The sequence below is a fragment of the Ailuropoda melanoleuca genome, chromosome 4 (genome assembly GCF_002007445.2).
Source record: "Ailuropoda melanoleuca isolate Jingjing chromosome 4, ASM200744v2, whole genome shotgun sequence".
Classification (NCBI taxonomy): Eukaryota; Metazoa; Chordata; class Mammalia; order Carnivora; family Ursidae; genus Ailuropoda; species Ailuropoda melanoleuca.
This window is the reverse complement of record NC_048221.1, coordinates 73,438,550-73,564,332: the sequence shown is the minus strand read 5'-3', so window position 1 is coordinate 73,564,332 and position 125,783 is coordinate 73,438,550. Positions and strand designations below refer to the sequence as shown.

General features: G+C 50.0%; 1 protein-coding gene and 1 pseudogene across 1 annotated transcript; one reads left to right on the top strand and one right to left on the bottom strand.

The window, feature by feature from the left end:
* Positions 1–55,914: 55,914 nt before the first annotated feature.
* Positions 55,915–56,851, bottom strand: LOC100477771 (annotated as a pseudogene).
* Positions 56,852–64,776: 7,925 nt separating this feature from the next.
* Positions 64,777–115,289, top strand: KCNK12 (potassium two pore domain channel subfamily K member 12). Its single transcript, XM_034659091.1, has 2 exons — positions 64,777–65,812; positions 112,895–115,289. Exons 1-2 carry the CDS (start codon positions 65,422–65,424, stop codon positions 113,794–113,796), a joined length of 1,293 nt encoding a protein of 430 aa, XP_034514982.1. The 5' UTR covers positions 64,777–65,421; the 3' UTR covers positions 113,797–115,289.
* The last annotated feature ends 10,494 nt before the right edge of the window (positions 115,290–125,783 follow it).

The window sequence follows — 125,783 nt, the reverse complement described above, 5'->3', positions numbered from 1 at the left end:
CGGAGCTCAGGCTTGCCTCACTCATTGTCCCCACAGAGCAGACTCCCTGCAGTGAGACGCTGAGCTGCACAGTGACCAACAGCGGCGGAGCCCCAGGCAGCCCTCTGGGGCCCTGGAGCTCCTGTCTGTGGTAGAGGCCCAGGCAGCCAGCCTGGCACACAGCCCCAGGCTACATCTCTGTCTCTAACTTCCTATTTTTCTACTGAAAGTTTTTGCTTCCCAGCAAATATCTTCCAAAGGACAAACAGCATTGTTTTCATGGTTAAAAGGAGCTATTGTGGCAGCTTAAGGCGTGTGGGTTGCAAATGGATGTGGGGGTGTGCTCCAGGCCTACCGTTAGTGCTGTTGGAAAGGATGGAAAAGAGGGGCATCTGCTAATAATCCCCTAATGGTGTGCTGATGGTGAGCCATAAGCTACATCAGACGGCTCTGCACAGAGATCAGGATAGAAAGATCCCAGGAGCCCTGACTCGGGTAAAGACACCACCCCAGCACCCCTCAACAAGTCGGATATGCTTAGAGTAACCCAAATCCTGAGACTGTTGTGGAAAGAGTCGTGATAGCTGCCTTTCTGCCACCCTACATCTGACACCCCCTCCTTAGGATGGAGGGTCCCACTTCATAAGCCTTTAGAGGAGCAGGCTGGCTTCCCATTCTAGAAGCTGAAAAGGCCACCCACTTTCTTCCAACTCCCTTGTGGTTGGGGGTGTGGACAGTGAACCAGGTTCCACATGTTGGGCATTGCAGCAGGAAGGGACATTTATTCCCAAGTAAGTGACTTACAAGAGCAGACACAGAGGCCACCCCATTGGGTCCACCATGGTGGCTGAGGTGGACAATGGGATCACAGTCTGTAGTAACAGGTCACCTCAGCCTCTGGTGTCCATGTTCAGCCTGGGCAGTGGTCACGCTGCCTGTGGGTCTGAAGCCATGGGGTCCTCACCTCTTCATTCCCAGGGAATGATTTCAGCCCCTGGCTACCTTGTCTTCTGTTGGTTCCCACCTGATCTCTGAGCTGCCTGCTTCAAATTTTAGGTAAATCTGTGAGTCCCCCCCTACCAAAAATTTTTTTTCACTAGTTTCTTTTTCTGCTTACATCTATTATTACTAAGAATCTGCTGAATCACATATTAACTGAGAAAGCACCAGGAAAATGTTAGTTGTCCATATTCGAGGTCTCCAGGCAGAAAATCCTCATAGATACCCCACCCCTAACCTGGCCCAGGCGGCTCCCATAACAAACTCCCCGGCCCCTCAGGGTCTGCAGGGCCAAATCCCACAGATCTGCCTGCCGCCCGCAGCGCCCTGGCAGGCCAGGTAAGCCCAGAATGAAATATGTTCCTCAAACTTATTTTCCTTTCACAGAGCCAAGGACATAAAATTGGAAATAAATACACCAGCCAGAGGGTGAAATGGGGTTTACTCTGTTTCATGGCCACTGTAATTATTAATAAATAGGGTGTGATTGCTGTGGGGGCATGACTTGCAGGGAGCTGTGAAACGCATTTTCCTACCTTTCTGCAAGTCTGGAAAACAGGGAATGACAAAGATTCAAGTACTCACTGTCCCAGAGTGGGTGAGTGGTTTGCCAAGGTCTCACAGAGCAGAGCCGGAGCTAGGGGCCAGGCCTGCAGTCTCCAGCCCAGCCCACCCCGAGGGATCTTGACACAGACTGCGCCTGGAGTCAAGGCTTGAGCCAGTTTAACAGCAACATAAAAACTATGTGGGATTGAGTCGCATCTGAGTTACTCTGCTGCATCCCTAGAGACCCCCAGCAAGATGGGTTTCACATTTCTTTCTCTTTTTTCTTTTTAAAGATTTTATTTATTTATTTGACAGAGAGCAAGCACAAGTAGGGGGAGCAGCAGGCAGAAGGAGAGGGAGAAGCAGGCTCCTTGCTGAGCGGGGGAGCCCGATGTGGGACTCGATCCCAGGACCCAGGGATCATGACCTGAGCCAAAAGCAGATGCTTAACGACAGAGCCACCTAGGCGCCCCATGACGGTTTCACATTCCCACCTGCAGAGCGCTCACCATCTTCAAATAAACCAGCCAGGCCCTTGGAGGCTGTGCTGTTCGGTCCGGGGCCTGAGTGCCCTCCAGGTGTACAGCAGGTGGCGGGGGGAGCCCGGCAAGGCCACTTCTCGCAACTTACTCTAGAGGTTTATTTCCACTCACACGCGACAGGATGCACACCTGAGGCATTCACTGTGGCCTTGTTTCCAGGAGCAGGAAACCCAGCCAACAACCCATGTGCCGTCAACAGGGCATGGGGACCCACCATGGGGCTTGCTCACTGTGGGTACTTCCGCCACTGAAAAAATACATGAGCAGGCTCTCTATGACGGATGTGGAAGGAGCCCCAAAATATATCGTGAGGTGAAAACACCAAGCTGCAAAACTAGGTATAGTAGCTACCATTTGTGCAGGAGAGGGAGAACACGGATCTAGGACTCTGTACCTCCGGAGCAGACTGCAGACTTGCAACATCAGTGGCTTCTGGGGAGGTGGATTGGGTGGCTGGGAGACAGGAGTGGGAGGGAGAATTTTCACAGAATGTCCTTTTGTTCCTTTTGACTCTGGAACTATGACAATGTATTACCTATTAAAAATAAATTAAGTCAGGGCGCCTGGGTGGCTCAGTCGGTAACGCGTCTGCCTTCAGCTCAGGTCGGGATCCCAGGGTCCTGGGATGGAGCCCCACATTGGGCTCCCTGCTCAGCGGGGAGTCTGCTTCTCCCTCTCTCTCTGCCCCTCCCCCCCAACTCATTCTCTCTTTCTCTCTCAAATAAGTGAATAAAATATTTAAAAAGAAAAATAGGGTCCCTGGGTGTCTCAGTCAGTCAAGTGTCTGCCTTTGGCTCAGGTTATGATCTCAGGGTCCTGGGATCGAGCCTCACAACAGGCTCTCTGCTCAGCAAGGAGTCTGCTTCTCCCTCTGCCTCACCCCCTCCCCACTGCTTGTGTTCTCTCTCTCTCTCGCAAATAAATAAATTTTTAAAAATAAAAAAAAATAAATAAAAATTAAAAAATTAAAAATAAATTCATATGATGGTTTGTGGTTGCATAGGATGTTTTAAAGATATAAAAATAAGGACTGAAAGAAACGGATTTCAGATGGTCAGTTTTCAGCCATCAGTGAGGGGGATACTTGGGGAATTGGAGACCCTCCCAAATCCAGAGGTGATGGTCTTGTTTGTGAAGGGAGGGGAAAGAGTGTGGGTCATTCCCAGAGCCTGGGGGTCCCCTTCGAGGGTGGGCCAGTCTGCAGATCTCCCTGGCCCAGGTAGGATGAAGGGCCCCAACAGCCCTGCAGGGTGTAGGAGGCAGTGCAGGCATGACTCTCCTGTTTGCCCAGCTGCACAGGCTTGGCCACTGCCACTCAGGGCCCAGGATCACCAGGAAGACGTGTTGTCGGAAAGGGTCTCCCTGCGGGATCGCCACACCTAGTATCCCACCACGAGGGTTATATCCTCTTGGGTTATGGTGTTGCTCTGTTCCAAGCTCCAGTTCCAAAATATACATCTCTTGGCTGAGGATCAAGGGACATCCCAAATACCATCCCTAATAGCAGTTTACCAAACCTTCTCACCTGGACAGGAGGCACGCAGGTGACATGATAGCCTCGACAGTAGGTTGAGTAATGGCCCCCCCAAAAAAGATTTGTCAGCCAGGAACCTCAGAAGAGGATTCTGAAAAATGGTCTCTAAAAGTATAATTAAGGAAAGGATCACAGGAGGAGATCATTCTGGATTAGGGTGGACCCTAAATCCAGTGACAGGTGCCCTGATAAAGGAAGAGGTCAAGAGATGGAGAAAGCCACAGGAGGATGCAGGCAGAGAGTGAGGCATCCACAGACTAAGGGATGTCAGGGATTGCCGGAGCCACTAGAACCTAGGGACATACATGGATCCGGTCTCCTTCAGAGCCGCTGGAAGGGACCAACCCCACCAACACCTTGATTTTACTTGTGACCTCCAGAATGATGAGAATATAAATTTCTGTTGTTGTAAGCCACCCAGTTTGTGGTGTTTTGTTATGAGCCCTAGGAAACAGACACAACATTTGAGCTTTGTTGGGGAAGAAGAGGGGGCTCGGGGCACAGAGGGTCACCCTCAAGGAGTTTGCAAACTAAGTGCTGGCCCAGCGGCAGCATGACCCCGGGAAGGAGGAACAGCGTGGCCTGTTTGAAGACCCACGTCCAGGAAGGCTGGGTCCCCTTGCGCTCTGGGACGACTGGTCCCCAGTTCCCTGGGGCAGGAGCATCCCCCGCAGTGGGTGTTTTTCTCTAATGGGGAAGGTGTGCCTGTCCTGTCGCTAGGAAACAGGGAGCTGGGCCTGCGGGCTCCCAGCCTGGAGCGAAGGCAGATGGTGGCAAGATTAAATAGTGCCTTTCATTTCAACATAGGAAATGTTTTCAATTCTCCTCTCTTCGTGTCTCTAAAAAAAGGCAAGTGGCGGAAACGTCCCGCTGGAAATTTATTAACAAAAGCCCAGGCAGCCCCAAAAAAGCAGACTTCTTTCTTTTCACATGTCTTTCCAAACAGTCTGCAGGCATTTTGAGAGTGGGAGCTCTGCCCTTTTGCCATGACCCACCAGACACTGCGCTGAGCCTCATTAAGTCCTCACCGATGCTTGACAAGGGTAGTTCTATTGCTAGCCCATTGCACAGATGGGGAGACAGAGGCCTACAGAACGGAACTAACCAGTTGGTAAGTTGTGAAGCTGGGACAGTGCGGTCGTTCATATGTGCACCTTAGTGGTGATGTTTGTCAAAGTACTTGGAACGGTAAGAAGAATTCAAATACAGACTCTCATTGTTATTAATGTAATGAGAACAAAACCGCTCCATCTTCTCTGCAAATTCATTTGGGGCAAGGAACTAAGTGGATCAGGAGAGATGAGATGCAGAGGTTACCCTGCAGGTCAAAGTGTGTGGGCTGGATCAGCCTCTCCGCCTCTGTGCCTATGGGGGCACAACTTTAGGCTCTGCAGGACCCAGTCTCTCAGGCTGCTTAGCCTAAGGCACTAGCTAGCCAGGACCGGTGCTCCCCCAGCACAGTCTCCCTACTGTGGTGTGCCTGTGGTGAACAGAGGGGAAGGAGGAGATTTCAGGCCCCCCAGAATACATGGAATCAAGTGCCCAGATTGCAGCTGGCTAACAAAGAGAGGGGCACAAAGAGAGGGGAAGAAAGGGGTACTAGAATTTAGATCCATAATGGATGAATGGGGTAGAGGGAGGGGAAGATAGGCAGACATGTCCCCTCATCCTCTATTCTTTTCCAACTTACCTCCCTCTGTCCTAAAATAAACACTGCTCACCGACTGAGTTGTTCCTACACCAATAGTGATCCTTTCAGTGTCTACACCTTCACTCCTATCAAAGTCATTTCATATCCACCGAATCCCCTGGAGCTCAACCCAGTGCTGAGAGATGGGTAGAACAGACACTTACCACCCCCCTCCCCATTCTGTGCATGGAGAAAGTGAGGTGCGGACCCATCTCTCCACCTCGCCTACCATTTGCCTTTCCTCTAATGATAACACTTAAAACTCTGCCTCCTTTCCACTCCTATCACCAAGATCTTATTTCAGGTTCTCGCCAGGCCAAGTCTCATGGCTCTGCCTTCAGTCTCTCCCCAGACTAAGGCACCCTATGTGCTGCCCCTCGATTATGCTTCCTAAAGCTCTGCTTTCATCCTGGTCAGACCTCATACCACTCACCGTTGCTCCTTACTGACAACCCATCAGAACAGAATGCCACTGCCTGGCTTCCAGGGTCCCCTTTGATTAGTTATCATCTAACTACTTGTCTTATTACCTCTATCTGAAACTACAGGCACTCTCTGCTCGAGCCACACCATGCTCCTCTCTGATTAATAAATTCATGATGTCCATTTCCCGCCTCAGTGCCTTTGCTTATGCTCCTACCCGGCCTGCCTTCCCTCCACTATGGACAATTCTCCAATAGTCATTCTTTAGGATACAGAGCGAATCACCAAACCCGAGATCATTCCCTTCCTTGAATTCATGCTTACACACAGGGTGCTACACTTCAGGACTTGGTATCCAGCCTTCATCATGGCCCCCAAGATCCTCACCTGGTGTTCGTGCCCCTGTGCAGTCTTCCTCAGTAAGCAGAGCTGACCCGTATAACCAATAGGAGGTGGCAGAATCCCAAGGCTCGTAAAAGACATTTAGACTTCTGGGTTGTGCTCTCTTGGATCGCCTGCTCTGGCAGAATTTAGCCACCACGTCAGGGTCAGAAGGACACTTACACGGCCCTGTGGAAAGGTCCACGTGGTGAAGAACTGGGGCTACTAAGCCACAACCATACTAATGGCAGGCATGTGAGTGAGACATCTTGGGAATGAATCTTCCTGCCCCCGTCAAGCCTTCGGATGACTACAGCCTTGTCCTCATGAGAGGCCCAGAGACAGACCCCTCAGCTAAATGCCTTCCAAATACCTGACCTACTAAATTATACACTTGTCTGAAGCTGCAAAATTTGGGGGTCATTTTTTACAGTAGCAGACAACTAATACAAATGTCTGTCAGATGGAGAAATACCTTCTTAAATCTATTAAAATTCAGGGACTATGATTTTTTCCCTCTTCCTTGCATTTCCCATGACTCCTGTCACAAAGATGGACACTTTAGAACATGCACTGTGTCCTTGCTTGCTCATTCGTTCAACAAACATTTATTGAGTACCAATATGCCGGGCACCGTGTCTACCGAAAAGGACAAAATAGATCAGGTCTCTGCCTGGAAGAGCTTATGATCCAGTCATTAAATCATCACAATATATAATTACCACGTACATGCTTTGAATATAAAATAAAGGTAGAAGGGCCAAGGGACCTCATTTACATTGGGGGTGGGGAGTGGTCAAGGAAGGCTTCAGTGCAAGTGACAAAAGGGTAAGTAGCAATGGCACTTAGGCAATGGGAAAGGAAGTGAGGAAAGGCATTCCAGGTGTGTGAGTGTCGTTGGGGCTGACCAACTTTGGCAGGAAGCAGAGCGAGCCGGGGGACATTGGCATTAGATAAGGTCTGTGAGGAAGCCCGGGCCAGATTGTCAGGAGTCAGTCTTATGAGCCATGTTAGAGGTAGCTTTGATTTTATCCTCAATGCATGGGGAAGTCACTGGAGGGGCTCTATGCATGTCCCTGGCGGGAAGCTAAGAGGATAATGCTTTGGAGATGGAGAAGTATAGGGCTGTAATGATGTGGCCAGTGGGGGGCTCCCACCATCATCCTTGGTGGGAGAAGACAGTGGCTTGGGCTGAGTTAGTAGCAGTGGAAATAAAGACAACTGGACATTAGCAAGAGATGTTTTGGAAGCAGAATGGACAGGAATTGGAGGTGGACGGAACAGGGGAGAGAGGCAGGTGTCAACACTCACAGGTTGATCGGTTGCAGGTTCAGAACCTTCAGCAGACATTCCACAGAGGCCGCCTGGGCCAGGCCCTTTCCTACCTAGAGTGAGAGGGGACCTCTTCCCCTGGCCCATGATCCCACCTCCACTTCCCAGCAGCTCTCACCAGGACCCAGCAGCCCTGTTAGCTTCTGCCCAGCAGCTGTGCCAGACCTGTGTGCCCCACAAGGCAGGGAACAATATTCATTTTCGTTCATGGCTGTATGGCCAGGGCCTGGCCCAGGGTCTGGTGCAGAATAAGTGCTCAATCAATATCGGATGAAGGAACATATACCAAATAAATGGGTCAATAAGCACATAACGGCCCTCCCGTACCCCCCCCATGTCTGTCCCTTTGATCTTGCTCTGGATACCAAATCCAGCCCCAAGGAGCTCCTGTTAGGGCCTGAGCCCTGCAGACTGGCCCAGGGCAGTTGGGAGAATTAAGGAGCCAGAAAAGGCACAAGCCCCAGTCTCTTGGTCTTACCTGCTGCCCCTTTCAGCCCTAGACGCCTTGCTTGGGTCCTGGCCCTGGCCCCAGTGCTCTGCCACGGCACCTCAGAGGTCCTGGCTCATACCCCGAGACCCACTTCATACCGACTCTGGACAGCCCTCTGCCAAACAGGAGGCAGAGCTTCCAGAGCTCGGGTTCTAATACCTGACTGTGTGTCTGCGTCAGCTGGGAGCTTGGTGCAAGTGCAGCTTCCCCGGGGCCCTCCCCCAGGGAATGTGACCCAGTAGGGCTTGAGGCCCCAAACCCCATGCTGAACAAGCACTCCACATGTTGTAGGGGGCTCCTGGAGAGCCCTCTGAGAAGCTCTGTTGCAGACCGTTGGGCCTCGGTCACGTTGGGATTGCACGGGGCCAACCTGAGTGTCCTCACAACCTTGGCAACAGGTTGAGTAAGAATCAGGCCTTGCCCAAGGGTCAGGGTCTTCACGGCGATTAGAAAACATGCCTGGGCCAGGCCTGGGTGTGCTGACACAAGGGGAACTCTCACATCGTATCAAACATTAAAACACACTCATACCCCACTTTAAATGTGTCTCTTTGCTCTAGGAAATTGGAAAGGACTTTTATCCATGTTAGCTTTCTAAAATATCCATATTGTTCTTATTGTCATATATATACATTATATAATAACATAACCACATATTTATTAGGCATTTATATAACAGTAGAGTTCGATTGTAGGTGCCGACTGACGTTTCCTTGGTATTTAATTAACATTTGCTAATTTCAATTTAGAAATTTCTTTTTAAGATTTTTACGTAATCTCGGGGCATCTGGGAGGCTTAGTTGGTTAAGCATCTGCCTTTGGCTCAGGTTGAGTTATACTCTGATCTTGGGATGGATTCCCATATGGGGCTCCCTGCTCAGTGGGGAGTCTGCTTCTCCCTTTCCTTCTGCTCCTCCCCCGCTCATGTGCTCTCTATCTAAAATAAAATAAAATAAAATAAAATAAAATAAAATAAAATAAAATAAAATATTTTTAAGTAATCTCTATACCCAATGTGGGGCTCGAACTCAGAACCCCGAAATCAAGAGTTGCAGACTCTTCCAACTGAGCCAGCCAGGCGCCCCTCAATTTAGAAATTTTTGTCTCTTGGAGCCATACATTTTGAATTCGGGTTTCAAATATTTTCTATAGGCCCTAAAAAAGCCAGCAGGCCCAGAGCAAGGTGCCCATAGAGAAGCACTGTGTCACCTGAGGCAGCTTTTCCGAAGCCACTGCGGGGTGGGAGGGAGGGCAGGGGGAGCCTCCATGTTGCCACACAAGCCCCCAGGCGTCATCTCGACACTGCTGGGGTGGTGAGCAAAGTAGTGCTGGGTTTAGTGTGACGGATGTCCACCTGCCACCTGGGTACTAAATATAGCCCATGCACAAAGCCCTCTCTGCCTGGGCACCTGCAGAGTCGGCTTAATTGGCTAGAATTGCCACAGAGAGAAGTTCTGTTAAAACGAATTGAAAACAGCCTTTGCCCCATCATTCTAGGATGCCAAGGTTCACAGTTAGACAATGGATTTTTCCTGCCAGCAACAAACATTGCTGCCCCGTCACTGATAAATCCTTTAGGCTGATCACGCCTGGTGCTGAGGTCAGGCCCAGTGTTGATGTCGGGGAGTGCTTGCTTTCCCCACTGCCAGGACAGAGGAGGACACTCTCCCTCCAGTGTTCTGTTCCCTAGTGCTATGAACTAAATGTTTGTGTCCCCCTAAAATTCATATGCAGAAGCCCTCACAGTTTTCTGGAAATGGGGCTTCTATGGAAGAGAGCAAGATTAAATGTGATCATAAGGTTGGGGCCCTGATCAGATAGGACTACTGTCCTCTTAAGAGACGCCAGAGAGATCCCTCCCTGTGCTCACAGGAAGGGGTTATGTGAGCCCCCAGTGAGCTGGCAGCAGCTTACAAGCCAAGAAAAGAGGTCTCCAAATGAATCCTACCTTGCTGGTACCTTGATCTTTGACTTCCCAGGCTCTAGAGCAGTGAGAAATTTCTGTTGTTCAAGCCACTCAGCCCATGGTATTTCATTACAGCAGCGTAAGCTAATTAACTTAGTGCCTTGCTTCTCCAGTCTGGGAACCATCAGCACCCAGACTGTAGGCCCACCCCACCGGAGCCTGCATTGTAACAGGAAGGCCAGGTGGTTCAGGCACTCTAATTAGAATAAGGTGTTGAGCCCCTGGGCTAGCATTTACTCCTCCTCGGTATGAATGAGGGATTCTCCAAGGAGAATACTTTGGGGTGGGAAAAGAGAACACTTCAAAAATAAACAAGTTGTGGACTTCTCAGATTCGCCAAAAGTTAGGTCTTACACGACTCCATTCATGGGTAGCCTGCTGGAGGCGGGGGGGGGGGCACTGCTACTCTGAATCAAACTAGCCTGGACTAGGAACTGGCAGATGGAAAAGGGCAATGGGGAAGTCTTTATTTATTTTTTAATTTTAAAAAAATATTTATTTGAGAGAGAGAGAGAGAGAGGCGCTTGGGTGGCTCAGTCAGCTCAGGTCATGATCCCGGGGTCCTGGGATCGAGCCCCGCATGGGGCTCTCTGCTCAGCAGGGAGTCTGCTTCTCCCTCTGCCTGCTGCTCCCCCTGCTTGTGTCAAATAAATAAATAAATAAATAATCTTTAGAGAGAGAGTGTGTGCACCCCAGTGGGGGGAGGGGCAGAGGGAGAGGAAGAAAGAGAATCTCAAGGGGACTCTGGGCTGAGTGCGGAGCGGACATGGGGCTGGATCCCAAGACCCTGAGATCATGACCTGAGCTGAAATCAAGGGCTTGTCACTTAACCCACTCAGCTACACAGGCGCCCAGGGGTTGGGGGGGGGGGTCTTTGAATATCCTTCAATTGACTGGATACAATTTTTCCCAAAGGGGGGAGTGGTAAGTTTTAGAGTGTGCATCCACCATGGTGGAAGAAATGACGACAGACTTAGACTGTTTGCCCTTTCACGTCCCCTCCCCTGGGTGACTGTGGGGGGGGGGACACGACGACACGACATTCAGTCCTACGTATAGACTCTACTCAACCGCTAGCGGCTGTCAGCAGTGCTGCACTGAGGATTTTAAGGCCTCTTCTGAGATCGGTGGAAAACAGAACCCTGGTGGATTAGCAATGCCTGCCAAGGCCATGGAGTGGGAGGGACAACCAGGTGTTCGTTGATTTCACTCTAATGCCAAAGGCATGGTTGATACACAAAGTCATTAACCGAGTGATTAGATCTGGCTCTTCTGTGCTGATACTATCCTTTATTTATTTGTCAGCTATTTGTATAAATAAGATTTTTGAATTTAACTACTCATAAGGGAAAAATAAGCAGCATTAGAAAAAAATTCAGAAAAGAAGAGTAAGTAGGGGGAATTCACCCTCCGAGATAGTACCATAATTCACTGGCTCTCTTTGTAGTCGTTTTTACAAGTTAACACCTCTGAAATTAAGGGGTGTCATTGAGGCAGTAGTCGTCACCTGTCCATGCACAGCAAGAACACTGGCTGAGACTGTCGTAGACTTGGAAGAAAATCCTGGATCAATAGTGGGGTATTCTTTAAAGAAATGCTGTATCATCAAACTTACACTCTTGAAGCCAGAGGACAATATTTGTTGGAAAACAAGGACATCCGTGCTCAGAATCAAAATAGGAGTTTGGAGACATTTTAGAACTACCTTAGCCAATTAATTGTGCCTAGATTTTCTTTCTTACGTATGTCCAAGTGTGATACATGATAAACTTCTATGTCTACTTAAGTCTTAAAAGTGCTCTTTCAGGAAGTATACATTAAAATTGGAAGTATGAATTTTAAATTTTAAGCATTGTGTTATGATTAACTGGCAGTTATTGGTTTCATTTCTTTCTTGGTGGTACCTAAAATAGTAGTGGACTTTACAATCAATGGCATCTTGGATCAAATAAAAAGTAGGTTATTGTAGAGCACCAATAATTCAAACATTGCACTACGAGAGTGCAACAAATTCTTTCAGTCAGTCAGCCAACAAGTATTTATGACGTACTTGGTATACGCCAGGCCCTCTCAGAAGGAGAAGAGTGTCGTAAAAGAAAATAACAAGCCTCTGCCCTCGTGGGGACACACCTGCTAACAAGAATACTGTTTATAATACTTCAGGGTTGGTAAGGACAGGGTAAGAGGACAGAAGGTGGGGGTGCGGGTTAGAGTTTCTATTTGATATAGAGTTCTCAGAGAAGACCTTCCAAGAAGGTGGCATTTGAGTGGAGACCTGAGGAGGTGAAGGAGAGAGCCATGGGTAAAGCTGGGGGAAGGGCATTTTAAGTAGAGCAAAGAGCATGTGCTAAGGCCCTGAGGTATGAGTCCTCTTGGCATGTTCAAGGAACAGAAGGGGGACCAGTGTGGCTGGAGCTCAGGACAGAATGGGTACGTGGAAGGGGATAAAGGTGTGAGGGGAGGAGCAGGTCAAGTAGGCCTTGGGGACTTTCCTGGGACTTTGAGAGCCACTGGAGTATTTTGAGCAGAGGAGGATTTGAACTAACTTAGATTTTTACATCTAAGGGAAGTGGAATCAGGGCTGCTACAGAAAGACCAGTTAGGCAGCTACTGCCATAACCCAGATAAGAGAGAGTGGGGCAGGGATGGAGGTGGTGGGAGCCAACTGGACTCTGGGTATATCTGAGGGCAGAGCTGACAGGAACGAACGTAAAGAGAGGAATTAGACTTGAATATTTTTGAGTTGAGCTTTGGAATGAATGGAGCTACTGTTTTTGGGGTGGGGAACTTTGTGGGAGAAGCAAGTTCTGGAAAAGATCAGGAGGCTGGATTCAGAAATGTTAAGTCTGAATGCAGATTAAGCCTCTAAGTGGAGACTCAGAAGACAGGAGTCTAGAGTTGAGAGAGAGGTCTGGGCCAGAGAAGTAAGTACTATGTACCATCTAAGCACAGCAGGGCTTTGTAGTGAAGCTGGTGAGACCTGCCTGAGAGAGAGAAGGGAAAGGTACCAGGATAGAGCAGGTGGTGGGTGCCATGAGACAGAAGAGGGAGTGGAGGAATGCTGAGCCAGGCTGAGAAGGAGTGGCCAGAGACAGGGTGAGAACCAGAGGAGACAAAGCTCTCTCCAACCATGTCTCCAGACTGTGCCTGTGGCAGAGCCATGGACCAGAGCAGAAGTCCCCGGGATAGACACCAGTACTTAGAGGAATTCAGGGTTCAGTAAAGATGGCATTTCAGACCAATGGGGTTGCCGTCTGAGGAAAAAAGTGTTGGATGGGATAGATTTCAATGTGTCCAATATCTAAGTGTATAAATAAATAAAACTTTAAAACATATACTGGAAGAAACCATAAAGAAAAGGTATTTTTTAAATATTTTATTTATTTATTTATTTATAGAGCTAGAATGAGTGGTGGGGGAGGGGCACAGGGAGAGGGAGAAAGAGAATCTCAAGCAGACTCTGTGCAGAGTCCACTAGAGCCCAACACTGGACTGATCCCAGGACCCTGAGATCATGACCTGAGCTAAAATCAAGAGCCGGATGCTTAACCAACTGAGCCAGCCAGGTGCCTATGAAAAGATTTTTAAAACAATCCTTTGTTGGTATAAAGCAAAGAAGAGTGATAAATGTGCCTACATAATAATAAAAACTATCTGTGTGACAAAAATGATCTCCCGAAAGTCCAAAGACAGTGTCAAATTGAGAAAAAGATTTACTATTCATTTCAACTTGATTTCCCTCGTATCAAATTCCATAATGATAACAACATTTAAAATATTTAAAATAATCAATAAAAACATGGGTAAAAATTGTGCACTGGCCACTCAAGGAAAGGGAAATGCAACTGGCTTTTCTAAGTCTCTCTGAAAGATGTTCAGACTCACCCACAGTAAGAGAAACGCAAATTAAAATTATGTAAGAGAACAGTTTCACCAATTGAATTATTTTTAAAAATCAAAATTTGATAAGACACTGTATTAAGGAGGGTTAGGGCCTCTCACTGCCTCCAGGTGGGAATATATATAAATTGGTAAGAGCGCTATGGAGAGCAACATGGGCAACATTCATTAAAATTATGAATGTACTGGCCTTTGGACACAGCATTTCTTTTTTTTCTTTTTTTTTTAATTTTATTTATTTATTTGACAGAGAGAGAGAGAGCAAGAGACCACAAGCAGGGGGAGCGTCAGAGGGAGAGGGAGAAGGAGGCCCCCTGCTGAGCAGGGAGCCTGATGTGGGACTCAATAGCAGGACACTGGGATCATGACCTGAGCTGAAGGCAGACACTTAACAGACTGAGCCACAGGTGCCCTGGACACAGCATTTCTTGTTTTAGGAATATACCTGCCCATGTAGGAAATGATGTATGTACAGGATTATTCATGTATGATTGATTTTGTTTTTAATGCATTTATTTTGAAAAATCTCACACTTAGAGAAAAATTGCAAGTATGGTTCAAGGAACATTTTTTCCCCTGAATTGAGAGTAAATTGCTGACTTCACAACCACCCCCGCTGGGTAAATGCCTTAGTGTGTATTTCTTTCAAATAATTCTCCTTCATAAACACATTCTTCATAACCACAATACAGCCATGAAATTAGGAAATGAACAATTAAGGAAAACATTGAATAAACCCTGTGGTGGCTGGAATTAGAATTATCAGTGTGAGCGCATGGTTTTCCGAATACAGAGAGACAGGAACAAGTGTGGACATGAACAGGCGTGTGCGTTCTCTAGCTCTGTCCCGAGAGCCCCTGGAGGCGGTGACATCCCAATGTCAGTGAGCACATCTAGGGCCAGAACTAGCTTCGGGACAGCCTTTTCCTTATTCCCTCCCCGGAAGGAGTGCTCCTTGGAGAAACGGCTAATTCCCGTGTGGAACAAGCCAAGGACAAGATGAGCGCAGAACCTTCCTTCGAGACTATGATAATGTTTTGAAGCTATTAACGTGTTTGCTCAGCTCGTCGGCAGTGCTAACGTTGCTGTAGTAAAATCATTAAAGCCACTCACCTTAAATTCCGTGCTCACTATGTGTTAAGCACTTTCGGATACCATTTTGATTCACCCTTACAGTAACTCTGAGAAGTAGATTTTTTTTAATTTTTTTTAAAAGATTTTATTTATTTATTTGGCAGAGATAGAGACAGCCAGTGAGAGAGGGAACACAAGCAGGGGGAGTGGGAGAGGAAGAAGCAGGCTCATAGCAGAGGAGCCTGATGTGGGGCTCGATCCCATAATGCCGGGATCACGCCCTGAGCCGAAGGCAGACGCTTAACCGCTGTGCCACCCAGGTGCCCCCTGAGAAGTAGATTATCCTCACTTGTATGTGAGGAAAACAAAGGCTTCCCAGTAACTTGACCTAGTGTCCTTGAACTCGGCTTGGGGTCCCCAAGCGTCTCACCCTGACTTCCTTTTCTGGCCCTGCACCCTGTTGTCAGGGGACCCCAGTAGCTTTGTCTGTACCACGTGACTCTGCGCTCCGGCCTCCATGGGTTGACCGGGAATCTAATGCTGGAACCAAGTAGGTCACACAAAGTCTTGAGGGGCATGCAGACATGACTTGAGACTCAAGAATGAGAGACACCGAGACGAGGGATCGCTGAGGCTGAGGCAGTTCAGGGGCAGCACTTGGGAGCAAGAGCCACTGAGGGCTCCTGCTAAGTTGTGCCTGTCAGTCCTGCGTGTGACCCTGACCACAGATGGAGCTAGCCCGAATCCTTTCTATCGCTAGCACCAAAACAGCCTTAAATCATAAGCAAGAATCACATATGGTAGAGATGGGATTTGAACATTAGACTCCGAAGCCTGGTCGGTGCTTCCTTCCTTTCTTTCTGCCTTCCTGCCTTCCTCCCTCCCTCCCTTCCTTTGTGAGAGAGAGAGAATCCTAAGCAGGCTCCACGCTCAGCAGCGCTGAGTCCAACTCAGGGCTCGATCTCATGACCTGAGATCATGACCTGGGCCGAAATCAAGAGTCAGACACTCAATGACTGAGCCACCCAGGCACCCCAAAGTCTGGTTCTTTTACACTATTCTGCACCATTGTTTCTGGGAACCAGTTAGTCACGCTGACAATTATACATATCCACAGCTATTCTAACAAAGCGTTTAATGGGATCATTCCAGGCCACAATTCATCCAGCCATCCTGCAGGAAGACCATGCAGAGAGGGTGAGCCCCTGAGGTGACACAGAAAGACCCAACCATCCTGGTGGCCCAGCTGGGATGTTGCTGCCAAGAAGCCAGCCATGAGAGTGTGGGCATTGTGAATATTTCAACCCCAGCTCCCATCTGGCTGCAGCCACTTGAGAGAGCCCCAGGCAAGACCAGCAGAGGAACCACCCAACTAAGCCCTGGGTACCTTGCAGAATTGTGAGAAATAATAAAACAGTGGTTGTTTTTAGCAACTAGGTTTGGGGATGGTTTGTTACGCAGAGCAGATAACCAAAATAGATGGCTTCTTTGGGAGAGTGGCCCGTAAGATGAACAGCCAGAGACTGAGTGGGAGTGGGGATGGGGGGGCCCTGGGGGAAGGTAAGCCGAGGCAGAGGGATCAGGACAGAGCTTGGAGCATTTGCAGAGCTATGAGAGACCCACGTGGCACAGCGGCACCGTGATGGGGAGGGTGGACCAGTGGAGGTGAGAGCGAGGCCCTGCAGGTCTCTGAAGGAGCCTGGCCTGGATTCCAACTGCAGTGGGCACCACCGAAGGGTCTGAGCAGGGGATGGCATGATTAGATGGGGAGATTTTGATGTCTCTCTGGCTGTTGTGTGGGCTGCTGTGTGTCGAACATTGGACTCAGGGTTAGAGTCAGGGAAGACAGGTTGGAGAGCCGTGGACTTGTGCCTTTGAGAGGCTTGAATGGGGGTGGTGGGCTTGAAGGGGAGGGAAGTAAAGGAGTTCAGTGCATAGTTTGGAGGGTATGAATGAGAAGGAAGTGCCAAAAATGACTCCCAGTTTCTTCAGTTAACAACTGGGTGGAGGCTGGTGCCATTGACTGTGATGGGGAAGCCATGGGAAGACAAGACTTGGGCTGGGGGGGATCTAGAGCTCACTTTGGCACACATTATGTTGGCGATGTCAGGGAGACATCAAGGAGAGATGTGAGTCGGCAGTTGCACATGCAAGTTTACATTTTAGAAAACTGATCTGGGCTAGGGATATACATTTGGGAGTTGTCCGCTCAAAGATGATATTTAAAGCCATGAGAGGCAATGACTTTGCCTACAGAGGAAGGAGGGAGAAAAAAGGCTCCAAGGGACACTAACGTTAGGTGGAAAGTAAGATACCTTGGCAAATAACCTGACTTACGAGTCAGGACATCCCTTGAGAGCATGGGAAGCAAGTTCGAGATGTTTCCACATAACAGCTGCTTGGATATTTGAAGATGGGGCAGTGTCCCCTAGGGAACACCTCCAGATGACACCTTCCACACCCTCTGTGTCTTTCCTCGTAAGGCAACATTTAAAGACCTTCCGCATATGGGTCCTTCTCCTCTCAAAGTCCCTGTAACGGAGTGTAACTGTCCGGGTGAGACTGACCAGCCCAGGTGAGACCAGCTAAACAGCCTGACAGATACCAAACAAGCAGTGACATGGGAACAGCTGAGGACAGATGGATCACTCACCGTTGTTGCTGAGAGATTTTTCATTGCTTTTCCCATCTGTGGAAAAGGGCTGATGGTTTCAGAGAAAGCCCCATAAACAACTGCAGGAGCTCAGGCACTCTGTTACTGCCTGACAGCCTTGGTGGCAGAGAACTAGATTGTTTCCCAGGGCACAAAATAAAAAATAAAATAAAGAGTGTAAAACTTCTAACAAGATGTGAGCGTCAGAGGCTGCTTGCCTGCTTTATGGGGATAGCTCAAGATGGATTGTTTGGGGAAAGCCAAAACCTATAAATACAAGAGCAGAAAAGTTCTCCATCTTTTGCTCATTTACTCCACAAACTTCTTCATTGCTGAGACGCCAAGGCCCAGATAAATATGCAAGCTATGCCGTTGTTTCCTTCCACGCCCCGCCTGGGATAGGAGGCCTGCATTTTCCATTCGTTCCATTCCGATTCACCGTAGGAGTTTTCGGCTTTGGTTACTACACATCGTGCCCAGAAATCTCGAGAGCAGTAAACATGCATATGATCACATGCGGTCCCACGTGCAGGCGTGGACACATACACACATGCCCACGCACGCGCATACAGGTGTGCGCGCGCGCACACACACACACACACACACCGTGCACCATACCCCCACCCCTCTGAGATGCGGAATTTGAAACCTGTGTTCAGTATTATTTTGGCAAGAAAGGGTTCTTCACTCTTCACCTTTCCTTTCTCCTTTCATGGCTAGCCAGTGTGGATGACATCTTTTGCAGGGACAGACTTGGTCAGAATAACAATGGGGAGGTTCACCGGCAAGGCCATCAGGGTTATTGAGAACAAGGTTGGTTTGCTTTATAGATGCTCCAGTCTGAAGAGGGAGGGACACTAGGGAGACAAGGGACCCTCATGTGAGTATCTGGGTGTTTTATTTTATTATTTTAAAGTTGTATCTATTTAAGTAATCTCTCCACCCGAGCTGGGGCTGGAACTGATGACCCCGAGATCGAGAGTCGCATGTTCTGCAGACTGAGCGAGCCAGGCGCCCCCATCTGGGCGTTTTAAAGAAGGGCTTGGCCCTTCCTGGGGGCTCCAGGTAGGGAGTACGTGAGGATAATCCTCCTAGAGCAGTGATTCTCCAAGTGTGATCCCCCCACCCAGCTGCAACAGCACCACCTGCAAACGTGTGAGAAATGCAAATTCTCAGGCCCCACCCCAGACCTCCTGAATCAGCCTCTGGGGGTGGAGCCCAGCCATCTGTGGTTCACACGCCCCGGAGGGGATTCGGATTCACTGCTCAGGCTGGAGAAACTTCTCTGGAGGATGACTTTCTTTCCAGTAATGAACTATAGCTTCATACTCGGTTAAGTATTATGTGCACATAATTTCCCATTTGGAAAATGTAACACAAACTACAGAATATTTGGGAGGGGAGGCAAGAAGGGAGACAACGGCACATTAGAATCCCAGAGGTAGAGTTTATGTGCACCAAAGGGAAGCAAGGGCTAATACAGGTTGTGAAACCCTGATTTAGAGAAAAGGAATATGATCTTTCTGAGGCAGGCCATGGGGGCTGGGTCCCAGAGTCCAGGCAGCAGGGGAATGAGAGAAGGCCAGGCACTCGTGCCCGCCCCCCAAGGCCAGGCCTGGAGTAGGCTTCTCTTAGGTGAAGTTCTGTTTTTACCCAGCAGACCTTATGGGCAAGTAGTGTGTGCATGTGCACTCACCCGCGTGTGTACACAGGGTGCGGGAAGCAGCTGCCACACACACCCCACCAGCGTCTGGCTCTCAGCCCTCCAGCAGTCTGGTCTGCAATATACCAGAGACCCCAGAATGCAAACAGGGTTGATCTCTAGTTTCCAGGGACCCCTGGAGTGATTCCTGAGCCAAAGTCAACGGCCCCACCTCAGACACTCAGATTCTGTTGGCTTGGAGTGACGCTGAGAAATCTGCATTTTAAGCAAGCCCCCTTGGGAGAGGGTCAGTTAAGGACCACTTTTTTTTTTTTTTAAGATTTCATTTATTTGCTTGAGAGAGAGTAAGTGAGAGAGAGCACAGCTGGGGAGGAGGGGCAGTGGGAAAGGGAGAAGCAGACTCCCTGTTGAGCAGGAAGCCTGATACAGGACTCGATCCCAGGACCCTGGGATCATGACCCAAGCCAATGAGCCACTCAGGCGCCCCAAGCATCACTTTTAATTTCGGCTTAGGTCATGATCTCAGTGTTGGGAGATCGAGACCCACGTCACGCTCCATGCTCAGCACTGAGTCTGCTTGTCCCTCTTCCTCCCCCCACTCGAGCTCTCTCTCTCTTTCTCTCTCTCTCTCTCTAAAATAAACGAATAAAAGTCTTTTAAAAAAATAAATAAGCAAGCCCCTTCCCACCAAGTAATTCTGAGGCAGGAGCTTTGTAGACCACACCTAGGGTATTAACAGATGCTTTCCTTTTGGGTAATGGTGCTTGGGGGAAGGCAGGGTGACACTGAGGAGCCAAGAAGGAAATACGCTTGGACATCAGCATGTCTGACAGGTCCCGTCACCCAGTGTGAACCAGTTACTAAGAGGCAATGGGACAGAAGGATGGCCTAGTAAGATGTGTTGTTGCTGGACACAGAGGTATTCATTCAGGCAGTAAATGTCAGGCTCTTGGTTGACCATTGGGGTGTCTGAGGGCTGCCTAGCCAGTCTGGTCAACAGAGGTATGCTACCTGTTCTTTCTAGAAGGGAGGCGTCACATGGCCACAGCAGCCGTTCTCTGGGTTGAGAAAGAAGCTCGGGGCCGTCTGCAGAACAAACAAGCCTCTGAACGTCCACCGAGGGTGGGAGAGGCGCGTACGCAGCATCGAGTTTATAGTCGGGTCACTGTGAAGGTGGTTCGATGAGTTGGGTCAAGCCTCGCCCAGACACCTGCAGGGCTTTCCAAGAGAGCCTTCTGTGACGGCAGGAACATTCTGTACTGCCGCCTGATGAGGCAGCCACCAGCCACACGTGGCCATGGAGAACCTGAGATAGGGCGAGTGCAGCCGAGGAACTGATGCTTAAACTTGACTTCATTGTTATCTATTTAGATTTAGCTTTAATGACCTCACATGGCCGTGACGGCTGCATCGATGGTCAACCGCAGCGGGAATCTCACCTTATAAACTACATCTCAGGGCTGGGATGCAGGCAGCTCGCCCAGCACCCTCCCTGCGGGAAACGGCTCCTCCTTCCCACCCAGGGGCTGTCTATCTAGACACTGTGAAAGCCGGAGGCTGTGGAGGTAAAGCCTCCTGTCTCCTTCCAGCTCTTTCTCTGCTCTCCCAGTTATTTCCCAGCAGCCACTCCTGTTCCAGAGCTGTCAGCCTTGCCTGGTTCAAGGTCCAGGGGCTCATCCGAAGCCGGAAGACAAGCTCTGCTCTTTAGTTCTGGAAAGCATGTGCAGGGGTGGGGGTGGGGAGCAGTCTCACGTCCCTTGCTTGGAACACAGGCGAGCTTCGTAACTGCTTCCCTCACGCTGGTCTCCCCATTTCCCACTTAAAGATAAAAAGGGAGATTGAACATAAAATGAAACAGAGCTATTCTAGACGATGACATTTTTTAAAAGGCAAGTGCATCATAGACACTGTAAACATCCAGCTGTGGGAAAAAATATGAACCCTCAGCTAGCCACACAAGGCTGCCCCACACGGTCAAGCAGAATCTCCGGGAATAAAAATCCCTAGCTCAGGCAGAAAATGGCTTCAATTACTTAAGACAGATTCGGCACATCTCCACCAAGGTTGGCAAAAGACTTTCATCTTCGGCTTCCACCCAGGCTGCCTGCCCCTGGCCAGGTGGAGGCCGGCAGCACGGCTCGCATTCCAGAGCTGCCTGAGGCCAGGGCACACAGCAGGGTGTAGGCACTGATCCAGGGGAGGGATGGAGGGCCACTGGGTGGGGGTGAGGGTGTGACCTCGGAGGTCACAGAACCCAGAGGGGAGAAAAAAAGGGGCTCTAACTCCGGTGCTCAGTACCAAGAAGATCTGGAAGGTCAGCTTAAGAGCTGATCAGATAGTGACTCTGGCCTCTGGCTCCCTTGAAAGTGGGTCCCAGAGGGAGGCAAAGTGCAGCTGGAGTGGTCCTGGCCCCCGGGCGGGACATGGTGCCTGGCCATGCCACTCAGCAGCAGCTAGCTTCTCAGTTGCTCTGAGAACTGCCCACTCTTCCCGGGGGGTGGGGTCTGGATATTCTCCTTAGAACATTAGAAAAGACCTCCATTGTCTGGGCAGAAGACGTCCTGGATGGGCCAGGGGTCACATATGAGAAGGCCTTGGGGAGGAGCAAGATGCTGAGAACCCAGGGACAAGTGTCTCCTCCCTCCCAATGTCACCAACCAGCCCCACTGTCTAGAAGGGACAGCAGTCCCATGGGGCAGCTCCAGAGGTAAGAGTAGCCTGCTTACTATAGCCCAGGATAGTGACCGTGTGGCTATGGCCCTTAAAGTCAGGAGTAGAGTTTCTGATGGCTTAAGGATAAAGAGTAGCGGAAGACCTATGAACAGAGGTCAGTTCGTCATGTAGCTTTGCGAAGGCTGATGATGAAGGATGACAAAAATCTCAAGCCCAAGGCTATAGCAAGAGGCAAAGCCTGACATTTGGAATCTCCAAAGCCTGCCTCCTCCTCCCTCCTTCTAGAGAGGCTGGGTGCTGGCAGGTCAGCGTCTCAGGGTGTGACTCATGTCTCCCTGCCTGGGATGCTGGCAGCCACCCCCCGCCCTCGCAGGCCTGCTTGAGACATGACTGCTCACTCCTTTTATTTATTCCCCGTTCCTCAACCACCTCTCCTCACCCCAACCCACGACTAATGTGCTCCCACCACCCCAGGGCATGCTGGGAGGGCATCATCACCACTGCAATTATCTGGATCGTTGAGCCCCCAAAATGTCTCTTCATCCCCCAACATCAGCCTTGTTCTGAAATTATCCATACAACCCCAGCAATTCAGATGCATGGTCTACACAGTGAGAATGAATCCTCAGCCACTGGTTTCCACTGGTTGTGAAGGTCTGCTCCAGGCTGGCCAAGAATTCCTTCGTGTTAGCCATTTCACCATGGGGCTCTATTCAGACCCTCAGTGTTGGTATAAAGATTATTTTAAGCTAAAGACCTTTGAGATTCAACAGATGCAGATAAAAGCCTTCTCGGGAGGGGCGCCTGGGTGGCACAGCGGTTAAGCGTCTGCCTTCGGCTCAGGGCGTGATCCCGGCGTTGCGGGATCGAGCCCCACGTCAGGCTCCTCTGCTGGGAGCCTGCTTCTTCCTCTCCCACTCCCCCTGCTTGTGTCCCCTCTCTCACTGACTGTCTCTATCTCTGTCAAATAAATAAATAAAATCTTTAAAAAAAAAAAAAGCCTTCTCGGAGCTTCTCTTATCTGACTAAAAGCAGAAACTTCTGAGAAATGAGGACTGCCATAAATTCTCTCTTTGGTGTCAGTCTACTCCCAGGAGACAGATCAAGAAGCACAAACAAGCCAGCAGTCCCCTCCCCAGGGAAGTTCTAGGGCTCTAAAGGAAGAAAGACCACGCATCCGCATAAACACACGTCATCACAGACTTTATCTCCCATTTGTTCTCTTCAAAACCCATTTGTCTTTCCCGAAGAAACTTATTTGCTCTTCCCTTGGGAGCTTTCCCCTTCTCTCCATCTTCTCTACCAAGTTAAGTATATAAGCACCAAATTCCAACCGCCCTTTTGAGTTACTCATGACCGAGCACTCCTTCACATAGGCACGACGCATGTGTAAATAAACATCTTCTTCCTATTACTGTGTGTCGTCGGTTTAATTTGCAGTATCTAGTCCCTGAACCTAAGAGGGTAGAGGAAAAGTTTTTCCTTCACTACATTACCATCCTCTCATCCCTCAGAAACATGTTCATTTGAGAGCTAATGGGATCCTAGAAATGATTTCATCCAGTGATACACACAAGAAGCTCCAGGATCTTTTAAAACAAAGGCACGTCCAGGCCATGCCCCAGAGATGTTCACCAGTACGACTAGCACTAAACGTGTGCGTTTGTTAAGGACTGCCCCTGTCCTCCCGGTTGGGAACTTCTGCCTCTGTCCACCCCTGCCATCTGGCCAGGGGGAGAAACAATTTGCCCACGGCTCAAGCTGATTGATTAGTGGCAGAGCCCTGATTGGAAGTGCCTACAGGCCTGTGCCACCTCTCCTACATAAAGAAGGGCCTAACTCCCTGGCCAGGCTCTCAAGCCCCCCCGAGTCTGTCCACCACCCTCCAGGCCTGCCATTCTTGTCCCTGAGCTCTTCCTTTAGCCTTTTGGTTGTACTGTTGCCCTAGCCTGACATGCTCTCCTCACTCCTCCTCTCTCCCTCTTGGAAGTGCCTCAGTCCGTTCCCCACCCTGGGTCCCAGGGAGCCCTTTCTCCACCAAACCCTTCCTGCCTGATGCGGACTTTGGGATTTAACAGGCTGTGAATTTGTCTTTTTGTTATGGAAGCTCAGAGAGGGCAAGATGTCTCTCAGGGGGTCTTCTCCACAGAGTGTGCTGAATACATGGGACCTTGTGAGCTGACGTGATACCAGTCCGTCCCCACCCCCCACCCCGCCACAGAGGCTCAGAGGAAGCACACTGCACCTTCAAACATTTGCTATGGGAACTTCCCAGCCCGGGCTCCTTTACAGATTAAATGCTGACATTTTCCATTTGTGTAAATGTTCCCAACAAGACTGAAAGACCCACCTGCTCTCCTAGCAGGCCAGGAAGACTAGGTAAGTGCTGGGGGTTGAGGGAGGGGGACAGTCCCTGCACCCCAGGCTGACCAAGGGCGCATAGGAAGCCTTAAGAGGTAGTCAAGAAAGGACCGACAGTCTAACAGGACAGAACGGGAAACATGCAAGTTGTGATTTTAAAAAATTCAAGAATCCAATTAGGAGCCCAGCTCCTTCCTTCCGCCAGTTTCATCTGCAAGGACACAGTTGGCTGGAGACTGGTGGGGCTGCCAAGTGTGGACACCTGGGAGGACGGATATTGGCCTGTGGGCCCCTGCTGGCTCCTCCGTGCTCAAAAGGGCACTGGCAGCCCAGGGCGGCTGCCTAGCTGGAAGACAGGCCTCACCATCTGCCCACCCCCGAGGGCGCAGGCATCTTCCTGCCGGGGGCACAGGGGGTTTCAGTCCAGAAGCCAGCCCTGCCAAGGTCTCTGTCCCCAGAAGGGCTCCTCAGGAGAGTAGGTGAGGAGGTGACTGGGATCTGTAGGTGCTGCTGGCAACTCGGGGTGTGAGGCAGCCGGCTCCCTGATCCAAAGCAAAGCGGCCATGACCCGGCAGCCCTAGGGAATCTTAAATAGAGAGGACTGCTGGTTCACAACCGCCTCTCTTCCACTTTTCTCGCTGCTACTTCCCTCTCCTTGCAAAGCTGCCCTTTGCCTCCAGTGTCAGGCTCCCTTCCTTCTCCCCTGCTTGATCTCCGCAGCATTTTCCTGCCTCCCCCAGCCCAGACTTACATTGTCCCCACCCCCCTTGCACGGAATTGCTTCCAGTCCCCTACACAACCATTTCTGAGGCTCAGTGTCTTTGCTCTTACTGTTCCTTCTACCAGCAGCGCCCTTTCCCTGGTGCCTGGAAAGCAGAGCCAGCATTCATGTCACTGCCCGGTTGAAGTCCTTCCTGACGTCACTGTGCGCTCAGTTTGGGCCCTGTTATGGCGTGCGTTGCATTGTCTGGTAACTCTACTTACATGTCTGTCTTGCTCCCTCTTACCTCTAAATAATGAAGTCCTTGAAAGCAGTGACTGTTTCCGCAAATCCCTATGCAACATAGTGTCTAGTAGGTCCAAGCTATCAATAAATATTTGTTGAATGAGTGAGTACAAATTGGGTTGTCATCCTGCTTCATAACCCTCAATGGGGGCCTCTTACCTGGGTACTAAATCTTTGGCAATTCGTTCCACACACTTTCTGCACACATCATGGACTAATTTTTCCATGTCTGGCATCGTGGAGAATTACAAAAATACAATAGGAAGGATTGCCACCCAGAGTTCCAAACAGCAAGATAAGAGCCCAGATGAAACAATGAGGAAAACAGTGGGTGCCCCTGGAATATTTCAGATGAAGTGAGTGTTGTGCCCAGCAGGAGGAATCCAAGACAGTCTCCTGGGGCACCAGGTCACATGTGAGTCAGCCCCAAAGAATAGGTAGATTTGAGGGCCTGGGTGCCTTAGTCAGTTAAGCGTCTGACTCTTGATTTTGGCTCAGGTCATGAGGTAAAGCCCTGCACTGGGCTCAGCACCCGATGGCAGGAGTCCAGGCTCGGATTCTCTCTCTCCTCTTCCTTTTCCCTTGCCGTGTCCCCCACCCTCCATACTCTCTCTTCTCTCTCTCTCTCAAAAAAAAAAAAAAGAGGCAAAAGTATTCAGGATGTGTTTGAGGGCTGTTTGGCTGAAGTAAAGCCCACATAGAGTGAACAGCAGAAAACAGAGGTGGACAGGGCTTGTCCAAACATATGTCCGGGATGTGGCTCTCCTCAACAGGCTGGGCTCCAGAAGGACTCCTTCAGAGATGGGTGGCCACAGGGTCTCTGAGGAGGTCTGGTGGGGACAGGTCTTACCAATACTCCAGCTGTCACAGCCCCAGCAGAGGGTGAGGGAAGGGAGCAGGGTGGGCCAATGGGAGAGAACAGAGAATGTCTTAGTTTCCTCACCTCTCTGACATTTCCTAAATCCCATACCTAATAGTGGCCTGGTCTATGGGGAGCAGCTCAGTCCACCGCCCCCCCTCAAGAAAGCTGGCAGAACCTCTCCCACCCCCTCTCCCTTCAGGAAATGGGGACCTGTGGATCTCTCAATCACAGGACAGACAAATGTTTCTTAGGCACCATCTACCTGAAAGATACCAAGTGAAGCACAGGAGGGGATACCCAAGGGTAGAGGACATGGATCTCTAGTAAGTCACTGCATACATTATAAAACACCCACAGAGGGACGCCTGGGTGGTTCAGTAGGTTAAGCATCTGCCTTCAGCTCAGGTCATGATCCTGGGATCCTGGGATCCTGGGATGGAGCCCTGCACTGGGATCCTTGCTCAGCAGGGAGTCTGCTCCTCCTTCTGCCTGTTGTTCCCCTGCTTGTGCGTGCGCGTGCGCTTTCTCTCTCTGGCAAATAAATAAATAAAATCTTAAAATATAAATAAAATAAAACACCCACAGAGCAGGCCAGGGATCAGGTGAATATAGGATGCAACTGGCCTCAACTTCTTAGGGTGACCCTATAAACTATTGTCTAAACTGGGCAAGTGAAGGAGAAACTATTATTTATATTCTAGAATACAGGCATGAACAAGGACTGCCCAGGCGAGCCAGCATGGTAGTCAACCACCCATATCACTCTCAGGTTTCCAGAATTTCCATGTTCAGACCTATCCTTGGCCCTGAGCTCCAGAGCCCTAGTCAATTGCCTGCTGGGCATTTCTTTCTTTCTTTCTTTCTTTCTTTCTTTCTTTCTTTCTTTCTTTCTTTCTTTCTTCTTTCTTTCTTCTTTCTTCTTCCTTTCTTTCTTTCTTTCTTTCTTTCTTTCTTTCTTTCTTTCTTTCTTCTTTCTTCTTTTCTTTCTTTCTTTCTTTCTTTCTTCTTTCTTTCTTTCTTTCTTTTCTTCCTTCTTTCTTTCTTTCTTTCTTCTTTCTTTTTTTACATTTTATTTATTTATTTGACAGAGAGAGAGACAGACAGCAAGAGAGGGAACACAAGCAGAAGGAGTGGGAGAGGAAGAAGCAGGCTCCCAGCAGAGCAGGGAGCCCGATGTGGGTCTCGATTCCAGGACCCTGGGATCAGGCCCTGGGCCAAACAAAGGCAGACGCTTAACAACTGAGCCACCCAGGTGCCCCTGCTGGGCATTTCTGTTTGGATATCCAGCAGGCTACTCAAACCACAATGCCTCAAAATTGAAGTCAGCATCTCCCCCCTCCCCCACCCCAACCACCAGCATTTCCTCCTTCTGTCTGCCGCACTCACATGTTCCAAGCCAGACCGTGGGAGTCATCCTGGATTCCTCCCCCTCACCATACCCAGAGCCATGCCTCTACCCCTCTGTCCTCTCACCTACTCAGGATTCCTTGCCCTTGAAGGACTGGCCTTCCTGCCATTACAGCCATTCATTCACTCACTGAAAACACTGTCAGATGCTGGGGGTTAGAAATACATACAACAACGTACAGAGATAAAGCAAAGGTGGCAAAACCATGACCAATCCATCCACCAAGGTGAGAGGACTTTGGGTGTTGATTGTACCATTTCTGCAACTTTTCTCTGGGTCTTCAGTTTTTCAAAACAGAAAACTAGGTGCATACGTGTGTGTGTGTGTGTGTGTGTGTACAGGTATATATATATATATATATATATATATATGAAGAGGGTGCCTGGGTGGCTCAGTCGGGTAAGCATCTGACTTCAGCTTGGGTCATGATCTCAGGGTCCTGGGATGGAGCCCTGCATTGGGCTCCCCACTCAGCAGGGACTCTGCTTGTCCCTCTGCCCCTCCCCCCTCCTACTCTCTCTCAAATAAATATATAAAATCTTAAAAAAAAAAAAAGAATAGAGGGGCGCCTGGGTGGCTCAGTCAGTTGAGCATCCAACTCTTGATTTCAGCCCAAGTCATGATCTCAGGGTCGTGAGATCGAGCCTCCCAATAGGCTCCAAGCTTGGGGAGTCTGTGTGGGATTCTCTCTCCCTCTCCCTCTGCCCCCCCAATCCTCCACCCCCTCACCTGTGTATGTGCACGTTCTCTTTCTCTCAAACAGAAACTTTAAAAAAAAGAAGAAAAAAAATGGAGGGGTGCCTGGTGACTCAGTCGGTTAAGCTTCTGCCTTCAGCTCAGGTCATGATCTCCCGGTCCTGGGATCAAGCCCCTCATCGGGCTCCCTGCTCAGCAGAGAATCTGCTTCTCCCTCTTCCTCTGCTCCTCTCCCTCTTGTGCTTTCTCTCTTGTTCACTCTCTCTCTCAAATAAATCAGTAAAATCTTAAAAAAAAAAAAAAAAAAAGAATAGACTATGGGCCTGAATAGAAATTCATCCAAAAGTTTCCTCTGCCCTGACTTGAGAGAAACCAGTAACCACCGAATGTCAGAGCCAGGTCCGCTGTTAACAGTTCCACATTTATCGGTCAATGTATTGTGTTTGAATTTAAACATATATGTGTTTAATTTGGGGGAAACATTAGAAAGGAAAAAAAAACTCAGATAAGTGGATAAGAGAAAACTAAATCACCCAAAATCTCACCGCCCAGAGATAACAATTATAATTATTTCAGAATATGTCTTCCTGGTCATTTTTATGTGTAGATATATTTTAAAATACAAAATGGGTTATGCTGCACACAGTTCTTTTATTCCACAATATATTATAAACACCTTTTTATATTGATAAACACACTGGCATTTTAGTGCTGTACTGCTTTCCATGGAATAGGTGCCCCGTAATTTATGTAACCCCATGATCCTTCCCCCCGCACACACAAACACGAGCCCTAACTCCTGGATTCTGGCACCTTCCATGACTCTAACCCAAAAAATGGGGAATGAAAGTCAATGCAGGCCCTTTGTTTAGGGAGGTGACACGTTGCTATTTGGGCTTCAATGGAAAAAATGAATACTGACAGGTTAGAATTAACTGGGAAAAGCACCTCATCTCAAACGCCAGGAGCATTTCAAAAGGTAGGGTTCAATCTACTTGGCAGCTCTGCCTGAGGAGGCCAGCAGAGCCTCAGGCCACGCCTGGGCCGCAAGCAAGGTTGAGAGGAGCTAAAAATAGACCCAGAACTAAGCATTGAGACTTTTCTGAATTCATAGGCATAAGCATAAAGGCTGTCCCAGAAGGACTTGCTGCTCCAACATTTTCCATCCACGACACATCACGGTACCTAAAATTCCTAAGGTTTATGGTTTTTCTAAAAGGCTCCTGTTAGAAGGCAGGCAACTGTCCTGGGAGGAGGGCAGAGTGAGTCCCCCATTGGGAGAGAGCTGACAGAATCGGGGCTGTGGAGTCAAAAGGACTGGGGCTCGTATTCTGGTTCTGCCCATCACTAGCTGTGTGACCTTGAGTCAAGTCCTCAACCTCTCTGAGCTGCTATTCCTCATCTGTAACCAGGAGATAAAAGGCCACATCGGAGAGCTGCGGTGAGGGTAAAATGGGCTGTGGCCAGGGGAGCTGAACAGAATGAGACTTATTGTTATCACCAAGGATTTGAATTTGTTTCTCAGTCCATGCAGGGGTGGTTTTAGGAGAGCTGAGTTTTCTCTGAGTTGGTGGGAAGCATGAGAGAAGTAGAGCAGAGCCCCCAAGCATGATACCCAGCAAAGGTGTGCACACCCAGGACCAACCCAGGCATTAGGGCAGCTACGGATACGCTGGGAGAGTCATTGCCACGCCCTCGGCATTCACACATTAGACATTCAGAGCACTGAGTATTCTTCAGTTGACTCTGAAGATTCATGACCTGTAATAATTTCTGTTTTGCTGAGACATTCATAGAATCACATGAACTCAGTGAGAAAATGTGTTTTGCAGATTTCCCAGGAGTGGGCCCTAATGAGGATTTGCAGCAGACATATTGAGAGCCTGGACTAGAATCCAGGCCTGTGGACCACCAACCCCTGACCCCAGGCCTGATCTCTGCCCACGATCCCAGTGGGGCTCATCACTCAGGGCCGCCCTGCCCTGACTGTGACCAGACCCGACCTGGGGCCTTCTGGGAGTGGAGCGGTGAGTAGGAGGGTAACTGATGAGTCTCAGGGCCATACTGGCACCATTGACTGGCAGGTTTAATATGGCTTAAATGGGCACCCTGGAGTGAAATGCGTCACCTCTGCCCTAGTTTCCTAGGGCTGCCATACGAAGTACTACAGGTCAAGTGGCTGGAAACAAGGGAAGCCAAAGTCTGAAATCAAGGTGTTGACACAGTCCTGCCCTCCCCGAAACCAGTAGGGAACAGTCCTTCCTTCCGTCTTCCAGCTTCTGCTGTTTGCCAGCAATCCGTGGGCTTCCCTGGCTTGTAGATGCAATCCAATCTCTGCTTCTATGGTCACGTGCTGTCTTCGGGGTGACTCTGGCCTCTTCTTGTAAAGACACGAGTCGTACTGGACATGGGGCCCACCCTACTCCGGTACTACCTCGTCTTAACTAATCTCTGCTTCAATGACCCATTTCCAGAGAAGGTCACATTCGGAGGGACTGGGGGTTAAGACTTCAACGTATTGTTTTGAGGGGAATACAATGGGACCCATAAGAGCTTCTAAACCCATTTTGAGATGAGCATTCTCTCTTCAGTGCCTGAGCTCAGATCAGAGCAACATCAAACGTCCTCTCCAGGGGAAGAACTCCCAGGAGAGACCCTAGGGACCTGCCGTGCCTGAGCACATACCGGAGATGGGGCATAGGAGATGGACTCAGAGAGCCAGACGTAGACAGGTGCCTTGCCCACCCCCTCAATCCATCATCATGACTCGAGTCTTTATGGTGCCATGTAGTGACACTCAGGGTGTTGGGGCCCCGAAGACCTGGGCTCTGCCTCCTGGGCACTTACAGTCCCTATAAAACAGGGAGGCAGGAAACAGAGCGAAGCCCCTTTTCCCCGCCGCACCCTCATAGCCTTGCCTCAGGTCATTACAGTCCAGGCTATGTGGCCAGAGGGATTGCTCGAAGGGGACTGAGCCCCAGCTGGCTGCCTCGTCCTGGGACATCCAGCCACCCCTGCTGGCCTGCCAGGGAAGAGGCAGGCAGGGACTTCCTGATCCAATTGCTCAGGTGCAGTCCAAAGGGAAAAGTGATGACTAAGCCCTTTCTACACTTTTAATACACTTTAAAGTCCTTAACAAAACAAACATCAGGGCCTGAATAAATTGGCTCCCAGATGCTGGCCAAGGTACCAGCTGGTTGGAAAGTGGGGGGAGTTGGAGAGAGGATGGGTCAGTGACCAGTGTGACCGAACGGCCTGTCCCCTCCCCCAGGGCCGGGTGGCTTCTTAACGAGGTGCCTCCGCTGACGGTGTTGGAGTCTGGAGTCCCAGAGCCTGGGCATGCAGGGACTCAGCGGGGTCTCCCTCCACCCCCAGCACTTGGTCTCCCTGCCCAGAAGCAGAACGGGGACAAAGGCTGTCAATCATTCCTCCCTGGTACCACCTGCGGTAGAGCGCGACGAGCATCTGGGTCTGGCCCCCATGCCTTGCCTACTCAGGAAGAGGTCAGCCTTGACATCACTCCCAGAGAAGAGGGTCATCTTGGAGGCCAGAGGACAGCCACGGGCAGGGCCTGTTGGGAGAAGAAGTGAAGGGGCCCTTTGCCATGCCCTCCCCTTCAGGGTCTGTTCTGTGACAATGGACATCCGATGTGTCTGGTAGGAAATGGGCTGCTCCCTCCTGACAGAGATGACCGGCTGTGGCTCTCCCCTCAGTCATCTCCCCAATTCAGCGTTGTCTGCTCCAACAGCCTGGGAGGTGAGCTTTCCTCCTCGGTGGCCCCTTCTCCCCAAACTGACCTGGTGGTGGTCAGGCTTGTCTGGCTTTGTGTCTCCCTCCTCGGCCCCTGTGGACCCACGTGGAGGTGCCTGAGATTGAGTCTCCAGCTCAGAGAGAAGGCATGGCTGCAGATGCGAACACCAGTGCTTAGGGATAGGATTAGGGATTAGTTTAGGGATACAGACCAAGAGGAGAGTTTGGCCTCAGACAGAAACGGACGGTTCCTCGTCAGGACAGGAACGAAAGGCAGGTGAGCACTGGTGGCATGAGTGATGGGTCAGTGAAGCATTCCCTCTGATGGGTTGTGTTCTCCACAAAGGATGTGGCATCTACGAAGGGGGTGGGGGGATGTGGCTGTGAGGGGAGGGGAGAAGGCCGAACACTGAGAGGGCAGGCAGGAAAGGGACAGGAAGGGATACAAGGATTCCCTGACGGTACTGAGAGCACATTTGAGATCTGGGTATCTAAAAAGGCAGCACAGGGGCGCCTGGGTGGCACAGCGGTTAAGCGCCTGCCTTCGGCTCAGGGCATGATCCCGGGGTTATGGGATCGAGCCCCACATCAGGCTCCTCTGCTATGAGCCTGCTTCTTTCTCTCCCACTTCCTTCTGCTTGTGTTCCCTCTCTCGCTGGCTGTCTCTATCTCTGTCAAATAAATAAATAAAATCTTTAAAAAAAAAAAAAAAGGCAGCACAGCTGGGATGCATGATGGACCTCTGCAGCATGGGCAGGGATGGGGGGGCTAGGGCTCAAGGCCGGTGACAAGGAACATGTTTTTATTTGCAACAAAAGCATGACAAGATGGACCTGGACAGCAGGCTCTAAGCCAGATAAGGGGAGGGTGGGGGGGATGGTGGGGTCAGTATGACGTGACCCTGTGCCCCAGGCCTATTGATTGGATTCCTGGGACAAGGATGGAGGACAGTCTGCCCTGTCCTGGTGCATTAAGCAGGGACTGGTGAAAGCAAGCAACTGAGTGTCATGACCAAATGGAAGGTTTTTACAAGTCATTTATAGCTAATAATAAAAAATTGAAGCTTGGGAATTATTTTCTTTTTATTGAGTCTACTGAGGGTTATCTCTTCGGGTCGTTTTCTCTTACTTCATCCGACTAAGCTTTTGTGGATTGGCAGAGACACGGCTAGAGTTATAGCACTCTAGATAGTGGGCAAACCTGCAGCGTAGCCTTTTATGCAGAGCCCACAGTGAGCCACATCAAGTTGCTCCAGGGGCTTTCATGCATCCGGAGGGCAATGCTTTAGGGGTCTTCGTGCCTGGTAATCAGGCTCATATTTCTACTTTGGTTGCAGAGCTTTGTGGCTCATGGAGTTGGGGCCATCCAAATTCATATTCAGAGGTTGTCATGGGGGCCCTTGGCCATCTACCATGATCTCTTTTCTCCTTCCAGAGAAGGAGTTACAGCCTGGTACGGCTGCCCCACCACATACTACTTCCCAGCATCCCTGCAGTCATGCGTAGCTGTGTGAATAAGTTTGAGTAACTTAGTGGAGGGGTGGAAGTAATGTGTGCCACTCCCAGCCTGGTGTCCTAAGGCACGCTGTGCCGCCCCCGCATTTTTTCCTGTTTCCACAAATGGGATCACAGAGGGACCTGCAACCTGGCCTCAGCCAAGGGCAAAGCCAAAGGGATGGCAAAGAAACAAGATGGAAAGAACCTGGCCCCTCACTCACTAAGGGCAGCAAAGCTACCTGTCAGCTGGGGATGCTCACCTTAGACTGTGTCTTAGGTGGGCTTACTTGGAGCAGACTCTGTCCTGGAGGTTTATTGGGGTACACTGTTGGGAACAGCACCCATAAATTTTCAGGACAGAAGCTGAACTGCAGTGAAGTCAGACAAGACGCTTCAGCTGGTCCAGTGGGGAGCTCTGGAATTAGGCTGGTCCTTCAGAGTTATCCTAGATTGAGACAAGGGGCTGGGACTGTTGCACTCCAGATCTGTCTGTCCTTCTTGGACGCAGGCTGTCTCCACGAAAGGATGGAACTTGGGTGAGGCCGATCCCTTTGGCCAAGGGCAATTCCCAGAGAGGGACTCAGCTATGAGCCCTCGACAACAACGCCCTACCAGCATCTGGGCAAATGGGGCCTCAGTCCCGAAAGGGGGCTCTGGGTCATGCCCCACGGTGTCTACTGCAGACTGTCACTTAGGGAGAAACTTCTATGTTCTCTAAGTCACTGATGGATTGTTGGGTCTCTTTATCACAACAGCCTCTTGTCAGCCCTACCTAATAAAACTCTCTGCTGGTTTATGGGTGTATATTCTGTCCTCAACCAGACAGAAATTCCCTGAGATGTGCCCTAGGTCAGTGGTTTACAGAATGTGGTCCCCAGACCAGCAGCATCAGTATCACCTGGGAAACTGTTTTCTTTGCAAATCTCATACCTCACCCAGACCTACTAAATCAGAAGCTCGGCAGATGGGGCCCAGCAACGTGTGTTTCAACAAGTCCCCCGATCACACTGAAGACTGAGAACAACTATGCTGGGTATTCTTTCTTCTAGACTCACAGCACCAACCGCTGCAGAGCACTCTGGCACAGAGGGGATTTACAACAGCCTCTCCTTCAAGTCCTGGGGCTGTGCATGAAGACGCTGACAGCCTGGGGTGCCTGGGTGGCTCAGTTGGTTAGGCATCTGACTCGTGATTTCGGCTCAGATCCTGATCTCATGGGTCTTGAAATCGAGCCCCCCATCGGGCTCCACACTCAGCGGGGAGTCTGCTTGAGATTCTCTCTCTCCCTCTCCCACTGCTCCTCCCCCAACTCGAGCATGCAAGCGCACATCCTCTCTCCCTCTCAAATAAATAAAACCTTAAATCAAAACAAACGTGCTCACAGCCTGATGTTTCACCTGCTGTCTGGGTCCCCACTCTTGCCCTCTGTCACTATCCACCACCTCCTCTCCTCTGCTCTGAAGAAGGAGTGGGGGGCAGAGGCATTCTTACAGCTTTGGGGCCAGGCTGATCTGGCTTGCAATGCCAGCTGTGTTGGCGGCTGGTGGCTACTGGCTGGTTGACCTCAGAAAATTGCTTGCTGGGCCTCGATGTCCTCATTATACAATTCTACGTAGTTACTGTGAGACCAGCACGAGAAAACTTACTTTAGTGTGTACCACTGCCTGGCACCCCACATTCCACGACTGTTAGCTCCTGTTTTTCACTATCTTGCTTTGTTCCAATACAGAGTTCTGAGACTAGGTCTCAGGGTAAATTATCACTAACTAAAGCATTGTGACCCTTCCAGGGGAATTGGCATTTTAGCCATAGCCCGAGGATCAGATTACAACTAATTTGTTGTTGTTGTTGTTGTTGTTGTTGTTGTTTAAGTTGGGTGGTGTGGAGGAGAGGTGAGGTTCTCTTCCCAGCTCCTGGAAGCACCCATGCTCATGGTGCTGTCTCCCATGTCTGGACTCTTGGTGACCCTTCTCCAGTGGCCTTTGAACTTGAGGAACCTCTGGTCTAATAAGGGTCACCTTATTTCTTTTTAAAGTTTTTATTTATTTAAGTAATCTCTACATCCAACATGGGTTCGACCTCATGACCCCAAGACCAAGAGTCACACGCCCCTCTGACTGAGCCAGCCAGGCATCCCAATAAGTGGCCCTTTATATAGACACCTGGGCAAACCAGCTGGGCTTCAGATGCCTGCAGCTGTCAGATGAGCCCTGAGTGCCCCGTCCGGATCACAGCAGGGATCCTCTGTAGACCTGCTTCAGTTGAAAATCATCCCCAAGATCTCTAAGACACCCCGTGGCCCAGATCTTGGGGTTCTCCAAGGTCAGCCCGACCTGAAAACGGAAAGCAAGGAATTTCAGGGACACCAAAGAGTCCCCTTACCCCTAAGAACCATCCTTGACCTGTCAGTTCAGGGCTGAGAGTTCTTAATTCTGGGGCCAATGCCTTCCATTGTACACTGGGAGAAGCAGAAACCCAAAGGGGAAGGGCTGAGTGGCTTCCATTTCACCAAAGACGAAATGACTGACAGCAGGCCTTTCCTGAGTGGCCATCCTGGTAGGTGGGAGCCCTGGGAAGCTGAAGAAGGAGGGTGCCCAGGTCAAGCCACAAATTCAAGTTCACTGATCATACCTCATCACCCAGCACGATGCTGGCATTTCATTCCAACACTTGGTTTTCTCTGAGATCTTTATTAATTCTGTAAGCTAGCTTTCTGCATTCTGTGTGAGCAGCCAGTAATAGGAGGAATTCAGTCCTCTCACCAGATCCACAGCCAGTCTAGCCTCAGGAGCACAGGTCTGAGATGCTGCATGCCTGAGAAGTTCAAGCATGCATCGAGGGAGCCAGGCCTTGCAGTGTCTATATTTAGGGCAGCCCAGTGAAAGTAGGCATCACTCAATTCTGTTGGGAAATGTCCTGCAAAGATTCTGTGCAATGTCCCAGACAGGGAACCTGGAACCTTCTGCTGAGTCAGTGCCAGTTACGACCGTCTGTATTTGGACAGAGAGTTTTGGGACTCACAGAGCTCTTTCCCATGCATCTCACCTGCCCACCACCTCCCTCCTGTGAGGAAGGGAAGGCAGGCTTAGACAGGGAAGGAGGATCAGAGAGGCTAAGGGATTTGCCCCAGTTACACAGCTAGTAATGGGTGAATTGGGGCTTATTCCCAGGACTTCCATCTCCAAATATGGTGCATTCCCCATTGCCCAGTGGAACCATCCTAGCAGCAAAGCTCAGAGCAGATCTGCTCACTCCCATGGCATCCACCAAAGAGGAAGAGAAAGGAGGGAGGTCTGGGCTGAATATGACCCTGGAATCCCATGGAAGGATCTGCTCTATCTCACCATTGCTGGTCATCCTTCTTTGGGGGCTGGCCAGACACATGCTTTGGGATTTTACAATGGCTTTCCCTTATGGCTTGGGGTTTTTCATTACTTTTCCAAGGAGACAGAAGCCTGGGATTAGGTGAGTAATCTCTCCAGAGAAGGCACTTTGCATTTTAAGACTTTTCTCCACTGAAGTTTCCAAGATGGACCAGAAGAAGAGAGTTTTGATTTAGAGGAGATATAGAATCTAGCCATGGGGGCCCCAGTCCCAGGCCTGGGACATTAGAGTGGCAGAAGCTTGAGGTCCTCAGAGACACCACTGAATGTTTACATACGATCCTGTGAGCGCCACTGCCCTGCCACAGCCCCTCTGGAAAGAGGTGTGGGGTGTGGCTCACCTGTCGGACCACCAGGCACAAGTGGCACAGCTGACCCTAAGTGTTCCTGCCTCCAGTGGGGTCTCTTCAGACCAGTCTAGTCATAGTTACATCGAGGAAACTGAGGCAGCTTGACAGACTCCTCTCCCCATGATGTCAGAACTGGAGTCAGGCTGACTCCTTCAGAGACAGCTTTACAGGGCACAGGATGTGGCTGCTCTAGCTGGGATCAGCATCTCATGAGCCCCTCGATGCCCGAGGACCCCTCCAGAAGTCCGTGCGTGCTTTTTCAGAGCATTCTGAGACCTACACCATGATGGTGAGGGAGGGTCTAAGTGCCTGAGAAGTTTGGGCAGTAAGAGAAAAACTTCTGTATGTAGCATAAAAAAATCTTATAGTGGAAAAATCTATTCCATGACACCGTCCGAACAAATATGTGAAACAATCTTCCTGGTGTCGGCAGGCGAGGGGTACGTTCTACAGCTGTTTTATGTCCACATTCCATGAACATGTTTGTTCATTAGGAAAAGAATGATCCTTTCACTGTCTTCTCAGAGAAGCTAGTTCACATACCCAAAACACTATAGTCTTCGTGGCCCAACAGAGATCTTTAAAAACATTTTGGTAGGGGCACCTGGGTGGCTCAGTAGGTTAAGCATCTGCCTTCGGCTCATGGTCATGGTCTCAGGGTCCTGGGATCGAGCCCCACATCGGGCTCCCTGCTCAGCAGGGAGTCTGCTTCTCCCTCTGCCTCCTCCACCCTGCTCATACTTATGCTCTCTTTCAAATAAATAAATAAATAAATAAAATCTTAAAAAAATAAAAATAGATTTTGGTAGCTATAATCAAAACCTTATTTAAACACGTTTAGCAGATAATAACCTCTTCATTTTGCATGCATATATGATCATGTGCAAAAACCAATTGGTTGATTTCCAGTCTATGTTGGATCAAAACACGTCATGGGTAAGTAACGGCATGTTTTAGGGGAGGGTCCCTGGTCCATCCCTTCGATGGTCAGAGATCATAAGTATTTGAAAGATGGACACGCCAGGTTGGGCCAGCTCTTGGTTACAAATGAGCTTCTAGCCGATTTTGAGTTCACATTTTCTGTCACTTAATGTTCACTAAAAGACCGAGACGTCTGTGATCACATGAGGTAAGGGACAGGGCTATAATTCACCTTGCCTTCTGATCTATCAGTATTCTGTTTTATCATCCTGGAACAGACCTTGTTGGTACACCTCCCAGAGCTCCCAGATCTACCCTTGAGTGTTTCTATGCACCTTTTGCCCAAATTCCCTGTGCCTTTATTTTGAACACCCCATACCAGCGACCGTCTTAGAAAGACAGCCCTGAGGTCACTCCTTCCCCAGCGGCAAGCACCTGGGAGTTCCTTCCTGCTGGGGGAGCTCCCAGCCAATGACACACCAGTAGAAGTGTGGCAAAGATGACCATTCCCAAGAAAGGCCACAGCAGTATCTCTTGTCCCACATGTTCTTTCAGAACTTTGTTGCTGCCCCATCAAGAGGTGGAGTCTAGGGGTGTCTGGCTGGCTCGGTCGGTAGAGTATGCAAATCTTGGTCTCGGGGTCATAAGTTCAAGCCCCACGTTGCGTGTGGAGCCTACTTTAAAAAAAAAGTGGAGTCTATTTCCCACCCTTTATGACTACCTCAACACAGAATGTGGTGAAAAGGAGGCTCTAGGATTTATGAGGCTAGGCCATGAAAGGCAATATTGCTTCCAGCAGCCTCCCTCTCTGTCTCTGGACACTTGGCCTTGGAACTCAGCCACCATTTGTGAGGAGGCCCAGGCCACATGGGGAAGGGCTGGGTGAGTTTGCTGGTCTCGGCCTTAGCAGCAGCCAGGATGCATAGCCAGATGTGTGAGTGAGAAAGCCTCTGGAGGATTCCACGCCCCAGACTTCCAGCAGCGCCAGCTGACACCGAGTGGAAAAGAGATGAGCTGTCCTCACCAAGTCCTGCCCGAAATGAAGACTTATGAGAAAAAAGAAGTGTTATTGTTTTAAGTCACTATGTTTGGGGATGGTAAAGTGTGCAGCAACAGATACCTGATAGACATTGCGGCACTACCGTAGTCAAGCCTAAAATGTGGGGCTTTGGGACTGGGTGGCCGATGAGGCCGGAAGGGCCTTGGGGAACGGACTCATGCAAAGCTAGGGGCTTCAAAGAGTCTGGATGGCCCTGGCGGCTCACTGCAGTGCTCCTGTTCCATGCGCTCTTCTGGAACCAAGACCCTGCCACAGAAACATTTATTTCCCCTGCCCCCTGAAACTGGGCAGCCCCCATTCTGCTTGGTTCAGGAGAGCAAAATTAATACTGTCCTTGGGCTAAACCACTGTGGGAGAGGGGAGGGAAAAGGGCTCCCTGGCTAATCTATTAGTCACTCTAAACAGATGAACGCTCGTGGGGCGGGGGGGCGCCTGGGTGGTTCAGTTGGTTCAGTGCCCCACTCTTTTTTAAGATTTTATCCATTCATTTAAGAGCGAGAGAGACAGAGAGAGCACAAGCAAGGAGAGAGAGGGAGAGGGAGAAGCAGACTCCCCGCTGAGCCAGGAGCCTGACTTGGGGCTCCATCCCAGGACCATGAGATCATGCCCCGAGATGAAGACAGACGTCCAACCATCTGAGCCACCCAGGCGCTCCTAAGTGCCCCACTCATGAGTTTGGCTCTGGTCATGATCTCAGGGTCCTGAGATCAGGCCTCATGTTGGGCTCCGCACTCAGCAGGGAGGCTACCTGACTACTCAGAGGCAGACCCTTTCCCTCTGCCCCTCCCCCGCTTATGCAAGACAGCACCCTCTCTCTCTCTCTCTCTCAAATAAATAAGTGAAATAAAACTTTTTTTAAAAAACCACCTAAAACACTGAAGCATGACCTTTCTCTTGCTGGACCGATGTTATCCATAGGCCACAGTTTTGGGTGGGACATGAGATCTGTAGCTACAGAGGCCTAAGGAGATTTTTCTCATGACAATGGGGATAATTGGAACCCAATTACATAGTAGCTCTGCTTAAACTTTGTGATTGCCAGTCCGCACCCTCCAAACAGAGTGGCCTCACAGCCTGTGCCCTGGATTGCACCACCCCCTGTTCGTCATGTTTGGTCTGAGTTTGCACACCGTGTCCCATCCCCATTCCTTCTTCGCTATGTTAGAGCTCCTCTATTGACTGCTTAATGTCATTCTGAATTCTTTTCATGTTCTTCCAATCTGGCAGGGCCACACCTCTTGCATATATTTAAATCTAATTGGATTCTGAGCATCCCTGCTGTCTTTGTCTGGCTCGCATTGAGGCCATTTCAAAGACAGACAGAACGCACAAAGATGGTCCTTGGAGCATCATTTATAACAGCCTAACAATTGGAAACAAATGAAATGCCTGGTAAAGAAATGATTGCATCTCAGTGAGGTCACACACAGGGTAAGGCAGCAAGGGGGCGGGAAGCACAGCCATAGCTTATCCAGGCCTAGGAAAGCCTAAGGGATGGTCGGGGCATGGCAGACCTCAGGAGCAATGCAGAACTTGGGACTGGGTGGCGGGTCGAGGAGCTGTGATCACATAGCTCCTTAAATCAGTGCTGGCCCCACACAGCAAAGTCTGACAGCTGTGGGAGAGGCAAACAGCAGTGGGCAGGACAAACCTGGGTCTGTTTCTTCCTACATCTGCTTGCAGGTGCACAGAGGCACACGGAACATAGATGGAGGACCGACCTCATAGCCATGCCTGGAGCTTGAGGTCCAGAAACCCAGCAACTAGAACAGGTCTGCAGTCTGGGTATCCCTCCCAGGGAAAGGCTGGATAACTTGTGCATACTGAGGGTCAGGGGTGGCTCTGGGGTGTCTGTGTAGGAAGGGCTTGGGGAGCACAATCTGGTTGGAAGGAGGAAGCCGGTGGGTGTGTGTGGAAGCTGTGTCAGCCTATCAAGTGCAGCATTTTTATTTGTGAATGGAGATTGTAGCCCACCACCCTCTCTGCCATCCTTGGCGCCACCTCTATGAGAGACCAGAAGCATAAAGACGGCCCTGCCTTATCCACAAAAAAAGAGCCTCAAATGGTGGGGTTTGAGCACCGGTGGTAGGGAGAGAAAATTGGACTTGATGGGGGAGGTCCCCTGAGAGCAGAAAATCATGCTCCAATCCCTCTCAACAGAAGATGTTCTCTGGCTGAGTAAGCAGATAGGTTGGCAAGAGTGGCCAGGCATTGCTTTCCAGGTCAAGAAAGCTGAGCAAGAAGATCACACTTGGGCAGGCAGAGCTCTCTAGAAGTCCCAAGGGCTGGTCACCTGCTCCTTGAGTTCCTGAGCTTGCAGGAGACAGCGGTCACTGAATTCTACATCTAGCTGCTGTGTCCGTATCAGCACCTGCCCCAGACTCAGAATTAACCAGCCTTTGCATGTATGGGTGATACGTTCCCCTTGGAAGATGAGGAATCCAAAGAGTGTAGGAGGAGAAGTCAAGCTGCTAGGAGTGCTTCTTCCAGCAGCCCGCACAGGGAGAGCCCCACTCCAGGACTGCACAGCCTCTGAGAGGGTGCAAGCCAGCACAAGCTGCACAGAGCAGGCAGGACAGAGGGTACTCACACTCAAACACTCATGGCTGGACCTGGAGAATGTGGAGTCGGGACTATGGCTGGAGCAGTGGAGGCAACCCTGAGCCCTGCCTGCTGGGCTCTTTGTGCCACAGGGAGCCAGACGCCTTGCCAGCTGTGGTCAACGCAACCAGCGCTGGTGTGCACGTGTGCTGCCCACTCCATGTCAGGTGCTGTGTGTTTTTGGGTGAGAGTAGGGTCTGGAGGAAAAGCAAGATGGGCTTCTCTGAAATAGAGGAAATGCAAGGCTGTGGGCCAGACTCCAAGCATCAGGGCACGTAGCAGAATGTATTTTCTCGGCCATTAGGTATCATAGAACCTAGGTTCCAGGCTGAGTGCTACCATTTAGGGCTTATCCATTTTGATACAGCCGTCTGACACCTGAGTTTAAACTACAACACAGATGATATGTCTAACATGGCAGCATTAAAATGAAAGAACCCAGTGAAAAGAAGCTAGACACAGAAGGCCACACATCGTACGATTCCACTTTTATGTGATGTTCAGAACAGGCAAATCCACAGGGGCAGGAAGGAGCTGGGGGGAGGAGGTAATGGGGAGCGACAACTTAATGGGCACAGGATTTCCTTTTGGGGTGATGAAACTGTTTTGGAATGAGATAGTGATGTTCCTTATACAATACTGGGATCGTATTTAATGCCTTTGAATTGCTCACTTTGAAATGGTTAAAACAGTAAATTTTATGTTGTGTATATTTTACCACAATTTTTAATTATTTTTACCACAATTTTTTTTAAAAATGGAAGGGTCCAGGGGCGCCTGGGTGGCACAGTCAGTTAAGCGTCCAACACTCGATTTTGGCTCAGGGGGTGATCTCAGAATTGTAAGATGGAACCCCACATCGGGCTCCAAGCTCAGCATGGAGTCTGCCTGAGATTCTCTTGCCCTCTCCCTCTGCCCCCCCCACTCATCTTCTCTCCGTCTCTCAAAATAAATAAATCTTTAAAAAAAAATGGAAGGGCCCACTTGTTTTTCTTGTGTGACCTTCAAGGGAACAACCTCTTTTTTTTTTTTTTTTAAGATTTTATTTATTTATTTGTCAGGGGTGGGGTGAAGTATAAGCAGGGGGAGCAGCAGCTCCTTGCTGAGCAAGGAACCCAATGCAGAACTCGATCCCAGGACCCCAGGATCATGACCTGAGCCAAAGGCAGATGCTTAACCGACTGAGCCACCCAGGCGTCCCAGGACAAAATCTCTCGAGCTTTAATCCCCTTCCTCTGTAACATGAGGCTCTCAGCCCTGTTTATCCTCCAGGAATGGGAGTGGGAAGGACACAGGTATGGGCTCAAATCCCACCCACAACACTCGCTTGTTATGGGACTTGGAAAGTTACTTAGGCTCTCTGAATCTCCATGTCACCATCTATTTTTTTATAAGATTTTATTTTATTTATTTGACAGAGAGAGAGACAGCCAGCGAGAGAGGGAACACAAGCAGGGGGAGTGGGAGAGGAAGAAGCAGGCTCCCAGCAGAGGAGCCCGATGTGGGGCTCGATCCCAGAATGCCAGGATCACATCCTGAGCCGAAGGCAGACGCTTAACGACTGAGCCACCCAGGTGCCCCTCCATGTCACCATCTATAATTAGGGCTACTGGGACTCCAGACTTTTTGATGTTTGAGTTAGAAACAATTTTTACAAGAAAACAAATGTTTGTAAATAGCAAAAAATGTGCAAGTGTGTATGTGTGCAAGTGTGTGTGTGTGCATGTGTGTGTGTGTGGTGTCTGGCACAGATATCTGATCTCTCATAAAGTGGGAACTTTTATTAATTATTATTAGTTAATAAATTATTTTATTTTATTTATTTTTATTTTTTAAGATTTATTTGAGAAAGAGAGCATGAGCGGAGTGGGGAGGGGGGGAAAGAATCTCAAGCGGACTTCCCACCAAGCATGGAGCCCGAGGCAGAGCCTGAAATGGGACTTGATCTCATGACCTGAGATCATGACCTGAGCCAAAATTAAGAGTCAGACACTTAATCAACCAAGCTACCCAGGTGCCCTTATATAGTAAATTATTTTAAGTAGAACTAATGAAGATGAAATCAAGTTGTAAATAAAACGCCTGGTTAAACTTAAGGAACAGAAAGGTGGCTGGGTGGGCTAGAATTGTTAGTAACATTTCATAGGAAAATAGGATTCGAACTGATCGTTAAGGGGAGCTGAGATCTGAGCAGGTGAGTATGGGAAGGGCAGGACAGGGCACGCATGAGCAATGGCTTTGGGGTTGGGAACATACTGGGGCCAGTGAGAAGATTGGCCCGGCTGGAATAGAGTGTTGCAGGCACATGGAGAAGGAACAGATGTTGGGTTTCCTTGAATACCAGGCCAAGGAGTTTGAACCTTATCCTGAGGGTACTGGGGAATCACAGATGGCTCTTGAGCAGGAGAGGAACTTGATTAATATAGTGATATATAAGGATAAACCTAGCCCACCCCATGCAGAAATTATTTGGAGATAAGAGTCTGGAGGCATCCAGCCTCGCATCCACAGTTTTACCCCAGCAGGAGGGGATGCGGCACGGGTGAGGGAACTGACCGATCTTAGAAAGGAAGGCTCCACACATGTCCTTCTCGGCTCCAGACTTACCCTACCTTATGCTACTTCTTGGCTTTTGGCATCAACAGCACCGATCTGGCTATTTCTCATCTGTGGGTGTTTTCCTGGAAAAACTTCGAGTAGTGTCCAAGAAAATGATTCAGGGGACATATGCAGATCTGAGATGATGAGTCCACATCAGGTAGGATGTGCACAAAGCTGAGTATGAAGAAGGAGCTGACTTTCTGCAAGACAGGCTCGGCCCTACTTCTGTCGATGTCGGTGCCAGGCTTGCGTTGGGCCTAAAGCTCCAGGGCACTCGGGCTGGTCTTGGCAGTCTGTAGGATGCAGCCAGAAAGGCTCATCAATCCCCAAGCAGCAGTTGCACGATACTTTCTGGCAGGGAAAGTGGGCAGGTGCTGATATTACACATTCATCACCACCTCCATATCCCCAGCAAGTGGCCCCCAGGTGGGGGTCCTGGCTTTATCAACAACCAGAATAACTACTGTTACAGGCTAACAGTAGGTGTGGAGCTCACCTAGTAGGTGACCGTTCTGTGCTAAGAGGTGTGGGAGCACACGTACCCTGTAGAGACCTGGACCCTGAAAGTGACACAACTGCCGAGAGCAATCAAAGACCTAGACAGATGGAGAGAGATCCTATGCTCATGGCTCATAAGACTCAATGCCGTGAAGATGTCAATTCTCCCCAAACTGCTCCATACAGTCAATGAAATCCCCATCAAAATCCTAGGAGGCTCTTTTGTAGAAATTGACAAGCTGATTCTAAAATTTACATGGACTAATCAAAACAGCTTTGAAAAAGAAGAACAAAGCCGGAGGAACACTGCCTGACTTCAAGTTTATTACAAAGTTAGTCAAGAGGGGCTGGTATTGGCATAAAGATAGACAAATAGATCAATGGCACAGAATAGAAAGTCCAGAAATAGACCCACACATCTATGCACAAGTGATTTTCAACAAAGGTGCAGAGGCATTGCGGAGGAGAAAGAACCGTCTTTTCATCAAACAGCGCTGGAACTGGAGATCCAAATGCGAAAGAATGAACTTCAATTCATGCCTCTCACCATAGGAAAAAACGGCCTCAAAATGAATCACAGACTTAAATGTAAAGCCTACAACTACAAAACTTGTAGAAGAAAACAGAAGGAAAGCTTTGTGGCCTTAGGTGAGGCAAGGTTTTCTTTGCTATGACACTAGAAGCACGAAAGAAACTGATGAATTTCCACTGTTTGTGGGGCACCTGGCTCGCTCAGCTCGTTGAGTGTGTGGCTCTTGATCTTGGAGTTGTGAGTTCGAGCCCCATGTTGGGTGTAGAGATCACTTAAAAATGCAATCTCAAAAAAAAAAAAAAGAATTTCTGCTGTTCGAAAGACACTGTAAAGAGAATGAAAAGCTCGGGGTACCTGGGTGGCTCAGTTGGTTAAGCGTCTGCCTTCAGTTCAGGTCATGATCCCAGGGTCCTCAGGGGAGCCTGCTTCTCCCTCTCCCTCTGCCGCTCCCCCTGCTTGTGCTCTATCTCTCGCTCAAATAAATAAAATCTTTTAGAAAAAAGAGAGAATGAAAACATAAACCACAGATTAGGTGAAGATATTTGCAAAGCACGTGTCAAATAAAAGACTTGTGTCTGGTATATAACATGAACTCTTGAAACTCAAGAAAACAAGCAATGCAATTTTTTTAAAAACTGGCAAAAGACTTGAACAGACACTTTTCCAAAGAAGATACAGAGGGCAGAGACGTGAAAACAGGCTCAGCACCACTGGTCATTGAGAAATGCAGATTAAAACCATGATGAGCGACACCATTACACACCAATTGTGGCTAAAATTAAGAAGGCGAGACCAAACAAATGGTTGGAAAGGCTGTGGAACAACTGGAACTCTCATACAGTGCTGGTAGAAGTAGACAGGGTACAATCACATTAGAAAACAGTCTGTTAGCTTCCTGTAAGTTAAACATACGTTTACCATCTGATCCCACCATTCCACTCTTAGATATTTACTCAAGTAACCAAAGCATATGTTCAAAGATTTGTACACAAATGTTCATCGGAGCTGTTTTGTAATAATTCCAAACTAGAAACACTGCAAATGTCCGTCAAGTGAGGAATGGATAAACCAATTGTCCTACATACACAGAATGGACTACTACTCAGCAATAAAAAAGAAAGAACTATCAATGCAACCAACAATACAGACATGCCTCAAAATAATTATGCCGAGTGAAAGAAGCCACGCTAAAAAGAGCACATACTGTTTCATTCTAGGAAATGCAACTAGGGGTACCTGGCTGGCTCAAGTCCGTAGAGCATGTGACTCTTAAACTCAAGGTCGTGAGTTTAAGCCCCATGTTGGGTAAAGAGTTTACTATAAAATAAAATTAAATTAAAAAATAAAATAAAATAAAATAAAATAAAATAAAACAAGAAAAGAAAACGCAACTAATCTGTAGTTCGATCAGTGGTTGCCTGGGGATAGGTACAGAAGGAGGGGCAGGACGGGGAATTACAAAGGGGCACACAAGGAAACTTATGGGGATGATGTTCACTATCTAGTGGTAATATTTTCACAGATATATGCACATGTAAGAACTCGTGAAATTGCACACTCAATATGTATGCAGTTTGTTGTTTGTAAATTATACTTCGATAAACCTTTTGGGGGAAAAAACAAACCTCCAAATTCTCTGCATTTCATGCAGAGTAAAAGCCAGAGCTCTTACCGTGCCAAAGCTGCATGGCTGATGGCCATCCATTCACAGTGCGGCCTCCTCAGCTCCCAGAACAGGGCCTGGAACAAAGAAAGAGCTATAGAAGTATTTGTCAAATGACTGCCTAGAAGGCCCACAATTAACCTAAGTTGTTTAATAATTGTTGTGAAGAACAACTCGGGGGTCCTCAAACGATCAAACATTGAGTTACCATATGACCCAGCAATTTTACACCTAGATCTATTCCCAAGAGAAATGAAAACATGTGTCCATACAAAAAATTGTTCATAATTGCCAAAAGGTAGAAATAACCCAAATGTCCAATCAATTAATAATATATAGTATATCCATACCATGGAATGTTATTTGGCCATAAAAAGGAACCATGTATCATAAGATGGATGAACCCTGAAAACATTATTCTAAGTGAAAGCAGCCAGTCACAGAACAGCCCATGTTAAATGATTCCATTTATATGAAAAGTCCAGATTAAGGAAATCTACAGAGATAGAAAGGAGAGTTGTTTCTTGGGTGTTGTTAGGAAGATGGTAGGTGATAGCAAAAGGGTACAGGGTTTCTTTTGGGGGTGATGAAAATGTTCTAAAGTTGTGGTCATGGTCACCTATCCGTGAATATACTAAAAACCACTGAATCATACACTTAAATGGGTAAATTGTACAGTATAATGATTATGGCTCAATAAAGCTGTTTAAAAATAAAGAACACAGTATCGGGGAAGACACACCTTCTGCTCAGAGTTTGAGTGGGGAGTGGTAAGCGCTTGTTATTACCGTCAGTTCACTGGCACGGTTAGAACCCTATCAAGCGATCCCTGGGAGTGGACATGGCCCACTGCGCCCAGAGAGGGCACTGGATTTACTTAGGTCACATTGATGGTGAGCCCTGAATAGAGGTAGAGCTCTTTTTCTTGGGACAAGCAAATGAAAGAACGTCACTTGCAGCCATACAGCCCACGGCTGGGACTCTCTCTGCTTCCTTGAGCTGTACTGAGCTACAGGATGCCCCCTAATTGCCTCACAATGATAATACCTTCTATTTATACCAAACACCTCTCCTCCCAGGAGAGCACTGTGTTTTCCCAACATTGAATCATTAAGCCAGCCAGACTGAATTGAATTAAAATTCACAGCAGCCACTCACAACAAAGCCTCCCCCTTTCCCCTTCCTGTCCACTCCTCCGTGCACTGCTGTGATGCTCACAGCAAAACAGGCAAGTCAAGAACATCGGTCTTCTATGCACCTGCCCCTCTTGCAGGACCCCTCCCCCCAAATCCTGCTCCAGACCAGGGGTGGGGGTGGGGGCTGTGTCGCTCCAGGGCCCTTCTATCATGGGAAAAATAGAACGTGGGAGGGACAGGTCTTCAAGTATAACATTGCCCTTTCCATAAACATTTAAATCATCAAAACTCAATGGCGAGAACTGCTAGTGATGAGATTTCAGGCAGCAAAGAGAAATATATTGAGGGTGTCACTGGTTTTCTAATTCTTAAGCTATATCACATAGGCTGCTGTCTGTTTGCCTAGGTGAAAACTCAACACAGGCTCCTGGTCACCATGGTCGGAGGGTTCTCCCCTGGGTCAAGCCTCCTGGCTCACTGCAGAAATGAGAAGCAAGGGGCTCATGGGCTCTGCCAGTCCTTTCCCCTTAGTACAGATCCAACTGGCCCTGGGCAGTCCATAGCTCTGTCCTGAGGGACAGAGAGCAGGGAGAGGTCCAGAAAGGTGCCTGCATGGGTCTAACTGGATCAATGGATGGATGTCCCATATGCATCCCCACCATGCACACAGTCTTACCCTCCCTGAGCTTCTATCCTGCTCTGCTAGCTGACACAGTCCCTGGGGGCCACAAGGATAAAGATAATGCTAGGGGCAGGGGTCTCCTACATGTACGCCCCCACTCCTGACACTGCCACCCACAATCATTCAATCCATCAAGAGCGAGTCCTTCCTATAGGCACTCTGTGCCTACCCTGGGCTACCTACTGTGGGCAAAAGCACATCCCCTGCCCTGCCTGGGCAGATGCAGAGAGCTGGTTAGGTGAGAGCCCCAGAGCACGTCCCTGGGCAGGGTGGGGACATATGGCACAAAATCCTCAGGGGCTGCAGTCCTAACTAAAAGCTTTTCCCACAGAGCCTGGGATCTCAGGGTGGGGAAGAGCTTAGGAACCCCTGCCCCCACCCCCCTCATCCATCTCCCGCATCCCCTTGTCAACATCAATAACACTAAAAGAGCAAGAGCTCCAGTGCCCATCTTTTCCACCACGGCCTTGCCCACCCCCTCCAGCTCCTCATTACTAAGGCCTCTTGCTGCTGCCTGTGGTCAAGGGCACTTACCCCATCAGTAGCCTTGGTAACATCTGCTCCTTGAGAGGACATCAAGGGATAGGGCAATCGAGCCCCAGGGATCATGTAAAACCCATCTTTCAATAAAGCAGTTTACTGGCCCTTTGAAAATCAGGGGTCTGTGACATGAATAGGACATTCCCCAAACCACACACGCCTCCCCTCCCATAGAGAGGGAGGGTGTCCAAGCACTGCCCTCTATCACGTCATATTCAAAAGACCAGTTCAAGAGCATGAGATTTTCTATATGGAAACTTACAAATATTTAGGTGTTGAGAATCATGAAACTGCAATTAGAGGGACACCTGGGTGGCTCAGTTGGTTGCGTGTCTGCCTTCAGCTTGGGTCACGGTCCCAGGGTCCTGGGATTGAGTCCCACATTGGGCTCCCTGCTCGGCAGAGAGCCTGCTTCTCCCTCTCCTCCCTGCTCATGCTCTCTCTCTCTACTCTGTCTCTCTCTCAAATGAATAAAATCTTAAAAAAGAAAGAAAGAAAGAAAGAAAGAAACTGCAATTAGAAAAATCGTCACTTATGTCTGTTGGGTTTATAAGATTTGGGTAATAAAAATAATATAATAGCAATAAAACAATACACCTTACTATAGCATTTTGGGTGTGTCAAACACACTTGTATGTGTTGTAAACAGAGTGAACATTTGGTTAGAATCATAGAATATCAGAGAGAGGTATTCTCAGGTGGATACTTAGTATGTGAAGGCCAGGCTCCATCACAGCCGTTTGCATGTGTACAAAAGACAGACACACAGACAGGCAACTCAAAGGCTGCTCAGCCCTCCGACGCCCCTGGGAATGGGCACATGGGGGCACCCAGCAGTGCGGCTGTTGATGCAGATGAACTTGGCAACTGTGAGTTGAGCGTTTAACAGGGAGCCGCCTCCCCATGCAGCCCCCGGAAGTCACAACATCACTAGGGGCCAGGTGTGGGGAGCACATCTCATCATGCATCTGCTGGGCAGCTGCTGTTTGCAGAGTAGCAGCTGCAGGCAGGAGCTGGTGCTGAAAATGAATGCCCTTGGTGACAGCACTCAGCTCCCACACACACTGGCCAGTCAAAACCAGCACACGCACACCAAGAGCGGGAACGAGGGGCCAGACTGGGTGGTTTGGATTATTGCTGTCCCTCTGGCGAACTGCAGAATCCCAAACTTTTATGAAGATTCAGAGAAGGGAAGTTTGGGAGCAAGGTGGGGTAGGAGGCACCCAGCCCCAAGATGGTCATCGGCCTCTCTCATTTGACACTTGAGAAACTGAGGCCCAGCGAGTGGAAGAGACTTAAGGTCACATAGCGGGCAGGCAGCAGATAAAGCTCCAGCGTCCTGGCCCTGGCTTGACTCTCTCCACAGTCACCTGGGTCAGCATTCCCACGCCTTATGATGGATGGACCCAAAGGCCTGGGTCGTGGAGAGACAGACCATTCTACAGCCTCCACCCTCCTTGAAATTCAGCCCAAATTAGCCTGCCACCTCTCAGCACTGCTCTGGGAGAGGCCAGTCAGAAGGAAAGTATGAATAAGCAGACGGAGGGACGTTGCCCACAATGCCTTCCCCAGCAGCTGGAGGAAGAGAGAGGCTGTTCTGGGACATGGCTCCTCAGGGGTCTTAGGAGCAACCGGATGTGGTTCCTCAGCTGTTATCATTCCTGGGTGTTAGTTTGCACCATCAGAGCCACCAGCTCGGGAACAACTCCAGGCCAGTGAGGACCATGCTCCTAGGGGCCCCGGGAACAGTAAGGGCACAGCCTCAGCATTTCAGTTCTCCCTGAGTCACACAGAACAATAAAAAGGGGATTTGTGTTCAGCTGCTGTGGAAAAAGAATCTGGCAATTCCTCAAAAAGATAGACAAAGAATTAGTGTATGACCCAACAATCCGCTCCTAGGCACATACCCAAAAGAACTGAAAACAGGTGCTCAAACGAACACTTGAACAAGTACATGAATGTCCATGTACTGCTCACAACAGTCAAAAGGTGGAAACAACCCAAGTGTGTATCAACCTGTGAGTGGAAAAACAAAATATGGTATATCCATAAAACAGTGTATTATTCAGCCTTACAGGAATGAAGCACTGATATATGCTAGTGTCGATGAACCCCAAAAGCATGATGCTCAGTAAGAGAAGCCAGTCATGAAAGGTCAGGCATTGTAGGAGTCCATTTTTATGGAAAATCCAGAATAGCTAAATCCACAGAAACAGAAAGAAGATTGGTAGTTGCCCCCTTGGCAGGCGTGGCCACATGCTGGCTTCTGGACCCTCCACCCAGACACTACCCCTAAAGTTAGTGATCGCCATTGAATGAAAGCTTCATTTTCTCCAAAGGGCCTGTCAAAAGTCCCAGGTTAAATCTCATTTGCCTGAGCAGGTGGATGGAGTGCACTGCTCGGTGAGACTGGGTCTCGCCATCCTTATCGTGGGGATGGGGGATGGGTGGGAGTGAGCTGCAAAGGACCTGCCCCGTCCTAACCAGAGGATTGGGAAGGGGAAGGAGTCTGGATGGGCAAAAACAACAATATCCACTCCGGGACCACAAAGAGTGTGTGACTTCTCATGCCCTTCTCTTTCCTGCCCCCAATCTCCTCCTGCTGAGACATTTTTGAAGGACACAGCATGAGGGAAATGATTTCTGTGTATGTGCACCTGACTGCGGGTCTTGAGTTCTTTGGCACAGCCCTAATATCATTGGATCAGACCACGTGTCCTGACTCCAGATTAGAAAACATGGTTAGCATCCCTCACAGCTCCAACGGCTATGTGGACTTTCCCCTAATCATCTGTGTTTTTTTTTTTTAAGATTTTATTTATTTATTTGACACAGAGAGACAGCGAGAGAGGGAACACAAGCAGGGGCAGTGGGAGAGGAAGAAGCAGGCTGCCCGCCAAGCAGGGAGCCCGATGCAGGGTTAGATCTCAGGACCCTGGGATCACGCCCTGAGCCGAAAGCAGAAGCTTAACAACTGAGCCACCCAGGCGCCCCTCCTAATCACCTGTTTGGCCATTGAATAGTTTTTGCTCTACCAGGAATGCGCTGACCCTCTGGAGTTTTATTTCAGTGATAAGTAGTGGATTTGGGTCCAGGAGCTTAGAACTAGTAAGAGAGAGAAAACAAGAGTGCCTTTTCCCCTGTCCCTTCCCTCCCTGGGGCTCCCATTTTTCTCATACAGGATTGAAGTCCTCCTCTCCTGGACCTCCTTCTGCAACCTGTGGCCCACCCAAGATCCTCCTTGCTCCTTCTCTCTGTGCACACAGTTAGAACCACTAGGGCCCCCATTACAGACTCGGTGATGATTGACCAAGGAATGTATCCAACAGAAGGCATTCATTCCGGGAGGCTTCCATCTTCCAGGGCAGGGAAGGACCCACCTCAGAGACTCCACCCCTGTCCCCACTCAGGCCCTGTGCCTGGATGAGGGAATACTGCAGGCACTGAGCTTCTCCAGAAGTATGGAGGTGGGAGTAGGGCAGAAAGAGGGAAAATGTGAGAACCAGGCCCTTTGTCCGGGCCCAAGTCAGGCAAGCATCCAACTTATACTCAGATCCGCTGAGCCTACAAAGTTCTTTTTAAAGAACCAGGGCGAACCCCATTGCAGCGAAGTAAGGAAGCCACTGCCTACTTACTTGAAAATTTAATTAACTATCTCTGTCTAGCTCCTTGCCTAAGAAACAGGACACTTCTCTCGAGAGGACAAGGGAGATGATTTGCAATCTTTTTGAAATGTGGAAGGAGTCCAGTGTGCTGGAGGAAAGGACAGGAGATGAATGAAGAATATAGTTTTGGAGAGTGCCTGGTAGGATGGAGAGGCTGGGAGCTAGAAAACCAGGCTGACCTCTGCCTTCACTATGCTCAGCCCACTTAGCTTCACTATGCTCCCTGTTGGCTCTTAACCCTTTAACCAATCCACCTGGTCAGTTCACACACATATAAAAACAGTCCTTACGGACTGTTCCATCTCCAGTGGGGGGAAAGAAAGCAAACTGTACAACAGAAAGCCTTTTACAATCACAAATTCACCCCTTGTGGCATCCTATTAATGCAGATTTACCTCGGTGAGCTGTGTCCTTCATCAAGAATGTTTCGCTGGCAGGTGCTGATTGCCTGCCCTACTAACCCCACAGCCCAATGGACTCTATTTGTTGGATGGACTCTGGAGCCAGGCTGCCTGGGTTCAAATTCCAGCTCTGCCATTTGCTAGTTGTGTAACCTTGGGCAAATTAGCTAACCTCTATGCCTCAATTTTATTATCTGTAAAATGGGCACAATAGTAATACCTACTTTATAGGGCTGTTGTGAGGACTAAAAGTATTAACCTATCTGAAGCATTTAGAATAATGCTTGCAACATAGTATGTGCCAAGAAAATGTTAATTTATAACAAATTACTACTAAAAAAGAGGTGGAGAATAGAATTAAATAGCAACGAGCAGTGTCGTGGAGAAGCCAAACCCAAACATTTACTGATCTCTTAATGGAGAAGGAAAGAGTGATGAAAAAAGACAAGGGAGAGGGAAGAGGGGGAACCTAAAAAATTCAGGAAGACCGGCCAATATGAAATTAAGCTTAAACTTCATTTGGGAGGGCACAATGTCTACAAATGATACTAGATAGATAGATAGATAGATAGACAGATGACCAGATACAGATATGGAAGTTACATAAGCTCCATGATCATTAATCAATCCTGGGTACTCGGGACAGTTGTTCTTGGCACATAATAGGTGCTCAACAAATATGTTTGAATCGAAATATTGGTGGGGGAGAAATAATTGAAAAAATTTTGAGCAACCTATAATGTAAAATATCCCATAATTTTATCAAAATTAAATATGTGTAGATAGATAGATAGATAGATAGATAGATAGATAGATAGATAGATGATAGATAGATAGAGCCAGTCAACCAGGCAGGGGAGTCATTAAAATAATTAATAACAGGGGCACCTGGCTGGCTCAGTTGGTAGAGCATGTGACTGGATCTCAGGAGTTTGAGCCCCACATTGAGTGTAGAGATTACTTTAAAAAAAGAAAAAAAGGAAAAGATTAACAACAGTAATTCACTCGGGATAATGGGACGGAATTTGGGGTGATTTTTGTTTTCTTCTTTTTTACTTTATTGAATTTTTCTTTTTTTTAAGGTTTTATTTATTTGTCAGAGAGAGACAGAGCACAAGCATGGGGAGAGGCAGGCAGAGGAGGCAGAGGGAGAAGCAGGCTCCCACTGAGCAAGGAGCCCGATGAGATGCTAGACTTAATCCCAGGACCCTGGGATCATGACCTGAGCTGAAGGAGGACGCTTAGCCAACTGAGCCACCCAGGCATCCCTTGAATTTTTCAATTATTCTATGTTAATTACACAGTATTTATACAGTCTTTTTTTTTTTTTTTTAACCAACGACCTTTTATTCCCAAACTCACTCAGGGTTAACTCTTTCCCTGGCTAACACATCAACGGCATCTCTAATAGGATCTAGGATGAAGGTACAGACCTAACAAAACTGTCTCCCCAACAAAGAATTATATATATATATATATATATATATATCTGCATAAGTATTTTTAAAACGGCAAAATTCACTAGTGTTGCAGGAAAAAAAAATCCCCATGTGATTTCAGTCCATAAAAAACAGCATTTGGCAGTCTCTGCTGCCTTAAAAACCCCAATTCAGGATACACCTAGGAGAAAAGCATTTCCTCGCTTAAAAAAATAAAATTAAAAAATTTCCCTTTCTCGGGGTGCCTGGGTGTCTGAGTCGTTAAGCGTCTGCTTTCAGCTCAGTGCATGATCCCAGGGTCCTGGGATGGAGCCCTGCATCGGGCTCCCTGCTCCACTGGGAAGCCTGCTTCTTCCTCTCCCACTCCCCCTGCTTGTGTTCCCTCTCTCGCTGGCTATCTCTCTCTGTCAAATAAATAAATAAAATCTTTAAAAAAAAATTTCCCCTTCTCTTTCTTCCAGTTCAACTTCCACCGTTCATTCTTAGGAACACCCAGAGGATAACGGTAAAAACAAGCCCCAGCTCACTTCCCTCTGCCTGTCTGTGAAGGCTCACAGAGAGGATCAGTCCTCAGGAATTTTCATCCCTAAATTTCTGGACACTTGCAAACTGTTCTCCTGCTTCCTTCAAGGAGGGGCCTGAGGGTTCCAGGAAGGATCAAAGGAGCAGTGTACTTGGCCAAGAACTGGAATGCCAGGTAGGGCAAGGGGGGGGGGCGGGCTTTTTAGATAAACGCACCTGACACAGTAACAACCTCAAGTCTAACCTGCCAGGTAAAAACAAGTAGCAGCCGGCTGTACCAAAGAGGCCCTTCTGTCCCCTGTCCGCTTTTACCATATAGATGACAGAAGAAGTCTCAAGTATTTGACCTCCACGCTCTGCCAGATACTATGACCTCAGGTTTTAGGCCAAAGCCATGTTGCAAAGACAGCCATATGTTTGTCTACCCACGGTAGAGACTTTGCTGCTTCTGTCTCGATCAAGCTGCCACTCCTGCCAAATACTTCTATAGCAGCTTCTAGAAAACTGCCCAGAGACAGCCCTCCAGTTCAGGGTCACAGATCCCTCCGGTCGATGGACAAGGATCCTTGCCAGACTTCTGCAGCAGCTCATTGGTTTTGGAGCAATATCTAAATCCGAAGAACCCTCAGTGGGGAGGGGTGTGCAGTCTGTGGCACATGGTGGCGTTTCCTATGGATGGCACTGCCTTTCTTCTGAGCGTGAGAGCCCCAGAGCAAGAAGACAAGGCCATTGGAGTTCTGATTTAGCCAGGACATAACCGCATCAGTAAATGAGAATTAGACTGACTATCCCGAACCGTGAGGACAGCGTTGAGTAAGAGAACCCCTTGCTTGGTCCTCCTGGATAAATCTCCGTGACCAGGATTAACGAAACCATCTATATCTGTAGACAGCTCTTTATAAATGTTTTCCAAACTGGGCGGCGGTGGAAAGGGTCTTCGAACACTAAAGCAGAGCCCATGGGTTTGGTTGGGTCCAGGATACGGATCCTAGCCCAGGATGACAACCTTCACACGTCTTATGGCACACATTTGGGTCCATGTCAACACTTGCTGTGGGGGTGAATAAACAGGATAATGTTTTCTTTCTTCCGCAACAAGTTCCATTAGCTTTATGAAATAGGGTTTCCCAAACTCTGCGCGGAGCGGCGTCTTTTCTCACCGAAACCCACCGGCGCACTGCGCGCGGTGAGTCTGAGCAGGGCAGCCTTGTTCCTCTGGATGCGGACCAACTGCTCAGGGCTCAGCCGCAGGGAGGGCGGTGTGCCGGTGTCCTCCTCCGCGCTCCTGGCCTTCTTGGCCAGGCTGGCTGCCGCATCCCCACTCTGCCAAGCTACCGCCACCCCGCCCGTCCGCAGGTGGGCTGGCTGGGGACTGCGGGCACATCGCTCCTGGGCGGGACTCAGGGAGAGGAGTAGAGCGAATTCTGGCCCATGGTCCCAGAGCCCAGGAGAGCCGAGGCCAGCCGCGTGGGAACCCGCGGTACGCACCAGCTGTGGCGGACCGAAATTGGCCTATGTATACAGTCTTTAAAAACTTATGTCAAAATCCATTTGGGACAAATCAATCAATACACGTATGGTCTTATCTATAGAACAAAAAATCTGGGTCAGATTTTAAAATAAAAGTTGAAATAGACATTTAAAAATTAAGAAGTGATTTGGCATTTGGAAGAGAGGGCTCACAGATTTCTGGATGAACAAGAGAATTAGGAGGCAAGAAGTGGTCCCCAGTGGCCTCATGGCACCTCCTCACTCTAGGATTCTGGGCTTCATTTCCAAGCTCCTTATAACCAGACAGGCATCAGTGGCTTCATTAATCCTTGCGCATCATGCTGACATAAAGATGACAGTACAGGGATGCCTGGGTGGCGCAGTCAGTTAAGCATCCAACTCTTGATTTCGGTGCAGGTCAGGATCTCAGGGTCGTGAGATCGAGCCCTTCATCGGGTTCAGCCTGTTTGGAAGTCTCTCTCTCTCTCCTTCTCCCTCTGCCCCTCCCCACTAGTGCTCTCTCTCTAAAATTAAAAAAAAAAAAAAGGTAACCGGACACTCGTCGAAAAGACAGATATGGAAACTGGTACCCAGGGAGGTCCTGACACTAGAGCCTGGGGCTCCCTACCCACTTATGTTCCTCATTTGTCCCTCTTTCCTCTGCAGACACAGCCTGATTCACAGCCCCCTCGGTGTGGTGTGTATATAGGGAAACTGAAAGTTTGCCATAAAACTGGCTTCATGAATCCAGCTCTATTAGGTTTCTGACATTCATCCTGGAAGGAAAACACTTGCCTTTGGGTTTCACAGGTCAGTTATTGCATGCCCTCAAGGTTTATTAAAAGGATGAAAGGCCAGCCAATGAAGTCATATAAAACACAGAGGAACTTTCCTTTCTGCTTGCCACAGTTCCTTAAACACAATATGCTCTTTCCTGCCCCCACACTACCACTCAGGTCAACTCTCCTGGCTGGGATGCTCCCTTTCTTCCAGCCCGTCTGAGCTCTGCCCATCCTTCAGGACCAGCCCACATTCTGCCTGCTACCCAAAGCTGCTTCTGACTCCTGTGGTCCTCCCTACAGGCACCTTTCTGTCTGTGATGAGTACCACACAGTCAGCTCCTACCTGCACCTGCTATGTCATGGCTCTACTGCTTCACTTATGTGTATGTTGACTATTGACCCAGGCTTTAAGCTCTTGAAGGGACAGCAGAGCTCAGCACACTTACATCACGTTGTTTTTTACCTGACAGGTTCTCAATAAATGTCTGTTCATTGATTTTTTGGGAATATACCAGGAAGCAGCTGAACAATCTCAGGCATTTTTAACAAGTTCAGTTAGGAATCTCATGTACCAACTCTATATTGTCTACAAGAGACTCACTTAAGATCCAAAGACACAAATAGATTGAAAGTAAATGGGTGATGGGGCACCTGGGTGGCTCAGTAGATGAAGCATCTGACCTCTGGTTTCAGCTCAGGTCCTGATCTCAGAGTTCTAGGATCGAGTCCCCAGTCAGGCTTTGCTGTCAGTGGGGAGTCAGCTTGAGGATTTCTCTCCCTCTGCTCCTTCCCCCACTTGTGTACACTCTTTCTCTCAAAAATTTTTTTTAAATTTAAAAAAAATGAAAGTAAATGGGTGGAAAAAGACATTCTATGTAAATAGTAACAAAAAGAGATTTGGAGTGGCTATACTCCAGACAAAATAGACTTTATTTTTTTAAGACATTTTTTATTTAAATTCAATTAACATACAATGTATTATTGGTTTCTGAGGTACAGACCTGTGACTCATCAGTCTTATAGAACACCCAGTGCTCATTACATCACGTGCCCTTCTTAATGTCCATCATCCAGTTACCCCATCTCTCCAACCCCAGCCCACCTCCAGCAACCCTCGGTTTGTTTCCTATGATTAAGAGTCTCTTATGGTTTGTATCTCTCTCCAGTTTTGTCTTGTTTAATTTTTTCCTCTCTTGCCCTATGATCCTGTTTTGTTTCTTTAATTCCACATATCAGGGAGATCATACGATAATTGTCTTTCTCTGACTGACTTATTTCACTTAGAATACCCTCTAGTTCCATCCACATCATTGCAAATGGCAAGATTTCATTTTTTGATGGCTTCATAATATTCCTGTGTGTGTGTGTGTGTGTGTGTGTGTGTGTGTGTGTACCACATCTTCTTTATCCATTCATCTGTAGATGGACAGCTGGGGTCTTTCCATAGTTTGGCTATTGTGGACATTGCTGCTATAAACATTGCGGTTCAGGTGCCCCTTCGGATCACTACATTTGTATCTTTGGCGTAAATACCCAGTAGTGCAACTGCTAGATAGTAGGGTAGCTCTATTTTCAACTATTTGAGGAACCTCCATACTGTTTTCCAGAGTGGCTGCACCAGCTTGCAGTCCCACCAACAGTGTAGGAGGGTTCCCCTTTCTCCGCATCCTCGCCAACATCTGTCATTTCCTGACTTGTTAATTTTAGCCATTCTGACTGGTGTGACGTGGTATCTCATTGTGGTTTTGATTTGTATTTCCCTGATGCCGAGTGATGTGGAGCATTTTTTCATGTGTCTGTTGGCCATTTGGATGTCTTCATCAGACAAAAAAGACTTTAATTTTTTTAAAGATTTTATGTATTTATTTATTAGAGAAAGGACAGTGCATATGAGTGCACAAGCAGGGGTAATGGCAGGCTGAGGGAGAAGCAGGCTCCCTGCTGAGCAAGGAGCCCAATGCGGGACTCAATTCCAGAGCCCTGGGATCATGACCTGAGCTAAAGGTAGATAGATGCTTAACAGACTAAGCCATCCAGGCATCCCAAAATAGACTTTAAATTAAAAATTGTTACAATAGACTAAAAGAGAACATTACGTATTGAAAAAAAGGTAAATCCATCAAGAAGCTATAGTAATTATAAACATATATGCAACAAATAACAGAGGCCCAAAACATATGAAGCAAACACTGACACATTTGAAGGGTGAAATTAGTTTTATGATAATAGCTGAAGAGTTAAATACCTATTTATTTATTTAATTTGAGAGAGAGAACATGAGCAGGGGCTGGGGGGCACAGAGGGAGAAAAAGAAGCAGACTCCTTGCTGAGGAGAGAACCCTGAGATCATGACATGAGCTGAAGGCAGATTCTTAACTAACTGACCCACCCAGGTGCCCTTAAATACCTACTTTAAATAATGGATAGAAAATCTAGACAGAGGATCAGTAAGAAAATAGAGAGGCTTATTCAGTCCAAAAGGAACCCCCTCCCCCAAATGCCAATTGGAAAGAAAAGAAGCATAATCGACTCGTTACTGTAAGCACCTCTGTACCGTTTGCAGCACTGCTTATCTATCACTGCTCAGACACACCTTACCATGAGGTGCCACGCTGGGCACCAAGGATTCTCTCCTCTCAGGTCACAAGCCTAGGCTCAACAAACTCTGGTCTTCACATCCCGCAGAGTGCTAGGGAGATGTTCCTACGGGACAGCTGACATCAGTTAAAACCTCTGCTACCAAAGCATTTAGACACTTGTCTGAGCCTAGCTTCCAGTCCAACTCTTCATCCTCAGAATAATTTCATTTTGAAGGGCCTTTCTCCCAGCTCCTGGGCTGTGATTAGACACTACCCCTTATACCCTTCCTCAACAAAGCTCTTTGACCTCAAATTCAGGGAAGACAAATCAGACATCATTCCTTTCCATCCCAGAAGGTCCTGGGTGGAATCAGTTTGGTCTTCCTCAGCCACCAGCTCTGTAAAACATGGTGTGAGGAAATTTTTGACAAATCACATAAAGCATAAAAGGTCTTCCCTTTTCCTAATTCCAGGAGAATGAGGGGAGGAGGGTTTCTGCAATTATACAACTCAAGTGACCCTTCACATGATAGAGATAATCAGCTACTCCAGACCCAGACTTTGTGTGTGTGTGTGTGTGTGTGTATAATATCTTGTTACACAACTAACTGCCAATGAGCAATAAATAATAGAGGAGTTCTGAGAGCAGGAAGATCAAAGAGGTTTGGAGGCACCCAGGACATTCTGAATTTGCTACTTGGAATGCAGAATTTTTCATGAGAATTTCACCAACAGAGATTAATTTTTAAGAGAAAGTATTTTCTGGAGCAAACTTATTTCATTCAAGTTAATTTCATAATCAATTTTCTCTTTAGTGCAGCTGAACTTTCCCCAATTTTTCCTATTTTTTTTATTTTAAAGAAATCATTTTCCTTGGGATCAATTCTTTTCTATTTCCTTTTTCGCAATAAAAAATTAATTAGCTGTATTTTAATAGCTTGAGATGTAATTCATATATCATACAGTTCACTCACTTAGAATATATGATTTGATGCTTTTTAGTATATTAGCAGAACTGTGTAATCATTGCCACAATTTTAGAATATTTTTATCACCCTCAAAGAAACTTTCATTAGCAGTCACTCCCTTTCCTCCTCAATTCCTCAGCCCTAAGCAACCACTAAATTATTACTATCTCTGTGGATTTTCCTATTCTGGACATTTCTTACAGCTGAAATCATACAATAGGTCATCTTTTGGACTGGCTTCTTCCACTTAGCATAGCATTTCAAGATTCATTCGTGTTGTACCATGTGTCAGTACTCCATTCCTTTTTATTGCTGCATATGTCATTGTATGGATATATCCCATTGTATTTATCATTCATAAGTTGATGGACACTTATGAACTTGGTGGGTTGTTTCCACTTTTTGGCTATTATTGATAAACGCTGCTACGAACATTCGTGGACAAGCTTTTGTGTGGATGTATCTTTCCATTAATCTTGGGTATGTGCATAGGGTTAGAATCACCAGTTGGGGGCATTTAACCTTCCCTAATTTTCCTGGTTAATGCTCCTGTCATTGTGTTTTCTTTTATAAAAATCAGAGAGATACAGAAAAGGTGAAGACCTGTACCTGCTCAGGTGTCTTATCTGAGGTTCTCAAGGACATAGCAGAATCAAATGATCTTAGGATTGAAATGATGGTATCAAAGTGATTGGGTCAAAACAAAAGAGTTTTCTGGAAGTAAGTCCTAACCTGAGTTGAGCTGTATATTTGAAGATGTGGAGAGGAGGAGAAAGAAGATCCAGCAGGGGTCACAGCACAAGCAAAAGCCTGATGATTGGGCGGAGTATAGAGTACTTGGGGGATAAGCAGGACATAGCAGAAGGTGAGGCTAGAATGATTTGCTGGGAATCACATCAGCAAGGGCTTTGAATGGCAGCCTCGAGGGTTAAAAGACTAAATTTTTATAGCTTTGGGGGAGCTGTGGAAGACTGTGATCTAGGGACATTAGTCACATGATCAGATCAAATGGCATGATCACAGAAATGACTGGCAGATGCAAGCCGGATGGAGCTAAAAACGGAGACATCTGAGATAGCAAGCCTGCATCCCTCAGAGGCTCCTGCAGCAATTCAGGGCCAAGGTAAAGGCTTTGAGGATAGCCAGCTGGAAATCAGTGACTTAAATATTGATTCAGTGGGCAAAAGTGGCATTCGTTATGGGGCTGGTCCTCCAAAGGACCCTGTGCCTATGTGCAGGGAACTCATCATTTTCCTATTATATAAATTGATTAGATCATTCAGAGTTGAGATTGATGCCAGGGGTTTGCTGCTAATCAAGCTAGAATAACAAGCTGGAGGAAAAGGCAGGCCCTCTGCCAACTGGGCAAGGAGCTGGTCCAGAGGCACAGAACACTGCAGCAAAGCACTCTGTCCCTGCCCTGGGAGTCTGGTCAAAGAAAGCCACTGAGGTCTGGCAATGCCCTTCAGCTGCATTTGGAGGCTTCCAGCGCCAACTCCTGGAATGACACTTCTCAGGGTTTCTGTCAGGGCTTACCAGTCAAGTGGAATCCAGATCCAAAGGTCCATGACTGGGCTGTCCTCCCTGCCTGCAGGAACTCAGAGAGATGGGAGTATTGTAGGGAAGAGAGAAGAAGTTGGGGCAACACCACTGTAAAGCCCAAGAGAGGCAAAGACTTGGAAAGAGAATAATTGAAGTGCATTTTACAAATAATAGCAATAGTCTACAATGGCAATAATTTGTGTTTGTTTAAAGCTCCCAATGTGAATGAGATATTCTCCCCCTCATGCAAAGGTTCCCCTGCCCCTTTCTAAGAAGATCACTGCAAAACTTGACACATGCCACTCACAACCAGAAACCCTAGCTCTGACTATGGTGGCGGATTCTCTTCTCCTCTGTCCCGCCCTAACGCATAGGGCAGTGCAGTTGGCTCTACCGACAAACTGGAACAGCATTTCTAGGAAGATCCAAGTCTCCAATGTGCCTGGTTTAAGAAAACCAATGCCCCAAGTCAGATGGCTTTTAGCTTTCTGATAGCTCTCCTGCTCCCCGTGATGCCCCACCCCACCCCAGTTTCCATGTGGGGGTATGGGGTGAGAGGTACTAGTTCTTAAGCTGGGAAATGCTCAGGGAGTAGTGGAGGCTCTTTCAGGAACCACTTTGAGCACCCTGACCCTTAAGGGGACTGACGATGCTGCCACCGCTTTGGGTCGACCTTAGCTTGAATGTTTTCTAGTGTGGAGGACAGATAGGCTGGGAAATGGGGTGGGGAAATAGTTCTACATTTTGCCACAGTTCACCCACCTAGGGTGTCTAAACACAGTCACCATCATTGTTTTTATTTTCTGTTATCTGCATAGTGTCATCATCACCATGGGAAGGTGGCAGACAGAGAAGGGGCTGACTGCCCCAAGAGGATGGTTTTCCGTCCGTACCGAGGGCGTTCCTCACCACAGAACTTTGTAACCCAGGCCAAGTCCGGACTGTGTTCCGCGGAGAAGCTCCCTCAGTAGCGCAGAGCACCCGCTGTTTCCCGGTCTCGGCGGGACGAGCGGGTGACGATTCCCCGCCCCCGCCCCCACCGCTCTCAAAAGCACACCCTTTCCTCCGCCCCCCACGCCGGCCTCGGGGGAGCCCGCTAGCGAGCTTCCCCTGCACCTCTTCTACCCACCCTGCCGCAGTCAGGCTCCTATCCAGGCTCCTCCACCCCGGGCTGGAGAAGTCAGGGAGCAGGGGTGGAGAAAGAAGACCCAGCAGCAGGGTGGGTCTGGACGCCTCCTCCTCCGGTGGCACCTCGATCCCCTACTCGCACTTGACTCCTCCCCTGTCTCTGTTTCGCAGCGTCGTCGCCCTGTCAGCACGCCGCTCAGCGACTGTACCTGCCGCCGACTGGGGCGGGGAGGTGGGAAACACAGGGGAAGGAGAAAGGGAAACAGGGTTTGGGGAGCATCGCACAGCAGGGTGACGGGCCTCGCCCGGCGCTGCAGGCCCCCCGCAGCCCTAGCGCCGCCCGCCCCCGAGCTGCCGCACCGATGCGCTGTCCGCGGTGCTGACGCCGGCCGCCTGCTCGGTCGAAAGGGGAGGAGACGCCCTCATTCTCAGGTCGCGCGTAGCCTAGTGAATCCACCCCCATTCCTTCCCAGGCGGGATCATTCCCCCAAAGGAACCCTCAGAGACTTAGCGCTGCAGAAGGATCCAGGAAGAGGAAGAGAGAAAAAGGGAACTTAAACTTCGGACTGCAGCCCGAGAATCGGGTGTTGGAAGATTCGCGTCGTGTGGCCCCCAACCCCTAAGACCGCAGGGCACCGTCAAGTTGAGCAAAGTTTGGCGGCAGCTTTGAGATAAGAAAGGGATTCCGGAGCCGAAACTCAGGGAGGGTCCGGACGGGTTTCCCCGGCAGGGTGGTAGCCAGCACCGCAGTCCGGACACCTGCTTCTGTGCCCGCATTTAGTGTCGCCAGAACGACCGGGAGGCGTCGCAGCAGCCCAACTCCCCACCCCTTTCCTCCCATCCTTATCTCCCCCCCCAACACCCCGCCCCGGGCGCCGGTGACTCCGCCTCTCCGTGCCGGGCGGCTCTCCGGCTGGAGCTGGAAAGGGAGCGCTTCCCGGGACTCGGCTCTGTTCTGAGGCTCCGTAGCCGACGCCGCCAGCTCAGGCCCGGGGGTGGGAGCGGACTGCCCGCGCAACCTGCGCCTGGGAGCCGCCGAGAGGCGAACGCCTCATGGGACGCCCCCGGGGGCTTTCTTCGTGCCCTGCGGCGGCGTCCCAGTCTTAGGATCCCGGGCTCCTCAGCCCGCCCCCCCCGCAGCCCGCGGCCTGTCTGGAGAGGAGTATGAGGCCCGGGGCCCCGCGGACGCCGGCCACAGGGCGGCAGGGGCCTAGCTTCAGACCCCTGCGCCCGAGGGTGGCGGGCGAGGAGCCGTGGGAGCCGGCGAGGCGTCGGGGCGCGGAGAGGAGCGTCCCAGCCCGGGCACCCGAAGGGCCGCGGGACCAGTGTGCGGCCTGAGCGCCGAGGAGGCGGAGGCGAGGCGCCCCGCCGTCCGGGCTCTGGGGGAGGCGGCAAGGGGCTCCGCGGCGGCCCCCGATCCCTGGCCACCATCCTCACGCTTCTGCTCCCGCGGGGGGGATGTCGCGGCCCGGGCCCCGAGCGCCGCCCCGGCCCTGGGGCTGAGCTCCGGACCATGTCCTCCCGCAGCCCCCGGCCCCCGCCCCGCCGCTGCCGCCGCCGCCTGCCGCGCCCCTCCTGCTGCTGCTGCTGCTGCCGCCGCTCGCACCTCAACGAGGACACGGGTCGCTTCGTGCTACTGGCGGCGCTCATCGGCCTCTACCTGGTGGCGGGCGCCACAGTCTTCTCCGCGCTCGAGAGCCCGGGCGAGGCGGAGGCGCGGGCGCGCTGGGGCGCCACGCTGCGCAACTTCAGCGCAGCGCACGGCGTGGCCGAGCCGGAGCTGCGCGCCTTCCTCCGGCACTACGAGGCCGCGCTGGCCGCCGGCGTCCGAGCCGACGCGCTGCGCCCGCGCTGGGACTTCCCCGGCGCCTTCTACTTCGTGGGCACCGTGGTATCGACCATAGGTGAGCGGCGCGCCCCGCGCGCGTCTTTCCTCTTCGTGCCTTTCACCTGCCGTCCTTTCCACCGCTCCGAGGCTGGGTCCGCGTCCCTCGGCTCCCCCTTTACAACACCCCACCGCCTACTTTCGTCTTGCCCTCACCTCTCCGCCCGTCCCTCTCCTCCTGACCCTTCTCTTTCTTAACCGGCTTTCGGGGCGGGAAGTGGCCTGAGAGGCCCATCTCTGGCGCTCACCCAGCGGTGACACGCCAGGCAGTGCGGCCGAATGGGGAGAACCCACAGCCAGGCGCTGGGCTGACCGAGGGCCGCCCGCGCGCTCCAGCGCTTGCCAGCTTCATGACTTAACCTCTGTGCGCCTCAGTTTTCTCCTCTAAGAGGACTTGTGAGAACAAGCGTGCAGGGCCTGCTGTTTCCTTCTATTTCTCGCGCCCCCTGGGTCTGTTTCCTCATCCAGATGATTTGGGAAGCCCCCTTTACCACCACTCACAGCGGTTTTTTGTTTTTATTTTTTATCCCTTCTTTCTCCTTTCTTTCTTCTTTTGCCACGCGTTTTCCTTCAGTATCATCTAGCATTTTACCCTGGGGAGGGCGACCACTTTCCTTGATCTCCCTCCCGCCCGCTTCTCCTACGGTCTACGCTGCACTTCCCCCAAAGAAAAGCCCGTTAGACTTGGAGGCCAGGACTTAAGCGCTCTTATTCTGCACCCCCCTCCGGTTTTCTCACCCTTTCCCTCCACCCCCTTCCCTACTTCTCCAATTTCTTGACCTCTCTTGTTACCTTGCCATCTTTTCCAACCAACAGTGGCACCAAGGGGTAGCTGGATGGAGTGGGGGAGGGGTGGTTTCTCTATACTTTTATTACTCCTTTTCCTTATTTTCGGTATAAACAGCTCACGGTTTCACAACCATACACAACATGCTGCGTAAATACTCCTTTAATAAGCCCCCCACTTCCCCCACTTTTACCCCTTCTGGAGCCTCTTACTGCTCCCCACCCCACCCCTTCCTTGTTTTTCTTTTTCTCCTGGCACCCACTTTCCCCATCCCCCCTTTCCCTGGACCCCAGGTGTCATGTGAACAGACCTCCTCCCCAGCTACTATAGAGTGCAGAATAAATACAGGATTTCCACTTTGGTGAGATTTTGTGTGTGTCCCATCTGCTCCTGCTTTGAGTCCTAGGGTGGAAGAAGGCATTCGGCTGGCCATATCACTGGTAACCCCAAGGCACTATCTCCTGGGGGTGGTTTTGGAGGAGGGGGCTGGACTCACTGGGCTGAGGAGTGAGGGATTGCATGGACACACCTTCCTTGAGTACGCTCTGGGCTAGTTTGCTATGCCAGCTCAGAGACAGGCACAGACTAACTGGCCAGTGTAAGCCACCACAGATGGCTGCTGGGAGACAGAGAAAGCCTTCATCCATGTGCAGGATATGAGCAGCTAGAGATGTCTCTCTGAGTGTATATGTATAGTCTACGAAAGGGCTTCCGTTCCTTCAATGATTTTTCGTGTGTCATGCTTGATCTGATTATTTTAAGTAGAAAAGGCAAATATGGCCCAAGCCCAAAGCACACACAAATTGGATAAAAATACCCTTTAAAAGCTATATCATGTTGTTATGGTGATTGAAGATATAAAATGACCCCCTCAAAAAAATCCCCTCTTAAGAGCTGCATCAAGTTGCTATAGCAACTAGAGTTTTTTTTTTTTAAGTGCTTTAAAAGTACTAAGGATGCTTAGTCCTAGAGGATGACATCATGCATTCATCGTTCATTACTGATTTGTGCTCTTCCTCTTGTAAACACACCCTTTTGCTTTCTTCCACCTAGAGGCACACCTGTGCACATATTGGGTGGTGACAGCATTTCTCTCCCACTTACACGCTCTGGCTTTAGCTTCCTAATGGAACTCAGAGGCTAAACGGAAAGGTGTTAGCATCCTTTTCCCCTACAGGCAGTGAGTTCACCCAAATGGGGCCCCATACCAATGACCTGTGGTCTGGGCGCCTCTCTGATGAGCTCCCATCAGTTTCTTCACTCACTGCCCAGCCACAGCTTCTAAAGCTTCTCTCAGTCTTTGCACAAAATCAGGTCTGTGTGTTGGCAAATTGTTCCAAGCCTCAGCCTTTAATCTACTGGCAGGATTGGCTGTTCTTTAGTCAAGGAGCTATGTTCTCTTTCTTGATTTGTGTTTTCAGATGTAGGCAAGCAGTGTAGGAGGGCTACACTCAAGCATGTGGCTGTGTTACGAATGACCCAGCACACTGTTTCCAAAATCTGCTGCAGGGAGGCATGTATCTCTCAGGGGAGCTGCGCTCAGAGACCAGAACTAGTCTGTGGACAGCTTAGCGTTGAACCAGACCTTTGCAGGGATGCCAGGACAGCCACTCGAGTCTCAGGACCTCTGTCAGTTATCCACCTGCCCTAGTGGTCTGGGGCAGTAGTTCAATCGGTTACTTCTGTCCATCAGATAAGTTCTGCTGAATCCCAAAGTAGCATGATTGTCATTTCAGCCTTCTCTTGCAAAATGTACTTCCATGAGATTTAAGTAAAGACTTACCTACGTCGGTTTCTCTTCTGCTTACATAGTTTCTTTCCCTTAAATGCCCTGAGTCTTCAGAGACAATTAGTATTGGTGCTTTTATGGAGTTAGCAGCTCAGGGAGCCAAAGCTCAGTCCAAAATGGGCAGTCCCAGGATTCTCTGCCTGTCACCTCATCCAGTGAGGAGGAAAATTCACATGCACTCAATTTTATCTGATCAGTGTAAGATCATGGTGTGTATGGTCCATGCTACTATGTGGACATTCCTTTTTGGTGTTGTGTGGACCCTGCTAAATGATGCATCTAGATTTTAGTGTAAAAAACCCCTTCTTTTACTTATTCTATAAATATGATGTATTGTGTATGTCAGGCCCAGTGCTACATTTTAAAAAGTTAAAGCTTAGCCTACAAGACACAGGTTAAAGCATATTCCAGCAGCAGACGGATCACAGTGTTTATGGGCGGCATATCCTGGCTATTTTCACTAAAGATGACTAGAACAAGGAGGAGACCTTTAGTCCAATCCCATGTGGTGCAGAGTGTTAAGGGACTTAAGTCACGGTTCATTGTATGGTCAGCTGGGTCCAGAATCCATGTAATGCAGTGTTTGGTTTACCAATTTCATGCATATAATTGGTGGGCACATCCTTGTTTGAGACTGAAGTATTTAATGGGGTGGGTGTGTGTGGGCAGGAGGACTGGTCTGTTGGTCAGGCCAACAACTGATTAAGTCCAGAGAAAACATAAAGGATCAAACATCTCTTAGAGGTCAGACAGACTAGAAGCATCTGGCAGGTGTAAGCTGAGAAGGCAAGAGCCAATACTAAGGTCAGAGACAGAGGTGTCTCCTAAGGAGACATTCTGATGTTTATCAGGATGGTACAAAGATGGAAATCACTCGCTTTCTGCCTTCTTTCGCCCCATTGTGTGTGTGTGTGTGTGTGCGCACATGCGTGCCCAGGGAAGGCAAAGAAGGGGCAGGAATGGGCCTTCAGCTGTAGGGAGACACAGAAGAAAAATTCCGGTGTGGCTATATGTATTCAGGGGTAGATGGAACTTCATGATAAGACGAAATCTTTGTCTGGACATTTGGCTTGAACAGGGCCTGCGCCCAGAGCTAGGCAGTTTGCAACCGTATAGACACATGTGCGTGCACATGGTACAGATCTAGGAAGAATTTGCCAGTAATTGTTTAGCAGTAGTTGAGGCTATTTAGAAAGTCAACCTGAATAGCTCAAGTAAAATAAAAAACCACTTTGTGCTCTAAATCATTCATATTGATTGCTCACACTGAACTGAAATCCTGGGTAATTATTATTTCTTTCATTTATGCCATGTGACATATTCTTAAGGGGTTACAATCAAGTTTGTTTTAATGTGAATGCATTCGTTTATTCAGTCCTCCATTTAACAAAATCCAAGACGAGCCTAACTCATCACAGATGCATGTGTGGCCTTGGGTACGTCGTTATCTGCTCTCCTGTGATTACGTGAACTCCTACAGATAAAGATGGTGGCTTGCGTTCTTTTAGCACTAAACAATATTCTTGGAGGCAGTGCTCTAGCTCAAAGATAGCCACGTATTAATCCATCATTTCACATCCTAAAGGATGTTTTACCAGTTTACTTTGAAAAGATTAAAAGGAAACTCTCCACTGGGGTTTTAATTATGCAACTGCTGTCAGATTTACACATGGGGAAGAACATATTTAAAAGTCTTTCTCAAATGGCAGCTTGATATAAACAGAAATATTTTTGCTTCCTTTTATTAGGTTTTCTGGCAACGTAGTTTAGCTATAACGTTAAAACCACGCTGCTATAGACGGGATGGTGTAGGTATGAGAGTTGTCACTTTCGGCACTGCATAATTTCGCCTGCTACTTTCAGAATTAGGCACACTTAATTATTCAGCCGCGAGATTAGTAACGAGTCCTAACTTTTTTTCCTCCTTTTTAACATGGATTTTTAAAACTCTTTCTGCTTCAAAGGAAACTAAGACATTAGAAGACCGAAATGTCACTACCACATTGACATTTGGTTTTCTTCTGACATGTTTGTAATCCAGTCAGAAGTGGCTCTGATCCCAGGAGCCAGGGAACATTCCTGGGAAGGAAAGGAGCACCTCTCCTCCCTTATTTCCTTCATCACCCACTTCTTATTGAAAGATGCCGCTGAGGCGATTTTGAAAGACATTTAGGGAAGAGATTCAGGACTTGATTGGAGATGCTAGACGGAGAGCAGGAAAGGCGTTCTCAGCCACGCTCCATCCTCAGCACCCAGCCCTGGCCCAAGCACGTGGGAGACAATCATTCTTCCTTCAGTGAACGAGGCAGCAAGTCAGTCATAATACAGCTGTCGTTCTCCGTCACACCTTTTGTAGGGCAAAGAAAGAGTACTGATCTGTGTGGAGCCGCTCTCCTTTCATTAACATTTTATCATCAGTGTTGTTTCCATGTTTCCACATAGCCTTCACATGCTAATTTTAGTGGGTGCATAATATTCCATCTGGTTGATGTTCTATAATTTACTACCCCTATTGCTGGGAAGCTGGGTAGTTCCCTGTTTAGGGCTATTTTGAGAAATGCCACAGTGATCATCTTTATGCAGATGGCCTTTTCTTTCTGTAATATCTCCTTGGGTTGAATTCCCAGTGGTGAAATTGCTGAGTCAGTGGATACTGCTATCTTCATGGCTTCTGTGGCCAGCCCCTTCAGAGTGAGGGACTGTCTGGTCTCCCCCAAGCCGAGCCCACACCTCTCCATGGCCTAGCGGAGACTGGACATTTATTCAGCTGATTGTTCCATGGAAACAGGCCACTTGGTTTTCACTGGGATTGCATTCAGTCCCAGGGGCTGAGCCACCCCTGAACAAGGCTGTGGCTTCAACGTTGTCAGCCTCCACTGATTTAACGAGAGCTGCCTTCTTTGGGAAGTTTTGGGTGAGTGAAGAAGGGCAGGAAAGAGGAACAGATGGGAGTAGCTGCCAGGCCATCAAAGACTGAGAGGTTCAGTACCTGGACTCTCTTCCCTCCTGTCCCCTGCATTCCTGGGCCAAGCCAGCTGGTGGAGAGAAATCCCCGTAGCCCTGACTGGACCCCAGCCTTGAAGGGCCCAGAATTGTGCCACATGGAGCAAAGATCAACCCCTAGGGGATTCCAGCTGGGACAGTACTATAGAAGTCCTCCAGAACGTCTCCCAACCATTTAGACCATGTTGCCAAAAAAAAGCCAACAAACATCCCGTTACAGAAAACAGACAGTATGGGGCACCTGGGTGGCTCAGTCGTTAAGCATCTGCCTTCGGCTCAGGTCATGATCCCCGGGTCCTGGGATCGAGCCCCACATCGGGCTCCCTGCTCAGCGGGAAGCCTGCTTCTCCCTCTCCCACTCCCCCTGCTTGTGCCCTCTCTCGCTGTGTCTCTCTCTGTCAAATAAATAAAATCTTAAAAAAAAAAAAAAGGAAAGAAAAGAAAAGAAAAAAAAAAACACAGTAGCAAAGCTGCTCTGATTAGAGGTAGGGGCTGCAGCCTTGCCCATCAGGCCCCCCTTGGACACTATGCTCTCCTCGGAGGCTGCTCTGAGGAGCCCTAGAGCTCCTCCAAGACCCACCTGAAGAGGGCCAATTTAGCCTTATTCCTCATTTCACATAAGGTTCAGAGAGGGGGAGAGGCTGCCTAGGGTTTCACAGCAAGTCAGAGGAGCATTAAGCCGTTCATCGAGGAGAAAGGGGACGAGTGTGAAGAGAGGAGAGTAGGGCATCAGAGGAGCAGCAAATAAGTCAGGGGCCTTGGAGGTGTCCGCCAGGGAGAAGCTCCTGCCCTACCTGAAGGTGGTCTGTGTAGGAAGGTGGGTTCGGTGCCCCCAGCCCTGCCAACTACCGTGGGACTCTCCTTGCCCTTGTGTAGCTGCCTCAGATTCAGAGGAGCTGGGAGAGAGAAAAGGCCACTGTGTTCCTGTGGTCTCCCAGCCCGCGGTCTTCCCCAGGGCCCAGGCTGGGGACGGGGGCTGCCAGCCAGCAAACCAGAATGAGTGTGGGGCTGCAGTGGGCACGCTTGGCCGTCTCAACCTCTGACTTCACTCGGGGCAATGGCGGGGTTTCTGTGCAGGGAAGAATGGGGAGGTGGAGGGTGTCGAGGCTGTGAGCACATAGGACTTTCCGTGGGACAGAGAAGAGCCTTTCTCAGTGCGCAGGGAGGTGCTGGGAGAGCAGAGAAAGAACCAAAGCTCGTTGGCCCTGAGCCCCACGCAGGCTCTTGGCTATCAGCCCTGCTGCCAGGCTCCAGCCCAGGAACTTCTATCCTGAACCTGCCATTCCCAGGCCGGGAGTCTAGGCCTCCTCCACCAGCCATCAGTGGCGATGCTGGACAATGCTCTGGACCCTGTCCGAGTGTTACCTCTTCCCTTAGCAACCCCCAGCTCAGGGTTAAGCTCCCAGCTGAGCAGCAGGTCAGCGGTGATTGGTGGATCTGAGTCCAAGAAGGACCAAGCTCTGGGGGAACTGCTCTGTCTGCCTCCCCCAGATCCCAGAGGATTCACCCCCACGTGAGCCTGGGACGGAGCTTCCAGAATTTTCTAATTTCAGGTTGTACCATGTCTGGATGCAATGTCGTTGTACTCACAGTAACAGATACAGCAGACCAGGAAGGCAGAGCAGCACAGAGCAGGGCTTCTCAAACTAGAACGTGGATGTGGATCACTGAGCTTTTGTCAAAATGCAGACTTCTGCCCCGTACGTCTGGGGGAACCTGATACTCTGCATTCCTAACAAGCTCCCAGGGATACCCCTCTCATTGGGCCCCAGGCCACACCTGTACTAGCCAGGGTGTAGAAAGGCAGTGGCCGGCAGCTGAGACCCGCCTCTGCCAATCATTGGCTCTGTGGCTTTGGGCAGGACACATCACCACCCTGTGCCGCAGTTTCTCCATTCTTAAAAGGATAAAGGACTCCAAGAGTCCCTGGGGTCCCTTCCAGCTCTGATGTCCTCATGTCTCAGAAGGCAATTTGCTCACATTGTCCCAGCGCAAGCCCGCTCTGCAGCCCGCCTGCTTGAGCTCTTGTCCCAGATGTGCCGCTCACAAGCGCTGTGCTCCTGGTGAGTGGAGGTACCTCTCTGCACCCGGGTCTCCTCGGCAAAGTGAGGATAATGCTGCTTCCTGCCCCATGGGGTGTTACTGTAAGGACCGAATGAGCTAGGCTGTATGCACCGTGTGCCTGGCCAGCCCTCAGGGAGCATCAGCTGCCCAGAGCTGGGCTGGCCCCATTGGTGAGCCCCGCATTGCCTCACTGTGCAGGAGGGAAACTGAGGCACTACTCATCTCCTGCAGCTCAACTGCATACACCATCCTGTGCATACCCTCCGGGCCTCAGCCACCCCTGCAGTGTGGCAGCTGCTGCCCTCTCATTGGCCAGTGTCTCTGGGGTGTGTTGCTGTCCTGCACGGTTACATAACTGGCCTGGGAGGGTGCTTTTTAAAATGCATTTTCTTTGGTTCCTCAACTAGAATGTCTTAATAATTCTTCACATGTGTGTGCTCTTTAATCTTTTTGAAGAACATACGTAGTGAGTAACCGAATGAATGAATGAGTGGTGGGTTAGACCAGTGCCCCCTGGCACTTCTCTGTTCCCCACTCCCAGAACGGAGTCCTGGCAGGCCAACCCCCTGCCCACCCTCCTGGTCTCCCCGGTGGGCTGGGGCCTCCTGGCAGTGCCCAGGCTTAGGGGCAGGTGAGGGAGCTGAGACAGGCAGAGCCCAGCGCTGGCTGAAGTTGGGCCCAGCCACACTTCTCTGAAGTGGGCCTGGTGCTGGGACTGCGGGCGGAGGCCTTTGAGGATGGCACTGCAGCAAACAGCCCGTCATGGGTGGGAGCCAGGGTGGTGCACCAGATCGTCAGCCCCTGACAGCACCTACATTCTTTCCCTGGGGGGCTACCTCAGTTCCCCTGATGGGCATAGAAAGCGCTCCCAGTCAGAGACTCCTAGGGCAGGACAAGGGACCATGCAGGGCCTGCCAGCATCTCACCGCTCCAGTCTCTACCCTGCCAGCAGCCAGGAACTTTCTTGTGGGGAGCAAGAGGGAGAGGTGAAGCCTCAGTACTCTCACTGATGGTCTCCCCCTCATACACGTGCCATGCTTGCCGGTTTACTGTGCTTTCACCCATGTTTACTCAGAAACCTTTCAAAAACCATAGGATACCAAAGAGGACACTATTATCCCATTTCACAGACAAAGAAATAGGCTCAGAGAGGTCAAGTGACGTGCCTGGGGTCACGCAGCAAGTGAGGCATTGGCAGCATAGAGGAGCCAGGACTCCTGACCACCCAGCATCCTCTCTGCTGCCCCTGAGCCCAGATGGGGAGGATCAGAGCCCACTTTAGGGTCTGCTGGCTGGTAGGGCGGAGGAGGAGAACATGAGGAGGTATCAGCAAGGGCTCAAGCACAAATTAGGGACTCAGATCGGGCTATGCTATGCTCCTTGCAGCCCCAGTGGCTACACTGAACCAAGGGCTGCTTGCTTTCCATCCCTTACAACCTACTCCTCTCTGTGAGGGAGGCTGCCAGGCAGACGAGAGAAGGTAGACAAGCACAGTGCTTTGTGCAGAGTTCACCAGAACTCTGGGAGCCTGGGTAGAACTCTGTGCTGAGCTCCTGCCCAGACAGGGGACCCCAGGACCTGAGGGCCCTCAGCCTTGCACTTGGGCTAGCATCAGTGGACATGGAGAGGTGGGAACACAAAACCCAATAGCCAGAAGGTCCGCACACCAGCCAGCAAAGTCTGGGGACTCGGCCAGCTCAGTTCCCGAGGGCCAGTTGCTTTATGGAAGACCCTGCTCAAGGTCATGTCCTGGAGGCAAACCTGCCCAGATGTTAGGGGAGTGCATGAAACCAAGCACCTGCCAATGTACACCGCCCCCCCCACCTCTAGCCACTCTTAACTTCTGGGTCATCCCTCCCCCACCCCGCACCACCCCCAACCCTTCCCACTCACCCCCACCCCCAAACTACAGGCACTTTAAGCCTCCAGGCCATGGCTTGTGCTGTTGTTTCTACCCGAAATGCTCTTCCCTTTCTCTCCATCTTCTTCTACCCAGTGAACTTGGTCCTCAAGGCCCAGCTCGAAGGGGGCCACCAGCACGAGACCTTCTATGAAGTCCCTCTTACTGCCCCCAGACTTGTAACTATCTGTCTCTATGCCAGTTTCCCTATGTCGAAAGCTGCCACAGGACCCAGCACGTAGTAGGTGTCAGAAATTACTCTCCCTTCCTCTTCTTCCAGGTTAGGAGCTCTGTCTTCGTGGGGCTTGTCACTGCTACAGTTAATAATGGCCGTGCACTGAACAACTACTCTAAAGGGGCACTGTGTCTGGAGATGGATGGAGATAATTAAAGCAAAGAGATAGTTTCTGTAAATCATGGAGCAAAATGCTTGGCACAAAATAGGTGATTAATCAACGTATGTTGAATGGATGGAATGAATAAATGAGTGTGAGTAACTGAAAACCTTGGACTGCTGGACATAATAATAAAAAAAATTTTTGTTTAATGCAAAAAGCTGGGCCCAGGCTGGGCTCCAGGAATCTCCCTCTGCCCTGGAGCCAGAGGGGCGGGCTGGGCCCTGGCCCCTCTGCTGGGCCATTGGTTGAACAACCTCTCAGCGGCTGGCAGATGTGCAGCAGGCAGCCAGCTGGTGCTGGCGGGGCTTCCCCTGGCTGGCAGTGCTGCCTCCGTGGCTCTCTGAGTCCGCCTGGTCCTTTCCTACCCTGCCTGAGGCCCTACACGATCCTTGGTGTGCAACCACACCAGCCGATTCTGAGCCTCAGCCCCTGTCGCCCCAGGAGTGGTAGCAGAAGTTCAGGCCTGAACAACGAAGCCAAGCTCCTGGTCCCAGCTCTCCCACCAACTCTGATTCCCTGTCTGGCCTTGGCCACAGCCCCTGGTCCCCAGCCCTAAGGAGGCCCTCAGCCCAGCAGTGCTACCTTCCCCACCTGCCCAGAGCACATCCCTTGGGAACCACATGTTGGTTCACAAGTCGGACAGAAGTTTCCCAGTAACTAAACGCACTGCACGAACTGGGAAAAACCACCCCCACCCACACACTCCAGCGCCATCACAATACCTCCCAAAAATACTTGGGGAGGCTTTTATTGGAATTGGGTGTCCCAGCTTTCTGGAAAGTTACAGTTGAGATAAACACAAACCCCAAACCGCACTCCGTGTAACTTCTTCCTAATCCTTTCCAAATGGCCTCGATCTCATTCCCTGCTGCCAAGTGTTCTGAATTCCGAGCTCCTCACACCGGGGCCTGCCAGAAACGCTGCAGAGACAGCCCGGGCCCAGAGGAAAGGAACACACAAAACTCTGCCCACGTCGAGCTTGTTGGCATTTCTGAGGAGGGCAGGGTGCATTTTGGAGACCATGCAGGTTTTGATGGCTGGCTTCTATTTTTAAATGGAGGATAGAGAAGGAAAAGTGAGATGGCAGGTGAGCCAGTCCTGGGGGAGGTCTGAAAGCCCCGCGCAGCAGGCAGGGAAGAGGACCCTGCCTTTGGACGCAGAACTGCAGGGCCCTACCGTGCCAGCAGCCAGGGGCGGGGGAGGGGGGCATGCGTCCTCTGATCTCTGCTGTGCCTCCCGTTGGCTGGTACAGGGCTTGGCACATGGGAGGGGCTCCAGGAATATCTGTGGGGTGAATGGCTGTTTCCAAGATTCTCAAGTCTACCTAGACACCCGTTCATGAAAAAGTAAAATGTGAAAATCAGAGGCTGATTCGCCTTGTCCAGGAAAGCTTCAGTGTGCAGAGGAAGTCACCCCAGGGCTTCTAGAAGTAGGGCCAGGCACCTCAGTGCACGCAGAGTGAAAAGCATCATGCAGCCAGTATGTCAGGAGCCCAGCAGCCACATACAGTCTCCTCTGCTGCCATCACCACCTACACACTAGCCCCAAACCCCTGACAAGTCCCTAACGGCAAGTGCCTGTGGTCCAATCAGCTAGCACTCTGCACGGCCTCCTGGGCACCTCGAAAGCAGGGGTGCCAAGAACTGACATGGCTAGTGTCCCATTACCTGCGGGGCAGCACACTGCACCGCATGCCTGCTGTGCGGAAGGGACCTTACGAAGCTCCCGGCTCGTGCTGGTCAGCGGACGGTGGGTGTCGTTCACGGCTCCGCGGGCAGAAGGAGGAAATCTGCATTACCAGCAGACGCCTTGCGGTGTGACCCAGGGGACGGGAGAGGGCCGAGAGCCCCCGTCAGGGGTGTGAATTACAGCTCTGTCCTTCACTAGCCGGGCTGTTCAATCACTGAGGAAGCCTTGCTCACTGCCTTCCTCTGCACCCTGCTCCCACCTGCCGAGCGTAACCCGTCGAAGACCCCAGGGCTCATATCCCTCGACTGTCTCCTCTACCACCATGCTCTTCTCTGTCCCCCTCTGTGGGTACGCGGTTCTTCCTCTGTCCTTGCTATGACCCTGCCCTACCTTCAAAGCGTTTGACTCCAAACATCCCTGCCTCTGACCGCCACCTCCTGTCCTTCCAGGCCTCCTCCTCTGTTGCCCCAAAACAGTGATCCTGGGACCTCAGGACTGTGGTGTCTTGCTCTTACGTTTCTGTCATCTTGTTTGGGTCCTCACTTCTTTTCTAATCCAGCCCGGATTTACTCCCTCTACAGGGACCCTTAACTTCCTTGCCCTTCTCCCTGTGTGCTGTGCTTCTACCCCCACTCGGCCACCATCAAAACACCAGCTTTCCACCTGTTCCTCTCCCACATCCAAGTAGCTGAATGTGGCGGGAGAAAGCGATGCCAACATACTGGCTGATCCAACTTTACGTTAGTGACCCCAGTACCAGCTGGACACTCCAACCGGCAGGCCCTCCTCCCGCCTTCCTACCATGTCAGTTCACCACTTCTCCCCTCCCTGACAACCTCCAGCCTCCCATACCCCTCACTCTGCTCATACTTCATGGAGAAAATAAAAGGAATCAGACAGGGACTCTCTTACCCTTGCACCCCTAAATCCACTCATCACATGGAGCTGCTTTCCTTGTTATGATAGCAAATGAATCGTCCACTTTCAAATGCCTGTTTCACTAGGTCCCATCCCCTCTAACTTGCTCAAAGATTTTGTTCCAGCCATTAGCCACTCCCATGCATTATCAGAGTGTCCTCAATGAATATGCAAACATGCTGTATTTTCTCCCTTCTTAATAGACCCCTCTCCTGACCCCCGCATCATCCTCCAGCTACCTCCTCCTTTCTCTGCTCCCATATACAGGAAAACTTCTCAAAAGGGTAGTCAACATCTCCTTTCCTCCCCTACCTTCTCCTCCGGATCCATATAAATCAAGAGGTCAGGCCACCTTTTCAGAGTCTGAGCTTTCAAGATTCCCAGCAGCCTCCTGCAAATCCGATGATGACTTACTTCCCTGTTCTTATCTTACTCAGCATCTCAGCAATATCAGACAAGTCTGACCACGCCTCCTTCTTGAAATCCTCTGTTCTCTTGGCTTCTGGGATACCATGCCCTCCTTTATCCTCACTGGCTGCCTTCCTCAGTTTCCTTCGCTGGGTCCCCTCCTCTGTATGGCCTTTCAGTGTTGGGGAGCCCCATGCTCAGTCCTCAGAACCTTCTCTCTGCTCTCTCTTCAGACAATCTCATTTCACCAGTGGGGGAAGGAAAGTCTTTTTCCTCTACCCCCTTAGATTCAGTTTCTGGGGCCCTGCAAATTAAACTGACAAAAGCCAGGCACAGGAGAAAGGGATTATTATGAATATACATGGAGACCTTTTAAGGAGAGAACTGAATACCCAAAGAAGTAGTTAGGCCAGGGGCTTATATGCCATCTTAAATGAAGAGCAATAAATTGTGAAGTTATAAGACACAGGAAAGGGGTTTAGCTTTCTAGGAGTGATAAGTTGTAAGCAGGGGAAACTAATGGCTATTTTAGTAGGGTTTCTTATGCAGACTCAGTCTCATGCAGCACTAGGGTGATAAGAGTGTCTCTGGTGATTGAAAGTTCTTTCTGGTACACTTGAGGGAAGGGAAGACATCTTCGCAAAAGGAAATTTCATACCCTACATTTAGGCAGACAGGGGAAGAGTAGAGAGCTTTTCCTGCAATTCCATTGCCTTCAGCTATTATGTTTATAGTGCCTATCTCACTGATTGTGGGGAGAATTATAGGAGATAATGAGTGTGGTGCTGAGTCTGGCCCTGGCATTTAATCAACACTCTAAGTGAGCTAGTGTTTTTATTAATAAATAATGTGACCTAGGTCACACCGTGAGTGCCAAAGCTGGACCCTGAGCTGAGCTCTCTGACCCCAGAGTCTTTGCTCACTCCTCTGTGTCTGACACCACCTCTCAGGCTGCAGGGTAGGGAGGCCTGGAAGAACCATGAGCGACATCAGGACCAGCCTGTCTCAGGCATGTTACAGAGCAGTGACAGGTAAAACTGATTTTCTAGGTTTGGGTCATATATGCGGGCCTTGAAAAGCCAGGCAGAAATGTTGAGACTTGGCGTGGAGAGCCGTACGGAGCCATTACACGTTCTTGACAGGAGTGTAATGTGAGGATGAGTGTTTCAGAGCTGTGTTCTGGCCGATTAGCCACTATACAGTAGGTCATTAAATCAGGCAATCTAGTTAGTCTAAATTGTCATTCTCTAGACTGCCTGGAAACAACCAGATAATTGTGAAGTACCTCGTTTTGGCTGTTCACCTCGAACATTTTCATCAGCCCACTCCCAGCTGTCCCCTGCACCTTATGGGGGGGGTTACAAGTCTGTATGGGTGGTAAATCCTTGAGGAGAAGGTACTTAGTTTGTATATTTAGCTCTGAACTGCAATGTGATTCCAAACTCATTCAAAAGGATTGCCAATGTGTATTGTTTCTTCATGAGCTCTAAGTGGCTCATGATCTATGATGGTTATAATTTTATTTTATAGCTTCCGGTGTACACACATTGAACAGAGCTAGCAGAATCTGGCACACTGGACTTAGCAGCTACATACAGATCTTTCCCACAGTAATTTCTGCCTCACAGGGTTGCAGGGAAGACCCTCACATAATAGGCCAGGGGTCTATAAATGTTTATTCATTTGTTTGTATGGCAACCCAGGATGCTGATAATATCGTGCAGAGTGAATTGGGTGGAAGGGGCTAGGGACAGGGGTTGGGGATCCTGTGGCCTTTGGAAGGGAATAGAAGAGAAGCTGAGGGAGGTGTTTGCAGGAACCAAACGGCAGGATCTAGTGATTGGCACTCAACATGACTTCACACCATCTCTACTACTCTTGGGTTTTCTTGTTCTCTCTTCTCCCCCCATTTCTCCACATCAAGGCCACATATGAGGATCCAGGGAAAGGGACTGAAAGTGAGCCTGGGGATGTCTACAATACATCCAGAGTTGTGCATGTCTAATAATGGGGGGAAGGCAGTTGAAAATGCTCCATCTGCACGGAAGGTGGGGAGTGAAGTCAGACTGAGGCTGGAGGAGAAAGCCCCTCCTCCAAATCTGGGCTCAGCAGGGCAGCCCTCCCCTCCCTGCTCAGATTGCAGAGGGCGGCCTCCTGTGCCCCGCAGGTGAGAAAGGCACTAGGGAAGGGTGGCAAGTCTGCAACAGAGGTTGGTATGTAGCAGTGACCTTAATTCATGGCGTCTTTGTTCCTAGAATCACCTCCAAACAAATCTCTTTATTTCTTTTTAAATGGTTTTTCCATAAAAAATTCTTCTTTTATAGCTGTTGATGGCTGAAGGGCACTCCAGCTGCAGACTTGGAGCTGAGTACTCTGATTAGCTCTATCCCAGTTCCTGACCCTGCCCCCCTCCCCAGGGCTGAAAAGGGAGGAAGGAGATGATTCAGACCCTGCAGAGAGAGGCCCAACTTCTCCATGTAATATGATCGAATGAGCCAACATCTGCAAGGCCCTGGCCTTTTCCTCTTGTAACGTTTCCAGGGTTTCCAACACCAAAGTGCCACTGTATTAAAACATATGTCATTTAGAGCTCCTTCCAGCCCCTTTGAGGGCACCAAAATGTTTTGTGCATCAAGGAGTCTATAACTAGAGTTCCAGAAAAACGTGAGGTAGGGATGCAGTGTGTATATGTGTGTATGCGTGGGAATGATTGATTTCACATTCTGCAACCAGCCGTGAACAAGTAGACAAAGTCCCCACTGTAAAGAGCTAATATTCTAGTTGAGGAAAATAGTCAATAAATAAGTGTCAGGGACACCTGAGTGCCTCAGTCAATTAAGCATCTGACTTCAGCTCAGGTTATAATCCCAGAGTCCTGGGATCAAGCCCCATATCAGGCTCCTTGCTCAGCAGGGAGCCTGCTTCTCCCTCTCCCTCTGCCTGCCGCTCCCCCTGCTTGTGCTCACTCACACGTGCTTGCTCTCTCTCCCGCTGTCAAATAAATAAATAAGTAATCTTTTTAAAAAATCTCATCACAAGGAAAAGATTTTTAGAAAAGTGTCAGATGGTGATAAAGGCTACAAAAAGAAAAAAGCAAATTCAGAGAATAAAGAGTGATGGACATGGGGGTGCGGTTTTTGATTGGGTGATCTAAAAGGGTCTCTGATGACATGGCCCTTGAGCAAAGACACGGAGTGAAGTAAGAAAGTGAGCCATGTGGCTGCCTGGAAGAAGAGTATTCCAGCCATGATTCTTAAGCAGAAGCTTCCTTGGTTTGTTGGAGGAGCAGCAGTGAGGCCCATGTGGCTGGAATAGTGTTTGGAGGAGGGTCAAGTGGGAGAGTGTTAGAATGTGAAGCCAGAACAACCGAGGACTAGATCATGCAGGGTCCGTGGGCCATGGCAAGGCCTTTGGATCTTACTGAGTGAAATGGGGAGCCCCTGGAGGGTACTGAGAAGAGGAGGGAGATAATCTGACTTATATTTTAAGATCACTCTGACTACTGCTCAAGATAAAAACTTTAAGGGAGTGCAGAAGCATGGAAACCAGTCAGGAGGCTTTTGTAATATTCCAGGTGAGAGACGATGGTGACTTGGACCAGATTTTAATGGCGAGCCAGGAAGAAGTGATTAGATCTTTCAGAAAAGATATATTCACTGGGTATAGAAATCTAGGTTGAAGGGTTGTTTGTTTTGTATCCGTCCACCTTTTAAAGATTGTTTCCTGGCCTACATGGTCTCTGACAAGAAGTCTATGGTTTTTATCTTTGTTTATATGTAAGTACTGTGCCTTTTTTCCTTTGGCCGCGTTTAAGACTTTTCCTTCAAACCTGATTCTCAGGAATTTGGTTCTGATGTGCTTTGGCATGGTTTTCTTTGTATTTATCCTATTTGGGTCTTACTGAGCTTCTTGGGTCTGTGTGTTTATAAATTTTACCAACTTTGGAAAATTTTTGACCCTTAGTTTTTCAAATATTCTTTTTGTTACCCCCATCATCTCTTTGTGGGCTCCAATTACACTTATGTTAGACCACCTGATACTGTCTCACAGGTAACAGAAGTTCTTCTCTTCACTTCCTTTTTTGTTTTTCAGACTTTTTTTTTTTTTCTCACTGTGTTTCATTTTGGATAGTTTCTATTGCTTATGTCTTCAGGTTTGATCTTTTTTCTTTTTTTTTTCCTGCAGTGGCTAATCTACTGTTAATCCTATCCAGTGTGTGAAATTTCCATTTCAGATATTTTCCTTTTTTAATCTCCAGAAATTCTTAGTTCTTATTTTTTCCTATTTCTCTCATTATGTTCCTCTTTTTCTTAAATCCTTGAACATATTTAACATATTTATAATAGCTGTTTAAATGTCTTTGTTAGTTCCCTAATGTTTTGCATTTCTGGATCATTTTCTACTAATTTTTCTTGTTTGTGGATTTCTGCTTCTTTGCATGTCTGATAATTTTATTAGAGACATTGTAAATTTTACATTTTTGATGCCTGATTATGCTATACTCCTTTAAAAAGTGTTGGACAGGGCACCTGGGTGGCTCAGCTGGTTAAGCCTCCCACTCTTGATTTCTGCTCAGGTCATGATCTCAAGGTTGTGAGATTGAGCCCTGCATTGGGCTCCATGCTCAAGAGGGAATCTCTGGGAGATTCTCTTTCCCTCTCCCTCTGCCCCTTCCCCTGCTCATGCGCGCACTCTTTCTCTTGCTCACTCTCTCAAATAAACTTTTTTTGTTTTTAAAAAAGCGTTGGACTTTGTCCTGGCAGACAGCTGAGTTACTGACAGATACATCTGATCTTTTCGAGGCTTGTTTTTAAACTTTTTAAAGACAGACATAAAGAAGACTCTTCTCTGGGGCTAGTTTAGCCACACTATTAAGGCATAACCTTTCTGGGGCCTCTACTGAATGCCTTGTGTATTCATTAAAACCTTTGCACCCTGGCTGGTGGGAATTCAGGGGATTCCCAGCTCTGTAAGAGCTCTGGAAATGGTTTGGCTTACACATCTCCAGCAGCTGTCCTTTCCTGGAAGTTGTTTCTTTCTTGGTCTTAAGAAGTTTCACCCTACACCTGCACAGACTGTTATTCAGCCAAAGACTCAAGGAAAACCCTATGCTCTTTCTCTTGGTAGTTCCTTCCTTTCCCATACACTATCCTGCAAGTACTGCCTTTGTGATAACTGCCTTGCCCTTGAACTCCAATCTCTGTCTCCTCAATTCACTGAGTGCTGGGTTTGATCTGGATCCCCATTTCCTCTATTGCTGTCTGAAAATTGCCTCCAAGCAGAAAAACCAAGGCAATCAAATGTCTCACCTTGTCTGTTTCCCTTCTCTCAGGGATCATAATCTTGTACTTCCTGTTTTCCAGTGTTTAAAAATAATCATTTCATAGATTTGTCTACTTTCCCATTTGTTTATGGTGGGAGATGTGTCTGGATCCAGCTGCTCCTTCATGGCCTGAAGCAAAAGTCAGTGGTTAAATTCTGGATATGTTTCAAAGGTAGAATGGAAGGATTTGCTAATGGATCAGATACAGGGTGTGAAAGAAAGAAAATAATCAAAAAGGGCTTGAAGACTTTTGACCTTAGCAATTGGAAGGATGGATTTGTCATGTACTGAGATTAGGAAGGCTGTACTCAAATCAAAAAGGGGAGTTGCTGGGATGGAGATGAGAACGAAGAGCTCGGTTTTGAAGATATTAATTTTGAGATGCCTGCTAGACTTCAGGTTGGATGTCAGTTAGGCAGTTGGATATGCAAGTCTAGAACTCAAGAGAGAGTTCAGGGCTGAGATATCAATTTTTTATAGACCCATGGTTCTTAACCCTTACTGCAATGGTATGAAAAACACTTAAGAAACTTAGGAAAAAAGTCAATGTTCAGACTCGACCTTAAGCCAATTCAATCAGAATCTCTGGGGATTGGACCTAGGAATTGATATTTTTTAAAGTTCTCCAGATGGTTCTAATGTGCAGGCAAATGACACTCTTATAAATGTCATTTGACCCCCTGTCAAAGATCAGCTAGGGCAGTGGTCCTCAACCCTGGCTGCATATTAAAATTACCTGGGGAGCTTTTTAAAGTCCTAATGTCTAACCACCACCCTACCCCCACCATCCAACTGTCTTTAGCGGTAGGACATAGAAATGAGTATATCTTGTTAAAGTCCTTAGGAAACTCCAATGCGCAGCCAAGGGAGTGATCACGGGACTCAGAAGTGATCTGAAGACTGAGTCTTAGTGGTCTAAAAGCGAAGGAGTGGCTAAGCTAGGAGGAGAACCAACAGAAGGAGGTCACAGGCTTTCTGCAAATGTCTGAATTGTGGCTATCCATTCACATTTACAAGTAAAAACTAGAAAATCTGACTGCATGGGTGGGGCTTGTCGGCTCAGATTTCTCTTTAGTGAGCAGCCAGCCATTATCTTTGCAGTATTGCCCTCACCCAAGCCTGTTCAGTGTTCTCTGGGGCCCTTGATCTTTTTCCCCTCCTCAGCCACACCCACCTTCACCCATCATCTCTCCTTCACCTGCTGTCATCTTCCAGAAGTATAATGAGATTCCTCATCCACTGGAAACCTCCCTCCCCATTTTCAGTCTTGTTCCTGCTTTATGCCTTTCTATCCCTTTACTGTTATTTTAACAGGGTCTTAGAGGGAGAGGGGATCAATCCAGGTGATTAAATCTTAAAAACCAGAAGTCTCCAAACCTTTTTAAAAGGTGAGGATCACTTTAAATACTTTTACATAATAAATATTTTCTTACTTAGAATATTTTTACGGAACCCGTACGATAGAAATATTTTTTACTGAACCCATATGGTAGAAGTTACATATACTTTCAGTATCCGTTAATTAATAGGGAAAATACATATTGACACACAAAGTCCTCTGAATTAATTCAATACCACTTTTAAATGCATTTGTGGTTTTACTTCACGTATATTCAGAAACCAATAGCACAGGCATGTAGGAGAAAGTTATTATGGCTGAGAACAAACAGATTCAGACGCCTTTGCAATAAATGCAGAGTTGTGAGAATCTAAGCCAGATAAGTGGGACCCACAGCTCTAGGCTCTGGAAGCCCTTGGAAATTTCTGACAGGGGAGGGGCTGTTCCTCTCTTCCTGGGGCACCTATGATGCGGGTTTCATTTACAGCTTTTCCCTGTCCCTAGCTGTCTCTCTCTGGGAGTTTAATGTGGGTGGGTTCCTCCCCAAAGAGAACATGTAGATAATGCCAGCTGGCCTCCTGAGCCAATTATTTACCCAAAGAAAACAAAGGAAGCTTAGTGAAATTCAGTCTGGGAATTTTATCCTACCACCTTTCTCTTCTCCATTCTTCCTCATCTCCTATCTTTAGAAATTCTGTTCTTTGTTCTCTAACAGCACAAATGGTCAACGTTTCCAAGCTCTATGCTAAGCGCGTTACATACTTTATTTCATTTAATCCTCATCACGGTCCTATGGAAACAGGTGCAATTCATACCCTCACTTTACAGGTGAGAAAACTGAAGCAAAGAGAAGTTAAAGGGCTTTCTCAGATCAAAGAGCTAGCCAGTGACAGAAAGGAGACTCTGACCCGGGGTCCCTGCCTCCTCAGCCAGCCCACTACCCACCCCGCCGAGCCACAAAGCTGGTGCTGCACAGAAATGTAACTTAGTAAATGACTGAATTGAGGAAACATGTGGAGCTGTATCCAGGCCTCCCAAAGGGTCCATCCTCTGGGAGCAGCCTGCCTGGTGTCCTCCAGGCTTCTAGAAACTGGCCCCAGCCTCTCCAAGCCTCTCCTTGCTCCGCCCTCAGCTCTACTCAAATGATCTGGGACCACGCACCGCCCCCCACCCTGTTATTTATTATGACATCATCTCTGCCCAGAAAGCCCTCTCCTGTCCTCCCCCCTTCACTTCTCCAAAACCCAAACAGCATTTGGGGGCCTCTTCCTCACATGTGCCCACCCTGATAATCCAGGCTCCAATGACCCACCTTTGTTTCCCTCCTGCCAGTGACTGACCACACACGTATGACTGCCCTTCCCACCAGACGCTTAGACCCCGCCTTTAAAAAATGACATAGTCTTTCATCCATTCAAATACTATATGCTCATTATTGAACATTTGATAAAGAGAGAAGCACATAGAAGTGAAAGAAAAAATGTTCCAATACTTCTACCGCTCAAATAGAACTACGACAGAGATTTGCCTTGGAGTCTTTCTTCTGGAGAAAAATTTCAGGTCTTACGTTATTGATATGTAATACAGAAATAAACTTTTTAAAAGCATCCCTGTTGTTGGATGCATAGTATTCTTTGGAGAGGATGTGCCGTTGCTTGTCAGAAGCATGAATACCTCCCTCACAGGACCTAGGCCAGGGACCCCCCCACCCCAGGAGGGCCCTGGTGAAGACCATGTGAGTGAGTAATCGGGTTGTCTGGGGGGTGGAAAGAGGGTGGGTTATGTTTGGTGCGTGGTACGTGTTAGCGACAGGGGGGCCACTTAGGAGGCTGGAAAATTACAGAGTGCTCATGCTGAGCCCACGTCTGCCAACAAAGGGCATTTAAAACAAATCCCATGAAATTATAGCTTTTGCAATCTATGACTTACTCAGACAGGAAAGTACATAGGACTGATGTGTTTTAGTGAGAACCCTGGGAACAATAATGCTAGCTATCTCTAGAGCCTGGGAAAGTGCCGCGTGAAGGAGAAAGGCTTTCCCAGATGCTGTCCACAGTCCGCCACCCGCAATCCCTGTCATTCAGAGCTGGTGAGGCGTGGGCCCTGCGTGCAGAGGCCAGGGCTTCCCCGGGCTATGAGGCCTTGCCGAAGAACAGGCTGAAACTATTCGAAGAGCTGATGTGATGAGAATCCCTTTGGCCTAGCTTTATCCCTGTGTGTGATACTCTGTGTGTGTTGAGGAGGGAGTGGGGGGATGAGGCAGTGAAGTGGGAGTGTGGGTATGTCTGAGTGTCTGTCATCTGGCTGGAGATCTGTCTTTGCTCTCCTCTGAGACCACTGAGTCAGTCCAAAAGAAAGAGAGGTGAAATTGGTGGCCATGTTTCTAGAATGTTGCTTGGCCTTTCACTGCTGCCAAGAGCGGAGGGAAGGCAGGCCCTGGGGACTCAGTGCCACATCTGGGGACCCCTGCTCATAGGAGTAGTGATGGGCGTCCTTCTGGCTCCTTGGTGGAAAGAGCCCCTGACCTTCTCTCATCAGTGACAGAGCTATAAGAATTGAGTCTGGGTGGACGACACCTTGCTGTTGCAGAGAGATGAGAAATAGACTGGAAAGATGGCACATGTTCTTTTACTGCCTTCCAGAATCATAGCAGCAGAGGGGAGGAGGGAATGACCCATCCCCACGCCCTAGCTTGCTGGCCTGGCTCCCAGAGGGCTAGTCCGTGGCCAGTGGCCAGGGCCTCATGACCATGGTGATCCCCATGCTGCCCTGCCTCCCGGAGAGCCAACAGAGCACATGCCTGGGGGATACTCCCCGTTGGCTCCCAGGGCACCTGTCCAGCCAGGGGCAGGAGCACCTAGTGGGACAGCCAAGCTCCCGATGAGTTTCTGCTCTGACACCCTGAGACAGTGCTGTCAGAGACCCAGAAGTGGGGTAGGGTCAGCCACCGTGGGGTCACGGGCCTGAATTCTGACACCACCTCACCCCCTTTCTTGCCTCAGACCATGCCTGTCTGGTGCTCAGATTGCGCATCTAAAAACGGGGTAATCACACCCACCTCAGGTGGCTGGGAGGAAAGCAAACTGTTTGTGAGGATGACCTTTACAACCGTAACCCCCCACAGAAACCTAGTGAGCAAAGTGACACAGAGTAGGGATCAGAGCTCAACGATGCAGTTGTCGTCTGGGCTGGTGGTGGCCGTGGTTGTAACAGGGTCTGCGAGGCACTGCTTTGACGGCTCCATTTTTCAGTGTTACATCGACACACCTGCTCAAGTAAATTAGCGTTCCCACCTCAAATAACCCCTTTAAAGAGAACACGTATGCATGTCAGCATGCAGACTGACCCGTGTATTCACCCACCCAGGAGAATAGTGTCTCCTCCAGCCGATGCTGAAAACCTGTAGGCCTGTGTCTTTGCTCGCTTGTTACCATGCATGCACTGGCTCCCTGCACATTTGACTTCTCTGCAGGCAGCAGAAGCCTGGGCCCCCTCACCTGGCTTGGGTCCTCGCGTCTCACTTCTACCCGGACAGGGACTTCCAAGGTCACAGTGAGGCAGTGATCTCTCCCATAAAATAATAATCTGTACCTCAGGGCCAGAGTCCTACCGAAACCTCTCATTGGCTCCTGGAAGGCCAGGCCGGCTGTGAGACCCCTAAACGTTCCCCGAGTGGCTGGGCCCCGTCGCAGGAGACCCTCCCCTCAGAGCTCCCAGGAAGGGGAGCAAGAAGGGAGGATGGGCGGCAAAAGCACTTTACTTTTTACAAAAATAGAAGTCAAGACTAACTTTAAAACCCAAACCCCTCCTTATTCTGTTTATTGGCACCTCCTGAGCCCCAGTATCTTGTTGAATCGGAGGGAGACTAGGAATGGAGACTTGTTTGCAAAGGCAGGAGTCCTTGGGCTGCATGCATTGTGGAGAGCAGGAGAGACGCAGTCAGCCTCTGTGCAATCCGCCTGTGCTCCAGGAAGACCAGACTCCGGCCCCCGAGCCCCAGCCCGGCGTGGGGGTGAGGAGAGCTGGCATCGCAGAAAGCCTGCAGGGAGGTGGCACCTGAAAGCCACGGGGGCCTGACAGCGTGCGCCCGGCTGCAGGAAGCCAGCAGGTCTGACGGAAGCAGCTGGTTCCTTGGCTGCCCTCATCTCACCCGGGAGGTTATTGCTCTGGGTATAAACAGTCCCCTGCAGTTAGCAGGATAAATATAAACACAGCCTTCTGATCCAGGCTCCGAAATGGAGTGGTGCATCCGAGCTCCCTGCCGCCACCACTGCTGTAAGCACCAGGCTGAGCGAGGGTGCAGCCTCGCACACGGGCTCCAGCAGCCAGCCCGGCTGCCAGGACAAAGCGCCACGGGCTGGGTGGCTTCTGTTTTTACAGTTCTGGAGCCCAGAAGTCCAAGATCAAGGTGTCCACAGGGCTGGTTTCTTTTGAGGCCTCTTTTCTTGACATGGTGGTGGTGGCTGTCTTTTCTGTGTGTCTTCACGTGGTCCTGCCTCGGTATGTATCTGGGTCCTAATCTCCTCTTCCTAAAAGGACCCCAGTCCGGTTTAGGACCTATTTATGTGGCCTCATTTTTCCTTCATTGCCTGTTTCAGGGCTCTATGAGCAAATACAGTCATGTTCTGAGGAACTGGAGGGTTAGGACTTCAACACAAGAATCTGGGGGGAGCAAGAGGTCATCGAGGGTCATCCACCTGCTTTCAGAATGAAACCTGTCAGAGCCTTCCTCAGTGAAGGAGAGTTGGTCTGCATTTTAAAGACCACCTTAGAGAAAGAGATTCCATGTATTTGGTGGGATCAGTGTGACTTGAAGATTTCTGGAAATCGTTGCTGCTTCTTATATACGACTACAAGCCAGCTTCTTTCCACAGAGTGTGAACACACTTCATGGTAAAACTAGAAATAAGCTGAACAGTGAGCTCTAAGAGGGCAGGGCTGTGTCCTAACACGGTGCTTGCTCAGAGCAGGTGTTCAGCAGGTCTGTGGACAGGAGGAAGAGGACGAGGCAAGGAGGGAAGGAGGGGTGAAAGGAGCTAAAATATAATTTCAAATTGATGAGAGTTGTCCCAAGGGCTGGGACACAGTCCTACAGCAGCTGGTCACTCCTTGGTTCCGAGCTTCCCCCGAGTCGGCACACTGAGCACTCAGCACTCAGGAAAAAGAAGCAAGTGCACAGGTGCCCCTAGGAAACCAACACATCAGATCCTACATCCAAGAAGAAGCAAATCTCAGGATCTTTTTTTTTTCTAAGATTTATTTATTTTTATGTGAGAGAGTATGGGAAGGCCGGAAAGAGAGGGAGAATCCTCAAGCAGGCTCCCTGCTAGTCGTGCAGCCTGACTCGAGACTCAAGCCCAGGACCCCAAGATCATGACCTGAACTAAAGTCAAGAGTTGGATGCCCAACTGACTGAGCCACCCAGGCGCCCCTCATGCATCTTTAAGCAGGGACATGGGCAATGATATTTTTTCTTTGGTTTTGCAGAAGACACAAACCTGGTGTTCCTAAAGGCAGGCGGTAAAACATTAAATCACTTCTGAAAGCATTTCCGTGGGGAGCAAGGACAGTATGGTCCACGGTAGCTGTTTTCTGATGACCTGACTTAGCATAGAGACGGCATCTGGAGACCCCATGAGAGGGGGCTTGCTGCTTATAGCCTCCAGGCTCTTGTTCAAGCCTCTAATGGGGTGAGCCTGTGTCCTACCACTTTCCAAGAGAGACACGAAGCCCCTCGGTACAGCGAACACACCTCATGGCTGACACACGGTAGGCACGTCACATTACAGAAGCGAGAGACCAGGTGAGTGCACATGTAAGTGAGGGATGCTATGGTCAGAAATGTCTGTGTCCCCCTAACATTCAGATATTGACACCTAATCCCTAAGATGACGGTGTTAGGTAGCCAGACCTCTGAGAGAGGATTAGGTTATGAGGGTGGAGCCCTCATGATAGGATTCGTGACTTTATAAGAAAGATCCTGGAGAGATCCCTCACGATCCCTCACGAAGGCAGAGAAAAGGCACCTGTGAGCCAGGAAGAGGGCTCTGACCAGACACCGAATCTGCCGGCCCCTTCATCTTGGACTTTCCATCTCCAGCTCTGTGAGGAGTCAACCTCTGTTTTTAGGAGCTACCAGTGTGTAGGATTGTGTTACAGCCGCTCGAATGGACTAAGGCAATGAGTGCCTAAGAGCAAGATCAGACACCTGAAATTTTAGGAGCATTGTTTCTATCTTCTCCAAGACAGAGGTCTGCAGACCTAGGCGCTTCTCCCTCTCCGCCCTTGCAGGGCGTGTAAACTGCACACTGGACACACTGACGGATGGCCACTCCGCTGAGTGCCAGAGCCACCCTGCGAGGTCCTGCTGTCTCCACGTGACAGACGAAGACACGGGCGTGGCAGGGAACCCTGAGTGAGTGTGGAGCTGGGGACAACCTGAATCTCTGACTCCAGGGCCTGGAATTTTAACCGCGGTCTTCTGACGCTTGAGCAGTTATTCAACCTCCCTGCCTGCTCTGTTCAGGCTGCTAGACAAATACACCAGAGACTGAGTGGCTGAAACTGCATTTATTCCTCACAGCTCTGGAGGCTGGGAAGTCCCAGCTCAAGGTGCCGGCAGATTCGCCCAGTTCCTAGTTCATAGGGGACACCTGTCCTGTGTCCTCATATGATGGCAGGAATGAGGGAGCTCTCTGGGGTCTCTTCACAAGGGCACGGATCAGACTCATGAGCGAGAAGCCCTCATGACCTAATCACCTGTCAAAGGCCCCACCTCCTAATGCCATCACCTCAGGAGTGGGGACACAAACATTAAGACTGCCACACTCCCTGAGGGAAAGTAAGTGAAGCACCTGTCTTGGCCTGGAGCTTTGCCAGGTGGGGGTGTCCTAGCCGTCCCCCCACCAATAAGCCGCTTCAAAGGCAGGCTCCTCCCCTGGGTCCATTTCCTCTCCTTTCAGGACCTCTGCACCCCCTGCAGCCTGGCATCCATGAGTCCCTACCCCCCTCTTTTCATGCCTAGAGCCAGCTTCTCCCAGTTGCCAAATCCCAGGGGACCTGTCAGGTTTCTATCTGATTAGAAGTCTCTGACCCCGTGCCCCCTCATCTGTGCTTCTCAAACCCTTTGTCTCTTCTAGCTTCAGTGACTTTGTTCTCTCCTGCTTTTGTGTCCTCCCTTTGGCCCCCCTTTCCTAGTCCCCTTCTGGCTACTGCCCTGCTCGGGGCCACCCCCACCTGTTTGGTGCTGCAGCGTCTGAACTGGACTCCGAGATCCCGATCCTTTGGGCTATCCTCAATACAGCAGTCAGAGAGGCTGGCTTTATTATTTTTATTACTTCTGTCATGTAAAAATGTTAATAACTAGGGGTGCCTGGTTGGCTCAGTCAGTTAAGCTTCTGCCTTCCCCTCAGGTCATGATCCCAGGGTCCTGGGATTGCCTGTGTCAGGCTCAATGCGGAGTCTGCTTCTCCCTCTTCCTCTGCCCTTCCCTGCCCCCCATGCTGTCTCTCAAAATAAATAAGTAAAAGTCTTAAAAAAAATGTTAATAGCCAACGTTGATTGAGAGCATATGAACACTATATGTCAAATACAAACTGATATGCCCTCCAATTTTTCTCTTGTTATAACTGAAAGATGCTAGGCTTGAGACATGGGGTTGAGAGGTAGGAGGTATAAACTCTGGCTGAGGCTTGAGGAAGTCCAAGGTCAGATAAGTTTTATCACTTCCAATCGAATCAATTTCCTTGTCCGCAAAATGGGGATGGTGATGCCATTCTCCTTCCTGGATAACAGTGGTGACTATATGTAATAAAACAAAAATTTGTAGGGCGCCTGGGTGGCTCAGTCGGTTAAGTGTCTGACTCCTGATTTCAGCTCAGGTCATGATCTCAAGGTCAGGAGATCGACCCCGAGTGGGGCCCCATGTTCAGTGCAGAGTCTGGGATTCTCTCTCTCCCTCTCCTCCTCTCTCCATCCCACTCATGCTCGTGCACACTCCCTCTCAATAATAAATAAAACAGAAAAATTTGCTCTGTACACTGATGGTTGTTCTCATAATCTTAATTCCTTCTAAAATGGCATGTGATTTTAATAGAGAAAAAAGGTAGTTATTATATTCAGCATTTCTGCTGTCCCTTGAGATCTACTTGAATAGTTATTATATTTCTTCCTCTTTTTTAAAGACCATTAGCTTATCTGTTTATCTCTCATGCTAAAATCAAATGAGAGTGATAGCTCTTCTTACATTCCGGGGCATCTGTATGAATTAAACTTTGCTCTGAGAGGGTCCAAGAGAGATTCTCTGACTCATCCACCTGCCCAGTCTTTTCTTTCTTTTTCCAGCTCTCATCCTCCCCTTCCAGTTCCCCTTCCTCGGGGCCTTCGCTGTGGCTGTTGACTGGCCTGGAACACTCTTACCCCAGATGTCACTTCCTTTCAGGGCTTCATCAAATGTTCCTTCCTTAGTGAGGCCTGCCCTGACTCACCCCACCTCATGCTGCAAGGTGGCCCCTCCCAGCCACAGCACCCCCACCCCCTTAGCCAGCTCTAGCTTTTTTTCTTCTCTCCAGGGCACCAGCCACTTCTAACACAATTTACTTGCATATTATGTTTGTAGTTTATTATCCATCTCCAAGCTGAAATAGAAGCCTTGTGAGGGCAGGGAACTGTTTGAATTGCTGATGAATCCCAAGAGCCCAGCCTAACACCTGGCACACAGTAGGCCCTCAATAAATATTTGTTGAGTGCGTGAAAGCCTCCTTCACCGGCTCCTCTTCTACCCTCACGGTTCCCCAGAGGCCCTCCTTCTCATACTGTACGTACTCCCTGAGAAGTCTAATCCATATGACCTCTGAAAGGTCCATCTCCCAGCCTCCACATGCTTGGCTAAGGCAGGTTTACTCCTCAGCCAGCCNCTCTGACGCTTGAGCAGTTATTCAACCTCCCCGCCTGCTCTGTTCAGGCTGCTAGACAAATACACCAGAGACTGAGTGGCTGAAACTGCATTTATTCCTCACAGCTCTGGAGGCTGGGAAGTCCCAGCTCAAGGTGCCGGCAGATTCGCCCAGTTCCTAGTTCATAGGGGACACCTGTCCTGTGTCCTCATATGATGGCAGGAATGAGGGAGCTCTCTGGGGTCTCTTCACAAGGGCACGGATCAGACTCATGAGCGAGAAGCCCTCATGACCTAATCACCTGTCAAAGGCCCCACCTCCTAATGCCATCACCTCAGGAGTGGGGACACAAACATTAAGACTGCCACACTCCCTGAGGGAAAGTAAGTGAAGCACCTGTCTTGGCCTGGAGCTTTGCCAGGTGGGGGTGTCCTAGCCGTCCCCCCACCAATAAGCCGCTTCAAAGGCAGGCTCCTCCCCTGGGTCCATTTCCTCTCCTTTCAGGACCTCTGCACCCCCTGCAGCCTGGCATCCATGAGTCCCTACCCCCCTCTTTTCATGCCTAGAGCCAGCTTCTCCCAGTTGCCAAATCCCAGGGGACCTGTCAGGTTTCTATCTGATTAGAAGTCTCTGACCCCGTGCCCCCTCATCTGTGCTTCTCAAACCCTTTGTCTCTTCTAGCTTCAGTGACTTTGTTCTCTCCTGCTTTTGTGTCCTCCCTTTGGCCCCCCTTTCCTAGTCCCCTTCTGGCTACTGCCCTGCTCGGGGCCACCCCCACCTGTTTGGTGCTGCAGCGTCTGAACTGGACTCCGAGATCCCGATCCTTTGGGCTATCCTCAATACAGCAGTCAGAGAGGCTGGCTTTATTATTTTTATTATTTCTGTCATGTAAAAATGTTAATAACTAGGGGTGCCTGGTTGGCTCAGTCAGTTAAGCTTCTGCCTTCCCCTCAGGTCATGATCCCAGGGTCCTGGGATTGCCTGTGTCAGGCTCAATGCGGAGTCTGCTTCTCCCTCTTCCTCTGCCCTTCCCTGCCCCCCATGCTGTCTCTCAAAATAAATAAGTAAAAGTCTTAAAAAAAATGTTAATAGCCAACGTTGATTGAGAGCATATGAACACTATATGTCAAATACAAACTGATATGCCCTCCAATTTTTCTCTTGTTATAACTGAAAGATGCTAGGCTTGAGACATGGGGTTGAGAGGTAGGAGGTATAAACTCTGGCTGAGGCTTGAGGAAGTCCAAGGTCAGATAAGTTTTATCACTTCCAATCGAATCAATTTCCTTGTCCGCAAAATGGGGATGGTGATGCCATTCTCCTTCCTGGATAACAGTGGTGACTATATGTAATAAAACAAAAATTTGTAGGGCGCCTGGGTGGCTCAGTCGGTTAAGTGTCTGACTCCTGATTTCAGCTCAGGTCATGATCTCAAGGTCAGGAGATCGACCCCGAGTGGGGCCCCATGTTCAGTGCAGAGTCTGGGATTCTCTCTCTCCCTCTCCTCCTCTCTCCATCCCACTCATGCTCGTGCACACTCCCTCTCAATAATAAATAAAACAGAAAAATTTGCTCTGTACACTGATGGTTGTTCTCATAATCTTAATTCCTTCTAAAATGGCATGTGATTTTAATAGAGAAAAAAGGTAGTTATTATATTCAGCATTTCTGCTGTCCCTTGAGATCTACTTGAATAGTTATTATATTTCTTCCTCTTTTTTAAAGACCATTAGCTTATCTGTTTATCTCTCATGCTAAAATCAAATGAGAGTGATAGCTCTTCTTACATTCCGGGGCATCTGTATGAATTAAACTTTGCTCTGAGAGGGTCCAAGAGAGATTCTCTGACTCATCCACCTGCCCAGTCTTTTCTTTCTTTTTCCAGCTCTCATCCTCCCCTTCCAGTTCCCCTTCCTCGGGGCCTTCGCTGTGGCTGTTGACTGGCCTGGAACACTCTTACCCCAGATGTCACTTCCTTTCAGGGCTTCATCAAATGTTCCTTCCTTAGTGAGGCCTGCCCTGACTCACCCCACCTCATGCTGCAAGGTGGCCCCTCCCAGCCACAGCACCCCCACCCCCTTAGCCAGCTCTAGCTTTTTTTCTTCTCTCCAGGGCACCAGCCACTTCTAACACAATTTACTTGCATATTATGTTTGTAGTTTATTATCCATCTCCAAGCTGAAATAGAAGCCTTGTGAGGGCAGGGAACTGTTTGAATTGCTGATGAATCCCAAGAGCCCAGCCTAACACCTGGCACACAGTAGGCCCTCAATAAATATTTGTTGAGTGCGTGAAAGCCTCCTTCACCGGCTCCTCTTCTACCCTCACGGTTCCCCAGAGGCCCTCCTTCTCATACTGTACGTACTCCCTGAGAAGTCTAATCCATATGACCTCTGAAAGGTCCATCTCCCAGCCTCCACATGCTTGGCTAAGGCAGGTTTACTCCTCAGCCAGCCGCACCTCCTCTGGGAAGCCCCCCAGGCCTCTTCTCTTATTTGCTGGCTTCTTGTGAGGTCTCCCATGCTACCCATTGTCATAGGGTATCAGGGTCATTCTTTTGAGAATGGGGGCCTATTTCATTCATTTTTATTTATACATTTTAATTTTATTTATTTATTTATTTACTAATCTCTGTGCCCAAAAAGGGGGCTCAAACTCAGGAGCCCAAGATTGGGAGTCACACACTCTCCTGACTGAGCCAGCCGGGCGCCCCATTTATACATTTTTTTAAAAATCATTGTTGGGGGAATTGTTATGATTTCAAAAGTAGTAACTATCCCATTTGTACCAGAGGAAATGTGAAATATTTATAAAAGCATACAGAAGAAAATTAAAATAAAAATCACCCATATTTCTATAACCTAGTGGTGTGTTCCACTTACAGAATTAAATACACGTGCATGCACACACACATGCATATATATATATATATATATATATGTATATATATATTTTAAGGTTTTATTATTTATTTGTCAGAAAGAGAGCGAGTGAGCGCACAAGCAGGGGGAGCAGCAAGCAGAGGGAGAGAGAGAAACAGGCTCCCCGCCCAGCAGGGAGCCCAACATGGGACTCGATTGCAGGACCCTGGGATCATGACCTGAGCCGAAAGCAGATGCTTAACCGATTGAGCCACCCAGGCTCTCTCTATATATATTAATATATTAATATATATTATTAATAAACTGAAAGACTTAGAGGGAATTTCTTTTAAAAAAAAAAATAAATGGCACCCAATAAAATGCTTTCAGGGAATGTGGAGTGCAGAACCATTTTGAGAAAGACGGAAGCAGCCCCCATGAGCTGGGAGGGGGCCCGCACTCACATCTAGGCTGGGGTGCTCAGACATGGCACATCAGCAAGTCCACAGGACACCGCCAGCAGAGAAGGCCACCTGATGACCACAGTGCAGTAAGACAAAAACAAGATCACTCACCCATAGTCACGCCTGAACACAGACCACGGAAGAACATCACCCAAGCCGCCCACATGACCAGACACGCCCCTCTGCTTACTCTGAGACACTGCTGCTGCTTTACCAACCGCGGCTGTGGCCTTGCTCTGTTATTCCCACCTTCCAGGTGACAGTTATTAAAATGTCCACTCCTTGAATTATTCCTGGCAGCATTCAATCCAGAGCAAAGCCTTGCTTCCTTGAGCACCCCCCAGACTCACCTAACTCAAGCCCAAATCCTAAAGAAGTCCTTTCTGATACCTGCTGCCGAAGATGCCCCCCAGCTCCCCATGGTGTACATCTCCCTTGTCGCAGTGAGTCAGGAAACTCAATTTTGTGTGTCTACAGGTGTGTTCCTGGTGGCCCTTGGCTGCCGGGCCCAGACGATAGATACTGTCTATCCAGTGCTCCCCCCCGCCCCATGCCTGGCACAGAGCAGATCTCAAAAACATGTGAGATGAATTCACTCAAAGGTGCAAACCATGTTTCTGGGACAGGCCCTGTTGGTGACCACTAGACAAAGTGCCAGTTCCACTGGGAATTTAGCAGCTGTTCCCTGAGCACCTGCGTTGTAGAGGGAGAGAGGAAATATAAGACAAGGGCTGGGTCCTCATCAACAAGGCAACACAGAGAAGCACAAAGGGGTAAAGAACACTCTGGGACATGGTCAACAGCACAGGGGCCACCATAGAGCTAAACGTGCTGCCAGGTGATGAATGGGCTTCAGAGAGATATAAAGTAAGCAAAAAAGTCACTGCAGGCCTTGCACGGTGGGGAATGGCAGGTGCAAAGGCACAGGGGCGGGGCGAGGGGAGTGTCTATGGCACATCTGCTCCACACTAGGCTCTGTGCAGGCCGCAGTCTTGCCCATCTTGCTCACCTCCTGTCCACAGCACCTGACACAGAGCAGGCTTTCCGGGAATTCCTGGTGAATGAATGTGTGTGTCTGCAAAAGGCAGTGAGGGGACCTGAGCGCCTGAGGAAGAAGGTTCAAAGAGAGAAGATGACGCTAGAAAAGTGGGTCAGGGCCTTGAGTGCCAGTCTGAGAAATTCTGGGTCCTCCTGTTGGGAGCTCAGTGCGGCATGAGCAGGACAGTTCACCCGGGACAGTCTGCAGGAGGAGGGCTCCAAGGCATCAGGCTTCTCTGTGAACAGGGGTAGGGAAGCTAAAGGCAAGCTAATGCAGAACATGGGATTTGGGGTTGGGCAGACCTGAACTGGAATTCCAGTCATGCCATGGTCTGTGACCCTGGACAAGGTCCCTAACACCACGGAGCCCCAGCCTCCATGTCCTGTCACTCAGGATCTGATGCACACTCATGCCACAGACCCAGGGTAGGCATTTTGGCCACAGTTCCCCATCAGGGTGTGGTGTTTCAGGGCACGATACAGTGTATTCGCTGAGCCAAAGGCCGAGTCGGGCCCCAAGAAGGGGAATGGCAAGAGCCATGGGTGTGGGGTCTGGGACCTGTGTACTGATGCTCTTTTGTTCATTACTTGTCTATTCTGGGCCTTGGTTTTCTCCCCTGAATAAGGACCAGAAGCACCTGCTCCAGGAGTTGCTCTGGGGGCACCTCCTGGAAAGCACCAGCAGAATGCCGGGCATGGGGTAGGTCTCCATACCCAGTCCCTCCATCCCTCACCTCCGGTGAGCCAGTGATCAACCAGCCTTCCCTGCAGGTGGCTGAGAGCAGGATGTGCAGTAGAAGCAGCCCTGCCCCATTTGGAGGAGGAGGCACTCCTGACCCCCTAGCCTCAGTCCAGAAGCCGCAAGTCCAGTCCCTCCCAACACGGCCAGGCCCTAACAGAGACCCCTGTGCGGAGACGCTGTGGCAGCCCCTCTAGCTTGTCTGCCGGTCTGTAGGGCAGGGGCATGTCAGTGGGCACCAGGGCGGACTCGGGGTTCTGTGGGGACCGTCGAGAGCACTTCCCCAGCTGCAGCTCTCAACAGTGAGGTTGTCCACATCATGCCTTCGTCTTTATCACTCCCCTGGAGCAGCCCACAGGCCTGCTTCTGTGCAGAGGGGCAGGGGGAGGAGCCAAGCGCTGGCTCCTCATAAACACCAGAGCCTTGAAGAGTGCCCCCCTCCCCCCGTGCACGGGCAGCCTGTCCCTGAGGGCTCAGAACCCCGCTTCCCAGGGACCCGACTTCCTTCCCTGTGTCCCCTTCAGCAGGGCATGGAGGCCCTCCTTCAAATGTGGCTCGCAGCTCCATAGGCAGGGATGAAGGACCGGGGGCATGAAAACGGGACTGAGAGGAGGTGGAACTGTCCGTGGGAGAGCAAGACTCTGCTCTATGGGAACCACCATGGGCTTGAAAACCTCTGCTCTTCTATGATATGGGACTTGAGGTGACAGGAGATTCAACTGACATTGGAGTGACCCTTCCAAGCAGGCGAACTCTCAAGCTCCTCCCAGAACGAGCAGCCTCACCCCAGCCCTGTGCGGGCTCCAGAGGTCCACAAGCAAGGAGCGAGGCCAGGGCGGGCCTGAGGCTTTCCCATGTCACTAGGCCGACTCCCGGCTCCTGCTGGCCAGGCCTGTGTCCCATCAGGGACTGTGCCTGCCTCCCCTAGCCTTGCAGTCAGCCCTCTCCCCCAACCCTGGGCTGAGGCTGGGGCTCTGCTCTTTGGGGAGGGTGGGGGGGCAGGAGGGGCAGTGATCTCATCCCTGAGAAGAATTAGTCATCAGAGAGGCAGGGACAGATCTGGGGGGCAGGCCGGAGGATGGGCTCCATGTAAATGACTCATCTCTCCCCGCCAGCCAGCTCCGCGGGCCCGGGTTTGACAGCTGCTCCCTGGGAGACGTTGTTAAGCAGGAGCTACCCGGAGGCAAGAGTAGTTAACTGGCTTTTAATAACTCATTTTGCTGAATGATTTCTGGTGAGGAGAGAAAACCTTAATCCCACAGAAGCAGCACAGAGTAGGAGGCAGCTCAAGTCGGCCCAGCGGGCCAGGGAAGCCGTGCCAAGGTTCACAACCAGATCTCGGGGTCACTTGCCCATTGCTCACAGTTTACCAAAATTTTGCTAATGTGAAACATCACCAGCCTGCAGCTTGGGGAGGTGGGGGGGCTCTGCCCTCTCAGCCACCCCCACCCGCTCTCCTCAACCAAAGGTCCTGCTGAAGCCTTCCCCAGAACAAGCCAAAAGCAAACGGGAGAAGGAGGGGCCCATGTTCTCCAGATCTTTTGCGAGCAGTGCTACTTTGTCCTGAGTCACAAGAGTCCAGTGTGAGACCCCCCCACACCCCACGCCCAGCTGTGGAAAGAAGGGAACCAAGGGCTGCTGTCCTCGGGAAGCTGTCCATGGAGTGTGCAATCTAGACAAATCCGTAAGCGCCAACCAACACCACCAGCCCACAGCCTCAGCTTGGCCGCAACAATCCAGTTTTCCAGCCTCCCGCCCCGCTGCCACACCGGATTTGGGGTCGGGCCTCCCACCCCGCTCAGGGGCCAGAGCCTGAAATGCGTCCAGAGGGGGTGCGGCCACACACCTGGAACTGCGAGCAAACTGAGGCCCCCGGAGGGAGGTGAAAGCAGTCAGTGGGAGTGTCCGGTCTGGGGTGTGTAGATGGAGGGAGAGCTTTTCGTGGCAGCTGAAACCTCGAGTCCCGGCTTGGCCCTGGGCTCGCATGTTTCACCTGATGCCCCTGAGCTGTGATGAAGGGCCGTGCCTCTCCCGTGCTGTCTGCCAATCGAGCTTGTCCTTGGTGAGCGCTCAGCACGTCCCAGGCCCTGCGGGAAGCCGGGGGAACCACCACCTCAGTGACTCCTCACAATAACCTTCCGAGGTAGGCAGTCAGCAGGCCATTTTTAGAGGGAGAACTAACATGTCCATGTTGCCCCACTAGCAAGTGAGGCAAGAGCCTGACACCACAGTCCCTGCTCCTCTGCTCTCAACGCTCCAAGAAAGGTGACCTTGGCCCTTCCCAAGCCTGCAGGAACAGGAATGGAGACTCCCCAGTTTTGTCTCACGCAGCTTGAGGTTTCCAGAGCTTGTAAGTTCCTACAAGGCAGGGCATGTTGCCGATGTCAGGCTCAGATGCTGGAGAAGGTTCTAGAGGACTCACTCCCCCACAATGCTCTCAGTCTGAGAGCAAGGTGCATGGGAAGTTCTCCCACATGGTCCTCTTCCTTCTTCCACACAGTCACGCACTCCGTAGGCGAGCGCTACCGGACACAGTCTGGGGGCCAGGCTGAGCCCCTTGCACACCCCGCCCCGTGCACGGCACTCTTCCAGGCGCACGCTACTCTCAAGGCCAGGCCTCTACTTCCTCTCGAAACCCCACCCACGCTTCTGGACAAATTCGCCTTCCTCCGTCAGCCTTTCGCAGACCCTCCATCTGGAGGACCTCAGCCCGGATTCTGACCTGCGCTGGTGTGGGCAAGCCTGCGCACTGGGGACGGTTTTACGTCTCCACGGTGATTGTCCGGTGCAGCCCAGCGGGGAGTGAACAAGGGCTGCTCCAGCCAAAGGCAACCTACCTCTCTTTCTTCGGAATTCCCCCACACTTGCCAATCTCCCTTACCGCATTGCAAGCTCCTTCCTCCACTTTCAAATCCTGGCTCTGCCCCTTGTTGTGGGATCTGGGCAAGTTACTTAACTTCAGTGTCTTTATCTGTTAAATGTGACTACATCGGCTAATCTCACAAATGGGGATGATAAGAACCTCCCACTTGTGGTTCATCCCACCAGAGATTATAACTGCAGCATCGATTATAAGTGCACCAGTATTGCGTGCCATTAAGAATTTAAAATGTTGCCAAATAAACTATGTCAGGTCATCAACTGTAAGAAGCATCCTGGTTTCAGGCATGTTAAAATTCAAGGAAAAAAAGATGTGACTTAGAATGAATGAAACCCAGTGCCTCACGGAGTCGTGGTGAGGATGAAATGCATGGATATACATGAAGGCTTGGCCCAGGGCCCAGAAGGAGTGAGGGCTCAGTACATGTCAGCTATCATTAGCCCCCACCACGTTTTTATTCCGCTCACAATGGTTTAGTGACTTTTCCTGACCATTCGTTCAGCCCCAGCTCTCCCAAAATGTTCGGGGCTTATCCAGACTGGTTGGTTGTTCCTGCGCTCCCCGCCCCTGGCCCCAGGGTAGTGATTAGACCAGGACGAATAGGCAGCCCCGAGGTTCCAGGACTGGGGCTCATGTCCCAGGGAAGTCTCTCTGGTCTGATGCCCTCTCAAGTGGCCAGCCTTCCTCCAAGGAGGAGCCGCCCTCTTTCTGCCTGAGAGTCAGTGTCTTGGCTCTAGCCACACAGTAGCCTAATGGCAGTCGGCCCCTCCACCCCACAGCCCACCCGGAATCTCCCACTGCTCCCTGCTTGGAGAGGGAGGGGCACGGGAAGGCCTGGCTGCTAACCTGGCCTTGAGCAAGGCCCAGCCTCCAGTGGGCTTCAGGTTTCTTGATTTTTTTTTTTAAAGATTTTATTTATTTATTTAAGAGAGAGCTTAAACGGTGTGGAGAAGCAGGCTCTCTGCTGAGCAGGGAGCTCAATGCGGGACTCCATCCGGGGACTCTGGGACCATGACCTGAGTCAAAGGCAGGCTCTTAACCGACTCAACCACCCAGGGACTCCAGGTTCCTTGATTATTAAAGTGAGGCTGTTAATCCTTCCTCCAGCCAGTCAGGATCAAATGAGATGAGGATGTTGAGAAAGTCTTCCCAGAGAGCTGTGGCAAGCAGATAAGTGCAGCCATGGGTAGGGTCACCAGATTGAGCAAATAAAAATACAGGACACCTAGTCATACTTGAATTTCAGATAAATAATGAATTTTTTTAAAGATTTTATTTTTAAGTAATCACTACACCCAACATGGGGCTCAAACTCACAACCCTGAGATGAAGAGTTGAATGCTGTACTGACTGAGCCAGCTAGGTGACCCTAATGTATATCCCTTCCTTTTTTTTTTTAATATAAGAATTTTTATTTTATAATCATTTATTTTTTTAGTAATCTCTGTGCCCAACGTGAGGCTCAAACTCACAACCCCAAGATCAAGAGTCACATGCTCCTCTGATGGAGCCAACCAGGCACCCAATAATGAATCATTTTTTGGTGTAAGTGTCCCCCATGCAGTGTTTGGGACATACTTATACTAAAAAGTGATTTGATATTTAACTGGGAATTCTGTATTTTATCTGGCAACCCTAATGAGGCCTTGCCCATCCCTGCCCATTGACCCCACCCCTCTGCTTTCCCACTGTCTGTGATAGCTAACTCTCACCCTTGAGAGGTTCTTAAAACTTTTACTTTCAGTCATTCGGTTAACAAATCACTATCACTCCCTACTTTACATAGGATTCCCTTGTTCACTGTAGAGCACAGAAAGATTAATAATAAATCTTTATTAAGGGCTTCATAATGTGTGAGGCATTAAGTATTTTGCATATTATTAACTCAATACAAAAAATTGAGGTCCTTAAGTTATCTGCATTTTACAGATAAGGACACTGAGGCACAGAGAGGTTAATTTACTAAAAGACACACAGCCAGGGAGTGGTAGGGCTAGGATTCAAACCTGAGAAACATAGTTCCAAATAGCCGATATGAAGTGGCCCCACCTGCAAGGGATTCATTCAGTCTCATTATGGAGACAGGCCCCAGAAGGTAATTAATGCTGTAAGTCAGATCTGTGCTTGCTACTTAAAATAAAAATCACTGTCCACCTGCAGTGGCATCACCTGCAGCCAGGTTACAAATGCAGAATCGGGAGCCCTGCCCCAGAATCCAACAAAATCCCCAGGTGGGTCCTAGGCAATCTAGTTTGAGAATCACTGTTCCGAACAAGCAGAGGGAGAGTCTATTTATTCACTCGACAAGCTTAGCTCGAGCACGTTCCGCATAGCAGGGGCTATTCTAGGCACTGCATTGTCACGGTGACTATTGAAGAATGTGGGTACTCCTCAAGTATTTTTTAAAATGTCTCATCCTTAAGTCTTCATGAGGGTAGAATGCAGCATTTCCCCAAGGTTATTCTTTGAAACATTCAAGGTCACCAGAGGCAATTAAATACAATCTGTGGTCAGATTAGTATGGGGAACACTGGATAGTGTTAGCACAGACCCCTCGGATTCATAAATCACAGTAACACAGCGCTCTGAAAAGTCCTGCCATAAATAAACTTGTTTCACATTCATCCACCTTTTTTTCTTTTTTCAATTTTGGGAATTCTCCCCACCACCATTAAGTCTGTTTTATCATCTTGAGGAGCATGCTTTGGCATAGTGTATTACTGCTTACAAAAAGTGTTCACATTGGGAGATTTGCATTTTACAGATGAAGAAATGGAGGCTCAGAGAAGTTATGGTAGCGACTTGCTTCACACTTGGCCCATAGAGGCCACAACAGGGGGTCAAACCTTTGAGTTCAAGACTGGTCCTATTTCCTGCACCCTGAGCTGCTTGCCCAGGTCCTTAAGCTTCACAGCAGTTGGAATGTGTTTAGTTGTGTGTCATGGAAGGTGTAAGCAGGAAAAGGGGTTTATGGGCTCAAGCCCCTGTAAGTCCAGATGTAGGCTGGGCAGCATGGCCAGCTCGATTTGACAGCTCATGGGGGTCATGATGGCCTCATTTCTTTCAGCTGCCTCCACTCAGCCTCCTGCAGTGTCAGCTTCATCCAAGGCTGGCCCCACCTCATAGTCCAGATGGCTGCCAGTGACTCCTGGGGCTCCTCCCCGCTCCCTCCACATCCAGAGCAGCTCTCAAGTAACAATCTTACCTCCCAAAAACTAGCAGAGAATCTCTTCTTTCATCTGATTCACCTGAATGGGGTCACATGGGGTCCTGCACCCATCTCTGTAGCCAGAAAAACGCCCTGCACTGATTGATCTAGGCCTATCCATCCTTGAGCCAATCACGGTAAGGGACTGGTCATGTCCATTGGCGGAGACTAACGCCGAGCCCGCCCCTGGACGAGGGTCTGTTCTTCAAGTGGCCTGGCTGCCTCACAGAGGAGTTGGGGGTGAGAGGTGTTGTTACAAAGACAGCTACGATATCTACCACAAGTGTTTAAGGCCTCTTGAAATTTAAATCAACAACATACGCTTTAAATATCTTATAACTGTATATATTGATTACACCTTAATAAGGCCATCTTTTTAAAGAAATTAAGAAATTTAAATCAAAATATTTGAAATCGGGCAGATTCAAACCAGTAGGACATTCAGGGCTACCTTATAACATTTTTTCTTAAAGAACCGGCTTCAACCCGTCTGCATCAGAATCATCAGGGAACGTTTGTTAAAATGCAGGTTCCTGGGCCCTTTTCATGACCCACTAAATAAACCTCTAGAGTGGGACCTGCCTTGGAATCTGCATTTTAATCCTCTGTCCCCGTTTCTTTCTTATTTCTTATATTTCTTATTTCTACTTGCTGTCCTGGGGTAATTATTACTAGCGCCCTTTTTACTCTCAAAAGTATACTGGATTGGACTATGAGTTATATCTCCCCTTCTCTAAGTCAACACTGCAGAGCCAGCAGAAAAATGTCCCCCAGGTGAAGAGCAAAGGCTTCCCCTCTGTCTGGCCCAGCAAAAAGGGCTTCAGGGTCAGCTCAGCCACTTACAAACTGAAACTCAGCCAACCACCTTCACCTCCCTTAGCCCATGTCTTTGTTGGGGCTGATGATGCCTCCGTCACAGGGTGGTTGGGGGGATTGGATGAGAGGACATGTGTCCAGCATCCAGCACAGAGGCTGCCGGCCAGGAGCACCCAGTACAGATCAGTAGTGGCCTCCCCATCTGCATTCCAGCCTCTTTGAGCTGAACTCCAGAGGCCCTGTCACCAGGGCCCCATTTGCGAAGGCGGCACCAGACAGGCTGCGGGAACGAGCTTCACAGCTTTTGTCAAAGTGGCATAATAAAGCCCCCAAGTGTCTGCTCTTTGCAAACTGGGATGGCAGATCAATTGTGGCATAAACAAAACAGCAGGCTTGGTGCGAACCCGGGGACAGATTACGCCTCTGCAGGGTGTGATTGGGGGAAGGAAGGGACTCTCAGGATGGCTAGGTTTGCCTTTTCTCTGGCTGAGTCTTCAAGGCCCCTCTCCAGAGCCAGCCTGGCTCCCCACAGACTGCCAGAGCTTGGGGGACTCCTCCTCCACTCTGGGAAGCACCTGACTAGACAGCAGCGCTAGGTACAGACAGCCCTCCCCTGCGGCCCTCAGCAGAAACCTGACCCCAAGGCCTCAGCGCCATTCCCCCCGCCACCAGAGCTCTAAGCCTGTGGATGTGAATGGGGGAAGGAGGGTAAACTGCCACCTCCACTCGATCTGAGCTGAGCAGACAAGTGTCGTCTGTAGGAAAGCAAAAGGAGGTACAGTGGGCACAGAGCCAGACCTCAGGAATAGGGCTGGTGAGAGGGATACTTAATTGGGTGCCCTCTGTGCTGTCAGAGAGACTCCTAACCCGCCTGTCCTCTTCATTCTGGGAGGATGGTACCACAGCCAATCAAGCATTCAGCACCATTTTGGGTCTGTGGTCATGGCCATGAGGAGATCCCAGAAGAAGCTCTGGCCCTACTTCCATGTGGGGGCAGCAGGAACACGCCGTGCCCCGGCCCAGGGTTGAGCCTGAGGCGGCAGAGGAATGGAGGTCAGTACAAAACCTCGAAGAAGACATCCCAGGTACTCTGTGAGGGCAGGAACTACGTCTGTCTGGTTTTCCACCATGTCCCTGAGCCTAGCACAAAGCCTGCCAAACTGTGTCTGCGGCTATCTGGTGGTGCTGCCTTATAGGGGCCCTAGGATAAGGCCACACCCCTTCGGGGAAGGAGAATGGTCAGTGGGCAAACTCATCTCGTTCTCAGTCCCATCCTCAAGGGAAGAGACACATCATCAACAAGAAAGCCAGCTCCAGGGGTGGCTCCGTTGGTTAAGCGTCTGCCTTTGCTCAGGTCATGATCTCAGGGTCCTGGGATCGAGCCCCACTTTGGGCTCCCTGGTCAGCGGAGAGTCTGCTCCTTGGTCTCCCTTTGCCCCTCCCCCTCACTCATGTTTTTTCTCTCTCTCAAATAAATAAGTAATCTTTTAAAGAAATAAAAAGTAAAATTAAAAAAAAAAAAGAGGAGTGCCCGGGTGGCTCATTCAGTTAAATGTCTGCTTTCTGCTCAGGTCATGATCTCGGGGTCCTGGGATGGAGCCCTAAATCGGGCTACTTGCTCAGCAGGGAGTCTGCTTCTCCTTCTCCCTCTGCCCCTCCCCCTGCTTGTGCACTCTCTCTCTCTATCTTTCTCTCAAATAAATAAATAAAATCTTAGAAAAAGAAAAAGATTTGCAGCTCCAGAGGGGGGCCGGGAAGCCAGACCTGGGGGAGTTTGGAGGAATCTGAGGATGCTTCTGACAGAGGGCATGGCCTTTGACTTGGGGGTAGGTCAGGTAAGGGCAGTCCTGTGAGGGCCCCAAGGGCCAGAGGAGTCCCCTGCCTGTGGGTAATCAACCAGACCGTTAGCCAAAAGTCGCAATCCCCTCGGCATCACATTCCTCCTGCTGTCCCTAACCAAGCCCGGGTTTGAGTCTGGCTATAAAGCCGTGCTTGTCCTCACTGTGCCACAAGAGGGATGAAGAGTCCACCTTGGTGGGAACATTAAAGAGGAACAGTAGCCCCTCTCCCCAGCAATGGTCAGTGGAAAGAGAGCCACCAGGGAAAAGAGGACTCCTGGGGACAGGAGTCGTGACTGAGGGTCAGCCTCCCCACGTGAAAGCACTGTCCTGGCTGCCAGGCCTGGAGGATGGAAATGAGGTTTTCCAGGAGGAGTGGAGGCCCCTCGGTGCCCTCAGGAAGCAGTGTGGGAAGAATGTGGGCAGTGGGCCCGGCAGACCTGGGTTTCGGTCTCAGCTTACCCTTCCATGCTGTGGGGCCTCATCAACGACTTAACCCCTTGGTCCGTGGTTTCCTGTCTGTGGAATGGGGTGTTCCTCCCTCACAGCTGTTGCAGAGATGAAGCTAGGAGGCCTGCGGGGCCAGCGCCAAGAGGGTGGGGTGGCCGTGGCCTTCCCGCAGCGAGCAAATCCAGGTGGAACCAGTTTATTCAATCTAATGTCTTAAAGAACTTCCCTTTGGATCCCTTCACGTCTTGGGCAAATGCTGTAGAGTTTTCCAACTAGTCCTTTTTTTTTTTTAAGTACTAACTGTTTTAAAATTGAAACTCAGTCTTAAATATCCAATCTGATCTCAGTCTAATCTAAATCCAGTCTTCATGGGGCGCCTGGGTGGCTCAGTCGTTAAGCATCTGCCTTCGGCTCAGGGTGTGATCCCAGAGTCCTGGAATCGAGCCCCGCATCAGGCTCCTCTGCTGGGAGCCTGCCTCTTCCTCTCCCACTCCCCCTGCCTGTGTTCCCTCTCTCGCTGCCTGTCTCTCTCTCTGTCAAATAAATAAATAAAATCATTAAAATAAATAAATAAATAAATAAATAAATAATAAATCCAGTCTTCAAGTTCACTTCTAATCAAAGCTCGGCCTCTCCCTCCACCTCAGGCCTGGCCCTCAGCTCAGGGGTCTGCGGTGTGAGCGGGGCAATCTGTTTGTTTGCTCTTGGTCTGACATCGCCATGGCCACTATAATCCTTTCTTAGCTATTGCTGGTGGCGCTGCCATGGTCACTGTTGGGACAGACATGCCCTTTCCTGGGGCCCATCTCTGGGTCTTTGGAGACCACTGCCCTGCACTATTCCCTCAGTGGGCGTGCCTTCTCCATCCTACCTCCCATGAGTACCTCGAATGTTGTCCCAGCACCCCACCCCTTAGCCTCCTATTGCTAGGGGCCCCTCCATCAGGGAGCAACCCTCTTGGGCAGAGTCTCTTCAGATCTGGCGGCCTTCCGCACATCCACTTGACCATGTCACTCTCACACATCGTTGATGCATCATCAGAAGTGCAGACTGCTCCCCTCTTCCCACCCCTGCCTGTGTGGGCTGCTCCAGCCAGCCTCCCATCCAGAGAACTCTCCAGCACAGCTTCGGACTCTAGGAAATATCCCTGGCTCTCCCAAAACTCTCACAATCCTGCAGCCAGTGGCTCTGGCTGGGCCTGCCTGTGTCTGCAGCTCGGCTAGCCTCCTCTGCTGGAGCCTGAGGTGCTCTTGACCGCACCCCCATCACTGGCCCCGCCGGTGAGGGCAGGATGACACAGCACCTTCTACTACAATTCTGCCACTTCTCGACCATCTCCCATTATCCCTGGATACGTTCTAGCCTTTCCATATAGCCTGGAGGTGGGGCTGGAGGGTACTAGTCAGCAGACCCATTTTGGTCTTCTAGTAATCCAGCATAGATGCATCTAGAACTTCTCTTTCAAATAGGGGATAACATACCACATGCCACTCTTGGCTTTGAAACTTCAGCTAAAAATTCTAAAGATTGGGAAAATCCCATTCAATATTCTCAAGTATTAAATTTCCAGGCTCAGGACTTTCCATTTCTTCTGGAATCTAGCAAAGGGATCCCCTATTAGAGGTGCTATTTTTTCCTCAGCGTGTAGAAGCAGTGTCCGGTAGAATGGTCTAGGCACCAGGCTAGAAGCCAGGACACAGGTCTGGTATCTGTCCCCAGCAAGCTATAGGTCATGTCCCCTCTACCCCTGCTCCCTCACCTATACAGTGAGAGGTAGATCAGAGTTAAGATCCCTTACAGTTAAGAGTCTAGGGTTTTTTTTCTAAGTTTTTCTTACCATGAGAGTACAAACAACAACAACAACACGCAGGTAATTATACAACACCCATGTAACCACTATCCAGATTAACAAAACATTGCCAGCACCCCGGAGGCCCCATATCCCCTCCTGTTTATTACCCCCTACCATGCCCAGAGGAAACTCCAATTCTGACTTTTAATTGAAATTACTCCCCTTAAAAAAAAACTTAAGAAAAGGGGGGGGGCACCTGGCTGACTCAGTCGGGAGAGCATCTGACTCTTGATCTTGGGGTCATGAGTTCGAGCCCTGTTTTGGGTATAGAGATTACTCAGATAAATAAAAACTTAAAAAAAATACTTCCTTGATTTTCCTTATATTTTTACCAACCAAGAATGTATCCCTTAAAAAATTACTACAGTTTGGCTTTGAATTTTTTTTAAGATTTTTGAGAGAGAGAGAGTGCGAGCATGGGAGCACAAGGGGGGAGGGGCAGAGGGAGAAGCAGACTCCCTGCTGAGCAGGGAACCCAGTGCAGAACTCAATCCGAAGACCCTGGGATCACGACCTGAGCCAAAGCAGAAGCTTAACTGACTGAGCCACCCAGGGGCCCGGTTTTGAGTTTTTTATAAATGGAATAATACAGAAGGTGTTCTGTGTTTAGCTTCTTTAACAGTCTTTTTGTGAGGTTCATTCATATTATTTCACATAGTTGTGATTGATGCTTTCTCGTTGCTATTTCCTAGTATGAGCAGACCGTGACTTGGTTATGTTGCTGGATATTTGGGTCATCGATCGAGGACTTTACATAAATGTGCACACACACGCACACGTACACGCACACGCACAAATACAAACACTTTCACTCCACATATAACCATATGGATTCAGAGCTGATTTCTTGGTGAATTCAAGAATTTGGGTTTGGCTTTATTTTTTTTTAAGATTTTTTTAAAAGATTTTATTTATTTATTTGAAAGAGAGGGGGAGAGAGCAGGAGAGAGTGAGCCGAGCGGGGGAGGGGCAAGGGAGAGGGAGAAGCAGATTCTCCACTGAGCAGAGGGAGTCCAATGCGGGGCTCAGTCCTAAGGCAGATGCTTGACCGACTGAGCCACCCAGGCACCCCTTCGGTTTGGCTTTAAAGTGTGGAAAAATCCCTCTATTAAATTGGTTACACTGATAGTACAGTTCTGATGTTTTTGTTTTTGTTTTTACTTTCTTGTGGCCAAAATCTGAATCTAGGGATATAATTCATCTTCTTCAACATGGGTATCATCATAAGCTTTTCTCCTAAGTCATTAAGCATAAGATGACGACTGTGGTTAGGCAATTGAGATTTCCTCCAGGGAATCTAGAGAATGATTAGTACATAGGCTTAAGGAATTACTGAAAAAAAATTTTTCCCTTTGGCTCTTTTAAGGAAATAGTAAGCCAAGTGAGACAAAATTCTTCTCCACCCAGTTCCCAGGGCTGGTTTCGCCCCACTAGTAGCAGCATGCAGGCAGCCCTCCTGAGGTGGGGCATAAATTTCACAGGGATGCCCCTGAATTCTGCTGCATAGGTGCTGAAAGGTGCCATGGTGCTGTTCGAACAGATGATCCATTTCCAGTTCAGACTCCAACCAGCAGGGAATCTTTGTGCCGAGAGATTAAACCCCTTCTATAATCAGAGTGAGGCAACATGGGTTCCACAAAGAGATCACCCCAGCAGTGGACTGAGAGCTCAGGTGGGAGGGGCAGAGCTGTGCTGTCCTGGATGGCAAGGGCCCCTGCACACTGGTGGGAAGTCAAGCCTTTTGCAAAAATCCATTGATAGGGGTGCCTGGCTGGCTCAGTCAGCTAAGCCTCTGCCTTCAGCTCAGGTCATGATCCCAGAGTCCTGGGATTGAGCCCCAAGTCGGACACTCAATGACAGAGCCAGCTCACTCTCTGAAGGTTGTGGACTCATTCTCAATCTTTTTGTCAGTTTCATAACCCCCCTTTCAGATACCATCACACATAGCTACCTGGACTAAACACACTCTACCTGGTTCCTAGTAATCCGGATCAGTTAAAATGAAGCCTTTATGTAATTCTGTCCCAGGTAGGCCCATGTGTGCCACTGGTTAAATAAAAAAAAAATTTCGAGGGGTGGGAGAGCCAGTGACATCTCTTTGTAGCTTTGTATGTATCCCAGTGGTCTGCACCTGTGCACTGGTTTCGTTTCATGCGTCTTTACGGGTCCTTCCTAGTGACCATCCTGCCCCACGCATTTCGATCTCCAGATCCCTAAGACGAAGGGCCGTGTCTCCTACATCAGTTTAGGCGTTGTGCCGATCGGGAACCAAGCCTAGTGCCGCCAAGGGAGAGAAATGGCTAGACACCATTCCCTCTCCTCTGAGTGATGCCACTCAGGGTAGAAGCCACGGCAGCACCTGCGGACGCCCGCCCGGCTCGCCCCCCAGCAGGCACCACCTGCCCAGCCAAGGCCTCGCTGACCCCTGCCCTGTCTCCACAGGTTTCGGCATGACCACCCCCGCGACGGTGGGCGGGAAGGCCTTCCTCATCGCCTACGGGCTGTTCGGCTGCGCCGGGACCATCCTGTTCTTCAACCTCTTCCTGGAGCGCATCATCTCGCTACTGGCCTTCATTATGCGCGCCTGCCGTGAGCGCCAGCTGCGTCGCAGCGGCCTGCTGCCCGCCACCTTCCGCCGCGGCTCGGCGCTCTCCGAGGCCGACTGTCTGGCCGGCTGGAAGCCGTCGGTGTACCACGTGCTGCTGATCCTGGGCCTGTTCGCCGTGCTGCTGTCGTGCTGCGCCTCGGCCATGTACACCAGCGTGGAGGGCTGGGACTACGTGGACTCGCTCTACTTCTGCTTCGTCACCTTCAGCACCATCGGCTTCGGGGACCTGGTGAGCAGCCAGCACGCCGCCTACCGGAACCAGGGGCTCTACCGCCTGGGCAACTTCCTCTTCATCCTGCTCGGCGTGTGCTGCATCTACTCGCTCTTCAACGTCATCTCCATCCTCATCAAGCAGGTGCTCAACTGGATGCTGCGCAAGCTGGGCTGCCGCTGCTGCGCGCGCTGCTGCCCGGCGCCCGGCGCGCCCCTTTCCCGGCGCAACGCCATCACGCCGGGCTCCCGGCTGCGCCGCCGCCTGGCCGCGCTCGGCGCCGACCCCGCGGCCCGCGACAGCGACGCCGAGGGCCGCCGCCTGTCGGGCGAGCTCATCTCCATGCGCGACCTCACCGCCTCCAACAAGGTGTCGCTGGCGCTGCTGCAGAAGCAGCTGTCCGAGACGGCCAACGGCTACCCGCGCAGCGTGTGCGTCAACACGCGCCAGAACGGCTTCTCGGGCGGCGTGGGCGCGCTGGGCATCATGAACAACCGGCTGGCGGAGACCAGCGCCTCCAGGTAGACCGCCGGGCCGCGCCACGGACCCTCGGCAGGCTGGCGTGCCGCCGGCCGTGGTTTGCTTTCCTTCTCTCAGACGCTGGCGCTTTCTTAATCTTTACCCAATAAAATCAAACCAAAAAAAAATTTTTTTAAAGAAATACTATTTGGCCAGGCCTGATGTTATCCAGGGCAGGTTTCGGGGGAGCCTGTTTTCCTCGTGGGTCCCCTCTTGAAGAACCGTGGGCCCCAGCAGATTCTCCTCCAGTGAGAGAGAGAATGGCACCCCAGACCCTCGGCCGGTGCAATCCGCAGCGAGGAGAGGGCCATCCCTGGGTTTCGCGGACTGGCACTAAACCCCGTCCCCATGCACATAAGCAGCCGGCAACCCCAAAGCATATGGTGCAACTTCTCATGGCTCTGAATTACCTCCGCAGCATTTAGAATCCTGGCCCAGCCTAGCAGCTTCCTTCTGGTCGTCAGAAGTGATGTAGTCACAGTTTTGACAGGTGGGGGTGGGGAGAACCATATGTTGCCTACCGACGTATATAAATAGAACAGCCGCTACACACGGAGAATGGTGTAGTATTATGCAATGAGATGAAACATAGCACCGACTTGCGGACTGTGGCACTTCCCGAGATTTGGATATTGGGATGGTAAGGGGCTCAGCTGGCCTTTCTCAGCCTGGAGTCGGTGCATTGCGCACAGCACACAGGGCAGCTACTTCTAAGGCCAGAAACCCAGGGTGGCCGGCAGGGAGGGGAGCACTCAGGCTGCAGGAGCCCTGCTTTGCTTCAGCCGGCTGATCTCTGCGGCTGGGGGCACATCTCAGAATCCCCCAACCCTTCTTTCTTTCACCAGCGTTGTCCTTGGGAATGCTCTCCATTACTAATCAGGAACGTCTGAGTCTTCTCAGACAGGATCTTGCTTTGTTGGTGTGGATTTGGTTTCTTGACTCCCGTTGAGCAGCTCGTTTTTCCCCCTGAGGGTGCAGAGAGCAGCCTCCACAACCTGGTTCTCCTCCTCTGAGTCAGGCTCCGCAGCACCAGGAGCCCAAAGCAGCCATCCTGCAAATGTCAGAGAATTTGGCTCCAGAGCCCATAATGTTTTGGGGACAGATCCCATTCTAAACCCTGTTTGGCCCCCACTGACAGTCATGTGAATTTGTTTTCTCCACGCACAGTCTGTATTGGAAGTGGAAGAAGGCGGGGGGTGGGGGCAGCTGATGGAACGGGTGGATGGAAGCAGTTTTAGAATTAGTTTTACACAGATATCCTCAAGCTGAGGGACCGGTTCTCTGCCCTCTGCTGCAGAGGGGTCCCTGACCTGGAGGAAGGCCAGCTGCTGCCTTCATTGAAAGGATGGGGTTCTTGGACTGTGAAGGAACAATGCTCTTTAGGCCCATTTTTCTCCTCTAAAAAGATGATCCCCAGGACAAATGCCAGAGTCTAGTCAGACACGGTATGACCCACCAATGTCTACAGCTTCTGACAGGAAGTCTTAGAAAAGCTCCAGGACGCCTCACACTGTAGGCCTGAGAGGCATGGAAAGCCGTGAAATCTCCCTCCCTGGCAGTGAAGGAAGCATATGTGTCTGGAACACGCACGCATACACACACATGCACCCGTGCATACACACACACTTACACACACACACATGCACTCACACGCACACAGCATTAGGAGTCATGCTTGAATGTCCACCTCCCCTGTCCCCCTCCAGTTTCATAACAAGAAGGGGAAAATGTGTTGGCATCTGAATGACTAGCTACTTCAGGTAATTTCTCATTGGGATGGGGATTGGGATTTAAACACAAGTCCTAATCTGCCTGTGAGGCCAGTGAGGCAGAGCGACCCAGAGAGAGGTCAGTCTTGCTAAATTCTGAAGGGTAGGCTTCCAGAGAGCCACACTTCAGGAGTCACAGTGACCGTCGCTCAGGCCAGTTTGTGACCTCTCCCCCACCGCCCCACCAAGCCATGGCTGTGGTCAAGCTACAGTGACAGCACACTGAGAGAGGCACACACCCTCTAGGCCAACGCCCTCTCATAGGGCCTAGAAATAAAGTGTCATGCCAATCCCTCTAAAAGAAGGAAAGATTAAAAGGCATCCAATTAGAGGTGTCACCCAGGCAACGAGCAATAACTTGGGGATCTGAAGCATACAGAGGGGGTGAGCGATCACCAAGACGAAGGCATTTAGACCACCAGGACTTGATAGCAGGCAAAACAGCAGCCAACCCAGGGGAAGTGGGTCCCAGTGACAGCACAGGAAGCTTTAGACCTAGCTAACGAGGTTCTTTGAGCTCGAGAGCCCAAAGAGGTGTCCAAGGGACCCCACTGACCAGCGCACAGGACTGCACAGAACTGTGTCTCCACTGGAGGGAAAAGGACCTGCCTACAGAGAAGAAAAACTCACAACCTTCCTTGGCAGTCTTCTCTGTCAGCAGTGCTTCCTAAAGTCTATCTTAAATTGCTCATGCTGCAGCCTTAGCTGTTTTCACTTCTCCTATGCTTTGCCTTTGGAAGGAGACAATTGTGAGCAGCTTGAGCAAGCTTCTGAAGGAGCCATAAGCCTGGCTTCATGCGGACAGGGAAGGGATCCCTCCCTCTCATCAACCTCCAACATACAGGGTAGCTCAGGATCCGGGGGCACGCTTGTGTTTTTGCCCATGTTCCCGTAGCCCCCGCCCCCACCACCACCCAAATTCAGTACCTCCTTGTCCTTCACCTCAGGCCAAAGGGCTCAGTGCCCCAAATGCCAGGGGCAGGTTCTTGGGGTGGGGGGGAAGCCAAGCTCCCAAAGTTAGGGGGATTGATGGAGCCTAGACCCCTGCCTCAAGGCTTATTTTGCATCCTGCTGAGCGTTGAGAACCAGAACTGAGGTCCCACCATCATTTTAGGAATAACGACGTTGCTGGGACCCCTTTCTTTGGCACAGGTTCTTCTGAACCTCAGGCTAAGCAAGGGCTCCATTCTCTTAGATGCTGCGGCCTCTCCCACTATGTGGGGATCTCCAGTTTGACCCACGGCTGGTAGCTCCCTGCAGCCTACAACTCCCACCCCTCCCCTCAGCTCCTGGGGTTGCTGTCTCACCTTAGGCCCAAACTCACCCCTCTCAGGCTGGGGCTTGTGGGGCTCTAAGCAGCCCTTGCCACCTGCTGTGCAGACACAGAGCTGCTGGGACTTTTCCGGGATGAGCAGACAGGCAAGGAAGCCCCCCATGATGTCCATGCTTGCTAATGAGGCCAAGTGGTCAGGCTCCTCTGTCCTCTGATTGAAGCCAGAGCCCCCGGGGCCTGGAGAAAGAGTCAGAAGGCTCAGACTCTGTCAAGCCCTCAGCTCGTGGACAATGCCAGACAGTCCTGGGCATTTGTCCTGGAGCTTCACACATCACAGCATCACGTGCACTACATGTGCGTGTGCGTGTGCGCGCACACACACACACACACACACACACACCAGCCTTACAAAGAGCTACTAGCCCCTTTCCCCAAGGAAAAATCCCAGTCTGGATCAGGCTGAGAAGAAAGCGTCCCCATTTTTAACTCCCTGGAGATCTACTAGGGCCTGGAAAATTCCTCTCCGCCTTGGGGGAGTTTCACGTACACTTTGCATGAATTTGAATCTGTGTTTTACATAGAAGACAGCGTCCAAACCCAAGCCAAACCGTGGAAGACAGCTGCTAAAATTATGCAGGCTCCTCCACCCCTCAGACAGGCCTCCTAGCAGACGCCCTCTTCCTGTGTGCTTCGGGGTGAGGGTGGCTGAGCCCTCACAGCCAAAGGAGAAGCTTCTGGGGAACCGAGGCAGATGGAAGCCTGCAGAGGTGGCTGCCCCAGGAGCTGTGGGCCAGGCAGTTCCGTCTTACTGTAACTTTTTACATTCTTAACAAACGAAAAGCACAATTCCACACGCACCCTGTCTGGAAAGCACAGCCAGACGGACTGCTTAGGGCCCTTCTGAGTTCAGAAGAGGCGCCGAGGCTTCTCTGTCGCAGGGCGGGTGTACAGCGAGCTCATCGCGGTGCGGCCGGAGGCTGCACACTCCCCGGGCTGGGGTGGGGGAAGGGCTGCTGACACCGTCCCTGAGCCAGGGCAGGCTCCTCAGCACGGACTCGGGCCTGGACTCATGCCCCTCCCAGGAGCACCTCTGGCACCTTCAGGCACCTCCTTAAGCGTTGAGAAGCGATGAGACTTCTGTACTCACCTGGCCCGAGCCTCCTCCCCTTTCCTTCAGCCTCCTCCTCCTCCTCTCCCTCCTCCCTGGGGAAGCTCCCCCTCGCTTTACAGATCATTTTCTATGCTACTGTGTTCTCTCAGGAGGGGGGTTAGAGCATGCGGGGCAAGCCTGCAGGGTTTCTTAAACAAGACATTTATTTTTCTGAGCAGTACTCCAAGAGAGGAATTGAAGGGTGTTTAAATTAACGATGAATAAAATGCAGCCTGCCACCCCTTTGAGCTGTTTGCTGTCTGTCTGTCAGAGCCTCCTGCCTCCCCACCTCCCTGATCACACCTCCCTCTCAGGGGGCCCCAGGAGACCTCAGCTTCTTGGATTGGGCCCCAGCAGCAGCTCCCTGGGGAAGTTACTCAGCAAAACAACAGTGACATCCATCTGAAGCAGGAGGCACCAATGGACCTGGCAGGGTACTTGGCCGAATTGGGTCAGGGCCAGTTTCTAAGAGCCAGGGCTGGAGGGAAGATGGGCGCGGAGGAAACCGGCCCCATTGTGGCAGCAGTTTCCAACCCTGGCAGTGCCCAAGGGTCTCCAGAGGCAACTTGAGAAGATACTGATGCCCCAGCCCCACCCCACCCCTACTCTCCACCCCTCCATCCCGCACCGCACCCCACCCCTGCCCCTGCCCTCCCCCACCCCAAGATTCTGATTGCAGTGGTCCTCAGAGGAGCTCAGGCAATCACTGGAATTTTGTGGAAGGTGCCCAGCTACTCGTAATGGGCAGCCAGTGTCTTGAACCCACACTCTAAACACAGAGCACTCTCGTCATGGTATGGGAAGCGCACTCGCTTAGAATCTAGAAGTCTGAAATCTAGTTCTGCATCTGACAGTCACTGTGCTGGCTCAGATCCTCAGTTTTCTCATCTCTAAAATGGGATAATGATATCATGTACCCCCCCCAGGAGTCTTATGAAAAGTAAATGAGAGGCCGAGAACTGAAAAGTGTAAGCTCTCCACAAATGCAAAGGGTCGCCCCTACTGCTTCTGCAGTGCCAGCTGGGGGAGAAGGTTCCATCTAGATGAGTTCTTCTGCCCATGGTGCCATCATCATAGTGCAAACTCCACAGCGCGTGCCCGGGTCCTCCCTCTCCCTCTCCCTCTCCCTCAGGGCGCCCTCCCTGAGCTGAGAAGTAGTTCACAGGTCACTCAAGTGCCGCCCGCCCACCCCAATCTACAAAATCACTCTCTCGCCCCCAAACCCAGAGGTCTCACAGGACTGTAGTGATGGGCAGTATCCTACTTCCCGTTCTGTTTTGTTTTGTTTTAATGCCGGTCAAAGCTGTTAAATGGATTTCCTGATGAATTACACCCAGCAGTTTGAAAAACACTGTAAGCATTGTTTCTGGAACGAAAGCGACCTATTACCCTTCTTCCAGCTAAGACCCACTCACCAGCTGTGGCGTCGAGGGGCTCGGCTTCTGGTGTCCCTCAGCCCTCCTCTGTCTCAGGGCCCCAGGCCCCAGTCATGTAACCAGCTCAGGCAAGGGATTTTCCTGCACAAAGCGCTCCTTACCTTCTTTCCAAACGGGAGGCCTATGATTCTTCTGCTGTGCCCGATGCACTGCCAACCCTCTCCTTTCTAGGGTCAGTTACCTTTCTGTTTTCCTGAGGAGAAGATAAGAAAAAAGAACTTACGTTTACCAAGCCAGGCCCTTGGACAAGAGTTTGCCTATTTATCGTACGGTCCCTTACCTACCCTAGGAATCTGGTACTTTCCCCCATTTTGTCCGCGGTCAGAGGGGTATGTAACTTGTCTAATTTAGGGCCAGCCACCCCCCACCCTTGTTAGGGGCTGGAGAGACATGGTCCCGGAATTTTTTTTTTTTTTAAGATTTTACTTATTTATTTAAGAGAGAGAGAGAGCATGCACAAGCAGGGGGGAAGGGCAGAGGGAGAGGGAGAAGCAGACTCTCTGCTGAGCAGGGAGCCCTATGCAGGGCTTGATCCCAGGACCCTGAGATCATGACCCGAGCTGAAAGCAGACGCTTAACCGACTAAGCCACCCGGGCACCCCCAGGGGCTGGAGAGACATGGGTGAGAAAGACAGCATAGCTTTCATGGTCCCTGAACTCCAGGCTCGTGAGACCAGGCACCACAGTACCACAGGGTGGGTGCCGCAGATCCATGGGACAGCCCAGGGGGAGGCAATCAGTCCACCACCCCGCCATCAGGGAAGGCCCTCAGAGGTAGGCTGTCCAAGCTGAGCGTGCCAATGAGGGGCAGGAAGCGTCCCAGGCAGGAGCAGTGGCAAGTGAGAAGGCCAGAGAGGGGAACTACATGGAGTGCTCTCTTGGCTATAAGAACTGGAGTCTGAGCTGTCCAGAGAAGATGTGGTATAGATATACAATGGAATACTTACTACACAGCCATCAAAAAACTGAAATCTTGCCATTTGCAACGACGTGGATGGAACTAGAGGGTATTATGCTAAGTGAAATAAGTCGGTCAGAGAAAGACAATTATATGATCTCACTCATATGTGGAATTTAAGAAACAAAACAGAGGATCACAGGGGAACAGAGGGAAAAATAAAACAAGATGGAATCAGGGAGACAAACCGTAAGAGACTCTTAATCATAGGAAACAAACTGAGGGTTGCTGGAGGGGAGGGGTGGGGGATGGGGTACCTGGGTGACGGGCATTAAGGAGGACACGTGATGTAATGAGCACTGGATATTATATAAGACTGATGAGTCACAGACCTCTACCTCTGAAACCAATAATACACTATATGTTAATTAATTGAATTTAAATTTAAATAAATAAATAAATAAATAAAATTCAAAAAGAACTGGAGTCTGGGCAAAGCAAATTATATCCCCGACCTCTTGCTACTCCATGGAGGGTAATGTGCACAGAAGGGAAACTGATGGAATCACTAAAGAAAGGCGTAACCAGAGGCCCTGAGCGCTCCCTTCTGCCCTGTGGCTGCCTGTCTTGCCGACGGCCAGCAGGCCTCTCCCTCTCACAGGGGCTCATTCTCCATGTCCTCCCCGTGAGGGCCAGGCCTCTGGGCTCTGTCCCTCTGAGGCTCAGGAGGAGAGGCGGGAGGGGAGGCATGAAAGAGCCCACAGGGATTCCTTCAAGAACCACACTTAGCAAACATCTGCCAAGTGCCTAACCCAACATGGACAATTTGTGCCCCTTCTTTCTCCATGGACTGTGCTGAGCAGGACCGGCCATCTGGATGCAGGATGGAAGGAAACGTGCCCGTGGCAGGCTGGCCAGCTTCCTGCTGAAAGTGCAGCAACCGCACACACCCCCAACCCCGGGAGAACCTCTGTGAGCTCCAGGCCTCTGTCTTATGTGTCTCTGCTTCCTCCAGGACCAATAAAGGGCCGTTCGGGAGAGCTGCCCTGCCCGGTGCAGCCCCACAGCCACACGCAGCTACTTATACTCAACTGAATTTAAAATTAAATTTAAATTAAATTACCAATTCTGCTCTTTGGTTGCAGGAACCACATTTCAAGTGTTCAACACCCACATGTGGCTAACAGCTACCATAATGGACAGCACAGATAAAACCCATTTCTCTCACTACAGCAAGGCCTGTTACATAGGGCTGTTCTAGAGAGCTCTGGGGTCAGAAAGCTCGAACTCCAGGGCTGCCCTGGGGCTGCGGGTGGGTATTTATCAAAATCTCAGCAGCCAATGAACATGGGAGTTTACAGACATCTTTTACCCACCCCCATCCTCTCCATTCCTCTGCCTCAGATTGGCCCAGATCTGGTTCTTACAGTCCTTGCCTCACTCAGGTCCCAGTCCTGCTGGATTTCACTCAGGAAGCCCAAACCGCAGTGGTCGGTCATCCCCATAGTTGGGGTAGGACTGCCTGCAGGGGAGGGGTTAGGGGTGTTGGGAAGGTGCATCAAGGTAACTGTGGAGCCTTTGCCTTTATCTGCCCAGAACGCTCTCCTGTCCCCTTCTGGGAACAACGTCCCTGTCCTGTCCTTTTGAAAAACTGCCCCATCTCCCCATGGTCTAGTGGACCTGTCAATCCCAGGATGCCTCCTGTGTTAGAAATGTGTTCAGCTGCAAGTAACGGAAAATCCAATAGAAAGGGGCTTAAAGAAGCAGAAGAAAGGGATGATTTGATTCAAATAACCAGAGTTGGTGGCAGGCGCTGCCGTAAGGTGGGAAGGCCAGCTCCTCCTCTCTTCCCGCTCGCCATTTTTAGCATGCTGTCTTTGGTCCTCATGCTGATCACCTCAGGTGCCGAGGCAGCCACACCTCCAAGTCTCACGTCTATGTTACCAGCAGCAGGCAGTAGGAAGGGAGCCTTCCCAGTAAGTGGCTTTCCCAGGCCTCCCTGGGGCCATTCTGCTGACATCTCATTGATGAGAAGAGTGTCACACGGTCACCATCACCAGCAACAATCGTCTCTACAAGAGGATGTAAGGAGTGAGACCACGGTCATTGGTCTAAGGGAGGGCACACGGCCCAGGCCAGGGGAGCACCTCCTTGGCCTTACAAGGATCAGGGGTGATCGAGCGGCTCTTTCTTCTCATAGATTACAAGCTAGTCCTGCTGCACCCGTCAGGGCCAAGTTAATGCAAGAGAATCCAGTTCAGCTAGTTTAAGCAGACGAGATTCATTACCGGGGATGACCTCTGACCTGGCGGCCGAGGTCACTGACAGCCTGCCTGAGTTTGCAGGGCACTATTGCCATAGCCCCCGGCAGGGGCTTATGTGCTCGGGAGAGACACCTGGACCCATCATCCTGAGACAGGTGCCGCAAGCACGCAGGAGGCCCCTTCCGGTCCCCTGAGCTTCCACAACTTCAGATCAGTCAGCATTACTAGGAGACTTTGCTTTCCTGCTCTGGGGCACAGAATTTGCAGTCTTTTGATTTTAAAAGACGTTACCCATTTCTCCTCCCTAAACCTCATCTGAACAGCCTTCCCAGACCCTGTCCTGGATCAGGTTTCCTGCTTGGCCATAAAATGTTTTCAGTCTATTTTTGGTGTAATGAGCTTTACTTGGTATTGAACCTGGGCTATCAAATAGCCCATATGTCACTGGGAAAGCCAGAAAGACTCCAGGTGAAGCTCTCAGGACTGACTCTCGGGGAGAGACACACCGAGACAGCCAGTCACCAAGAGGGTTGCTACCTCTCCTACAGTCAGGAAGCAGCCGTTGGCGTCAAGGCCACGGTGATAAAGAAGTCACTCCAGAAAAATCAGACACACCCCCTTGCCAGCAGTAAACGGCGGAAGCATAGGCTTTACCTCCAATCTGCCTTTCAAATCTTGTACAAGTGCATCTAACGTGCAGAATCTAAACCTCAGCCGGATCGGCAGCTGCAAGAGAGTGTGGGGAATGTAGTTTTCAGCCTCCCGGACCCTGCAATACACGGCAGCCCTCTAGAAGGATGTGGAGTGGATGCTGAGCGCCTGTCCACCACATCCTGCCTGCAAGGGCTGTGGGGCAGTGACTGTCCTCCCGCCTCGCCGCACGGAGCGGCAGCCTGCAGGAAGAGAGGAGAACACCCGCTCTGCAACGGGAAGCGGAGGCAGGCCTACCTTAGCCCAGCTGTGCCCCCTGAGGCTGGCGCCTGCATTTCTTCCCCCAAATCTGGGAGGACCCTCAGCCTTCTTCCCACCAGTTCGAGCCAGTAATTTCCCCCTTCATCTATGGACTGAGTTAGGTCACCTTGCAACTGAAAAAATGTGAACTACCATTGTCCTTGACCCAGGATAACGCCTTCCCTGCTCTCAAAGGGCTGGAATGTCTTTTGTAGCAATAGCAACTTTCATGGAAAGTTCAGTCATGGAATGCAGACATCTGTGGGAGAGAGAGGACAGTGTGACATATTCTCGCTAAAGAGTAAATGACTGGCAGTGGAGCCTCTTCCAAGACCAGGTTCTGATGGAGCAGAAGGAAGCACTGAAGCCTGGGCTCCCAGAAGATGGAGATAGGGGTTGGGGGGGAGCCTGGGTGGCACAGCAGTTAAGCGTCTGCCTTTGGCTCAGGGCGTGATCCCGGCGTTATGGGATCAAGCCCCACATCAGGCTCCTCTGCTATGAGCCTGCTTCTTCCTCTCCCACTCCCCCTGCTTGTGTTCCCTCTCTCACTGGCTGTCTCTATCTCTGTCAAATAAATAAATAAAATCTTTAAAAAAAAAAAAGAAGAAGAAGATGGAGACGGGGACCCTACTAATCAGATAAAGTCCCAGAAAAGACCATTCTAGGGCATCATTGATCCACCTTGATGACTTTGGGCTTCGGAGGACTGAAGCTGAACATAAGCCCCAATACCCCTTCCTTTAAAAGACAAATTTCTGGGGTGCCTGGGTGGCTCAGTCAATTAGGCATCCCTCTTGATTTTGACTCAGATCATGATCTCAGGGTCGTGAGATCAAGCCCTGTGTCGGGCTCCACGCTGGGCATGGAGCCTGCTTGAGATTCTCTCTCTCTCCTTCTCCCTCTGCCCCTCCCCCTCCTCTGTCAAAAAAAAAAAAAAAGACAAATTTCCAGCCATCTCCCGTTACATTTCTAACAAATGCTGTCACCAGTGTTGACTTAGTGTTTATGTGACAGGGTCTCTGCCAGCCCAGCTTCTGATACTATAAACCAAACACCCCAAGATTTGCAAGAGTCTCTCAATCTGTCTCCTTCCATGTTCCAACTTCCCTAGATTCTCTTCTGAGCATCCAGAGCTTGGGGCAAGAGGACTAGAGGGAGGTTTCTGCTGGCTAGAGAGTTTCTCTGTTCCAGAAACTGGGAACATTTGCCCCTCCACAGCCTACTTATCCTCACCACACCCTCCCTGCTAAGGGATTTCCCTTCCACTGGTTAAAAATCAAAATAATAAAATTAGGGGACAATTATGATTATGGCAGTTTTATTCATCCTAAACAAGTTAACAGGAATAATGAAGAAGCACTGGGGGTGGAGTCAAGCTTTCCGGGAAGGAGATGTCTTAGGGCACAGCCTTCTCCTGGGTGTTGCAGCCCCTCCCGCACTCCCCCTGACAGCATCAAGTGCCCCTCCGCCCACAGCCTCCGCGCAGTGAGCACCCGGTCCTCCATGGGGCCTGCGTGCAGACCCCAGGCCGGGCTCACGCCCCCCTGCTCCACCACCGATGGAGCCCGGCTCCTGCTGCAGCAACTCCAGACAGATCTGCCACCAGAGCCCAGTGCCCCCTTTGGGGCCGTGCGAACACAAGTCGAGCATCGCCGGCCTCTCAGTCCCCTCTCCAGCTCACCCACTGCGCACCCGGGAGGCCAGGGACACAAGGAAGGAGCTGCCAGAACTCCCCCCGCCCCGCACTCCAGAGCCTGTGCGGGCCACCCTTGCTGGCCACCGTTGCTGGCCACCCTCCACCACGGTTTCGCCTGCCCTCCGAGTTACAGAGGAGGAGCCTGGGGGGAAGGGGAAGTGACTTGCCCATCCTGGCTGTATGCGGGAAAGGCCTGAACAGAAGCAGATCTGCCTCTGAGCTGAGAGTTCGGGGCATCTCCTCCCCCTTTCACTTAAAGAAAAATAACTAACACTCGCCACCAGCTTCTTGGTGCTGAACGTCGGTGAGACCACCTGCTGTAGGGCCTTTGAAACAAACATGGGGCTCAGATCCTGGCACATTTTGTCGGGGGTCCTCAAAACCACCCTCAGGTTCGACGAAGGACACACAGAACTCTGAAAAGCTATGCTACGCACAGTTGCGGCTTATCGCAGAGGAAGGGTAGAGACTAAGATCAGCAAAGGAGAAAAGCACAGATTGCTGAATCCTGGAGAAACCAGCTGCAAGCACCTAGCGGTCGTCTCCTGGCGGGATC

Coding starts and splice junctions, on each gene's coding strand:
- KCNK12 (XM_034659091.1), top strand. CDS start 65,422: ATGTCCTCCCGCAGCCCCCGGCCCCCGCCCCGCCGCTGCCGCCGCCGC. Junction 65,813..112,894: donor CACCGTGGTATCGACCATAG/GTGAGCGGCGCG, acceptor CTGTCTCCACAG/GTTTCGGCATGACCACCCCC.